The 138,584-nt window shown below is 43.8% G+C and overlaps 2 protein-coding genes across 5 annotated transcripts; one reads left to right on the top strand and one right to left on the bottom strand.

Annotated features, from left to right (window-relative positions):
• The first annotated feature begins 409 nt into the window (after window positions 1-409).
• Window positions 410-76,155, top strand: PIAS4 (protein inhibitor of activated STAT 4). 2 transcript variants are annotated; one of them, XM_056822424.1, is made up of 11 exons: window positions 410-480; window positions 22,963-23,386; window positions 38,459-38,543; window positions 42,329-42,370; window positions 43,626-43,716; window positions 43,955-44,083; window positions 44,167-44,272; window positions 55,129-55,202; window positions 55,796-55,956; window positions 71,886-72,016; window positions 72,868-76,155. In XM_056822424.1, exons 2-11 carry the CDS (start codon window positions 22,966-22,968, stop codon window positions 73,080-73,082), a joined length of 1,455 nt encoding a protein of 484 aa, XP_056678402.1. In that variant the 5' UTR covers window positions 410-480; window positions 22,963-22,965; the 3' UTR covers window positions 73,083-76,155. The 2 variants fall into 2 exon arrangements, with proteins under 2 accessions (XP_056678402.1, XP_001374155.1); XM_001374118.4 differs by lacking the exon at window positions 410-480 and adding an exon at window positions 17,813-17,969.
• Window positions 76,156-83,083: 6,928 nt separating this feature from the next.
• ZBTB7A (zinc finger and BTB domain containing 7A) lies at window positions 83,084-113,204 on the bottom strand. 3 transcript variants are annotated; one of them, XM_056822425.1, is made up of 3 exons: window positions 112,887-113,204; window positions 93,249-94,477; window positions 83,084-88,780 (listed from the first exon to the last, which is right to left on the bottom strand). In XM_056822425.1, exons 2-3 carry the CDS (start codon window positions 94,460-94,462, stop codon window positions 88,339-88,341), a joined length of 1,656 nt encoding a protein of 551 aa, XP_056678403.1. In that variant the 5' UTR covers window positions 94,463-94,477; window positions 112,887-113,204; the 3' UTR covers window positions 83,084-88,338. The 3 variants fall into 3 exon arrangements, with proteins under 3 accessions (XP_056678403.1, XP_056678404.1, XP_056678405.1); XM_056822426.1 differs by lacking the exon at window positions 112,887-113,204 and adding an exon at window positions 111,451-111,961; XM_056822427.1 differs by lacking the exon at window positions 112,887-113,204 and adding an exon at window positions 110,808-111,294.
• Window positions 113,205-138,584: the final 25,380 nt, after the last annotated feature.

Genomic DNA, 138,584 nt, shown 5'->3' on the forward strand with positions numbered 1-138,584 from the left:
AAATCTATTTTCTGTCCCTCCTAATTGAGAGAGAGAGAGACAGAGAGAGACAAGGGGGGGGGGAGAAGAGGGAGAGAGAAAGAGAGAGGAGGGAAAAGAAGAGAAAGAAAAAGAGGGGGAGAGAGACAGAGAGAGGGAGGGAGAGAGACAAGGAAAGAGAGAGGGAGAGAGCGAATCCTTGTAACAAATGTGCATAGTTAAGCAAAATAAATTTCAAGATTGTACATATCCAAAACAGATATGTCTCAACCTGTATCTGGAGTCCAACTCCTCTTTGTCAGATGGTGGGTAACATATTTTATTACTGGTCCAATAGAATTATAGTTTGTTATTGAATATAAACAGGTTAATATTTTTGATAGTCTGTCCCTTTCTGCCAATCTTTCACTGTCTACTGCAGAAATGGAAGAGGGCTGAGCAGACCTAAGGCAGCTTGGAGCAGTGGTGAGAGTGTTTTACTTTGGAATCAAAACACCTGAGGTAAAATCTTAGGCCTGCTGTTTGGCACCTTCCAAACCTTGGGCATCCCTTAATTTGTCTTTTTTGCAAGCCCCTTAACGGGCATGGGTCTTATCTATCAAATGAAGGGGCTAGGCCAGATGCTCTCTTCTAGCTCTAAGCTTTTGACCTTTTTGTATCTCTAGCTGATCCATAAATAAGTGGTCTCCCTAATGACATCTCTCAAGGAATGCAGGGCCTCCAAAGTCCTCATTCAATATCTCAAACTTCTCAAAATTGTAGAGTACTTGTTCACACCTTATCTACAAATTTGGACTTTGTTCACATTTGATTTGCATTTTTGGACTTGTTCACACCTCTATTGTTATTATCATCGTCGTCGTCATCATTATTACTATTTGCACTGGTTGGTTAATTACATTTAGTTCTCAGAGACTTCTTTTAGAACCCCACCCTGCCATAGCTCCACAATTAGCACTGAAGGGGGTCGTTCTCGGCCCCTTTCAGCCAGCTGGGGCGTTAGTCTGCTATGGCGTGTTATTGGTGAAAGCCTACCAATTCCTTTCTGTTATTTTCATCCAGAATATCCCGTACAGGGAGGCATTTTGTCATAGTGGGTAGAGAGCTGACTTCAGAGTCAGGAAGATGTGGGTTTAAGTCATACTTCTAGCATCATTGGCTGTATGGCTCTCTCAGTGCCCCCAATCATCTCTTCAAACTTTTAAGCTGCAGAGCACAAAGATCTTCCTATACCAGTGAAATTATACATTTGGAAGCTCTGCTCCCCCACTCCTATTAAAAAAAAACAAAAAACCAGCCAATTCTTACTACAGGCATCAGAATGGACAGACAGAGCTTTTCATTGTTAGGAAAAACTGAGTTAAAATCTCTCAGATACTAGCTATGGGTAAATCACTTAACCCTATTGAGACTCAATTCCCTCACCTGTAAACAACTGAAATTCTGGAAAGGCAGTATTTATTAATTTTCAGTTAATTTATTTGCTGACCTCTCAAAAACTAAAACTAAACTGGCCAATTGATTCCTTCCACATTCTGAAATGGTGCAAAAGAGGTCAAACTCCTTTCCAGCCTGGACTTTATATACCATTTGAGATCACTTCACTCAGTCTTCTCCTAGACAGCCCAAGACATCTCTGATTGGGAAATAGCCACTGAGGAGGGGGACTTAGGGGCCCCAGATCCTTCCTCATTACTTCATCACAGGAAGAAGTAGGTCTTTGTCAATGTGAGAAGAAAGCCAGCCTCCTCTTCACCAGTCTGGATCAGTCCAACACGGTTGCAGAACACACTCTAAAACGAAGTTCCTCATGGCTGGTTACTCCTGCCCTTAATCCTGATTTCCTTTTAAGATCTAAACAAAAGAAAGTAGGTCCCAACCCAATTTCATCCCTTTAGTTTCCAATTCTGGAGGGCAATTTGAATCTATGCCAAAAGGGCTATTATACAATACATACCTTTTGATCCAGTAATACCATTATTAGTTCTGTATCCCAAAGAGATAATAAAAAAATGGGGGAAGGACCTACTTGTACAAAAATATTTATAGATGCTTTTTTTGGGGTGGCAATCAATTGGAAACTAAAGGGATTCCCTCAATTGGGGAATGACTCAACAAATTGTGGTATATGACAGTGATAGAATACTATTGTGCTGTAAGGAATGATGAACAAGTTGATTTCAGAAAGAGCTGAAAAGACCTTTATGGACTGATGCAGAGTGAAATAAGCAGAACCAGGAAAACATCATACACAGTAACAGCAATATTGTGGAATGATCAAATGTGATAGACTTTGCTGCTAACAGCAATACTATGATCCAGGACAATACAGAGGGACATATGACAGAGTGCTATCCACTTCCAGAGAAAGAACTATAAAGTAAAACATATGATTTATCATTTGTTTATTTGGGTATATGTTTTGGGGTTTTGGTTCTTATAAGATTATTCACTTAAAAATGAATAATATGGAAATATATTATAATATATAATAATATATATAATAATATATAATAATATATATATAATGTAATATAATATATAATAATACATGTATAATCCAGATTGAATTGCTTGTCAACTCCAGGAAGGGGAAGGGAAGAGAGGGAGACAGTATGGATCATATAACCTTAGAAAATTTATGTGGAGATTTGTTATTAAATTTTTTTTTATTTTAATGCAATTGGAAAATATTCAAAAAAATAAAAAACACAATAGAACTTTTTAAAAAATGCCTAATTCTAGAAAGCACTTAATGGACTAATAAACAAAAGAATAAAACCTCTAAAGGTTTGCTCTCTGCAAAACACTACCTCTTCTTTGATGTCATTTCCACAAATACAATTCTAACAGTTTCTGATGTTGAATCCTTTGACTGTGCCAAGGACTTCAGAAGCAAGAATTTTCTGGATTTCCAAGAGCTATGGCAGTAGCACCTTCAAGAGAAGTTGCCAGGTTACATCTCCACAGGGATTAGTTCCCAGGTCACTGGGCTGAAAGGAAGGTTATCCCTAAGGTTTTTAGGCTCAGGATCTTAGGTTTATTCCATCAAGATTGGAGGGGAAGGGGCAGCTGGGTAGCTGGGTAGCTCAGTGGATTGAGAACCAGGCCTAGAGATAGGAGGTCCTAGGTTCAAATCTGGCCTCAGCCACTTCCTAGCTGTGTGACCCTGGGCAAGTCACTTGACCCCCATTGCCTAGCCCTTACCACTCTTCTGCCTTGGAGCCAATACACAGTATTGACTCCAAGACGGAAGGTAAGGGTTATTTAAAAAAAAAAAAAAGATTGGAGGGGAGATGGTGATCAAGGATGCTTGGCACATGCTGTGCCTTGTTACTGAGATATTAGTAAAGTGCTTAGCATAATGCACAACACATAGTAGGTATTTAGCAAATGCTTATTTTCTTCCTCCTTCCCTTTTCCATAAGGGCACCCTACTATTTCAGCTAGGTTGGCATGCCTTTCCTTTATGTGGCAGATGGTTGGCAGTTGGTGAGAATAGCTGGCCCCCTTCTCCACACTGGTTGCTTCTCTGGATGATAGAAGCAGGAATGGCGATCTAGGGGTAGCTGCCACTCCCAGGGGCCTTGTGCTTATCTGCCTGTTGGTGGCATTTGATCAGCAGTTGTTGCTAGAAGTGATGAAGATGGGCTTCTTCTTCACAATGATTTTTTCCCTCAATAATGGCTATGGAGTTCTTTGGCTAAGCTGGAAGTAGGTCTAGAGGTAGAGGGATGACAGACTCTAGGACAAAAAGCCCTTCCAACACCTCCCAAAACCATGGAACAGAAAGTCCTAGCCACACACACCTTGGAACCAGGACTCTCCATTCCTGAGGCCTTTCAGACCCTGACAAATGTATAACCTGACCACATTCATTCCTGAGAACCACCTGCCCCCACCTGAAATAGTCAATGAAATAGATCCAAGTTGCCTTGTTCCCTACACCCTCTTCCTTCCCCAAACCTATAAGAGGGGGAAGCTAGGTGGTTCAGTGGATTGAGAGCCAGGCCTAGAAACTGGGGGGTCCTGGGTTCAAATCTAGCCTCAGACACTTCCTATCTATGTGAACCTGGGTAAGTCCCTTAACTCCCACTGCCTAGCCCTTACTGTTCTTCTGCCTTAGAACCAATTGATTCTAAGGCTGAAGGTAAGGGTTTAAAAATAAGACCCTATTATCTCTCCCCATCTTATTTTGGTCTCATTGTCTCTTGGGTGGAATGCCTGTCAGTCAGACTGACAAGGGACCCTGTTCTTTACAAGTCTCTTGGGCTTAGGGTCCTGGGAATGATGTGAGGGGACATGGTAGTCAAGGTGGTGGTGCTTTGACTTGCCTGTGTTACAAGGGAATCACTTTAAAAGACTGATATATATTAATTTAAGGTCGCCAAGGAATCAGCAATGTAATTCCTAAATGAAAACTTAAGTCAGCCGTCAATCTTTTATGGAGTTTAATTACAATAGGAGGAAGTAATTAGAGATAGAGAGAGAGAAAAGGGAGAGAAGGAAATAGGGCTTAAATACCCCTTCTGTTTAGGCTGGGCCAAAAGGCCCAAGCCCTTAGATAGCTGGGGCAAAGAAAAGAGATCAGTCCCTATTACTCACGTGACCAAAATGGAGAAACAGTCTCAGAGGCCCCCACCTTCAGTTTCCTTCAGCACAAGCTTCTCAGAGCCCACACGAACCACACCGACCAACTACTCAACCCCCCTGAGTCTTCAGACCCCCCTGATCTTTAAGGAAACCCTCCAAGTTGCCTCCCCTCAGTTCTCACATCTACCAATCACTGTCCATCAATTTCCCTGTGCCAATGGAGGCTCTAGCTTAACCCAGGACCGCCCAGAGGCTTTGCACATGTCTGTTGAAGGTCATATTTTCAAATGATTAAATCTTTGCTCCTTTGCTACAGCCCTTTCTAAATCCTGTTAACCTGAGTAGGGTAGAGATTGGAATAATTAAATTTTGATCTAGGCTGCAGCCCTTACTCAATCCTGTTAGGACTGAATAGGGTGGAGATTGATTCCAAGTATCTCCATTGTATCAATTCTAAAATCAATCATGACTCAAAGAAATTCCTGTTCTATGCTTAAGCATAGGTCAAAGTCCTTTCCATTGTTCAGCAAAAGGTTTCTGTCCTAAAGTAATCTTAAGAAGGGAAGAGAAGGAACCTCCCATGCCAATGGGGTTCCCATTCCAATAGACTATCAGTAAGAAATTTTCCAAGTATGAAATATCCCAATGGTGAAATTTCCAACATTTATAAGTCTAAGGAATTTTGAGGTTTACACCTGGCAGGTAATTTCTCCTGTCTCTTCTTTAGAGTGTCCTGCTGCTTATTGTCTTGATTTGACTTAACAACATGTTAACTTTTATTGTGGTATATGTTGCAGGAAAATTTTTACCAATAACTAGAATGAGGCTATTTCTCCAAGCATAATATAATTTATTAATAGGGGTGTCAATTGGGTTTTTGAGAATCCCAAGTTTGCCCGTCCCCTGAGAACACCCCCGAGGGAAGTCCCAGATTGACCAGGTTCAGACTGAATAATAGATCTTAAAGTGCTTGATGATCCCAGTTTAGGTGGGACTAGTAGATGTACAGTCAAATGTTAAGTACCATTTTTGTCCTAGAAATTTCCCCCATTGTATCAGAGGTCAGTTCCCAAGAAGACCAACACCTGTGCAGGAACCATCCTTTTAGAATCCATTGTGACAGAGCACCCTGTCAGTAAATGTTTGATGTCCTGAGTTCCCCAAAAGGTGGATAAGATCCCTGTGTTTTATTGTTCGGAGAATCATCTCATGAGGTGATTCTCTCAGAGATACTGTTCCCAGAGCCCTTGGCTCTGTGTGGCAGCTGAATATTGAATACTGTCTCTTTCCTGGGTAAAGTCTTAGTTTTGCTGACCATTTTAGTAGTTTTGTGTTTTCCAAGTTGACAGGGTGTGGGATCTATTAATAAGTGTATGGAGTGGAAATTGAGGGGACCTTGAAAATTTCAAAGTATACCCTCTTTTACCACTTACTTAAAAAGTATGATGGGTAAATTAATCATTTAAAATAAAATGCTTTATTAAGAGAGAGAGATGGAGGAGGGGCACTGCTGCTAGTCATTGACCCAAGACATATGCTCCCAAATTCACAGAAAAATCCCTTACTTATAGATAACCCCCCCAATTACACAATGGGTTTAAGGGCAGTTGGTAACTCTCAACCTGGCTTTGCCTATTTGCCAAGGTGGTTTTACCAGAGTGTGACCACTGTACATGTTACAGCTTCTTGAAGTCATAGGTGAGAGTTGGTTAAGGTCTATGAGCAGCCCTCAAAAGGTACTAGTCTTTGATGAACACCCCTTTAACCCTGTGACAGTCTCTCCCAAGCAAGTGGAGATTTATCCTGTCTGAAGGGGTAGATGAGAGCAATTTGTTCCAGTGGCCACGAAGGTGGCAGAAAAGGGCACCATGGAGAGCTTAGAGCTTGGTTAGATATCAAAAAATAAAGGTCATCCACTACATCCTAGCCATCCATCACCAGTTGTCCTGATTTTTGTCTTGCCATTGGACTTTGATAACTCTGGAAGAGAGAGTTAGGCTTTGTGAAACTCTGCCTCACACACGACTCACAAAGTCAAAAGACATCATCAGTGATGTCACTTGGGCGATAGTCAACATGATTTGAATCTCGTCTGGCAAATGTAAGGCAATCTTTATTGGTGGGCATGTTAGTGAGAAGGTAGGGGGGGACAGCTGGGTAGCTCAGTGGATTGAGAGTCAGGCCCAGAGATGGGAGGTCCTAGGTTCAAATCTGGCCTCAGACACTTCCCAGCTGTGTGACCCTGGGCAAGTCACTTAATGCTTATTGCCTAGCCCTTACCTCTCTTCTGCCTTGGAGCCAATACACCTTATTGATGCCAAGATGGAAGGTAAAGGTTTAAAGAAAAAAAAAAGAGGTAGGCTCCTCCCTATGACCCTGTGCTTGGGGTGGTTAGAAGGGCCAGGTTCTCAGATAGTTTCTGTTTATGAGGAAAATAGGAGTAATGATCCAAGTTTGTTAAACAGATGACTTGGGAGCTAGGAGTGATTCAGAAACGGCCTGACCTTAAAGAAATTGGTGTCTCAGTGGAATTGCTTGTCAATTCTGGAAGGAGTTCACATGGAAATCCTTCAGTTCATTACTCCTTTCAGCACAGTAGTATTCCATCACCATCAGATACCACAATTTGTTCAGCCATTCCTCAACTGAGGGACACCCCTGAGGCTGAATTTAAACTCGGGCCTTCCTCAGTCCAGGCCCAGTGCTCTATCCACTGTGCCACCTATCTGCCTCTAAATTCAGTCATAGGCCCCACTCCCTTTACCAGTCACAGAACTCCACCAAGAGCACTTAGGCAAAGACACAGGAGATGAACCTAGCAGGCTTTTTTGAATGCCTCTGCAGCCAACCAAAGAGCCTCCTCTTCCCTGTAAGGCCAGCTCTCAATAGCTTCTTGGAGCCACAGGGGAGAGCTGGGTAAGGTATAGATAGGAACCCTCTGAAAAGGTACTAGTCTTCACATAACCAATCTCCATGTAGTCCATAATCCAGCTCTCCAGTGTACTGCCTTTACGTGGCAGGCTGTGAAGACATCACCTCGAGTACCCTGCACATGTGCCAGACATTTATTACATTTGTAAAGTGCTTTGCAAATCTTAAAGCCAGGGGGGGTGTTGGAGCCAGGTCACACAGGCTCATGAGAGCTTAATGTTAACTTTTAACACGGCGAGCAGTTAAACCTCAGAAGTGGTGACGACTACAAATCGCAGCTTGCTTTATTGTTCTGTCTAGATTTTAAAAAGTGATGGAGAAAATGTTAATGATATCGATTAAATTTTAAAGTGTGCTAGGCATTTTTTTTCTCAGAGAGCTAATTGTTAAACGCGTAGCAGCAAACTACTGCTTAAAGCTCTATATAAATGTGAACTAGCGATAGGTCAAGGTCAAGACCATGCAAGAAGAGGACTAGAGTAGGAGTGATATACAGAGAGAACAGGGGAGGGTAGAAGACCTAAAAATCATGATGAGAACACAAATTTAAGAGAGGGTACGTCAGCAGGAGATTGATGGAAAGGAGGCTAGGAGAGGAGAGGGATTTCAGAGTTCTGGATGACAATTACAAGTGATGATCAGATCAAGCTCTCCTTGTGGGTGTCTGAAGTGGGATGGAGATAGAGATCTGGGAGTGTAGGAGGTTGATGAACTGGGTTGGTGGGAGAAGGGCACCGTCAGGGTTCCATCAACAACAATGTAGAAATATGATTCTCCAGATGACTTTTAGGGATTGAGGCCTTGGATAACTTAGAGCCCTCTCTGAAGCATGTGGAAAAGAGGGGGATAAAAGAAAAGAGAGAATTACTCCTGGAGGTGAGGGTAGGAAAAATGATTATAAGGGACAGGAGGAAGACAATATACAAAAGGGAATTAAGAGTAGAGTGGATCAATGGAATAGATTAGGGATAAATGACTTTAGCAATTTAGTGTTTAATAAACCCAAAGATCCTCTATTTGGGGATAAGAACTCACTATTTGACAAAAATTACAAGGAAAATTAGAAAACAATATGGCAAAAATTAGGCATAGATCAATATCTCACACCATATATACAGACAAAATGTGTATACTATTTGGATGCAAGGGGTGATTTTGTAAATAAATTAGAGTAATATAGAATAGTTTGCCTGTCAGATCTATGGAGAAGGGAAGAATTTATGACCAAATAAGAGAAAGAGAACATTACAAGTTATAAAATGAATAATTTTTACTAGATTAAATTGAAAAAGTTTTGTATAAATAAAACCAACACAACCAAGGTTAGAAGGGAAACAAACTGGGAAAAAGTTTTTATAATAGATTTCTCTGATAAAGGTCTCATTTCTCAAATATATGAAGAACTAAGTCAAATATATAACAATACATCATTCCCCAATTGACAAATGGTCAAAGTGTGGTGGGCACCAGGGTCCCCCAGTACACCCCAAATTCCTAGAAACCACAAGTCAAAGATTACATGAGGAATTCACCCTGTAGCGCTGGAAACTGAACAAACACAGGATTCTCTACTTCTAAGCTTTGGGTGTATTTACACTAACCTTAAGATAAGGATCTGAACATGAGGGGATACCTCATGTTTACATCTCAAACATATAGGTTCCTCCAGATAATTTGCCCACTGTTATGATCCCTACATCTCAAACACATGATCCCAAACATCCCTAGGTTTCTCAGGATGGGTAACATGACCAGGATGCCATAAAGGATTTGTACTTGTACTATGCCCCAAGACCCCCCTCTATGATCAGGATGTCATAAATGTTTAAGCCCCCAGACCCAAAGGCACCTATTCTGTTGCCTATTCTCCCCCTGATTGCCCTCTTTGTTTGTTTTCATTGCTCATCTGCCTCCCCATCCTTCCCTTCCAAGTCACTTAGATATCACTTTTATATCCCTTTAGGATATAAAAATACTGAACTTTTCAAATAGGCAGTTGGTCCTACACACTGCCTCCTGCCCTTTCAACCTAATAAATCTCTATCTTTAAAGAGTTTCCACTGGAGTCTGTCATTCTTGAAAGGGCACCCTCCCTGAACCAACAACAAAAGGATATGAATAGGCAGTTTTCAGATGAAGAAATCAAAATTATCAATAATCATATGAAAAATGTTCTAAATCCATTTTGATTATAGAAATGCAGATTAAAACAACTCTAAGGTTTCACCTCATACCTTTCAGATTTGTCAATATGTCAGTGAAGGAAAGTGATAAATTTTGGAAGGGATATAACAAAATTGGGATACTAATGCATGGCTGGTAGAGTTGTGAATTGATCTATTCTGGAGGGCAATTTGGAATTATGCCCAAAGGGTTATAAAACAGTATATACCACTACTAAGTCTGTATCTCAAAGAGATTTTCAAAAAAATGGGAAAGGACCTGTGGATATAAAAATATTTATAGTTGCTCTTTTTGTGGTAGCAAAGAATTGGAAACTAATGGGATGTCCATTAATTGGGGAATGGTATTATGTATATGATGGTAATGGAATATCACTGTGCTGTAAGGAATGATGAACAGGATGATTTCAGAAAGAGCTGGAAAGACCTATGTGAACTGATGCAGAGTGAAATAAGCAGAACATTGTACACAGTAATAGCAATATTGTGGAATGATCAAATGTGATAGAGTTTGCTACTAACAGCAATACTATGATCCAAGACAATTCTAAGGAACTTATGACAAAGACTGCTATCCACCTCCAGGGAAAGAACTGTTGGAGTCAGAATGCAGATGAAAGCATATGATTTTTCACTTGTTTATCTGAGTTTTTATTTTGGGGTTTTGATTTTATATGATTATTCACCTAGAAAAATGAACAATATGAAAATGTTTTGCATAATAATACACTCTGGGAGGGGGAAGAAAAAGGAGGGAGGGAGACTATTTGGATCATATAGCTTTGGAAAACTTATATGGACATTTGTTATTACATGTAACAAAAAGTTAAGAAAAAAAGAGAAACAGAAAGAGAAAAGCAAGGTGGAGTGAGGGTAGCCACCAGAGACTATATAGCATGGGAGCATGATTTTTCTTGAGTTCAAACAAAGTAAAGCTTCTGGTTGAAATTAAAGTAACCCTAACTTCATGAAGATCTTTGAGTTGGACTTTAAAGAATGGGTATTCAATAGAAAGGACATTCTAGGGAGGGAAGGATATGTCATATATACAGATAAATAAATACAAAGTAATTTGAGGGTGCAGGGGATTAACAATTGTGGGAATCAGGAGAGGCCTAATGCAAGAGATGGTGTTTAAGCTAAATCTTGTTTTTTTATTTTATTTTTAATTTTTCCTGGGTTATACATGTATTGTCATGCAAACATATTTCCTTATTATTCATTTTTGTAAGTGAATAATTTTATAAAACCAAAACCCCCAAACATATACCCAAATAAACAAGTGATAAATCCTATGTTTTCATCTGCATTTCTACTCCAACAGTTTTTTTCTCTGGAGGTGGATAGCATTGTCACAAGTCCCTCAGAATTGTCCTGGATCACTGTATTGCCAATAACAGCTTAGTCGATCACAGTTATAATCACAATTTGTTCAGCCATTCCCCAACTGAAGAACATCTCTTTAATTTCCAATTCTTTATCACCACAAAAAGAGTAATTTGAGCTAAATTTTAAAGGAAGCTGAAGAGTCCAAGAAGTGGAAATGAGGAGGGAGAGCATCCCAAGCATGGGACATGCCTATGCAAATGTATGAAGACAAGATAAAGAATGAATTGGGAATAATAAAGGCTTGAATAACAAAAGCTGGAATGTACAGTGAAGGGGAATACTGTGAAATGAAGAGTGGAAGGGCTAAAATCAGTGTAGGTTAGAAAGGTTTTTAATGCCAGGCCAAATCATTTTTCTTTTATCCTGAAGCTTTTTGAGCACTGGGATGGCATGGTCATACCTGGACTTTAGGAAAATTACTGTCAGTCATACATTGAGGAAGGGGAGCAGCTAGGTGGTGCAGTGGACAGAGTGCTAGCCCTGGAGTTAGGAGGACCTGAGATAGGGGTTGTCTTCAAACACTAGATGTGTGACCCTGGGCAAGTCACTTAACTATTTGCCACAGTTTCCTCATCTGTAAAATGAGCTAGAGAGAGAAATGGCAAATCACTCCAGTATTCTTGTCAAGAAACTCCAAAAGGGTTCACAAAGAAGAGACACAAAACACGATACTGAACAAAACATTCAAGTTTAGGGAAGGGCCATGGATGATAATCCAGTAAAGGAGTACTTTATCCAGTAAAATCCAGTAAAATGGAGCACTTATACATGTTGGAGAACCAAGAAAGGAAGTGTCATAAAAGTTGAGTGAGAAGGGTCTATCCTGGCAGAAGGGGTGAGAACTGATAAGTGAAGAATCATTTAACACTTGTTAACTATGTACAAAACATAGAGAAAAAGCCTTGGTTAGGGTCTTTTTCTTCTGAACACTTACCCCTTCCTTGTCGTATGTATTCTACTTCTATCAAGTCCTATTAGATACTTATTTCCTTATGTTAAGATCCTTCATTTACTTAAAAAAAAACTTTTTTATTTGCTTATAGAAACAATTTTTGACAATTGCTTTCTGACATTTTGCAATTTAGATTCTCTCCCTCCCTTTCTAGCATTCCTATCCTCCCCAAAGTAGTAAATATTCTGCTATAGATTATATCAGTGCTTTCATGTAATACATATTTCCATATTCCCCTAATTTCCTTTCTAAAAAATGACCTGTTTTGTGTGGGAATGTTTAGACATCTGAGGTCATAGGTATCATTACTACCTCTTTTCCTGAACAGTCAATTTGATTCTTCTTGAGAGCAGAAACTAGTCTATTTTTTCCCTTTTAAAGTTAGGGCAGAAAATGTTTCTCTGAATTTTGGAGTCTAGTCTTGTTCCTCTGGCTTTTTTTCTGCCCTAGACAGAGCCCTTGCTCCTGTCTAATAATTTGCCCTAAACATTTTCCTGGAATCTCCCATTCCAGAACTTTTCTAGCTAATTTTGCTACTTAATGCTGCAAAGTCTGGGAGTTGAGATAGGAAATCTATCAGGTAACACCTGAGGGAGACCTTGCCTCTCTTCATAAAACATTCTATCCTATTATAAAACACTCTACCCTACTTTGTGGGACAAGAGGTGACAAGAGCTTAGAATTACTTGAATGCCAGGTTGGAGTTCACCTCTTCTTCTATTGCATCCTGCATGGTTCTTATTGCTGTAAACTCGCACCTTTCCCTCCCTCCCTCACCCCAGATATCCTGTCCCTTTTGGAGGCAAGTTGTTTCATTGTCTTTCTAGAGACTATTGCCAACCCTTAAAAATCAGAAAGCCACAGAGCTATAACTGCTTACCCTAAAACCAGAGATCCACAGTGCTCAGCAAAAGTAAGTAATTTCCTTTAAGAGAGAGAAAATAAAACACAATTGTTAATAATTTGTAATTCTCTGTTCTATTATGTTTGATAACTTACTTGACCAAAGTTCTTAAGTCATTCTAATTTGTTTGTTTTTATAATATTGATATCAACTCAAGTCACATTAAGCATGTACTCTGAGCCAGGCACTGTGTTAATTGTTAGGGTGGGGAGAGGCAAAAAATAAAGAACTCCCCCTCCCCCCAAATTAGAATTCTTTTGAGAACTGTTTATTTTTATAACTTAACTGCTATGCTATTGAATTTTACAACATTTCTGTTATACACATAATGAGCATTGATAGAAAAATAAATAAAAAAATAAGTAAATAAATCTATATAAAACTTGTAGGATTTAACAAAGTAGAAAGAAACAAGTTAATAAAGAATTCATTCTGCTTTCCAAGTTCACTAGAAGTTCTACCTTTGGCTTTATTGTGATTTAAAAATTAAATATTGTGATTAAAAAAAACTAGCAATAAAAAATGTGTATATAATCAGAGTGAGAACCATTTTGGCAAGCAGCACAAAAAAAGTCCCTTCAAATAACAACTGATGTATCAAATACTTTGTTGGTGCCATAGATAAGAGTGCTGGGCCTAGAGTAAGAAAGACCAGGGTTCAAATGTGACCTCAGGCACTTATTAGCAGTATAACTTTGGGTAAGTCACTTAACTCTGCCTCAGTTTCCTTAGCTGTAAAATGGGGATAAGAGCACCCACTTCCCTGAAGAGTTGTTATGAGAATTGAATGAAATATTAGTAAAGCAGTGCTATATATATTATTTATATAGTTATATAACCATATATTATTATATTATATTTTATATTAAGTATTATTTCTATTGTGAGTCAGGATTTGAACCTAGGTTGTCCTAATTCCAAGTCTGACATGATACACAAAAGCACATTAAAATGGTAAAATAAATTCAACTAGACAGAGGGGAGAGAAAAGTGAGATCCAAGACAAATTGAGGCCATTGCTAATAAGGAGAGCTTAAACATTTACCTCGAGTATGACTATGGTGATGGGGCAAAAGAAGTTGGTAACAATCTGAAAAGATTCCTCTTTTGACTAATTATTCTTGCTAATTAGTTGCTAAGCTTAATTGCTTCTTGCCACAGAAGTAGTAGTGCAAGTGAATGAGAATGAATGAATGAATGAAGCAAGACAAGTCTTTGCTCTCAAGGAGCTCCTATTGTATAGGGGCAGACAATACATAGAAGTCTCAGGTATATGTCTAATAGAAAAATCCTGTGGTCCTTAAGGTGTAATGACAAAGTAGATTGTAATGCTTCTTGACCTTTTTTTTTCCAAAACCCTTGCTTTTCTTTTTAGAATCAATACTAAGCACTGGTTCCAAGGCAGAAGAAGCAGTAAGTGGTAGGCAATTAGGTTGAGATTTGGCTAGAATCATAAAGCTAAGTATCTGAGGCTAGATTTCTCCTATTTGTAGGCCTGACTATCTTCTGTCATCTAGAAGCCCTGTGATGCTTCATCTTTAATGTCTTTTCCACTAATGAAAATAATGTTTCTGATGTTGAATCACAGTGTCAATGACTTTAATGAAGAGAATTTTCTTTTCTGAGTCTTCAAAAGCTGGGATAACAGCTAGCACCTGCAAGAGTATTTGCCAGGCTGCACCCCCAGAGCAGTTGATTGCAAGGATGACAGGGAAGGGTCCTGGGCCTGACACATGATTCTTTAGGTTCTTTTTTAAAGACAAAATAAATTATTGGTATCCCAAGGCATTAAGCACTTAGAGTGGGACTGGGCCTATTCCCTAGGTTCCTGAGTTCAGGGCTCTGGGTCTTTACCAGAAGCACCAGACCACAATGGTCAAGGTGTTTGCCACATGTTGCTGCCTTCTCTCTCCTTCAGGTATTTGTTGCCACAGTTAGGCTGACTTGCCTGCCTTGCACACTGTCAGTATATACCCTGCCCTCATTTCAGCTCTGAAAATGGTACTGGTTCAAAGAAATATTTTTATTATTTTCATATTCATTATAGCTATTATTTTTAATGTATCATTGACCCATTGAACTCCAGTTCAGGACTTTTATTCATCTTTTATTTAATTAATTGTTCTTTTGCACAGCTCTTCATTTCTATTCTGTCATCCTTTGTATTATGTAATACATTGTAACATATATAATAAATTGTAAGATATAATATATTATAACACATTGAAATATGATACATTAATATATAATTATATATCATAATGCAGTATAACGTGTATTATTTAATACCATATAATCCAATGTATTATCCCTTATAGATTTGTAGATTTGATGGGCATGCCATTTCATTATGCATATTCCTGACCTGGTCAACATTCAACTAACATATACATACAACAGATGTAATAGTTTGTCAGTCCCATATAGAATCATTCTAATGATGTTGGCATTTACCAAGGGCAGCAGCCTTAGAATTGTGATGTAGAAGAAAAAGCCCCAGTCTAGGATTCAGGAGACTTAAGTTTTATTTTATTTATTTTTAAGACCCTTACCTTCTGTCTTGGCTCCAAGGCAGAAGAGTGGTAAGGACTAGGCAATGGGGGTTAAGTAACTTGCCCAGGGTCATACAGCTGGGAAGTGTCTGAATCCAGATTTGAACCTAGGACCTCCTGTCTCTAGGCTTGACTCTCAATCCATTCACCCAGCTGCCCGGGAGACTTAAGTTTCAGTTCAAAACCTGCTACTAATTGGGTGATCTGGGATAAATAGTTTTCCATCTCTATGCCTCAGCTTCGATAATTGTAAAACAAGGAGGTTGAATGTGGTCTCATATATCCCTTTCAGCGTGACTATATGATACTTTTCTTGGCATTATGTCCAGACTTGTGATAGCTAGGTGTTAGTGGCAGTTAAGAGATTTTAAGACATGGTCCTGACCCTCAAGAAACTTAACCTTTAAGTGGGGAGACACATAGGGGGGGAAAAAAACCCCAACCAGCATCGAGGTATAAATAGAGCAATGGACCTGGAGACATGAAGACCTGAATTCAAATTCTTCAGACACTTAGCCCTGTAATCTGGGCAAGTCACTTAACCTGTTTGCCTCAGTTTTTTTTTTCAGCTATAAAATGGGAGGTAATAACCTCCCAGGGTTGTAGTGAAAATCAAATGGGACAATTTATTTGTAATGCAGAAGCAATCTAAATTCAAGCTATTATTATAGAATATATATGTGTGTTAAACTATAGTATTACAAGGGATCCTTTCAATTTTGAAACTGTGTGACCTTGAAGTACCTTCTCTCTTGCCTCCTTGCTGTTCCTCTCACATACTATACTCCAAGATTCATGTCAGTGGTTTGTTTGCATGTTGTCTCTCTCATTATATAAGAGGATTCTTGGTAAGTAGGGACTCTTTTCTATTTGTATTTCACACAGTAGGTATTTAATACTAGCCGACTGATTCTAGAACTTAATACATTTTACCAGCTTTCCCTTATGCCTAGAAAACTTTCCCAATTTACCTCTGCCTCCTAGTTTCCCTAGCTTTCTTCAGGACTTAACTAAAACCTCACCTTTTGCAAGAAGCCTTTCCTGACCCCTTTAAATGTTTAGTGTTTTCTCTGAGATTGATTACTTTCAACTCATATTGTCTCTATTTTGTTTGTACATAGGTGGTTGAGGCTCCTTTGAAGATAGGAACTGGGTTGTTTTTGTTTTTAATTTTGTTGTTTTGCCTAATTTAGGATCCCCAGAGCTTAGGGTTAGGTATCTGGCACACAGTAGACGCTTAATAAATGCTTGTTGCCTTGCCTTGGTTTCCCCATCTGCAGAATGAAGATAGTTGGGCTAGAATTGAAGTTTCTCATCCAGCTCTAACCACATACTAGGTAGACTTTTTAAAGCGCCTTTTCCTTCTAGCTGTCCTTTAGGGGTATAATGTGGAAGAACGAAGACTGATGAGAAGAGCGGATTTGGCTCGTCGGGACCACATGCACCCAGCTCTTGGAAAGACCGGAGTGGGCTGATTGGGGCCAGGGAAGGTGGATTCAGAGCCGAGTGTGGTGGGAAAAAAGCAGGCTCCGCCGCCCATCACTCGGCGTCCCGGCTAGGCCGGCGGAACAAAAGGCTCTCCCAGGCCGCGGCCCCGCCCCTCCGCCTCCCGGTTTCCTTCTCCTCCTCCTTTAGTTTCCTAGGACTGAGTTAAAGGGTGAGTCTCCAAGGAAGCGCTCCCTCCCTCGCGCTCCTCCTCCCCCGCCCCTGTGTTCCCTCCCTCTCTCCCTCCTCCCTCCCTCCTCCCCCATTCCCTCGTGGGTTTTCGCCGAGCCAAACAATCTCCAGGCGCTCAGCGGCTTCTCCCTCTAAGTGACAACAAAGGCCACGCAGGACCCAGACGCCCGGTGCGCAGTGTCCGAGGCTTCCTCCCCGCGTCCTCCAGCTTCTGGCCAGGCAGCCTGAGAGTGGGCACGCTCGGGTGTTCAGGGTAGCAGCAGTAGCTGCCCGGCGTTATGGATACCGGGCCGCCCCGCCTCGAAAGCTGCTCTACTCCCAGAGCAGCGCTCCCCCGCCCACCCAGAGTGTGGCCGACCAGGGCTTGGCTTCAATGGGGTGGTGCACGCACCGACCCGAACCCTTGGTATCTTCTTGACCGCGCTGTCTTGGGACGGCCCTGAGCTACATTGTTCTATCCCCGTATCCCAGGCACCGGAACCCTCCCTCACCCAGCTCGAGCTCAGAACCCCACCTCGTAGGCTCCAGGGTTCCTTTAAGAAACCCAGACGAGGACTGGAGGAGGGCGAATGGGCGGGGCCCAGAGAGAACTCTGGCTGAAGTGATTGGCTGGAGGTAGGGGCGGAGTTCTAAACGCCTGCGCGGCCCAAGGAAGAAAGGGCTAAGGCTGGAGTAGGGGGGCGGGTGCTGCGGGTGCTGATTGGTTTCCGCGACCGCGAGCGGCGAGCAGTCACGTGACGCGACGGCTGGGGCTCCCGGCGCGGGGGACGCTGGTGGCCAAGATGGCGGCGGAGCTGGTGGAGGCCAAAGTAAGTGAGCAAGAGGTTCGGGGGGGGCGGGGGCGGGACGCGGGGCTGCCTGGAGGCAGGCGCGAAAGGAGGCTGGTCGGGGGGGAGCGGGGGCGGCCGAGCCTAGGCTTAAGACTCATCCTAAGCCTTCTCCGCCCCCCGACTTTGGGCGCCGGGGCGGTGGCCTGCTTAGGCCGTCCTGCCGTCCTGGGGCCCGGGACGGCGCGACCGCTGCAGCCCCCACCCCCGCCGCAGCCGGCTCCCGGCTTCACTGGGCCGGTTTCTTCTCTTCCTGGGGCCTGGGGCCACCCCCTCCCCCCGTCGTCGCCGGCCCCTACCCCCGCCCTGACCCCGACTCGCCCCTCCCCCGCCCTAACAAGAACCCCTCCCCCTCCGGGGGGCTGGCAGCTCCCGCCCCTCCCCCCACTCGCCCCCCCAACTGCTGCCCCCCAGCCCGGTTCAGCCTCCGACCCAACACCTGCTCCTCTTTCCCCTAGTCACCCTGGTACCCGTAACTGCCCTCTTGGGACAGGTGCTCCCTATGTTATGGATTTTGACACCCCCTCCTTCTCCATTTTCTGACCACCCCTTTTCCCAGAAGATTGCCTTACACTTGGGGGCCTTAACAACCCTTACCCCCTACCCCCACTACCCCACCCTTGTCTTGGGACTGGTTGCATCCCATTCCTTGGCCTTCTCTCCCCAGTTCTGGTCCTTCGTTCCTGGAACAGGTTGCATCTCATTTGGGGGTCTTGTACAGGTTCCCTTATATACTGGATTTACTTCTTTTTCTTACTCCTTTTCTCCTTGGACAGGATGCTTTCCATTTTTTGGAACCAGTTGCTCTCCCCTTACTTTTGTCCCTAGGGTATCTTTGCTCCTGGTGTCCCCATAACTGCGCTCAGCTCACTTGGGAGAAAGTTGATGGAGAAGACTGTACCCTGAATGCTAAGGAGGCGTTTGATTTTGAATGTTCATTGTGAAGTTTGGGAACTTATGTTTCTGACACACTTCCCTCCTTCACTGGTCCTTTCTCCTTCCTTCCCATCTTGGCAATATGGAAAGGACTTCTTTCACTTTCTACTAAATTATAAACCCGCAGGAACTTTCTTATTTATGTTTATATCTTTCTCAGTTTTGAATGGTAGTTTATTACCTATCTATCATATTTCTTTTTTTGTGGGGAGTGCCCTAGGGGCTTCCAGTTTTATAGGTTTGTGAAAAATAAAACATACATGCTGTATCTTATAAGAAGTGTCAAATACAAAACTAAAGTGTGCCACATTAAAAGATAATTCAGAAATGCTTAACAAAATGAATAAAAATAACATACAATAGATAGATAATGTTAATTTGTGATTTTCTAAGTAATTTTGTGGTCTGCAGACATACATTTGTATTTAAATTTGACATTAATGACTTAAAGCCTTAAGAGAATTTGCCTGGTTTAGTTGGACCCAGCTCTTCCTATTTCAAAGCTAGCTCTCTTATCTGCTACAATATGTTGCTCTCCTGGCTCTTGGTTTTATATTTATTGTATTGAATATTTTTACAGATCAGGGTCAGACTTCTAAGTTTTTCCTGTACTGAATGCCAAAAAAAAGTCATAATCTTCAAAGAGGGCTTAGGGCTATGTTAAAGTCATTCCCCACTTCCCCCACCCCCACCCCCACCAATAAAGCCTAAGAGAATGCTTTTTAAGTTCTGTTGGCCACTGTGAGACTTGGTTTGCTATTGGACCAATCAAGGCTGAAATTCAGGCCTTGGTGGGAGTACTGTATATCAAGGAGAATAAACTTCAAATGAGGTAGGGATTGAATTTTAAGATTAAGCTACCCACCAGTAGTACATTGCCACTGCAGAGTTTTCTTATGTTTTTGATGTGGATTTAGCCACAGTAAGAAGTGATATATAATAGAGGAGAGGAGGAGTCTTTTGTCATTTTTCTCTCCTCATTTTCTTCTCCCAACTCTCCCTGACCCCATGTTTAGAGGAAGACTGGGTTATAGTAATAGTTATTGAGTAAAGATCATAAAATAGTTAGCAATTTAAATCAAGAAGTATTTATTAAGCATCTTTTACTATGTGCTTGGTACTGTCATGGAATATACTCCCTTCTCAATTACTGCTCAAACAATAGTATACTTTCTCTTGCTCTGTGCTGGGTATTTTGTAGATACTTCTAGATATGCATGTTCTTTCTTCAATAGAATTTAAGTTTCTTAAGGGCAGAGACTGACTTTGTGTATTCCCAGTGTCTAGTTCATTCCCTGTTACATGGTAGGTGATTAATAAATCCTTCTTGATTGATTACCAGGTACTCTTAAGCAGTGGAGATCCAAAATTTATAGTTCCTGCACCTAAAGAACTTCTACTCAGAGAAATAAATATAGAGATAAGTAAATACAAAATAAATTCCAGTTTTTGTTTTTTTGAGAAATCAGGAAATTCCTCCTGTGGGCCTTTAGTATAAGTAGGAATTTTAAGAAGAGGTGAGGAGGGGAATGTTTTAGCATGGAGGATGGGCACTAATGCAAGAGACAGAATGTTGTTTAGGGCACAACAAAAAGGCCAGTTTGGCTGGAATATATCATGCATAAAGGGAAGTAATATGAAATATCTGAAGTTAGATTGAAGCTAGGTTGGTACAGGATTTAATTGTCAAATAGCTGATATTTTATCCTAGAGGCAATGGAGAGCCACTGAAGCTTCTTGAGCAGGGGAGATTTATAGATGTTCATTTTGGGGAGCTCTTTTATCTTGGTCTAGGTTAATAGGCCCTTTCAAGAGTGTCTAGACAATATCAATGAGTTATGTTTGTATCTAATTCTTTAAGGCTTACAGTTCATAGAATTTAATTTAATCTTTTCATTCTCAGTAAGCAAAGCAAAATCTCCATTTGTTACTATATTCTACAGTATTAATCTTCAACATGACATAGCCCTTTCTCTAAGAGCTTGCAAGCAGTGTTGGGAAGACATATAGAATTGAAAACCTTTCTGTTACATTGTCCACCTGCCCAGTATTATCAATGTGATAGTCTCCATATTCAGATGTAAGTTAGCTACATACTAGAGTGGATCTTTTCTTTATAGCTATCTTCACAGATAACCACCAAGTGGCTATTGCTAGTGGTTACTGCTACTGATAAGTTCTACTTGTCTATAAGTGTCCTACTGATTTGAGGGATACAGGATTTCTGGTAATTAGACCCAAGTTGAAGGTTTCCAGCAAAGGCTCATAACCTTTTTTGTGTCATGGGCCCCTTTGACAACCTGGTGAAACCTATGATTAGAATGCTGTTTAGAATTATTCTTAAACCAACATTTTTAAGAGTATAAAACAAAATACATTGAATTTCAAAAGAAACCAACTATATTACAATACAGCCATCAAAATGAAAAAAAAAAGTTAGCAGACCTCAGGTTAAGACCCCGCAGAAGACAAGATCATAAAACCTATTTTAAATTGTTCCTTTTTAGTTTTGGGCATCCAAAAAATTCATACCTGGTGCTTTAAAGATTTACAAAGTTCTTTTCACTGCATAATCCTTTGAAACTGAAGAGCTCAAGACAATATCTTGAACAAATGACACTATAGTATCCCCTGGGCCTTGGATGCCCATCCATGCATAGAGCCATTATAGGGACTTCCAGCTTAACCCTGCATTTCAGAAATGCAGAAACTAAGGTCCATGGACTGACTTAAATGAAGTCACTTAGCTAGTTGTGACAGAGCCTAGGTTATAACTCTAGTATCTGACTCCTGTGTCTTCCTTTTATATACTACGAAGCTGTTTATTAAACTAGATGTAGAACTGTACTAATGCAGGCTTGTGCTTGTCTACTTAAATAGTCTGGAAAAAGAAATATTCTTGTGAAGTTGACTTTATATAAATATCATCACCTGCATTCCCAGCAAGCTAAAATTGAGTCAGAATGGTAAAGTACTAGTTAAGTAATGTTGAGTTCTTGTGCTCATTGAGCTGAATTCTCACTTCTTGACCTGTCTGCCATGTATGTTTTCATTCTCCAGCTTTCTGTTATATTTTATTCACAGTGGCTAACTTTACACATTATAGATATTATATATAGTCTTTTACTATCAGTATATGATTTTTTTTTAAACCCTTACCTTCTGTCTTAGAAGGCAAGAAGAGTGGTAAGGACAAGGCATTGGGGGTTAAGTGACTTGCCCAGGGTGACACTGCTGGGAAGTGTCTGGGGCCAGATTTGAACCCCAAACCTCCCATCTCTGGGCCTGGCTCTCAATCCACTGAGCCCAGCTGTCCCCTGATAACTCTTAATTCCATTTTACCAAAAACTGGAAGACAACATAAATTGTTACAATCTACTGATCAGATTTTGTATGCTTTTTCCCTTTGAGTGCTGATACTAGACGAATGCATTAGGCTGTCACAGAGTTGTGTATGGAAAGCATCTCTTTTTCCATTGTTCATAATTGGAATTCTTTTCGGAAGGCAACTACTGTGGTCTAATTGACAATACTCATTTAGTATCTACTTTGATCCTTGTATAGTGGAGATTACATAAATGTAAGATGTATCTGAAGATAGAAGACAGTTAAGCACAAAGACAACTATTATTCGGAATGCATCAAGAATAAGTGCTGTTAGTTCAGAGGGGAGAGAAAGAGGGATCACTGGGAGGGGAGGGTTCAGGAACAAGGTTTAGTGGAAGATGTGGTTTTGAACTGGAACATGGAAGATGGAAGAGATGGGGGATGTACTCAGGATAGAGAGGAGAAAGGTATGGTTATGGGTTAGTGACTGGAATAGGGGAATAGTAGGATAAAGCTTAGAATAATCTACTTTCTAAGCCACCTCCTGTCAGAGATGGAGGGTGTCTGATGAATTCAGAGGAGTAGGTGTTGCATTGAGAGTGTTTTTAATTTCAACACTTTGAAACCTGGCCTGCCAGATTACAGAAATGCTTTTAGATATCACTGGTTGTTCCTAATTTAGAACTTTTTTTTCATGGTTGCTCTTCTTTAGAACATGGTGATGAGTTTTAGAGTCTCGGATCTTCAGATGCTTCTTGGTTTTGTTGGCCGAAGTAAGAGTGGACTTAAACATGAACTTGTCACCAGGGCACTACAGCTTGTCCAGTTTGACTGCAGCCCTGAAGTCTTCAAGAAAATTAAGGAACTCTATGAGACTCGATATGCCAAGAAGAGCTCTGACCCCGTACAACCCCACCGGCCTTTGGACCCACTCTCCATACATTCTTCCTATGACCGGGGAAGCACTGTCCCCAGGACTTCTATTTCTACTGCTAACATTGACTATCCTGTGCTATATGGAAAATACCTAAATGGACTTGGACGATTACCCTCTAAAGTTGTCAAGCCAGAAGTCCGCCTGGTGAAATTGCCCTTCTTTAATATCTTGGATGAATTGCTGAAGCCAACAGAATTAGGTGAGTCTTTTGAGTGAGGCAGGCTTTGAGTGTGTGTGTGTGTGTATGTGTGTGCGCGCGCGCAGGTGCGTGCATTATGTGTGAAAACAAACATTTTAAGAATTAAAACTTTTAAGATTTTGTGTTGAAATTACTCCCATAGGTGCCATATCCAGATCCTCTGTATATTTGAAGGCATCTTTGTCCTACAGTGAAGTGAAATCAGAGATTATTTTGTGAAATCAGGGTAATGACTTTCTGAAAATGCTTATGTGTAGGCCTCCTTTTCCAATTTTGATCCAGAGGTTGCTGACCTTTGGCCCAACAAACCTATTTTCAGTAATATGTAGGCTGTTTGTCTTCTTTCTTTACACTACATGAGAAGTGCCTCCTGCCTCCAGAGTGGGCACACAGTAGCAGTTGTTCTGTCTTACCAGCCCTTGAGAAAATTAAAAGGTAGGGGTGTGTGTGTGTGGGGGTGTGTGTTCAGAATTTTGCCACATGACTTTTTTAAAGAAATTGTCAAAACTGATCACCTGTTATAGTCTCTTTGAAGTCTCTAACAAATTCCACTTCAATGTAGTTGTTAGGCAGTTTAATGGTATACTCTAAGCTTCCAGATCTTAGTTTCCCAACTGTCAAATGACTACCTTATCTTTAGAGGCCTGCTAATTTGTTAGAAATAAAAGAATAAATTATGAACCCTTTTATCTCACAGTCTTAAAAGTGAAAATGGATGATAGTAAACAGCCAAGACTTGGGATCATTAGTCAATGAGAAAAAACAAAACATAGGTATATTTTTCCTCATCCTCTACACTGATTGTACCATTGTAACAATTTGTAAGATGGGGTTTTCATTTTGAGTGAACACAGAAGTAGTAAGTAATTGAATTAACAATGGAAGGAGAGTAAAATCAGTCTTTGAACATAATTTGATCTCATAAGTTTTGGTTTGGTTTGGTATGACCCAGCTGGCATAGAGCAGATTGGTTCAAAGTGACAGTTTATTTTAATTTTTAGCTGAGAGGATTACTGAACTTTCTTTTTCTCAAGTTTTTATTCTGCTTTCCATAATTTCTCCCATACCTTCCTAAATTTCAAACACATAGTTTTTGTATTGTAGAAACCTTTTTCTTATTAGGACTTCTTCATCTCCCCACCTTATGCAAGGGACAAAATTTTGTTCAGTTCACTATTTTAAGGTGATTTGACTCTGAGAACTTTCAAATTATGGGAAAGAGGGACTTTATCATTCCTATTTCCCTTACTCAGTCTTAGACTTGCATAACTTAAAAGTAATGAATATTTATTTAAAAGATGTGAATTGATAAAATGGTAGGGTAATTTTGGAAATGGGCTTACAATAAAGAAAAACTACTAGCTTGAATGAAAGATATTGGAGGTAAATTTGAATTTGCTGTAGGCAAGGCTATCTATATAGTACCTGGAAAAATATTTGTTCAATTATCTGGCACCAAAACTTTCGAACTTGTGGAGTTATCTTTTCACCATGCATCTTCCCCCCCCCCCCCCCCTACTGTGAAGGGATATCTGAGAAGATATATTCTCTGGGTCTATAATAAGAATTATACTTGTAATTAAAAAACAAACAAACAACTCTTCTTCCTAAAATCCACAAAATCCTTTTTTTAACAGTCAATAAAAAGCATTTTTAAGCACCCAAAATATGCTAGGCATTGTATTGCATGCTGGAGATATATTTACAAAGAATGAAACATTCCTTTTCCTGAAAAACCTTAAATTCTAATGGAGGAAACAAGAAGTACATATATAAGTATATAAAGCATAAATGTAAAATGAATTTGTTGTTCTTTTTTTAGTCTTATCTGACTTTTTTGGACCTCTTTTGGGGTTTCCTTGGCAGAGATATTGGAGTGGTGTGCCATTTTCCTTCTCCAGCTCACTTTTACAGATGAGGAAACTGAGACCAACAGGGTTAAGTGACTTGCCCACAGCTAGTATGTTCCTGAGCCTGGATTTGAATTTGGGGCTTCCTGATTCCAGGCCCAGCACTCTATCTGCTCAATAAATGCTGTAATGCTGTAAAATGAATAAAAACAAATAAATGTAAAAAAGTTATATACAAGGTAGTTTAGGAGGGAGGACACTAGCAAACAGTTGGGGATCAGGAAAGACTTCAGGTAGAAGATAGAACTTGATCTTCAAGGAAGAGAGGAACTTTTAGACATTTGTAAAGAAGTGAGTTCTAGGCATGTGTGATGGATAGTCAGTGCAAAGGCATGAGGGTAGTGTCATGTTATGAGAGCAGAGAAGGCCAGTTTTTCTAAATCACATTTTGGGGGAGGGGGAGTTGTATCTAGTGAGTTTGGAATCCAGATTTGGGCCAGAATTTAAAGAAATTTAAAAACTAAACACAGGGGCTTAATGGATTGAGAGCTAGACCTAGAAATGGGAGGTCCTAGGTTCAAATCAGGCCTCAGACACTTCCTAGCTGTGTGACCTTGGACTTTCCCCCATTGTCTAGCCCTTATTGCTCTTCTGCCTTGGAACCAATAAACAGTATTGATTCTAAGACAGAAGGAAAGGATTTTAAAACCAAAACTAAATAGAAGAGTTTACATTTTATTCTAGAGGCAATAGAAAGAAGCCTATTGGAGTTGGGGGGGGGGGGTGTCACATGGTCAGATCAGCACTTAAGGCAGCAGAATACAGGTTGAACTGTAGTAAAGAATTGAGTCAGAGAAATCAATTAGAAAGTTGTTTAAATAATATAGACTAGAAGTGATGGCAGTCTAAACTAAGCAGTTTAAATGTGGAGGTTGGAGATGATGTGAAGATTGAAGATCTGGTTAAATATGTGGGGTGAGGAAGGGTGTGTAGTCTAAAATAATGCCAAGGTTATAATCCTGAGAAATTGGAAAAAATGGTGGTGTCTGTGACAACAATAGAGAAGTTTGGAAGAGGGAAGCCCTTAGATTAGGGGGGAGAATGAGTTCAGTTTTAGACATAATGAGTTTAAGATGTCTCCATGACATCCAGTTTGAAATGTTCAATAGGCAATTGGTACTGTAGGATGGAAGCTTGGAGAGAAATTGGCCTGGATATATATGGGGGGGGGGGTTAGGAGAGAAAGAGAGAGAGGAGAGAACCTTAGGAAACACAGTTGGAGGACATGGTAGGGATGGAGAGCTAGGAAAGGAAATTGGAAAAGAATAGTTGGAAAAATGGAAGACCAGTCAGGAAAGTTGTGTCCCCCAAACCTAGAGAAGAAAGTGAAACAAGACAGTTTGAGGCTTGGGTAGGGTGTAGCAAAGGCTTTGAAAGGGTGGAGGAGACAGGCATTTTTGAAGGCAGTAGGGAAGGAACTAGTTGACAGGATGAGGTTTAATCAATTTAAGTACATACTGTGTGCCAGGCACTGTGTCAAGTGCTAGAAATACAAAAAGAGGCAGAAGATAGTCCTTGCCTTCTAGGAGTGTAAAATCTAACAGGAGAGACAAAATGCAAATGAATATATATAAAGCAAACTATCTACAGCATAAATAAGAAATAATTAACTGAGGGAAGGCACTAAAATTAAGAAGGATCAAAGAAGTTTCCAGTGAAAGATGGGATTTTGATTGAATCTTAAAGGAAGCCAAGGAATAATTGGATGGGAAGAGGGAGAATGTTTCAGGCATGAGGCAATCAGAAAATGCCGAGAGATAGTGTCTCATTAGTCAGTCAGTAGGTAAATATTACTGGACTAAAAAATACATACTGGGGAGTAAGAAATAAGATGTATAAGAATTTAAATTTCAGTTTTACGCTAAATATGAGAATTCTAAAGTAATGTTGTGGATGCTGACTTAAATATATAGCTTAAATCAAAATGACTTTTAGCAGCTTTATTTACAAAGAATCCTATCTTCCCAAATGTCTAGAAAGGTAGCAGGGTGCTAGGTTATGAGGGGCTTTGAATGCCAAACAGTATTTTGCATTTGATCCTGGAGTCAATAGGGAACCACTGTTTTATTGAATATTGTAATGATGTAGTCAGACCTTCACTTTAAGAAAATCACTTTAGTGGTTAAATGGAATGGGAACAAGAATTGAGGTAGGAAGACCCACCATCAGTCTATTGCAATAATACAAGCATGACCTGATAAAGGACCTGCACAAGTGGTGTTGATATCAGAGAGAACGGGGCATATTTGAGAAATGTTGCAAGGGTGAAATGAACAGGCCTTGGCAACAGATTGGAGGGGGAGGGGGGGATTATAAGGAGTCTAGAATGACTCCTGGGTCATGTAAGGATAATTTTAGGGTTGTGACCTAATCTAAATTAATTTTGGTCACCAGGGAATATCCCAAATAAAATGCCCAAGTCAGCTGGAAATTTATGGTGATTTTAATTAATATAGAGGAAAGGAATTAAGGAGAAGAGAGAAAAGGAAGGTATAGGATTTCTCCCACCTGGCCTGTGCCAGGGGAAGTTCAAAGACCTCCACAACAGATTCTCTGAAGAAGATTAAAGGCTTTCTAAGAGGATAATGTTTGGAAGGTAAAGGAGAAAAGAATCAGCCTAAACTCCAAGAGAGCTCAGTTAAGATGTCTCACCTGAACTAGGCTACTCAGCTTCTTCCAGTATAGTATCAAGGAAAACTCATTGCCAAACCGGACAATAGCTGCTGCCACGCCAAGATGCCGAAATGCTCAGCATGCTGTTAGCCAGAGACCTCTCTGCTACCAAAGAGGTCGGAGAGAGGAAGTGACGTGAAATATATAGACGGTTTTTACATCACTTTCCTGGTCCTACATGTACCAATGGTAGCTTAAGCTTGACTTTAGGGCAGCCCAGGGGTCTGTCAGTTGTTTCTGATTTGTCATTTGCTATAGCACATGTCTGTCATAGGCCACCCTCCTAAATAAATACTTAATCCTTAAGTATGGGAGTAGACATTCCTGATTTTGTTAGACTAAGTAGGGTGGAGTAATCTAAAGTTCACAGTCAAAAGCATGAGGGATTGAGCCGGTGATGAAACCCTCTACAGGAGGGTAGGAGGTTTAGGGGAAAATGAAACCCATTTTGGACATAATTGATCTTAAGATGTCTACTGGAAATCAAGTTTTGTTTTTGTTTTTGTTTTTTAATTTAAATTCTTACCTTCCATCTTGGAATCAATACTATGTATTGGTTCCAAGGCAGAAGAGTGGTAAGGGCTAGGTGATGGGGGTCAAGTGACTTGTCCAGGGTCATACAGCTAGGAAGTGTCTGAGGCCAGATTTGAACCTAGGACCTCCCGTCTCTAGGCCTGCTCAATCGACTAAGCCACCCCAGCTGCCCCCTGGAAATCAAGTTTAAGATACAAGATTAGAATTTGGGGCAGAATAGATAGATTTGAGAATCATCAGCATAGACATGGTAAGTAAATCCATGGGAGCTGCTAAAATCACTTGGCGAAGTAGTAGAGAGAAGAGAATAGGGCCCAGGATAGAACCCTGTGGGACACCCATAGTTAGGGGGCACAATCTGAAAGAGGATCCAATAAAGGAGACAAAGAAGGAGCAGTCAGATGTAGGATGAAAATCAGGAAAGAGTAGTGGCCAGACAGCCCAAGGAGAAGAGAGTATCCAGGAGAGAGTGATCAACTGTGTCAGAGGCTGAGAGAGGTCAAGGAGAGTGAAGATTGAGAAAAGGGCATTGGATTTGGTCTCTAAGAAATCATTAGTAACTTTGGAGAGAGCAATTTTGGTGGAATGATAAGGTTGAAAGCTAAGATTTTTAGAGGTTAAGTGAGAGGAGTAAATGGAAGCACCTGCTAAAGAAGATATAATTGGCAGGATGGAAGGATCTAGTGAGGATTGAAGATTCCATAGGGGGTGATTACTGAAGTTGTATTTTACCAGAGAAGATGGAAGGAGTGATGGGATTGGTTGTAGATGAAAAAAAATCGTCTTTGCCATGAAGAATGGCCACCTCTTGGTTAGAAACTGAAGGAAAGAATTTCATCCCAGAAATCTAAGACCAAAGCAGTCTTAGAGCAGCAGTTAACTGTTCTTCTTGAAGATGAAGTGAAATTAATCTGCCCCATCAGCTGAGGCATCAGAGAATGGGAAGTGGGTCAAGAGTTTTGCCTCATAGAGTTGGGCTTGAGGGTGGGACTGGGGAGATTAAAACCAATTGAAATCTCCAAGGGAGACAACATGGTACAGTAGAAGGCAAGCTCAATTTGGAGTCAGGGTTTGAGTCCTGTTTCTGCCATATTACTCTCTGTGTCATCTTCATCTATAAAATGAAAGGGTTGGACTAAATGAAACTGAATACTGCATTGTTTTAAATTTTCTAGCTCTTTTATTTTTATATTGTTTACTTGTCAAATATATCTTTCTCATTCCATTCTCCAGAGTTATATGAAAAAACACAGAAGGTGGAGAGAGTAGTTCAGCCGAACTTTGATAGCATATGTAGTATTCCATTTCCATGGCCCCTTATCCTCAGCCCTGCCAGAAAGGGGGATGGAGGACAATAGACATTTTCCTCATCTCTTCTATGGGGCTCAGCTTAGTCATTATAATTACATAGAATGGCAAGTGTTATAATTACCAATGGAAAAGAGAAGAAAGGTCCCTTTCCTCTTTCCCTGTTGAGGCCTATCACTGTGGTAGTGGTGATGTTACATGTACTCTCATCTGTGATTGCTGTGATTGATTTTGCTTAATAGTTTTTCTTTGTTACAAGGAAAGGCTCACTAAGTGGTGCTTGGGAGATTGTATATGGAACTGACTGAGATTTTTATAAAGACATCAAAACTTTTAAAGGGTGGTAGGAGATTGAATTAGATCTCTAAGGTCCCTTCCAGCTTTAAATCATAGGGTCATGCAACACTCAGGGTACCTGTTTTTCTAGGACTAAAAAAGCCATTTTTATCAGATCTGAATAGGGAACAGTATTTCTGAGTATCTGCCAACACCATCCTTTGCTATCAGGTGTGGAAGCCACTAAACCCTGCATTTTTGGCATCTTCTTATAGTTCTTTTTGGAATAACAGAGGAGAGGAGAGGCTTTGCCTTCCATTTGTCTCCTCTGCACTCTCCTGCTGCTTGCAATCTGGTGAAACATCCAGTACTTATGAGTGGCCGTGTTCTTCTGAAGGGCAGGCAGCCATAGATGGATCCCTGATGGAGAATGTCCTGGCAGCTAGGAAACATAAATCAAATAGAATGCAGAGCTTGATGCTGGGGGGAAGGGGAGGCAATAGAGATAATAGACTCGAAAAACATCAAAGCTAAAAGGGAATTTGGCTCATCAACATCCTCCTTCAACACATTAGAGAACTAAGGCTTAAAGAAACAGATTGACTTAACCAAGGTGATCTAACCTGTCAGTGACAAGAGCTATAACTAAGAACCTGGGTCACACAATTCAATGTGCTTTTAGCAATACAATACCGTTATTGCTTTTAAATACTTAGTTGCTTATCCGTTGCAGTTTTCACCAGCCACCTTCTTTCTTTTCTTTCTCACCCTCCCAGACTCTTAAATTGCTAACTTAACTGGACTCTCAAGTATGTGATAGGAATCACTATTAAAGATATTTATTTTGAATCATGACCCTCACTACCCCTGAATAAGCATTTAGTCTGCTAGTTGATCCCAGTTGGTTCTTCTAAATTAGCACTCCTGTCTTCAACTCTCATCAAATACCTTGGAGTAACTTGGGCATTTCTCATTCCCACCCAAAATAGGTTCAGCCAGCTGGGTGGGGTTACAGAGTAAAGAGTATTTTCCTCTTGAGCTCAGAATATACTCGGGGAGCATGGAATATTATACAGAATCATCCTTCCCACTTTATAGCTCCCATCTTCTGGAGTCTTCAGTTTCCGGATTCAGAACTTGAATATATCTATCACTCTTCTCCTTAGTACACTCTTGTCCCACATTAGAGTTTACATGTTTGTGTTTCAGCACCTCTTCCTGACTTGCAGTAAAAATGCCAAGAGAATGGAGGATCTTTGAGTTAGGTTCAGCTTCCTCTAAAAAAAAGACTCTTGGTTTTATTTGGGGTGGGAATTCCCTCATCCAATGCACATTGTAATTCATTTATAAGTAAGTAATCTTTGTGTAGCCTAAGCCTAGGAGAGGTTAACTCATGTCACTCATATGGGGATTTGAGCCCATATCTCCCAAGCTCCTAGCCTACTATGTTATATTGGCTTTTAACACAGGAAGACTATTAACAGACATTCAATAAAAGTTTATTGTAAGATGATGATCTGTGAAATTTTAAAAAAAATTAAAATTTAAATTAAAATTTAAAATAAAAAAAAATCTGGAGTGAGATTCCTGCCCTCAGGAATGACCCTAGTTTAAAGATATATACATTAAGATAGGATAGCTTTAAAGCTGAAAGATACCATAACATAGGACTCTTTCTCATTTAACAGATGAAAAAACTGATGTTCAGAAAGGCTCTGTAAACTTAACCAGAGTTTCACATTTGAGGAAGAGCAGAATAAGAATTACAGCCCTGGAATCTTTTAACTCTAAATGAAGTATTTATTCCACTTTACCATGCTGCCTTTCATTTGCCACCCCCAGAGAGTAAAACCAGCAAATGTAGAGGAAATCAGAGATGAGTGTAGTCAGAGACAGCTTCTCAGAGGCAGTGGAACTTTCTGGACTTTGAATTCATAAGATTCAGATAAGTAAAGATTTGGAAGACTTGCAAGAAAGGAAGTTAAAGCCCTGTCCTTCCTTCAAGGCCTAGTTCAAATGTTAATTGTTCTAAGAAGCTTCCTCCTTTGTGTTCTGTCACTACCTTAATATCTTTTCCTTCAAGTTGCTAGTATCCTCTCACTTTTTCTGACATCCAAGAGCCCTTTATTTTTGTCTTTCTGGCATGGTTTAAAATTCTACTTTGCAATATAGTTGTTATATATATCTTATCTCCTACTAATTTCTTGAGGTCAAGAACCATGTATTGTTTTTTGTATACTCCATAGTTCACAGAATAGGTAGTTTAAAATGTTTGTTAGGAATGTGAGTTGGGACATTCTGTCCAAAGTCTTGTAATGGATAAAAAAAAGTCATGGATTTTGTAACTAACATTTTGTTAAAAGATCAGAGCCTGAAAATGAGTTCCAAGAGGGGAAACTAGACATTGATATTTGGAGGCAAGTAAGTTTTTACCTCATTAGAGTAATACGTTTGAGTTTGGGGAAAAGAGGTAAAAAAGAACTAAATGTTTGGGCATCTCAAAACTTGATTTTAGAGTCCAGGAAATTTGTCCAGTGGTGGGAAAGCCATATGTAGTAGAGTGAAAAGACCAAAGCAATATCCAAACAGAAACCTATTTAGGTCATATAAAAATGATTTATAGAGAGATAAGCTGGTGAAGAAATCAGGAAGAAAATTACCATAAAAATAAGAGGTGACTAGGGCCTAACTAAGATCTTGGCAATGGAAAGGTGGGCAGAATTTAAGAGTTAGTATCAAAGTGGGGAAAATTAGGCAACGGTTTAGTGCAGCAGAAAGACATTTTAGGACTGTGATAAAATGTGTTGGTACCTTGAAAACTGAGTTGGTAAGGACTACAGTGGCATCTAGGCTAACCTGTACTTAAGTAGGAATCCCTCTATACCATAGAGTCTATGGTATACTCAACAAATCATTATTCAGCTTCCATGAAAGACTTCCAGAGTCTTTGGAAGCTTTGGAAACAGCTTGTTCACTTTTGGACAGTTCTGGTTGTTAAAAATTATTTGTTACTCCCTGTAAAAGTAGAGATGATTTGCTGTTTTCAGCAAATATTTTCCTTATATGATCTTCTTTATGGCATCAACCCTTTGCCCCTGTTTCTAAGTAGTCTATAGTGTTATTGGGAAGGAAACTGAGTGACTCTCACTTTTTTATATTAAACTTTAAAGTGATGATGAGGTCCAGTTAAAAAAAAAAACATTTTCCCAGAATAGTCAATGTTGTAGAAAAACAGGCAAACTAAATGTATTGTTGGTAGAGCTGTGAATTGGGCCAGTCATTCTGGAAAAATTTGGGATTATGCAAAAAGGGTGATACCCTTTTATCTAGAATTATCTAGAATTTTCACTGCTAGGCATATATTCTGGGGAGGTTAATGAAAAAAAGAAAGTCCACATGTACACCAAAATATTTGTAGTATCACTTTTTGTAGTAGCAAAAAATGTATATATCTATCTATATCTAAACATATACATATATACAGAAAGAGAATGTCCATTAGAGAATAGATTTTTTAAATGTTACCTGAATGTAATAGAATATCAGTGCACTATTTACAACATTGTGAAAAAAATAACCCCAAATAACTGAGAAATGCAACCTAAAACAACATTGAGATTCCACCTCATATCCAGAATCTGATTGGCAAATATGGCAAAAAAAAAAAACAAACAAAAAAACAATAAGAATTGAATGAGTTCTGGAAAAATGGACATATTCATACCCTGTAGCTGAGAAATGACCCAACCATTCTGGAAAGTACATTGGAATCATATCCAAAAAAATCATTAAACCGCATACCTTTTGAACCAATAGTACCACTCCTAATTCTATACTTCTCTCTCCTCCCTAAGAGAAAAAAATATGGAGAGAAAAGACCCATATATACCAAAATCTTTCTAGCAGCCTTTTTTTTGTTATAGTAAAAAAAAACCAAGAAGCTATAGGTGTCCATCAGTTGAGTGAATAGATGAACAAATTGTGATAAATAAATAAATGAACATATTATTAATGTATTGGAGTATCATTAAGGCACAGTAAGAAACAACCAAAGGGAAAAATTTGGAGACACCTAGGAGAACTTGTATCAACTGATACAGGGAAATAAGTAGAACCAGAAAAACAATTTCTACAATGACAGCAACAATATAAATGAAAAACAAACAATAGAATAAAGGAAACAATGCTTTGAAATTATAATGATCAATATTGGCCCCAAAGAAGAGATATGAGAAGACATTGCCTTCTCCCTTGTGGTATGGAACACTGTATGTAATGTCAGAAGTTTTCAGTATGTTGGTTAGATTTGCTGAACACCTGCCTCCCCCCCTCTCCCCCCAAAAAAAGAGGTGCTCTCTGGAAAGGGGTGAGAGGAAGGAGAGAGTGAGAATTGTTAAGTGATGTAAAAACTTAGTCGAATGGAAATTATACCACTTTACTTGTCTGCCCACATAACTCTAGTACCTATTCCTGTCTCTTGAAAAGACCCTCAGACCACCTACTCTACCATTTCTCCTGACCTGGTGTATGCCACTTCCTTTCTTTACCCCCATCCCCCACCTCACCTTGGTCTTCCTGACACCAATACCTTTTTTACTTTTAGCATTGTCTTGAGTCATCAAAACCTGGGAAATAGTTTACTTTAGATCTTCAGGGTTTGACCTCCCATAATTTGGCTTCCAGTTACCTCTCTAGTAGAAATAACAGAAGTTTGTTGTATTCATCTTTTTTTTTTTTTAACCCTTACCTTCCATCTTGGAGCCAATACACAGTATTGACTCCAAGGCACAAGAGTGGTAAGGGCTAGGCAATGGGGGTCAAGTGACTTGCCCAGGGTCACCCAGCTGGGAAGTGTCTGGGGCCAGATTTGAACCTAGGACCTCCCATCTCTCTAGGCCTGACTCTCAATCCACTGAGCCACCCAGCTGCTCCCGTATTCATTTTTTAAAATAACTTTTTTTTTTATCATATCATATCCCTGTTCAAGATCATTTGTTCATGCAACAAATATCATTGAACATCTACTGTGGACAAAGTATCACAGCATATAAAAAGATGATATGATGGTTCTTGGCCTCAGTGAGTTTATAAGGGAGCTACCATATACAGCACTATAGCACAAAATCTGATGTGTAAAAAGTATGAACAGAGAAGTACAGTGCCCTATTGGTTCAAGCCTAAAGTCTTCAGCGTGGTTTTAAGGCATTCTGCAGTCTCTAGCCTACTTTCCAGACATCTCATGTTATTTCGTTATCCAGCTTTTTTCTCCCTCTGTGCCTTTGTTCACCCTATTCTCTTTACTAGAAATGCTTTCAGAATTAGACTAGATTATTTCTTTGGTTCCTTCAGCCCTTGATCCAATCTGAGTCTAAGCCATCTTTTTAAGTCTGATATCCATCATTCAGAATTCCCTGACCATTTCATTCTGAAGTACTATTTCCTTCCTCTGAATGTCTATGGTATTTATTGCTTGTACCATGCTTTTTGCCAATTATATGATAAATCAAAGATACTCCTTTGTGTCTGCTTCCATCTCCAATTAGAATGGATTCCTAGAAATATATTTATTTTAAATTTTATTTAAAAATTTTTTCCATGGTTACATGATTCATGTTCTCTCCCTTCTCTCTTCTCTCCCCCTTCCTGGAGATGACAAGCAATTCCACTGGGTTATTATCATGTATTATCACACAAAACCTATTTCCATATGATTCATTTTTGTAATAGAGTAACTAGAAACACATTTTTTAAAAATACTGATATCCTTCGGTTTTTACTTTGTCTATACTTCCCTCCAGCTATCCCTTATAACAAATAAAAGGAAAGGGGGGGGGGGAGGTATGTTTCAGTAAACAAACATATTTTTAAATGTTAACATATTTGCAACATTGAAAATACTTCCTAGGCTTCTTGCCTTCTTCATGTCTTGCATATATTGGGTACTTTGGTAGTGAATTTATTGAACATTAGATCCAGGAAACAGAAATTTCCATTGATCTGATCACTAGATGGCAGAAGCATGGCCTGTGCACTTCAGGGATGTTGGTAATGGCAACTACAGCTTCCTACAAGTCCTATACTTGGTTTCCTTATCAATACCCTTTGAAGATCTTAGGGTTTCAGGGAAATACATGTATTTTTCTTTCCTTAAAGATGTTTAGGACCCCAACCTAGAATAGTATCTTTGTGGGATTGGGATGCTGTCAGGAGATGGAAAAAAGCAAGCTGGCTTTCTGGAACTTCTCAGCAAAAATCATATTGTAGAAAATTCACTGGTATAGTGCAAGACCTTCTGTGTTCTGGCTCACTCTTAGATTTAGAAATCTTCCCTAGACTTGCTCTGTGATTGCTGACAAAAGTCTTTCCACCTCTATTGGTCTTAATTTCATCTGTTTTAAAATCAGATTGGCCTAGATCTTTACCGGAGTGGGGTAGAGTCCATGAATTAAAAAACAAAACAAAACATTTTAATAACTCATTTTAAATAGTTTTCTTGGTTATTTTATGCATTTTGTTTTATGCATTTAAAAATATCGTTTTCAAAAGAGATCATTAGACTTCATTAGATTGTTAGAAGGGTCCATAATACAAAAGTTAAGAACCTCTGGTCTAGATGAGTCTGAGGATTCTTCTGGCTCTCATGTTTCTTTGATTCTGAGATACCTTGGGAATAGATTTTTATGATATATTTTACGGAAATCAAGCAAATCACTTGTAACCTGATATGTTGACACCTTGTTTTGGGCAAGAGTAAGAGACTTTAGGGTCAAGCTTGTCCTTTCTCTGTTGTCTCCTCAGATGTGCTCCAGGGATTCTTAGTAATTCAGATTTGTGAGTGGGAAGAGGAGCCATCTTGTTCCTTCCTTGCATTAGGGGCCCTGTAGACATTAGAAATATAAAATTTATAAGCAATTGCTAGAAGAGTGGACTTATGGGTGAGTGTCAAGATAGCTCCCTTCCTATTCTCAGCTGTATCTAGCTCTGGCCTCTATTTTACCATTTCTTCTTACCCCATATGTACTACTTCCTTTACTTCTCCTCCCCCACCCCCCATGTCTTTCTGACACTAGTGCTTGCAGAAGAAACTGAATTGGTTCTGGCCATTAAGGAATTGCTTATGGCTTATAGTACTACAAGAAGCCTAGAAGAATCAAAACCCTATCACTGTCATTTTGTAGATGACTGCCTAATGTCCTAGTAATTGAGCCTCTCGGGATCCCTCTTGCTTCTTTTCAGTGGCAGGCCAGTGTTTTTATTGCCCATATCATGGAATAATGAAAAAAGGCCTAGGTTCCCCATCTACTTACTGGTTATATGACCTTGAACAAGTCACATCTTCTCTTGGCTTTGGTTTCTTCATCTATAAAATGATAGGATTGGACTAAATGGTCCTGAAGATCCTTTCAAGCTTTGAGTTCTGTGTATTTGAGGGAAAGTTTTTAGTTAGTGAAGAGAAAGGAAAAGAAGAAAAAAATAACCTGGCTTAACTAAGGAGTTTGCAGCTGATTTAAGGCAAACCTCGGTTCAGTGTGTTAAATCCTTCTATGTATGTGGGTTCAGTGACAGAGAATGTCAGAAGTCATATTGTCTAACTCCTGAAGCAAGAGGCCCCTCTATACTATCCTGAAAGCTTAATCCTCTAATCTCTGCTTGACCTCTCTCTATCTCCAGAGGCAGCCCATTCCATCATTAGCTCTGATTGTTAGGAATGTTTTCCTTTTATATTGACGTGAAATCCCTGAGTTTCCCACTTTGGGTTTCTAGTTCAGCCCATTGTGGCTGGCTCAGCCACATCCAACAAATACAAATAGCTGCTGTGTGTACCACATCATCAGGCAAAAGTTCTTCCACAAAACAACTATAATCAGAATTAGAGATGGTGGTCATACCCTCCTCCACAACAACTGTCTCCAAAAGATACCTCTCAGTTTCCTTTTACTGATCCTATATGGTATGATTCTTAAGTCCTACCTCAAAATCCGTATTATCTTTCTCTAGTGTATTGCAGTTTGTCAGGGTCCTTAAAATGTGACTTTGTAGAACTCAAGGTATTACTGTATTGGTGGTCAGACCATGGAGAAAATCATGAGGGCAAGTACCCCTCCTTCTCTCATATATTTCTGTTAATATAATGAGTGCCCACTGGTAAATAACTGTATCTATCATGTATCTGGTTTGTCTTAAGAAAGTGTTGGGTCTCTTGCCCCTCCTTGATTTCTTTCCTGTTCTTTCCTGAGATTCTTCTCCATCTAATTCTCTAGTGCACAGCCTAGTCTGTTTCCTCTTTCAGGACCTAAAATTTTTAGTACATGGAAACTTACTGATCAACTTGCTTGGTGTTGAAAAATAAACCCTCTTCCTCTGTCTTCAGTCCCACAGAATAGTGAGAAGCTGCAGGAGAGCCCATGCATTTTTGCATTGACGCCGAGACAAGTGGAACTGATCAGAAACTCCAGGTACATTTAACTCATTCATCACTTTTCAGCCTACATTTAGGGTTTTTCTTCCTAACTTCATGAGTCATTCAGCTCCACAAGCACCGTGAGAAATAAGAGAGAACTGGACTTTTCCATGTTATTGTTTCAGGCTTCTGACCTCTCACATAACATGGTGATCTCTAGAAAATTTTTAATATAAGTGGGACCACACCCAGAATTCTAAAGGAGCTTCCTAAAGAACCTCTGTCCCATTTTATAACTGTTAGTAAACCTCTGAAGCTAATATTGGAAAAGGGAAAAGTCACAGGTTTATGAAGCTGGAAGGGATCCCAAAATTAATCTAATCTCATCTCTCCCCACTCACCATACCTCACTCCCACACACAGGATATTATAGATCAGGAGAGGTCCAGAAAGATGAGCAATTTCAGGCAAAGTGGTAAATAGCAGGTCTGGGGATTCTAACATGAAGACTAGTGCTCTTTGCCCTGTACACTGCTTAGAAAAGCACTGAGAAAAGTGACAACTGACATTTTTATAGCTTTAGCCTTTTAAAGCACTTACCTTATAGTTCTAAGGTCAGTAATACAAATATTATCCCCATGTACAGGTGAGGAAACTAAACTTCACTGTGGTAAATGATAGCACCTAGGACCCAAGCACCCCTTTCCCCAGTCCCTACTGAGACCTATAGCTCCCCCTTCCCCTGCTGGAACTCCAGAACAAAGCAAGTAGTCCCTCTTCATAGGGCACTGTTACTTCCCATGCTGTGATCTGACAAATCCATGATGGATTGATGTTTTAGACTTATACTGCCTATACCATACTAAGGACTATACAAGCCTGGGAACCAAAGCCCCCACACCAAATACAACCCCCTTAGGGCTATCCAATCATCTGTACAAAAGTACCTCAACTTTGCCCAATAGAGACAACCCAGATTGCCTTATCCCAGACCACCACCATATAAAAGATTACCCCTTTCTCCACCCAGGTTGAGACTCCTAGCCATCTACTGGTTGTGGCCTCCCCCTTGCTCTCCCTTTCTTTCCCACAACAAAGCTTTGCTAGATTACTCAATCTCTCTGTCTCATTAGTCTTGGGTCAGACCCCCTGTCAGCCAGGTCTGACAGTAAAGTCCTTTGCCCAGAGTCACAAAACTAGGAAGTATCAGAGCCAAGACTGAAGCTTAGCTTTTGCCTCCAAGTCTATCACTCGCTTTTCTCTTTAGACTAGAAACACTAAAGAGTGGTCTCCAAATTAGAGCTAATTGTCATTAGTAGAGTCATAGGATTTCTAACTGAAAAGCACCTTGGGGGGATACCTAGTTCAATTCCTTTATCCTACAAAAGATGAAACTGAGATCCAGAGACTTTCTTTAAAATCACATTGGTACTGAGTAGCAGAGAAGAGGTTTTTAGTCCAAGTTCTCTGACTAGAAATCCAACAATCTTTCTACTACAACTTGCTTCCACTTGTGCCCTAGTCACAAAAGGGATTGGATCTACCTGAGGGAGGAAGGAGCACCTGGATGTAGGCCCATTCCCAGGAACATTTTAGCATCTGAATACAGTGTACTGTAGCCCCAGTCTGTTTGAACTGAGTCCAAAACCTCACTGTAGCATCTCTCAGTGAAATTTCTTTAAACAAAGGTATACTTACTGAGAAGGTACACCAAAAATAGAAGTACAAATATTTCCCCCATCACCCAAAGGAACACTTTCCTCACAGTACATTCTAATAACTATCACCCTTTTGCATGCTATGTCTTCACTAAAACATGGTCTGGGCTCTTGACTATTTTCAGAGCAATGATATTTCAGAAATAAAGCTGAAATCATTACTTTTGCATCCTCTTTTTGGGGATGCCAGATTAAGTTTTATAGGCTAGTATCTGCATTGCATTTATATGGTTTGTTTTTTTTTTTGGTCTGGGGCTTCTCCAAATGGTCTGGCCAGCTTCCCTGTGAGGTTTGATGCCTTTCTGCATCTGATCAGCAGTACCTTGTGTCATAGGAACTGGAGCCAGACTCAGGAGATCATCCTGTTTGCCATATTTGCTTTATGTTTGCCAATACGGCTTTTGGAGACAGATTTATATGATTCCTTCACTGAGTCCGAATTCCTTTTTAATCTAGCCATCCTAAAAGCTACCCATGGTACACTGGGCTTAATTTAATTTCCTCTACTCCTATCTCCAGTACTTCTTAAAAAAAAAACACACACACACACACACACACACACAGTATTAACACTGGAACAACTTAACATAACAAAAAACTTATATCAGATAATATTTTCCTTGGTTGTCCAGTTGTTCTTCATACTATGTAGCTTTCTCCTTGGTCATATGCTTAGCCTATTGGGGAGGCTCACAGCATCTTAGAAATAGGAATAGGAGTAGGAAGCAGAGACTGGTGTGTGTACCTAACTTGATAGCCTTATGATCCATATTTCTTAAAAATTCATCTAATCCTTGCTAGATGTTCAACCAATATCTACCCAGGATGCTGTACTGTGACTTTTTGAGATTTTTTTTCTTCTACAGTTGGAAATACCACCAGCAAGGAAGCAGAAAAACCGATCAGTCTGACACTTGGTGCATTTTAAGTTCAGGGACACCCATTAACAAGCAGAATTATCTAATATTTAGGGGCTACAAAACCAAGAAAAGGAAAATATAGAAGTTAGATTTCTCCAGACCAGGGTTTCCTAACTCCTGATCTTTGAAACTGACTTCTCTTACCTCTTTTCTACCTCTTTTCATGGATTGATAATCAAATCCAAGTTTCTTTTGCTGCTATGAGAGGCAATCCTTGTAATTCAAAGGGTGTTTGAGACTGAAGCTCTTTTCTGTGACTATCTCTATTCTTTCATACCCATCAGTGTCAGCCTCACCCCTCCAATGTTCCTCCCTGCTCTTTCTACCCTTTCATTGGGCCCCCTGGAACTCTGTTTTGATGTTAACAAACTGTCCTTCCTATTAGACTTGTTCTTCTACCTCACCCCACTCAAAACCAAAGAATGCTTAGTATTGATTTTCTCTTTGCTTATATGTTTACATGTTTCTCCCCAATATAAAGACTGGTCTCAAACTCAGCAGATGTTTCTTAAATACTTGGTGATTAGAGAGAATTGATCTGGTTATAGCACAAAGGAAAGTCTGTGCAAAAGCCACAGAGCCCTACACATTTGACTTGTATAAAGGATGGGATGCTGCCTTGGAGCCCCTTCCTTAGCAATGGCCTGTCTCATTTAAGGAAAGGAAAAAGTCAATGCTGTTACTGAAAAGTTTTGGAGCTCCTGCCCTAGAGAAGGAAGTAGGCAGGAGAGAGCTTATTTTTATAGAACTACACATTGTGAAAGCAGAAGACCCTGGCACCATTATCAGCTAGCAGGCTACCACTTTGTGTTTCAGCTTCTTCATCTTTAAAAACAGGCTTATTGGGAAGAGGCACCATATCATTACTCCTTGGCTCTATTGGTGCTTTTAGACCCAGTCAGTCCTCCAGAGAAGAATGCCCCTCAATAACAACTCCATACTTTATGGTTTATTTAAATTCTTTACATCTACCTAATGAATAAATTCTGGTTTTGTGATACTGTAGTATGAGTTTCTAGGTATTTTGACTAAATTTTTTATATAATCACCTCTAGCCCTTTGTCAGAAGGCTACTATACTACCTAGATTACAAGATAAGATGAAAAGAAAACTAATATTGTCAGTGTTGGATATAGTATCAATGTATTGGAATGTTCTTTACCTTATTAGCTTTTTCTTTTTGGTTGGATTTACTTTGCCAGGGAGTTGCAGCCCGGAGTGAAATCAGTTCAAGTGGTACTAAGGTAAGTGAGTTCTGTGGATCTATTGAAGTCCAGAAGACATTCAGAGAGAGATTCTTTTTTTTTTTTTTTGAATATATTTTATTTGATCATTTCCAAGCATTATTCGTTAAAGACATAGATCATTTTCTTTTCCTCCCCCCCACCCCCCATAGCCGACGCGTAAATCCACTGGGCATTAGATGTTTTCTTGATTTGAACCCATTGCTTTGTTGATAGTATTTGCATTAGAGTGTTCATTTAGAGTCTGTCATGTCCCCTCAACCTCTGTATTCAGGCAGTTGCTTTTTCTCGGTGTTTCCACTCCCATAGTTTATCCTTTGCTTATGAATGGTGTTTTTTTCTCCTGGATCCCTGCAAGTTGTTCAGGGACATTACACCGCCACTAATGGAGAAGTCCATTACGTTCGATTATACCACAGTGTATTAGTCTCTGTGTACAATGTTCTCCTGGTTCTGCTCCTCTCGCTCTGCATCACTTCCTGGAGGTTGTTCCAGTCTCCATGGAACTCCTCCACTTTATTATTCCTTTTAGCACAATACTATTCCATCACCAACATATACCACAGTTTGTTCAGCCATTCCCCAATTGATGGGCATCCCCTCGTTTTCCAGTTTTGGGCCACCACAAAGAGCGCAGCTATGAATATTTTTGTACAAGTCTTTGTGTCCATTATCTCTTTGGGGTACAGACCCAGCAGTGCTATGGCTGGGTCAAAGGGTAGATATTCTTTTGTCGCCCTTTGGGCATAGTTCCAAATGGCCCTCCAGAATGGTTGGATCAATTCACAACTCCACCAGCAATGAATTAATGTCCCTATTTTGCCACATCCCCTCCAGCATTCGTTACTTTCCTTTGCTGTAATGTTAGCCAATCTGCTAGGTGTGAGGTGATACCTCAGAGTTGTTTTGATTCGCATCATCAGAGAGAGATTCTTAGGGAAATCCAGAAAGCACTTTGTAGTGATCCCAAACTGCTTCTTTGATAACCAGCTCTTACGCTAAAACAGCACAGTAGAGAAAGCTATATGTTATCTGCAGTGTCTGCATCTCGCCCACAGACTAACAGTACATTACTTACTTGACTCAGAATAGTTGGGTTTGTCTAAGCCTGTGTTTCAGGGGTAGATGAAGAGTGGGGAATAGGGAATATGAGCTCGACTCTGATCCCCAAAAACAGAGTGGAAGTCTCAGTAAGGGTGAGAGGGTATCTGTAAAGGAGTGATGTATTACAAAGTCCTTTTTTTTGTTGTTGCAGAATCTGTTACACAGATACTAGCTGCCCCCAGGAGGATCAGTACCCTCCCAACATTGCGGTGAAAGTTAACCATAGCTACTGTTCAGTCCCGGTAAGTCATCACATCATCACAGTATCACCCTTAAGTTACTTGGCTATAGTTATTTGCTAAGAAGCCAGACCTACTGCTTGAAAGGACAGAAATGCGCTTGGGGAGAGGAGGAGGTGTATTATAGATTTAATATTTAAAATTCATTTTAAAACACTCTGGGTGATGGTTTAGATATTTTTTTTAAACTACATTTCCTTTCCTTCTGCTGGGCAAAATAAAGACAAGTTTCTGATTTCAGGGCTACTATCCATCAAATAAACCTGGAGTGGAGCCAAAACGACCTTGTCGTCCCATCAATCTCACACACCTCATGTACCTATCTTCAGCAACAAACCGAATCACTGTCACCTGGGGGAATTATGGAAAGGTGAGTAATGTGACCAGTGGCACAGTTGGACTGCCTAAGACTCCTTGTTCTGTTCACTGACCCTCCCCTTTCTCTCTTTCCAGAGTTACTCAGTAGGTTTATACTTAGTACGGCAGCTGACCTCATCAGAACTGCTGCAAAGGTTGAAAACTATTGGAATCAAACATCCAGAGCTCTGCAAAGCCCTTGGTAAGCAATTGAGCTTATTCCTGACTTGGGAAATGAGTGAGAAGTCTGATGTTACATATATCATTACATGGCTCCCCTGGGCTTGTGTTTGTTCTCCTACTTTGGAAACTCTGAGAAGTTTATACCTCCAGAGTCTTATTGCTCTTGGTATTGTGCCCATGACACCAAGTAAAATAAAGCATTGGAAATAAAATGGAAAAACCCTGGAGGTGGAGTCAGAAGACTTTAGTTTTAGTCCTAGCTTTTGTGACCCTGGGTGAGTCTTTATCTTCTTTGGATCTCAATTTTCTGATTTGTAAAATGAGGGATTTGAACTAGTTAATAATCTATGATTCTCACCTTCTCCTCTACAATCCTCTGTGAGTTTGAGATACAATTCCCATTGATGTGCCCATCAAAAACAAGTATACATTTCTTCTTCTGGTGCTTTTTATCAAGGGAATTAGCCAAATAATAGCACATACACTTTCTTGCACCCTTTTGAAATTGAAAGTATGAGAACAAAATGAAGAGCCCTGCAAGTATGGCTCCTGATTTGGTGACTTTAAAATTGAAGTCAGAATTCCCACGTTACTTCTTATGGAGATTTCTTTGGAAATCCCTTTATCTGATCAAGTAGGAGGAACATTACAAGGAAACTGAAACCTTGCTACTTCAGAATTTCTGGGATACCTAGATGGCATTTGACTTTTTAACTCACTAAGATTATATGGTTATAATCATTTGGACAGGGCAGAATTAAAGCTTACCTCTGTGTAATTTATAAGGGGCAACCACATTTTTGAGGAAATAGTGTAAAGGAAATTGCGTTGAAAATATCTTTCCTAAATGGTTGTTAGGTGGTACAGTGGATGGAGTGCTGAGCCTAGAGTTAGGGAAACTCTTCTTCCCAAAGTTCAAATTCTGCCTCAGAAACTTACTAGGCTGTGCAACCCTGGGTAAGCCACTTAATCTAACCCTGTTGGCTCCAGCTTCTTCATCTGTAAAATAAGCTGGAGAAGGAATTAGCAAACTACTCCAGGATCTTTGCCAAGAAGACAAGACCTCAAATGAGATCATAAAGAATTGGACATGACTGAAAAATTGCTGAACCACAATGAGAGGACAGACAGATCAGATGATTGTTGCTGACTAAACAACAAATGTTTCCTAAAGAGGAAAGTAAACCTGTTATGGACACATTAACAGTATGTATTTGTAAAGAATGCTAGTTACACATCATTTTTCATTAAATGCAAACTGAAAATACCTTTTCTAGCATCCATGGAATTTAATATATGTTCCACAAAGTAATAAAACCTATATCTCTTTACTAACATTTAACTAACTCAGAGTGACCCTCCTCATCTTTTCCCCATTACTTCCCAGTTATTGAAGATTTAACTCAATATGTGAAATAGCCAAAACTCTTTAGGGAGAAAGGTGCCCCACAAATAGAAACCTGAGTCACTGTGATGCTAACCAGCTGTGTGACTTTGACCAAGTCATTTCCTCTCTACCTCAGTTTCCTCGTTGAAATAAAGGGTTTGGACTAAATTAACTGTAGCATCTAAAATTTGGCAACAGCTTTCCTAAAAACATGCCTACAAAATAATATGATTTATCATAAACAAACATGCCAGGACCTGTACTTACAAATTAGAATTGCCTTCAAGGATGCTGCACTTTTTTCCCCCAGAACATTCAGGAAATTTAACAGAAGAGTACATTTAGAACATGAAATAGAAACTTAGAATTTAACTTCAAGAGTTCAGTTCACCCAATGGAGACAAAATCATGGATTAGATATTTTCGGGGGTGGTGGTGTTGTTAATTTAATTTATTTACCCCCATTTTTTTTTATTTTTTTATTTCATTTATTTATTATATTTTATTTTATTATAAATATATATATTATATTTCATTTAATTACCCCCCCCCCCCTTTTCTTTTGTAATAGAGGAAACTGAGGTTAAGTGACTTGCCAGAGGTCATCCAAATAGCACATGTCAGGATAAGAATTAAAACTGATGTTTCCTGATGCCAGGGCCAGCATTCCTCTAGGACACTGAAACCTGAGAGCAGGGTCTGTGTCTCCTATATTTGTCATCCAAGACCATGGGCCAGGGCCTTGATTGTAAGTGCTTAATATTTGTTTTTTGAATGAGAAAGACACAAGTAGTGATGGACCCAAGACTAGAAGAACCAAGGTCTTCTAACTCCTAGTTGGATGGATGGATCTGAATTAGGAAGTTCTTCTTGGGAATCCAGTACTGCATCTTAAGTTGTAGATACTATATATTAATTAATGTTTTAAGATTTAGAAAGCTTTAGTAGCTCATAGCCAATGCTATGGTATTTAATAGACTGAATTTATTTAAGGGACTGGACCATTAAATTTTTCCTAAACTTGTAGCTTAGGACCAGTCTAATTAATTTCCTTCCACAGACCCAATCAAATTCTTCTGCTTGAATTCCAATGTTGTTCCACACCAGCAATCAGGAATTTTTTCCTTTGGCATAACAGGGATCCTCTGGCCACAGTTCTGGTGACTATAATTTTCTTATCTGTAAAAGTGAAGGGATTGAACAAGATGATCCTAAGATCAATAGCATCATTTTTCCAACTCTGAACTTCATGGTTTGGTTCTCTTTGGCCGTTGTCTTCAGCCATAGTCTTATGTTGGGTGATTTCAAGGTTATTTAGAAAAGGGCACTCTTTTCCCAAAATACTTCCCCCATCTATAGCCTCATATTTACCATTCTTTTAATTTCCAAAGAGTCTCTACATTCCACAATGAAATATCATACTGAAAATGCAAATATTCCAGGGTAATAGAACAAAACTTCAGTTAAACCTTTGTAAATTTACTTCATAGCCCTTCTCAAGAACAAGTTTTGCCAGGGGAATTGGCACTCTTAAAATAGATAAGGATAGAGGAAGTTAGGTGGCTCAAATGGGAGGTCCTGGGTTCAAATCTGGCCTCAGACATTTCCTAGCTGTGACAAGGTAAAGGTTTAAAAAAAAAAAAAGATAAGAATATTAAGTATCTGAGAAGGACAGTGAAAGAAGAACAGAAAACAGTAGTTTTCCAAGAGACCTAGCTTGGGTCTGGTCATAGGGTAGTGGACTCCTTGCTGAAACTTAGCAAATATTTAGAGAAAAATCTATGCTCAGAGGAATATTACAGAGCATACTCTACCTAGTACAGAAACCCCCTTCTATAGTATCTCTAGCAGGTAAACAGTTAAAAAGACAGGGCCTCATTAAATAGTGCTGTCCCTTGTTGTACAGCTCTGATTGTTAGAAAGTTCTTTGTTCAGAGCCACTGTTTTTTTCTAATTAAATTTTATTTTCACAAAAATAGACTTTTCTCTCCCTTCCTTTTTCCCCTCTCTCCTTTTCCCCTCTATTGAAAAAGCAAGAAAAATAAAGCCCCTGTGTTTTTTTTTCAATGAGATATTTAATATTTTCTATTTTTTGTTCTTTTGATTTTGTTTTATTGTTTCTTGATGGCTCATGACATCATTGGTATCTATTTGCCCGATTCTAATTTTTAAAGGCTAATTTTCTTCCATGACCTTTTGATCCTCCATTTGGCCCATTCTGCTTTTCATGGAACTCTTTTCTTCATTGGATTTTTTTACCTCTTTTTCCCAGCAGGTCAATTCTGGTTTTTTGTGTTTGTTTGTTGTTTTTTTTTTTAAGGAACTCTTTTCTTCATTGGATTTTCATGCCTCTTTTTCCGTTTGACTAATTTGTTTTTTAAGCTGTTATTTTCTTTTTGCATTACTTTCATTTCTTTTTCTTATTTTTCCTCAACCTATCATTTTCTTTTTGAATTCCATTTTGGGCTCTTCCAGTGCTTGAGATCAATTCCCATTTTCCTTTGAAGCTTTACATGTAGTTGCTTTGCTCTCAAGGTTCCCTACTGAATCTGTACCTTGCTTTTTGTCTCTATAAAAATTTTCTATGGTTAGGTGTTTCTTTTGCTGTTTGCTCAATTTTCCCAGCCTCTTTTTGCCTGTGTGCTGGGAGTTCAGAAAACCGCTGATTCTGTCTCCTCTGATGATGGCTTGTAGGACTTAAGAGTACTGTGAGGTATTTTGCCCTGGGGCTAGGAGCTTTTCCAAGGCTTAGGACTTCAAGGGGTGGGTGTCCAGTGCCCTGCTGTTGACTTGGGCATGGTCCTGGGATCCCAAAGTTGGCCTGTACCCAGGCTTGGAATTTGGTGTATTAGGTGGAGGGTGGTTGGCCCTCACTTCTCTGTTTGTAGTTTTACACCTGAAAATTGACTCTCTTTGCTTACCTTTCAAGTTGTTTTCTGCAGAAAAACTCCTCACTCCATCTCCTTGTTGGTTCTGTGACTTTAGTTATTTTGAGGAACAATTTTAAGGCTGGTTCGAGAGGATTCTCAGAATAGCTTTTACTGATACTAAGCCCCTTTCTTGGCTCCATCCCACCTCCACCCCACAAAGCCCCTATTATAAACACATATAGTCAGACAAAACAAGTTACCTTATTAACCATGTCTAAAAATATGTTCCAGTTTGCACTCTTGAGGCCATCACCCCATGACATGACAGTGGATAACCTGTATCATCATAAGTTCTCAAATTGTTAGTCATTGGGTTGATCAGATTTCCTAAGTCTTTCAAAGGTGCTTATCTTTTCAATATTGTTGTTATTGTATAAATTGTTATCTGGATTCTGTCTAATTCACTCTGTTCATTCAAGTCTTTCTGGGTGTCTCTGAAACCATCCTCTTCATCATTTCTTTATAGCACAATAGTTTCCATCTCATTTACCATGGCTCATCCAGTCATTCCTCAAATTCTGGGTACCCTCAGTTTCTAGTTCTTTGCCATTGAAAAAATAGCTAATATAAATATTTTCATAGATAGGGGTTCTCTTTATCTTACCTTGATCTTTGTGAAGTATATACATCTATTAGTGGTATCACTGGGTCAAAGGAGTATATATAGTTTAATAGCTTATGGGGGTATAGTTCCAAATTGCTTTCTGTAATGGTTAGACCAGTTTATGGTTTCACCAACAGTGCATTAATATACTTGTTTTTCAACAGCCCCTCTGGCATCTGTCATTTTTCTTTTTTGTCAGCTTTGATAAGTTGAAAGGGTATGAGGTGGAAACAGAATAGTTCAGATTTGCATTTTTCTAGTTACTGATTTAGAGTATTTTTCCATATATTTGTTGAGAGTGTGTCAAGGAAGTTCATTCCCTCCCCCTCCTGAGTAGCTTGACCTGTCCATCAAACATTCCTGACATAATACAGTTGCACCTTATTTGCATGCCTGTATGTGCTATACGTCAATAAAAAGTCAAGGCTTTGGGCTTGTGGGGATGGAGAAGGAAGAAAGAAGAAATCGGGAACAGGGCAGGCAGGTGAAAGGGAAGGAGGAAGGGACTTGCAGGCTAGATACCACATGGGTAGGTTACTTAGAGGAATAATTGTCTATCCTTTCTAATAAACTTTATAAAATATATATCTGGGTAGAAATATTATTTCAATTCTTACAAGAACCTGGATTTCTTTGGTTTGTTCATTTCCCTTGAGCTATAGGAGAATGGCTCTTATTCTTATATTTGAATCAGTTTTATATATATATATATATATATATATATATATATATATATATATATATATATATATATATATATATATATATATAAAAGAAATTTTTATATATATATATATATATATATATATATATATATATATATATATATATATATATATATATATATATATATATATATATATATATATATATATATATATATAAAAGAAATAAATATTTATCCTAGAAACTTGCTGCAAATAGTTTTTCCTTCCATTCACCTGCATCTTTTTAAATTTTAGCTGCATTAATTTTGTTATCTTCCCCATTAGGGGGAGATTTTGTTATATGTCTTGTTATGAACTCTTTCCCTTTCCAGAGATCTGACAAGTAATTTCTTCCTCCTTTCCTCTTCTAAGTCATTTATGGTGGCTCCTTTTACGTCCCAATTTTGAGCTTATCTTGGTATACTGTGTGAGATGTTGGATCTATACCTAGTTTTTGTCAGACTACTCTCCATTCAACTCTTTGGGATGAAGAAAACAAGTGAAATAAAATAAAATGTCATTAAGAAATGTTCTTTTAAAACTGAGACCTAAAACTTGAATTTCAATGTTTTATAAATTGTTCACACATTAACTATTTCAAAAAACTATCCAATTCATTTCATTTAACTTACTGCAATAAGTGCAACACCAACAAATATAGTCTTTTGTGGCAGTATTGTTCACAGAACTAATGAATTATTACTTTATATGTAATATACTTTTAATGAGCTCATATCCAATACATACATTGTTTTCCTCAACTTTATTTTTATATTATGCTAATTGAAGTTTAACTCAAATGGGTTTATAATTTAGTTAAGATTCCAGCTTCTTAGAATTAGCCACTTTTCTGACTTCTTTCATGAAATCTTTCTGTACTACAAAATCATGATCAGCATGGATTGCAGACATACCTGTTTCAGTGCAAACATTTCCAGATCTGCTCCATTAAAGTCATCTGAGAGCTTCACAATTGCTTCATAATCTATTTCACCATGTTTTGTGATAGGACCTGCATGAATCTTCAGAATGTCTAATCTTGCTTGTTCATTTGGCAGATCAATATGTATTTTTCTATTTAATCTTCCTGAACTTAACAAAGCAGAATCCAGTGTGTCTGCTCTGTTTTTAGCCATGATCATTTTGACTCTGTGTAAAGTATTAAATCCATCCATCTGATTCAATAACTCCATTAGGGCCCTCTGAATTTCTCTATCAGCTGAAACGACAGCCACCAATAACATCTATTTCATCCGTGAAAATGATGCATGGTTGGTGATCCCTGGCATAATTAAACATTTCTTTGATCAAATGAGCACTTTCACTGATGTACTTGTCTACAATTGAACTAGATACAACCTTTTCAAAATTGCAATCCAATTGGCTAGCAACAGCTCTTGCCAAGAGTGTTTTTCCTGTTCCTGGTGGTCCATATATAGTAAACAACCTTTTGGAGGTATTATTCCTACATGCTGAAATAAACTCAGGGTTTGTAAGAGGTAATTCTATTACCTCTCTTAATCTCTTAATTCTCTGATTTGTTCAGATAGTCTTCCAATCTCAGAACAAGAAACATTCCCAGGGTTTTCGTGAGATATATTGTAAACCAGTGGATCAACTTCTCTTGGCAAGTATCTCATAATAGTGTAGTCATATCCAGAGCAAGTCTTGTCCTCTGGCTTCAGTTTACTTTTGTCAAGCTGACGCTGACAACCCATAACATATCTTGGTCCATTTGTTGCTTTAAACAATGAATTTTTCTTTTGTTAACTGTTTAAGTACTTCACCCACAATCTGCCCAACACTTTGTAAGGCCTTCAGATCATTTTCTCTTAAGGATACATTCCTTTTTCTGGCCACAAGTGTTCCCCTTCTCTCAGGTGTTCTCAATCCCAGAACTTCCCTGCCTAAAGCCTTTCTGGCCCAGGGCAAGAGCCTCTCTCCTGTCTCACTTTAGGAGATCAAGTCATCCTTAGGCCCAGCACCTCCACCACTATACTTGGCCTTCAGCTGCCTGCAACCCTTTAGATAGTGAGCATATCTTAGCTAGATCTTTGGGTTCATCTATTTTTGTACATCTTTTTTATAAGGAATTTCTCTCATTCAGAAGTCTTAAAACTTAGCATTCTCTCTAAGTTTACATAATCAACTTCTTGGTCTTTGGAAGTCTAAAATGGCATGACCTTTCCCTATTGTCATGGTGGTAAACCTATGGCACCTGTGCTCCCCGACCCCTCTCTGTGAGCACCTGAGGACATTTCTTACATAATCCACCCCTCTGCCCAGGGTTATAGTTTGGGCACTTGATCTCTAAAAAGGTTTGCCATCATTTCCCTATTAGCTTAATTTAGTATCTCCTCTACCAGGGTGGTATATAGTGGAAAAAGCATTGACCTTGATGTCTGATGACCTAGGTTTCAGACTTCAATTCTGTGAAACAACAATAATAGTAATAGCTTACAAGCACTTATATAATGCCTTTATATATGTAGCCTATGAGGTAGGGGCTTTTATTACCATCTCTATTTTACAAATGAAAAAACTGATATTGAGAGGTTATATGATTTGCCCTAGGCCACACAACCAATATGTGTCTCAGGCAAGATTTGAACTCGGGTGTTCTGTCTCTAGCACCTTCATCCACATCTCTAAATGGGCAGTAATAATACTTATACTACCTACATCACCCTGGTGGCTATAAGGATCCAGTAAAGGTGCTGTATGTAGTTAGAATCCTAGATAATGGGCACTCAGAGGTACATTCTAGCCCAGGGGCTTACAAGGTCCCTTTGACCTTGCTGTGGGTTTCTGTATACAAATGGGGGTCTCACTTGAGCACTGGAATGTTGGAGGTGAGAGGGGTCAAGATCCGAAGCTACCCTCTAGTGGATACTCTCAGCAGCCCTGGGTTTTTTGTTTTGTTAGGGGTTTTTTTGTTTTTGTTTTTGTTCTCAGAATAACAGTAGTTATTGTGCTTATAAAGAGTAGTTTACATTTATATATCATCTTACTTGATTCCCACCAAAGCACTGTGGCCCAAATAGCTCAAGTAATAGTTTTCTTTTTTTTTTAAACCCTTACCTTCCATCTTGGAGTCAATACTGTGTATTGGCTCCAAGGCAGAAGAGTAGTAAGGGCTAGGCAATGGGGGTCAAGTGACTTGCCCAGGGTCACACAGCTGGGAAGTGTCTGAGGCCAGACTTGAACCTCAGACCTCCAGTCTCTAGGCCTGGTTCTCAATCCACTGAGCTACCCAGCTGCCCCCAAGTAATAGTTTTCTTATTGTACAGGTGAGGAAAGTGGGATGTGACTTGCCAGATCCCACATAGCTAATAGTAAGGGAATCAGGTTTGGGACTCAGGACTCTGACCCTTGCTGTTTAGTACCCAGGGGCTGTGCTGTATAAATTGTGATGTGTTTATTATTCATTATATTTGGTACATATGTCTGTGAAATAGAAAACAAAAGTAATTGGTTTTCTTATTAGTTGCATCTTATGCAATTAATACCAATGATTTTTTTAAAAAATTAATTCTTTTGTCTAATTATCCTTTGACACAGAGAAGCATTTCAATAGCAATGTGCTCTGATTATAGAGAAGCTTTTGCTCTCTTTTATCATATACTATTGATTCCTTAAGTGGTCAAACACTTTGAGATCTCAATCTTTTCTACTTAAACCTTCTACAATTTCCCCCAAACATCTCTTCCTCTGCCATCCTCTTCCTTGAGGAAGAAAAAAGTGCCAAAATAGCTATTCATTTATTTCTGAGGGAAAACCAAGTAATTAGTTCCCAGTGCTAGGTGAATAGATTTTTTTGAAGTAAAAAAATATCAGAAGCATAATTGGATCCCTTCTTTATTGTCCCTGCCCTTAAGAAGCTTTTGGTGTCTCACTTGTTTGCATATCTCCCTTAACATGAAGTAAAATGGGTTGTACATAGCAGAGGCATATGAGTGAATTATAACCCAGCTTTTTGAAAGCTCCAGAAATGTACAGATTTTATATAAAGCATTGAAAAATTCATAAGTAGTTGTTAGCTTATTCTCCAACAGAATTTTTGAAAGAGAAAACAAATTATAGATAATAAAATTGAAATTTTGTTTGCCCTCAGAGGAATAAATAAATATATCCTTGCCCAAAATAAAATATCCTTGAGGTATTACATACTGATCTTGGACGTGCACATTGAGTTACAAATAATCATAACCTTTGATTCAACAATCTTTTAACAATATCTCCTATGTGTCTGACAATTGAATCTCTGAACAAACTGTAATTTTTATCAGTGTAACAGCATAGTGTTGTATTGTTAAAAATGACAAATATGAGAAAAGAAATGTGAAAAGACTTGCCTTAAGTGTCACAAATCGAGGAGAGCAGAATTAAAAGCTATAAACATGTTTACTATTATTAAAAAAGAAGATCAGGAGAGAAAAGTGTAGTGTTGTTTTTTTTTGTTTTTTCAATTGAAGTTTTAATTTTTCAGAACATTTTTTATGTATGTGGTTTTATTTCGGTATATAATTCAGACTAGTTACCTGACCTATTTCAGGATTTTAAATCTGCTTTTTGTCTTCAATAATTGCTTTAATTCTCTTCACTTTTTTGTGTTCATTGAAGGTCTTGTTGCCACAGAAATAATAAAAGTATTTTAAAAAGAATGCTTCTAGAAAATTATTTTCTTTTTTATCCTAAAGTTCCTGGGCATGTTAGAGTTTTGACAGTACTACAACTTACAAATGACTGAAGTATTTTCCTTTCCATATATTCCCTTCTTTTCCTACTTTCCACAAAGGTGTTTGTTAGTATCTCTTTTCTCCCTCCTCCTCCCTCCCACCTTATTTAAAATTTCTGGCCAGGCTCTGATCCAGTAGCCCAGTCCCAAACTTTGAGATGGAACTATGAACCCCTTTCTTTGATGCTATTCTTTCTTGGGAGCTCTGTCTTGGGAGAATAAGCATAATTTGGGGCCCTATTGGAGAGCAAACAAGTTGGGAGGGGATAAGAAGTTTTCCCCTCATCCTCCTCCTCCCCCACATTCCCTTGAAGAGACTAGGGAAACTGGCTGCCCAGAATTCTTCCTAATTTTCATCTTCCATATGGAGGACTGGTAATTAGGGGGCAAATGAAGACCATGAGCTAGGAGTAGAACATCCTGCTCAGTCCATTTCATTTACTGGAGTGGCTAAAAAGTGTCAGGGCCTACCCTTTCAACCCTGTTGGCCTCTTTTTTTCTCTCTTCAGTCAAAGAGAAGTTGCGTCTTGATCCTGACAGTGAAATTGCCACCACAGGTGTCCGAGTCTCTCTCATCTGTCCGGTAAGTCGGAACAAACCCTTGTGTGGCTCTTTGCTGTAAGGTCCCGATCTCCCAACCTAGATGCAGCAAGGAAAGGAAGACAGTCTCCTAGTCTTTTGGCCTTCTCTCAGTTGTATCCTGTCTCTTTTGGTAGGGACAGATAAATTCCTAGTAGCCATTTCTGGACTTCTCTCATAATCTCAGTGCTGCCCTCCTCATCCCAAGTCATTTGACTAACTCATTGGAATTGGTCAAGTGTGAGACACTCTAGGAATAACAAAAGAGGACCTCGACCCTGTCCTCAAAGGCCTCATGGTATAGTTGCGGGGTGGAGACCACATCTGAAACAAATAGAAATAATCAAAGATTATGTATAGTCAAGTTTAAGACTAGTTCAAAGAATTAAATTTAGTGTTCAGAGGATTGAAATAGTTGGGAAAGGAGTGGGACTAAAGTTCTCTCTGCCTCCCTTTGAACAGGGTGCTTGACCATCTATTTTCCTCAGATTAGGTAGACTTGGGCTACAGTGCTAGAACTGTTCTGTGGGCTGCTATCCCAGTTATCTCTCTCCTAACTGCTCCCTCATTTGGGGGGTTCCCATGTCTGGTATATAGCTAGTAAAGATGCGACTCTCCATGCCTTGCCGAGCTGAGACCTGTGCCCACCTGCAGTGCTTCGATGCCGTATTCTACCTCCAGATGAATGAGAAGAAACCTACTTGGATGTGTCCTGTTTGTGACAAACCAGCCCCCTATGACCAGCTGATAATAGATGGGTGAGTCTGCTTGGTGGAGTGCTGATGGCATCATCCCTTTGGGATTTTCTGTATTCATACTACTACCTCTGGCACCTTTCCTTCCATTTCACATTTTAACTATCCTTGTTGGTTCTAAATGTGAAAGGATGTGCCAGGATCGTTATTTCTTCTTCCTACTTGTATCATGAATATCTTAATAGAGCCTTCAGCTTTATAAATAGTGTGGTAGGGAGTATATGATTCAGGAGTCTAAGGACATAGGTTTGAATTCTGTGTTGGGTAGTCAAAACTTTGTCTAACTTTAGGCAAGTTGTTTGCTTTCTCTGGGCACCAATTTCCTCATCTGTTAAATAAAAGCTAAATTAGATGATTGCTTTCTTCTCACTCTAAATTCTGTGACCATGGTACTCAAAGGGGGCAACTTATTCTTTGACCTAGAAATATAAGCTACGTTTCAATTCAGTTTTAGGAACACTTATTAAGCATCTACTATGTGTAAGATCCTAGGAGTATTAAGACAAAGTGAAGGTTCCTGTCCTCAAAGAATTTACATTGTCATTGTGGGGTACAACATGTTCTCAGATAAATGAAACCCAGAGAGAAAGAGAGTAGATTTCAAGAGGCAATCAAGAAAGGTCTGGTGTAGAAGGTAATCTGAGAGCCAGACATTTAAGGAATAGAGAGGTCCCTTAGAATATGAAGGGTAAAGAAGTGTATTCTAGACATGGAAGATTACTTGTTCAAGGGCTGAGGGTTGGAAGATAGGATATTTGTTAGCCAAGCCAGCTTGACATGGAATTGGTGGAAAAGAGGACCATTGAAATAAGTAGTAAGGTTATTGAGAGCTTGATAATGTTAGGCTTTCAACATCATATTGAGAATTTTGAATTTTACCCTTTTTAAAGCAATAAATAGGAAATTGCAGTAGCTTCTTGAGCAGGGAATGACATCATCAGATGGGCACTTTAGGAATACTCTTGGTTGTTCAGTGAAGGATCCTTTGGAGATGGGAGAGACAGGAAGCAGATACATTGGAGAGGGTTTTGTATTCATTTAGGCAAGAGGTGAAGTCCTGAACTTGGGAGCTGTGTGGGAGTAGAAAGGAAGGTACAAATGTAAAAGATGAGGAGATAGAATCATAAAAAACAGCAGCTGTTTAGTTACATGTATGTGTTGGGGGTGGATTGAGAGAAAGAGAAAAACTTGGGTAAATAGAAGGATGATGGTGTCCTCAACAAAAATAAGGAAATTTAGCAGGAGGAAGGGCTTAGCAAGGAAATACCACTTCTCTTTTGGACATGTTAGAGGGACCTAACTCTATTCACTGACTGAGCCACCTAGCTGTCCCAGTGAAGATATCTTTCAGGCTGAGGTAAACCTGGTCTTGATTTTAGGCAGTAGGGCAAGAGTGGATGAAAGAATGGGCCCAAGAACACAAATGGAGTTGACTTTAGTTAGGAGACAGCCTAACGTCTCCATCTCTTTGGAGAAGTATTATAGGCAATACATAATATTATAGATATAAAACTATCCATAACTAAGGGCCATATTTTATATAGTCATAACTAGGAATAGACAAAACTGGCAGCCGCATGGGGTTTAATGCCTCTTTTGGTGATAGGAAGACCAAATGAGGGGCATTTTTCATGTTGATCTTCAAAAGCACATTTGTTTTCTGAAAATTTCATTCTTTATGGTTTGATGTTTTTTGTTTTTTGTTTTGTTTTTTTTTGATGAATTGTATTACAGTGAATACTCAAGGCCTCTGAACAGAAACAGTAATAGGCTGTATATTTCTATCCTTTTATGGTCTATAAAACACCTTATAACAATTCTGTGAAATAGCTAGGTCAGGGATTAGCATCTACCTTTTCCAGATAAGGAAAGTTAGGTTGAAGGAAATGAAGTGATATTCCTGTGGTCATATAATTAGTGGTGTAATATACAAGGTAGCATGACTTTTCCTTCCTTGTCCTAGGATACTTGGGTGCTTCCTTCTGCATGGGATGTGGAATAAGTTCATAACATGGTCTTTGACTCTTAAGGGAAGAATATAGAAGTGGGGTTGGCTTGTTGAAAACGAGAGATCAAAGATGGTGCATGTTGGGGGGACATTGGGTGAAAAGGTTGACTATGTAAGGTAAGGACATCATAATAAAAGGCCTTAAAAGAAGTGATATCATATCTTCATAGTAATTTAAGATCTACAAAACTAACACAGTAACTCTACCAATGTTCTCCTCATTTTACAGATGAGGAAACTGAGGCTCAGAGAGAATAAGTGAATTAAAGCATCATAAAATTTAAAATGAAAGCTCTTTAGAGATAGAGTTCAGCCTCTTATTAGAAATGAGGAAACTGAAGCCAAGAGAGGGGAAGTGACTTGATCAAATTAATTCAGGTAGCAAGAATAGAAGTGGGACTTGATATCGAGTCTTTTGACTCTTTCTATTATTCTATGTGCCAGATTCACAGACTTGCTATAGATAAGAAGTGAAGGAAGACAGTCCCTCAGAGAATGTCCTTTTGGGTAGAAAAGAGCCAGCTATGATTGGACATGCCTGTTACTGGCTGGTGGATTACTTGATCTCAGGAGTTCTGAGCTGCCTCAGGAAGGAAAAAACTGGAGCAGGCCCAAACCTCTGTGCCATTCAGTACATGGGATTAGACTCAGGAGTGGCTGCCATACTTCTGGCTAGGAGGTGACAGGGAGACCCATTCTCAAAGAAACAAAAATTGTGAACCATGGTGTGTAAACTAAAGAGTATATGATAAAAATCCTGTGTTGTAGATGGCAGGCAGTAAGTGATCCAGGGGTCCAAGGTGGGAGGGGGGGATAATTTCATGGGTGGAGTGGAGTTGTAGGTCAGGCTTCACAGAAGAGATGAGTTTTGAAAGATAGGTAGAATTTGAGTGGAGGTTGAGGAATGAAATGCCACATCTGAGAGCAGTGAGAATAGGAATGAAACTGACTCGTGAAGAGCAATGCTTGGGTATGGCTGTTCTTGCCAGCAGGCTCAGAGACAGTTCTTAGAATCAAGGAACTGGTGACTGATCTTCCAAGCCCCCTTGTTCTTTGTGGACCGGCTAGCACATTACCTTAGCCATGTTGGCTGATTAAAAAACAAACATTCCCAAAGCCAGAGTTTTGGACTGAAGTCAGAGGCTCTGATCTTGACTCGCCCTCTGCATGACCCGGAGGCTATGGAGTCTCGATTCAACAAACATTCTCCACCAAATGGAATCTTCACAGATTCAGCTTTCCAGACACATGAACATCAATCACGATAGATGTAAAGTCTTAACATGTTAGCTCAGAAAACCAGCTCAAGATAACAAGATGTCAGTATTTGTGAGGAGCTCCGGATTGTGGTAGGATTCATACTTAGTGTGATGTAGCAGCCAAAAAGCTCATGCAATTTAGGCCATATTAATAAAAGCTCAGAGTTGAGAAAAGGAAAGATAATCAAAGATCATTGTTCATTTCAAGGTGCTACATATATTTCTTAAGCTATTATTGTTATTAAAATTTTACCTTCCATCTTAAAATCAATACTGTAGGGGGCCTCAGTGGACTGAGAGCCAGGCCTAGAGACAGGAGGTCCTAGGTTCAAGTCTGGCCTCAGACACTTCCCAGCTGTATGACCCTGGGCAAGTCACTTGACCTCCATTGCTTAGCCCATATCACTCTTCTGCCTTGGAACCAATACACAATATTGATTCCAAGATGGAAGGTAAGGGTTTAAAAAAATCAATACTATATATAAGGTAAGGGCTAGGCAATAGGGGTAAAGTGACTTGCCCAGGGTCACACAGTTAGGAAGTATCTTTGAACCCAAGACCTCCTGTCTTAGGGCCTATTCATTGAGCCACCTACCTACCCCTTGAGCGCTATATTTGACAGACATTGACTAGCTGGACTATATCCACAGAAAGATGGACTTGAAACTAGGCAAGGACCTGTCTAGTCTAAAGACATAGGGTGGGCATAGTAGTTCTCTTTAAGAATTTGAGGGGCTTTTAGATATGAGGAAAGAATAGACTTAATCTGCCTAATAAGTAGGAAATGGAAGTAGTGGACAGAAGTTGCAGAAATAATTTGTTGTCATAAAGTTTTTGCCTCATTCTTAAGTCAAATCAGAGCTGTTGAAAGTAGAATCAGCCAATCAATCAATAATTATGTATTAAGTCCCTGCTGTGTGCCAGACCCTACATGGAAATACAAATAAAGAATGAAATATTCCCTTCTTGTAAGGGTCCAGATTGTGTGTGTTGGGGGGGGGGGGGGGAGCAGTGGCAGCAACTACATATGAAAATACATACAGCTCAAATAAAAAGTTAACAAATATCTAGTTATATACAAGATAGTTTGGGAGACAAGGCAGTAGCAGTTGGAATCTGGAAAAGCTTCATGCTTTAGAAGATAGTGCTTGAGCTTCATCTTAATGGAAGAGGACGCTGAGGCAGTGACTTCCCAGAGAGAGAGAAAAGCTTCCAGGAGAAATTAGATAATGCCTGTCAGGGACATTATTATGGAAGACCTACCCTGACCATTCATCATGGTGTGTAAGCTCTGGCAGATTCTCTCATGCCGGAAATGCCACAGATCTGTCATTCTAATGACCCACTGTTGAGCTAGCCTAGCTAAGAACAAAAGGTTTATCATCCGTAAACTGGCCCCCAAATGATAAAATTTTGGATCTGTCAAATATACAAAATAAAAATATAAAATGGCCCTTCTGCATTATGACAATGATGGGAAAGTAGAAAGTGAACAGTGGTTGCTAAGAATTTAAACTTTCAAGCTATAAATTGAATGAATTTAAATATTGTTATCTTAAATGCAATGCCCTTGTCCAGTTACCAGTTAGTCAATATATTATTATCAGATTAAACAAATGAAATCAGTATTAAAAGTCTTGCTATTGATAAAACCACAAGGTGGTAGATAGGGATTTTTGCTAAACGGAAATACTACTCATGAATAATATTCCTTAGGAAAGCCAATAAAGGATTTTGGAAAGTTGGCTTTATCTTTTGTCCAAGTGTAGCAGGAAATAGCATTTCATGGGACACTTAGCTCACTTCGCAATGTTGGTGATAAAGAAAAGCAGAAAGAAAGCCTGCAGATAAGAGTTTGTGTATCAGCATCTATTGTGGAAGCTGAGAAGGTTGAGAAAATGTTCAGAGGATGCCACAAAACTCTCCTGCCCTTCCCACAAATCAGCTTATATTTAAATGTTCCAGCATCAATGCAAAGGTTGGCATAGGGGAAGATGATGAAAAATTGGTTGTAAGATATGACTCTGCAAAGAATTGGGGGGAAAAGTAAATATTCTTCAACTGGGAAATAGTTAAGCAAATTTTGGTACACAAAAGTAATGGATATTACTGTACAATAAGAAATAATGAATATGAAGAATTTAAGAGGAACATGGAAAAAAAGAAACTTCTCCAAAGATAAAGTAAGCAGAACTGGGAAGACTATACATGGTGACTATAATAAAGTAAAAAGAACAAAAAAACAAAATTCAGCATTATGTAATCTTAACATTTGGGTCAAGTTTTGACCCAAAGAAGAATTGACAAAATGCAATTCTCATCCTTTGTCACTGTGTTGTGAGATAATGGATGTGAAATATTGCAGATATTGTCAGGCATGGTCATTGTGTTGGTTTTACTGAACTGCTTTTTTCCTGTTTTTTTAAGTCATTGACTCAAAGGAGGACAAGATAGAGAGGGGAATATATTAAGAAATGAGTGTGATGGAAAAACAAAAGATATCAATTGAAGAACTCATTACTTAAGATTAAAAAATGTAAGAAGCCAGATTTGTAAATATTTCTAGCCTGTATGTTGTGAATATAGACTGTAAAATTTATGGAATTCAAGAACAGTTAAAAGGTACTGGACTTGGTAAGCACCTAGCCTAATTGCCAAAAATGAAATTTTAATAGGAAAAGACTGGTTACTGATGTAGAAAGAAATCCCTTCCAAAATAGGTATCTCTATGCAGTCAGAGTCTGTTGTTAAAACAAAGATGAATACCAGGTTTGAAGGAATAAAGATAAGAAAATATGGCATACAATTAAAAACTTGTTCAAACCAAAAAGTGGGAAATGGTTAAATAAGTACATGTCATTTTAGCATTCTCATCAGTTTCTTTTGTTAATATAACTGCTATAAAGTACATGCCACAACATAGAGGCTAAAAGCACCCAGAAACCACTTCAGGCAGGCCCAAGAAACATGGTGGTCACAGGCAGTGCACATTTAGAATATAAACTCATTTGCAAAGTCTTACAGAGGGGCATAGTAGAGGATTTTTGAGTAATATAATCTCATAAAACAGAGGAAGAACATTAAAGTTGACACTGGAGAACAACAAATGAAAAATGACAATTATTTGTCAGCATTTCTAATCATTTTATTCATCAACAACATTAGAAATTTAACATTTAGAGTCTTAATAACTCAAATTCAGTTATGTTGCTTGAGGAAGTAGAAATGGCCCCAAGAGGATTAAATTGAGAAAGAGTAGCCAGGTCAGACCTAGGATATGCATTCTATATTCTGGAGAGAAGATAATGTGGATATTGAACAACAGATTTTTGCACATATCTGAGGGAAAGATACTACAGGGGGCAACTAGGCAGCTCAGTGGATAGAGAACCAAGCCTCGACGGGAGGTCCTGGATTCAAATTTGGCCTCAGGTACTTCTTAACTGTGTAATCATGGGCAAGTCACTTAACCCCAAATGCCTAGCCCAGTATTGGTGAAGGTTTTCAAGTTCACTTGCCCATACTGTAATTGCAAGCTACCTGTGAACCCCCCACATTACGTCAAAGAGGGGAGGGAGGAAGTACTTGTTTTGGGCAGTAGGCAGGAGCATGCAAAAAATGTCCTCCAGTGCTGGGAAGAAGGGGAACTGAGCAACTCCATTGGTTTCAAGGCAGAAGAGCAGTAAGGGCTAGGCAATAGGGATTAAGTGACTTATTTAAAGTCACACAGCTAGGAAGTGTCTGAGGTCACATTTGAACCCAGAACCTCTTATCTCTAGGCCTGCCTCTCAATCCACTGTGCCACCTATCTGCCCCACCTTACTGCTCTTAAGCCTTGGAACTGATACTTAGTATTGAATCTAACACAAAAGGTAAAAATTTTGTTGTTCTTGAGAAAGAAAGTAAAATAGCGAAGAGTATTTTAACTTTAGATATTATTGGCAAAAATAGGTATTGATAGGATATAAGTAACTATCACCCACATGACTGCTTTTTTTTTTTTCTGATGGGGAGGAAGAAAGGCACAGATTTATATTATTGGAATAGAGAGTGCCTGATTCTACCAGTGCCTCAGCACCTGTTCTGTAATGTTCATTTTTAGAGAATTGCTTGCAGTGAGTTAAAGCAATTTGTCTAGTCACATAGACAGGATGTGTCAGAGGGGAAACAGGTCTTCTTGACTCTGAGGCTGGCTCTCTATCCACTATACTTTTAACTGTTTCTCATCAATTTAACTCCACAAAAATCTTTGATAATAATCAGCATACATCACAAGAGAACAAGTAGGCTTACAGAAATGATGTTCTATAATAGATTATGCCTTCACCAAATACTTTATTAAAAAGTGAAGAGAATATAAGATGTCATTGTTTATTTTGTAAAAGCTTTTGATTCAGAGCAAAATTGTCAATGGGAATTTTAATCATTTGATTACCAATAGCAAGGGAGGCAAAGAACAGGAAGAAATATTTGCCATCGTAATATAGAAGCTCTCTTCTAGATTAGAGCCATAGATTGGATCCTTATAGATTCTCCAAACCTTCCTTTCCATAAACAACATTGTATTAGTAGTATCTTGTCCTAGAATGCTCTAGAAGCCTCCTAAATGAAATTGATAATTACTCAAGTTCAGCCTGATAAACCATATGAGGAAAAACCAAGTGGAAGAATGCCTTTGGTTCAGATCTTTGAGCTATTACATACATGTTAAACAGAGTCTACATAAACATTGAGCTGGATCAAAATTTGAGTGAAAAGCAAGCATATTGGATCACATTTTGATAATTCTGTAGTGCTTTCTGTGACCTCAGATTTTTCCTAAATCCTATCTTTAACACCATTACCCCTCCCATAATGCTATGTGCTTTTTTTCACCCTTACCTTCCATCAATACAGTGTATTAGTTCCAGGGCAGCAGAGGGATAAGGCTTAGGTGCAGTGGGAGTTACGTGATTTACCCAGGATTACACAGCTAGAAAGTGTCTAAAGCCAGATTTGAACTCGGGGATCTCCTGTCTCTAGGCCTGGCTTTCAGTCCATTAAGCCACCTAGCTGCCCCCACTATGTACTTTTAAAATCATAGAGTTCCACAGTTTCTGCAGATTTCAGAATTGCTGATCATTGCATAGGGCAGTGGAGAGACATACAGAGGGAATAATATAGCCTGCAACATATTACAGAATCACAGAATTTTACTGGGGAAAAAAACCTTTATAGCTATCTAATCCAGTTCATGCCCAAAATAAATCCTTTTACAACATACCTTAAAGGATCATCCACCCTTTTTTAAAGGATTCCATTTAAAAGGAACCCACAGCCTGAAGAGCCAGGCCACTCCACCTTTACTTAGATACCTGGGCATTAGGATGTTGTTTAGTTGTCTCTGATTTTTCATGATTCCATGGACCATAGCTCATCATTACTGCCCATGGAGTTTTCTTGGCAAAGATAGTGGAGTAGTTTGCCATTTTCTTCTAGCAGATTAAGGCAAACAGAGGTAAATGACTTGCCCACAACTAGTAAGTGTCTGAGTCTGGAATTGAACTCAGGTCTTCCTGACTCTAGACCTGTAAGCCTCAAGAGTCTCTTGACTCTTAAAAAGGAGTCTTTTTTAGCATTGCTTCTCATATTGCCTTCTGGAGTCAAGCAGAACAAATCTATTTCATGACAGCCCTTTAAATACCTGAAGATAATTATTCCCTTCTCAACTCACCTTTCTCCCTCCTAATCTCCCAGACATCTCTTCTCCAAACTAAGTATCAGTAGTTCCTCCAGTTCATCATGGAGCAAGAACTTGAGGTTCTTTGTCATCCTGGTTGTCCTCTGAATGGTTTTCAACTTTATAAGTCTTTTCTAGAACATTCCCAGAATTCAGAATATTCCCAGATGCATTAATATTAGCTAGAGCCAAAGTGACATTGTAAAGATTAAAATTAGGGAATACAGGGAGACTGAGACAGGTAGAAATTAGTTTCTCTCTGCAAGGAGTATTATATTTTTTAGAGGTTTATTAAGGATTAAAGATTAAAGAAAATGCAGGATAAGGAAAACGTGCCTAGGCCAGAGGCCTAGACAAGACCTCACCTACATTATGGAAAGAGCCACATCTGCCCCAAACGGAAGTCCAAGAGACCCAAAAACCTTTGCCACCAGCTTAAATCCTTCCTCCATCTCAGCCCACCTCAGAATACCTGTGAGATTACAAAGCATTTTGGGGAAGTGGAGCAAAGGCTTGTGGGGATTGTAGTCCGGTATTCAAGTCTATTTTTTTACATTATATAGGATTAAAAAAGGATTCTTTTACACCTCATTGCAAGACTAACCAGGTAGCCCACATAGCATCATATCTGTTGGATAGAGTTCTTATGGAGGACAATGAGAGGACATGGACGAAAGTTGTTTAGAATAAGGGATAGATGAATTGCAATCTTTGTCATGGGATGGGAGTACTTAAAATCACCGAGATCACAAATCTGTTGCGATATGTTAACAATATGCTTCAGATACTTCAGTTTAAAATGTTTCAGTGAGTTAGGCCGAAAGCTGCCTCAGCTAGCAAATGTTAGCCCAAAGCAAAGAGACTTGATAGTCAAGGCCTACACAAGATGATACACTTGAGTTTGTCTAGATAAGTGACCCAATCAATTGACATATCATTTATTAAGCCCTGGATTTATGAAGATGGAAATGAAAGTCTCTGCCCTGAAACATTTCACACCTTTATTGAGGAGGCAAGGCTATACAAAACCAAAGGTAGTCCTTTGGATCTGGGAGGGGAAACACCCGCATCAGAGGTTTTCAGGAAAGGCCCCAAGTGACACCTAAGCAATTCCAAGATGTAGAAGTGTGGAGGGAGTCTTTCTTGTCTTAATGCTGAAAAGATAAATTCAGGCTAGATAGGTCATCTATGAAGGCCTATCCTATTTTGAAATTCTGATTTATGAAATCATTTCTTATATCTGGGCCTCAGTTTTCTTATTAAAATGATATGGTTGCACATAATGATCTCTTAAGGTCCCTTTCAGTTCTAAAATGATAGAAGTTTGTGGCTCATGTTATCACCTGGTACTTAGAAGAGTTCAGTGATTTGTACATATCACCTCACCCAGTGCCATCCATAGGAGGCAGATGAGGAAAGCATTTTCAAAGCTGCCCAACAAGAACAGGGAGGAACAACGTTTAGAATACAGGTCTCCTGACTCCCAGACTCATGGATTAGCCACTGGACTCGATTGCTTCATGCTGAAGCAGACACTTTCTCAAGTAATGACTTTTTCTAGCAATCAGAGCTTTCCAATAAGTATCTTCATGAGTTAGTGAGCTCCCTGTTACTAAAACTGTTCAGGCAAAAGCTGGCTGATCACTTGTCAAAGCCATAGAAACAATTCCTATACAAGTCAGGAATTGGCCTGAGATACTTCCTAGGTATAAGAGGACCAAGACCCAAGCCATTTGAGGTTTGGTTGGGGAATTGGAACTTTTAGCCTGGAGAGGTGAGAAGGGATTGTGAGTTTTTCATATATCTGAAAAGATATGATGTATAGAAGAAATTTGATTTTGCTTGGCTCAGAGGGCAGAACTAGGGGATAGTGAGTAGAAGCATAACCAGCCTCTGTGTGAAACTGGGAAGAAGTCAAGGAGGAGGCCTCTGAGCTTTGGGGGCTAGCACTACCGGGCACATGACATGCCCTGAATGCCAGCACTGTGAAGGATGCCTGGGTAGCAGCCCTGGGGCAAAGAATCCGAAGCCTAGCCAGTGAGTGTCATTGCCTGAGAAGAATGCATTTTGTACACATAGACTCCTAGGGCCTTAGAGGAGGCCTGGGGACAGCCCAGCAGAGATAAGGATGATGGTGACACATTTTATTCCTATCATCCTTTAAGGTTTACAAAGTGATTTTCCTTACAACAGCCTTATGGGGTAAGAGGTAGGGTAAGAGGGATGTAATCAAAATTGAGATAGTAACTTAATACAGACTTGTCCAATAATACTAAGAGAAAAGAAAAGTTCCCTTTTGAAATTCTTTTGAAACTTTTATAACTACTCACTTGCTTCAAGATTTATTGAATATTCTCCCAAAGGCTTTGTAAACACAAGTGTTGGAGAAATATTTGTTGAATCATTCCAAGTCTCTGAACTTTATTGTTGCAAGACTACTAAAGTGCAAAAAATGAAATGACTCCTGCCCTCAAGGAGCTTACATTTTGAATAATAATGTTAATTCTTGTCACAAATAATCATAATAAATATCACAATCACAAACAAATAAAAATAATCATAATACAAAACAGATTGATAAAGACAAGGAGGGCAGCAGACTTCATCGAAGTACATGGGGGGGGCAGGGATCTCACTTTGAACTATGACATCAGAGAAAGCTTCCTGGTGGGGGTAGGAGAGATGTTGGGGGAAGGGAGCATTCCATATGCATAGGGAAGAGGCGGCTTCTCAAATTGATTTGGAGAAAAAACAGGGGATGATAGCAGTTTAATAGTCTTCTTTAGCTAGAATGTTCAGGATCTGAAGAAATAGAGTGAAATAAGACTTGAGAATTTAATCTAAGCATGGTGATAGAAGGCCTTGTATCCAGACTAAGGACTTTGGATTTTATCCTCTAGGTAGGGGGAAGCCACTAAACTTTTGAGCAGGGAAAATGAAGTGGATTGTATATTTGGAAGAGCATTTTGGCAGGTTGTGGAGAACAGGTTGAAAAGGGGAGATACTGGAGACAAAGAAGGCAGTACCTTAGAGGCATGTTAGCCCAGGCAAGAGCTGATAAGAGCCTGAACCCAAATGGCGGCAGAAAGGAGTGACACAAGAGATGTTGCCAAGGTAGAATCAACAAGAGAATTGTACCTTGACCATTCCTCTCTTGGCATGGCCAACATATGGTAAGCTTGCTTAGCTGTTCCTGTAGTAATCTGATCTTTGAAAGGTAGAACCACCCTCTAGGGAGGTAGACTCTCTCAAAATAGTCTGGCTCAGGTTGGTACTTACTAAAACTTACTCCTAATAACATGTAAAAACTGAATTAATGAGTATAGTAGAGCAATGGAGCTTAATAGTGAGGCAGCTGTGCTAGTGAAAGGAAAAAAAAACCATGTCTAGTTCTTGTATAACTTTGTACAAATCATTTAACATCTGTAGGGCCTCAGTTTATCCATATTTAAACTGAATAATATTACCTAGGTCACAGGCTATTGCTGTTGGCTTAAAGCCAATGCTAGACCTAACAAGAACAAGAAGTAGCATTTATTATACACAAGGCACATAATAACCTAGTGTATTAGGTACAGAAGCTAGAGATGAAATTGAAAACAGTTCTTGCCCTAAAGACACACAAATGCTACTGGAGGGTTACAAGATGATTTGAGGAGGGACAGAGTATTAACTAGAAGAGTCAGGAGGGGCTCCCTTAGGAGAATGGACTGATTTGAGCCCCTTAACTGAAGCTAACAGTTAATAAAAGGCAGAGGTGAGAAACATTTGGAACAGCCTCCCAAAAAATCATTTAACTTGTGGTCTTTGGAGTATGTTACAGTATTAAGAGTTTCTGAACATGAAAATGTGATACTTTCAAGGTAATTTCCTAAAAGTAATCTCCATGTTGATTTAATTATAATGTCTAAAATAACTTGATGCATAGGCAGTGCCAAAAATGAGAACTAAACAGATTCTCAGAGTCACATTTCATGTCTGTTTCAGGAACTAACTTCTCCATCATTTATTTTGAAAGAGTAGATTTTTCTTTGGTGCTTTTGCTCAGAACAGTTTTATGACATAATACAAGTATTTATCCTCATTTTAAGGGTTGAGGAAGTTGGAGCATAAAATAGGAAATAATTGTACATGGTCACAATTAACTATAAGAGCTGACATGACACCACCAACACACCCCTCTTTCTTCCTGCACCCCTCCCCCCCAAATACCTTTTGATTTTAAGGCTAGTGCTTTCTTCTGTGTGCTGATCTTCTCCAAGTTAAATTTTTCCTCCAGGAATTTCTGGCAAAACAACTCAGGGTGATATTATCTATTGTTTTAGTACTTAAATAACAGTTCTAAGGCTTAACTTGGATTTCACAAAATAATTAAGCCAATTATGCATGAAGGAAGGGACTGGAGCTTAAGATGTCTATATGACATACATTTTGAGATATTGGACAGGAAATTAGAGATGTGATTGGTAGCCAACAGAGAGCTTAAGATTGGATAAGTAGATTTGAGAATCTTCAGTATTGAGATAATTTAATCTATAGGAGCTGATGATATCACAAAATGAAATAGTATAGTGAGAAAAGAGAAATGGGCCCAGGATGGAACCCTTTTGGATGTTCACATTTAATAGGTATAATCTGAAGTCTTTAGCAGAGAAGACTGAGAGGGAGCAGTTAGGTAGAAGGAGATCTAAGTGGGTAGAGTGTCTAGCAGAGAAAATCAAGGAGAAGAGGGTGAAGATTAACAATGTCAAAGGCTGTAGATTGATAAAGAAGCATGAAGATTAAGGAAAGACCATTAGATTGAGATTCTTAGTAACTTTAGAATAACTGATGAAAATCTGGACAAATTTGCTACTCTTTTTGAATTATTTCTTCATATTATTTAAGTATTATTTTCAGAATGTCAAAAAACCAAGGTGAAAAAATGAAGGAAGGGCTAGGCTATGATAGAAGAGAGATTTTTGGTGCAAAGGTACCTGGACCTCAGCTGAGCTTCACAGCCTTGGCAGGAAGAAGGAAAGGGGGAATAGAGGATTATGATGGCCATTTTGAGAAGCTGCCCTTAGACTTGGCACACCCATTTCTTCCACTCTCTGTCATTCTTGATCAGTGTATGCAGTATCAGATTCCAGGCAGCTCTGAGGTGATGGAGAGCTGCTTTACTGGTTGGTTTCTCATCTCAGTCACAGGCACAGAGATGCTAGGGATTGGCTGAGAAGGCCTGGCTAAAGCAGGAAAAGCAGTCCCAAGCCAGGGAAGGATGGAGAGAAAGTCCCAGTTTGTAGGAGAGGCAGCCTGCTTGTAAGTAAGCCCCAGAGCTCCTAGGTAGCACAGTTGAAAGAGCATTGGACCTGGAGGGCAGGAAGACCTGTATTCAAATCCAGCCTCAGACTGGATTTCATAGCTGTGTTATCCTGGGTGCAAGCCACTTAACATCTGTCTAGCCTTATTTTCCTCATCTGAGAAATGAAAGTAGCACCTATTTTGAGTAGTTGTGAGGATAAAATGAGACCATTGTAAAGTGCTATATAAATTCTAGCTATTGTTACCTTCCAGGATTAAAAATAATTTTATTAGATGATGTTTAAAAGACATTTTATTTTACCAATTACATATGACAATTGACATGAATTTTCTGACGTTATAAGAACCAAATTTCTCCCTCCCTTCCCAGAGATGATAAGCAATTTGATCTGGGTTATACATATATTAATTAATGATATTTTGTGTGATGTTCCTTGAAAATCCAAACCAACGACTTCATTGATATAGGGGAATTCATAGTGAGGAAACTCCTTCTTCCAATATAGATCAGGTACAGCTTTGCAAGTTAGAGCTATAAGGAGTAAATTTTATGGTTGGACTGAATATATAATTTTAGTTGGTCGTCAGGGATTTAAATTCTAAATCCCAATGAAATACTCAAGTCAGAATGGAATTTTATGGTGGTTTATTTACAATAGAAGGAAGAAATTAAGAATGAGAGACAGAGAGAGGAAAAAGGGAAGAAGATCTGTTTCAGCCTGGTCTGAGCCAGGCAGGAGCTCAGAGGCCTCAGCCAAGGGATCTCTCCAGAAAGCCAAGGAAAAGGTAGTCCCAAGAGATGGGCCTTTCCAGAGTCTTTTGCCTCCAGAAAAGCCAAGGAAAGGGAAGTAAGCCTTGTACTCACCACTTGACCATCTAAGGGAAGCAGTCTGAAGTCTCACGCTTAAGCTCCTCCATGATTGAGTTCCAAGACCAAGTCCCTCTCACAGGAAGTGACGCGAAATATAAAGGCAGTTCTTTACGTCACTTCCTGTGTCTTACATGTACCAATGGTGGCTTAAACTTGACTTTGACAGCCCAGGAGTAGTTGTTTCTGATTTGTTACTTGCCAGCAGTCCTTCTTCCCCCACACTTAATCATTAAGTGGGGGGGGGGGGGTGTATCCATTCCTGGTTGCTAGAATTCTAAAGACTAACCAGGGTGGAGTAAATCTAAAATTCACAGAGCACTAAACTGTTGCTCAGGGCACTGGGACTTGCACAGGATCCCCTTATAGTACTTCATAATTTACAAAACGCTTCATATTTTTTCATCTAAGCTTCACATTATCTTATTGGACCCTCCCAACAATCCTAGGAGATAGGTAGCATAGATGAGATCACCATTTTACCAGACGAGGAAATTGAGCATCTGAGAGAGGGAAAGTGACTTTCCTACAGTCACACAGATTTGTAAGTGCCAGAGTCAGAGTTTGGCCACTGACGGCCTATTTCTAAATCCAGGACTTTTTTTGCTACGTGACAAAATTTGAAATATGGATATGAAAATGCCTTTCAAAAGGCTAAACAAATCATTGTCTGTATCCAGAAACTCCTGTACTTAAGATCCCATGTTTAGATTTGTACCATATGCTAGCCTTTGTCTGGGTCTCACTCCCCTGTTCTCCTTTTCTGATCCCCAGCCTCCTGTCAAAGATCCTAAGTGAGTGTGAGGATGCAGATGAGATCGAGTATCTGGTGGATGGTTCCTGGTGTCCTATCAGAGCTGAGAAGGAGAGGAGCTGCAGTCCCCAGTGCCCAATTCTGGTCCTTGGTGGGTGAAGTGGGCAGCAGGGAGTCTGGGAGGAAAACCCCAAGTTGGCTGCAGGGGAGAGCATTAGGTTATTTAGGAGAAACAGTTTGTCCATTCATAATACGTTTCTAGGGCACCCCTCTGTACCCATCTCCTGAAAGGAAGGATATGTAATATAAGCTCTCATTCCCCAGAGAGCAACTAGCAGGGCCCCTTGTGCCTCCTCCCCAGGAGCCTTCCTTCACCTCTCAGAAACTGCTTATGCATTGGCCAGCACAGGGGCCTGGAGCTGTGGAGGGTTGACCAAAATGATCTTGTTTTTCTAGAACTAGATTGAAAACTAAACTGAGTAGGCCTTAAAGTTTACCTCAAGGGAATATTTTGGATAGGATAGTTACTGATGGGTGAAGAAAAAAAGAGGTGGAGAGAATTTTACCTTAACTCAGTCAGATTTTTGCTGCATGTTTGGGAAGGAAGGTGTAATTTGTCTTGCCATCTATTCCAATCTATTTATTTACTAAATCCTCAGTAACTGGAATGATTCCTCCAGAAAGGACAGGTTTTCGTTAATGGAGAAAAAATTAGAAAACTTTTATTTGTTTCACCCTTGGTGTGAAAACTCTACCTAAAACTGTAGGGTTATATTTACAGAGAGGCACGGTCTTTCTTTTTTCCTCCTAAAATTTTTTTACAGAAAAAAAATCTCATTGAATTGAAGATTATGCTTAATTGAGATTTTACAAGTAATCATGAGCTGTGTCTTACTGGAGGTTTAAAGGTTAGGTGGTAGGGGGAAGCAAAAGAAAAGTCAAGAAACTCAAGGCCTTTGGGCCTTCCTTGACATTTAAAACACTCTGGCCCTTTCTTTTCAGGATCCTCTGATGTGAATGGGCTGTTACCCACCCCCAATGGGAACAGTGAAAATGGGAAGCCAAGTGCTGATGTGGTGGACCTCACACTGGACAGCTCATCTTCAGAAGAAGAGGAGGAAGAGGAGGAGGAAGAGGAAGAAGATGACGATGAGGAAGATGGCCCCCAACCCAAACGCCGCTGCACGTATGAAAAAGGTCTAGTCTCCGCCTGCTGACTGGGGCCTGGAGCGAGCATTGTCCTCTGGGGACAGACTTGAATACTCTGGTGCTTACAAAACTGGGAGGGAGGCAGGTTGGTTGGGGGTGAGGGATGTGGAGGGAGGAGGGATTTTTTTCCCCACCCCCTTACCTCATTCTTCCTCTTCAGTTTCTCTGGACTTGACTATACAAAGCTAACAATTAAAAAAACAAGTAAACAAAATACACACCACACACCACACACCACACACACATACACACCACACACACACACACACACACACACACACACACACACACACACACACACACACACACACACACAGAGCAACAAAATTGAGCTGCTTCCCAGGTGGAAAAAAAAAAAAGACACATTTGAGCCTGGAGGAAGGAGTGGGACACCCAGGCTGGCTTATTGGGCCCTGTTGAGTCCACCTTGCTGTCAGCATGGGAGGCAGTCGCCCAGGAAGAGACTCCCAGCCCTGGCCAGCCTTCCCTCCCTGCCTCCGACCCCACCCCCTCCCCATCCCAGTTGAACATGTCTCCATTCCAGGCCATCTCCAAAGTTCCATGCATCTCTCTCTTGTTGAATAACCATTCCTGACTGTCTACACGCCTTGCTGGGTCTTTGGACGACGGGGGAGGGACGGGGGCGGGACGGGACTATGGCGGCTGGTGGAACCTAGCAAGGTTTGGGGAGGGGCACTTTGTGGGGAATGTGGGGAGGGTTGGGGGGATGGAATGGGGATGGGGGCAGGGAAGGTAATAGAATTCCTGAGACAAGCTGTTCCTACTTGGGGACACCCACGGCTCTGCACCTCACGGAAACAAACACCCATCTTTGAAACCTTTAAATCAAATCTGAAGATGATGTAGAATTTCTTCGTAGTGAATCATTTTAGTTGAAAGAAGCCATGGTGAGGGGTCGGGGAGGGCGGTCGTGAAGGGTGGGGGAGGGGGAAGGGTTTAAGCCACAGAGCTGTTGTATTTCTGAAAGTGCAATAACTTGGCATTTTGAAGACAGAAGCACGTAGACAAGTTTCCCTTTGGAAGGAAGCTTCCATAGTCAGTGGGAGGCTCCAAGATGGCCCCTACCTCTTTGGACCAACCCACCGGGATGGAGGAGAGCAGAGGGGAGGGGTGGGGGGGTGGGGAAATGAGACCCTTCAAGAATGCCAGGTATGGAAATTCTCAGTTTCTAGCCAGCTACCTCGGTAACTCCAATTCAGGTTTATTTCAGTACGAAACAGTGCAGACACCCACCACTAACTGTCCCAGTGTTGGGTGGGGATGTCGGGGAGGGAAGTAGCCACAAGTTCCTGGACTTCTCTGTGCATCTCTCAGTCTCTCTCTATCTATCCGTCTCTCTCTCTTTCTCTGTGTGTCTCTGTCTCTCTCTCTCAGTCTCTCTCTGTCTGTCTCTCTCTCTGTGACTCTCCTGCTCAGTACTCTGTCCCAAAGCAGAAGCCGCTGCTGCCGCTGACTTGCTATTGCGATTGGAGGGAGGAGAAAAGGGGGCAGAAGAGTTTTTTAGTTTTTTGGTGTTTGGGGGTTGGGGGGGGTGAGTCTACAAGCAGTTACAGGTTTCCCTCACAGTGGGAATATTGTTGGAAACTCTTCTTGCTGAAACTGGCTTGACTTTGCTTTCCAGAGTCTGTCCCCAAGGAGGGACTTTGAGGATGGGTAGGGGCGGCAGAGGAGGGGGATCTGGGGCTGCCCCATACTTCCCTGCTTCTTACCACTCAGGTTGCCTGGAAACCAAATGCAATCAGGTGTGGAAGGTTCTTGTTCCAGGCTGGCTTTCTCTGGGCACCCAGCAGCCAAACTCCTCTGTTCCAAGGCAGGCGTTGTGCTCTCCAACTCCTGGCATGTTTCCTGAGCTGGAGTAACCAAGTCAGACACTGATCTCTAGGGTCTTCCTTTCATGTCTTCCTCTTCTCCCCTCTTTCCCACTGGGAGGTGAGGAGTAGGGCTCCCTAGGCCACTGCCCCCGCCTCCTTGAGCCCAGTGCCTAAGAAGCACTTCAGCTGCCTGCCATAGGAAGTTTTGGGGGTGGGGAGAAGTGGAAAAGAGGAAGTGATGTGTCTAAAATAATTCCAGCAACCTAAAGCCATCCATCTACCTCCCCTTTTCCCTTTTCTCCCACTGGAATCATCAGAATGGATGCAATGGGGGTGGGGAGGAGACACATGAGACACCAAGACTCAGGTTCCTGGCTTGAAGGACTGTTGGGAGACCCAGCGCTACCAGGGCCACCCTCTGTCCTCATCGAATCCCATGTGATTGGGGGTGAGGGGAACAGGACTACTGGATGGGATCCACCCCCACCCCCAGGCCGGCTGCTGCCAATAGGAGGGGCCTTTCCTCCCAATCCTCTGATGACTCACCCCAGAAATACAGATTGGGAGGTTAGAGGGGATGTGCTGGTTCCTGTTGGGATTTAACTCACTCGCCCCCACCCCAGAAGCTGGGCACAGATCCCCACCCAGCTGCTGAATTGTCACAAGGGGCACTCTGGGGACTTTCAGAGTGGCACTGAAATGTCCAGGGTTCCCCCCAAGGTGGGAAGGGAGGGCCTTGGACCTGATTTCCACCTATTTTAATGGTTTTCTTCGTTTCCTTTTCCCTCCAGTCCTCCCTGCCTTTTTCCAAACCCAGAATAATTTTCCTTTATATAAACAACTCTCCTAGCAAGGAAGCAATATCATTTCAGGTAACAATGGGAAATGTGGTAGAGCTCCAATTAAGTTTTACTGTATAAAATAGGTTGCTCAGCTTGACTCCTTGGGAGCACTGGCAGCTCATGTCCAATTTTTTCTAATATTTGTATCCTAATTTAATTGTTTTTTAAAAATGAAAATAAAAAAGGTCTAGGCCAAGCCACTTAGAAACATCATGATTCAGTTCCTGGTTTGGGTTGATTTTTTTGGCCAGCTGTTCTGTACATATGTTTTCTTATATCCTCGTTTTGTTTTTGTAAAGAGAAAAAAAAAGGAAAAAAAACCCAAAATATTTTTCTTTCCCTTCCGTACACATTCTTCAGAATTCAAAAGTATAGTGTTTTGTTAAATAAAAAGATTTACATTTCGAGGCCTGTGCCCACTGTTTCCGGCTCAGAGGTGTGGGGTGTGTCTCTTCCACAACAGGGCAGGGAGGGGACTGCTGGACCTTGCCCAGAAAGGGCTGGGCCACTCCACCATCAGTCCTGAGCCAGTGGCTGCAGCTGACTGGAAGGTAGGAGGTCCAGAGGGTGGCGGAGCACAACCTGGTGTGGGTCTCCAAGACCTGCAGAGGCACACACACACACACACACAAATTCACGCTCGCTTTGTAGACTACCAAAGGCATCAAAGACCAGTGGAATAGGCCGAAAGGTAACCAGCCCAGCCTGATGACCTCCAGGGCCTTAGCACGGTTTCCCTTGTGCTTGTCATGACTCGACGGCACCAGGCCGAAGGGTCTCCTGGATTCTCGGGTTCTGAGTTCCAGCCTGACCAGCTAGGTATTCTTGGACAAGTCTAACTTCTGGCTTCTGAAGAGACCCGTTTCCTGGTTGAACTTGTAGTAACTGCAGTTCTGACATTTTCTGTTTTTAGGTCCCTTTCTAGCTAACCTTTTGTAGGTCAGATCTGTTGAGCAAGACTAGACAGAAATGGTGCCAGTGTCAGGAGGTCTGGAAAAATCAGATTCCTCAGAAAACTGCGTTTAGCTCCTTTTAACCAATCCTCGTATTCTTCCCATCTTTTCTCTAGATGTAAGCTCATGGATCATTTTATAAATTAGCTTAAGGGTCAAAGCCCCAGCCTAAACCCAAATAAACACTGCTTGGCAATGACAGTTGGTTTGTCAAAACACAATTAGCCAGCCTGTAATTGTGTGCATCACCGTGGTGTTTTCCCCCCTCCCTGTCTCCATGAGAACCCGCGCCTTCCTCTGCCCTGACAGAAGTAGCTCTGGGCATCTGGTGTCTTTTGCTGCTCAGACAATGACTGGAAGCTCAGAGGGGTCCGGCAACTGGGAGTTTTCTTTAATGAACGACAGAGTGGAAGGCATTACAGGCCTCATCTTGTCCCAGAGACAGGAGGCCTGTCAAGGTCCCTCCCGGGAAAGGCCTGCTCATCTTAGCTAACCCCTATCTCTGCCACCATCCTGGCTTCCCTGGACAAGCTTCCACCTCTATCTCGGATCACGGATGATGGCCTTCCCTTCAATGAGCAGGCCTGCACTAACCAAGAAAGGAATAACTGCAAATTGTTGCTTAAACATCTCCTTAGCCAGCCCTCTGTTCACCTTGGGATGAAAAGAACATGGGTCCGAAAGCAGGCTGGACTTCCCTCCCTCCAGGTCCCACCTGGGTGGAGGTGTAGAAAGCAGAGTCCGAGGCCTATTTCCAGGCTCTTCTTAGTTGTGTGATTCCTGACAAGTCACTGCTAAGCTCTGTTCCTCAGTTTCCCCTAGAGATAATGCTTGTCTCCTGGATAAAATGTAAGCTCCTTGAGGGCAGGAACTTTTTTTTTCTTTGTATTTCCAAGTACTTAATGCAGTGCTGGGCACATAGTAAATGCTTAATAAATGCTTGTTGCTTAACTGATTGGTCCTTGCACTACCTACCTCACAGGGTGGTTGTGAGGAAAATGTTTTGTAAATACAAACAGGGCCTTCCTGGCTCTCACTTGCCACCGTCCGTATCCCCAGGAGAAGGGCTGGGAAAAGAGCGACTGATCCAACCTGTCCCCCAAGGAGAGTCTGATCCAGACTGGTAGAAGCCACAGTGGAAAAGGCCTGCCCTGGAGGACTTCAGCTCAAGTGACCACATGGGCCTCAAAATCATCTTCACTGGGTGGGGGAGAGGAGGTGGAAGTTTTAGGACCAGGTCTGCCAAAATAGCCTTGTGATCTTGTACAATGTTTGCAAACTCGCTGGAATCTAATCTAAATCTCACTTGAGAGAAATGATGAGGTTACAAAAGACCCGTCTCTTCTTGGGGCTCAGAGGAGGCTTCGTGTGACCCTGAGCAAGTCCTTTAACCCCAGTTGCCTAGCCCCTTATCATTCTGCTTCAGAACCAATCCTTAGTTTTGATTCTTAGATGGAAGGCAAGGATGTATACAAATTGTAAAAAGACCTACCTCCAAGATCCTTCATAAAGGAAGCCCTACGTCCAAGAACTGACTTCTCTTGCTTGTGAGCTTGGACATACCACTTTCCCTCCAACCTTGTTTTCTCCTCTGTTAACTCTGAATAGCAAGAATCCTGGCACTACCACAAAGCATGACAAGTGGGTGAAAACTCTGCTGGGTGGGAGATGGGCGCACAGACTCCTCTGTGGTTCCTGGCTTAATTCAAAGATGGCCAAGCTTTCTTTGTCCCAATGGTTTCAAAAACACTTTCCCTCAACGACCCAGGTGGAGAACAATCTCCACTTTACTGATGAGGCTTAGAGGTGGCAGAACACATTCAAGGGCAATCAGTAGTAATTGGCAGAGGTAGGATTTGAACCCAAGTCTGACAACTCCAAATATAGGGTGTCCAAGAAGTCTTAGTTGTTTTCAATTATTAAAGCTTAAAACTGCACCAAGTATGTGCTCTTCCCACTGCCACTGACAAGTTTGTACCCAATTTGGCCAGTGTGCCCAGCCCCAGATCACACCTAACTCTTGCCCTTGGGTTTGGCTATGGCTTTGCTGGGGACAGGAAGGATATGCCACCCACCACAAGAAAGATCTCCTGATGGGAGCCGCAAGGACCTAACGCAATGGAAACTGCTAAAAACAAAAGCTGCTTAAATAGTGTCTCTCCCCACCCCCCACCCCCCCACTCCTTTCCTTCCATCTTAGAATCAATACTGTGTATTGCTTCCCAGGCAGAAGAATAAGGGCTCGGCCAGTGATGGCAAACCTTTTAGAGACCAAGTGCCCAAACTGCAACCCTCACACTGCATGAAAGCCCCAGGCCCTACCCTAGTGAGGGAAAAGAGAAAGCACTCCCATTGGACTGCTGGGTGGGTGGGGGGTATGTGATGGGAGAAATGTCCTCAGGTTCATGTGGAGAGGGGGAGGGGAGCAGCCCCCTCCGGCATGGATGCCCTAGGTTCAGCCACACAGTACTAGGCAGTAAGAGTTAAGTGACTTGCCCAGGGACAGCAGCTAAAAAAGCATCTGAGTTCACATTTGGAACCCAGAATCTCCTGTCTCTAAATGCACTGAGTCACCCAGCCGACCCTCCTTTCTTTTCCTTTTTTAAAAAATGTCAAAATATATATATTTTTAAACCTCAGACCTTCCATCTTAGAATCAATACTGGTTCCAAGGCAGAAGAGCTCCATATGGGCTGGGCAGTGCGGGTTAAATGACTTGTCCAGAGTCCCAGGGCTGGGAAGTGCCGAGGTCAAATTTGACTTAACTGCAGTAGGCCCCTGGCCATGTGATGACCTCTCTGGGCTGGGATTCCTCCTCTGTAAACTGAAGAGGTTGAACGGTATGATCTTTGAGAGTTTAGAAGGGACCCCAGACACCATTTAGTGCCCCCCTGGAGACCACACAAGATAAGCCAAAAGATCTGCCACTGGCTGGGAGAAGACCCAACTAGGGGTCCGAGAGGCCTCTCAGAGGTCCATAAAAGTCCTAGTGACTTGTTTGGTCTCAAAGGCTGGTGGAAAGCTGCTGTGAGGCAGAGCTGATCCCACGGTCCTTGCCCAAAGGGGCCGCCATTTGCGGGTGGTTGGACTCGGTTCCTGTGACTGCACTGGGAGGGCTGGTTATCCTCATTTTATAGATGGAGACTGAGGAAGGATTTGCCCTGGGTCACTCAGTAACTGTTGGAACTCATGACACCAAGCCCAGATCCTTTTCCGTCCTGCTGGCAGCTGCTTCTCTGGCCACTGAACGGCATGAAGTCGGCATCCTTGTCTCTCTAGGGCTCAGGGCTGCCCCCAATTGCCCCTGCCTTCCTCCGACTCCCAACTCAGCTGCTGGGGCCATGGGTCCTTCTACTGTCCCACCCCTTAACTTCTCCGGCTCAAAGTAGAGCCCCAATCCCCATTTTGCTTCTGCCGGTGGACCTGAACCCGGGGCATGAACAGAGGCCCGACTTGTTGATTCTGTTGATTCGTGCTGATCTCAGTCCAGTTTTTTTATTAGGATGTGAAGGTGAAGACCAGCGTCAGAACCTCTGTGACTGGGTCTGGGGCTCTTACTGTCTGCAGGCTCCTGCCCTCTACACGGGAGACTTTATTTTGCGGGGGAGAAAAGGTGAGCCGGTTAAAATTACTGTGGCTTCATCCGCTTCCTGTTCGTCCTTCTCTCTCCCCAGAGCAGCCATCGGCCTTCCCCGGCCTCCTCCCATCTCCTGGAAATCTTAGTGGGGAACTTGGGCCTCCCCAAAGAGCAGAGGGGGACGCAGCCTTCCATTAGCGAGAGGGGAGAGGCGAGAGGTTGCCCCTTCATTTGAATCACGGGCGGGTTCTCCTCAGGGAGTTTCCCAGAAGCCCGTGGCCTAGTTTCCGGAAGCATTAGGGTCCTCTTCCTCCCCTACCCCCACCCAGAAACGCCCGGACTGCCTAAGCCGCTGAGATCTGCCCCCAAATCTCCCTTCAGCCTTAAACGCCGGGAGGCTTAGGACACAAGCTAATCTCAGTGTGGTCCCTGCCCCTGGGGGTCGGGGCAGGTCAGCCAGTGGGGTGCCGAGGGAGGGGCTCAGCGAGAGGGCGCCAACCATCCAGAGCCTAGTCCCCAAGGACCTGCCTCTGCCGAGAAGCCCTGGGGGCGTCCCTGAAGAGATAGCCATGGGGGGCTGCCTAGGAACCCCTTGGGTCTAGTCTACCGGCTTGGGGTCCCTTGTATTGTTGGGCAAAGCTGAGAAGAGCGTTCTCTGCCCATCCTCAGAGCTTATCTAGCCTTGGCCTCTCTCCTTTAGAAAACGAAGCACGTGGCCCGGAAGGGGTCTCTGGGGCCGGCCCACATTCTCTGTTCTAGTGTGGTGATTCTGTGCATGATTTTTTATCCTGCTTCCAGGCTGCCCTGACCCTAACCTAACGTAAATGCGCCCAGCATTTGGGGAGAGCTAGTTGGTGGCAGTGAAGTCAGAAGACCAGAGTTCAAGTCCAGCCTCGGACAAATTAGCTGTGTGACCCATGGCTACTCACTTAGATCATACTGTCTCAGTTTCCACAACAGTTTTAATTAAAAAAAATTTTTTTTAACCGTCACCTTCCATCTTAGAATCAATACTGTGTATTGGCTCCAAGGCAGAAGAGCGGTAAGAACTAGGCAATGGGGGTCAAGTGACCTGCCCAGGGTCACACAGCTGGGAAGTGTCTGAGGTCAGATTTGAACCTAGGACCTCCCGTCTCTAGGACTGGCTCTCAATCCACTGAGCTACCCAGTTGCTCCCTAATTTAAATTTTTTTAATAAATTATATAAGTTTTCCAAAGTCATTATCTGTATCATCTCCCTCTCTTCTTCCTCCTAGAGCTGACAAGCAATTTAATCCAGGTTATACATGTATTATCACACAAAACATTAAATGGGGTTGTTTTGAGGATCAAATGAGACATTTGAAGAGTTCTTGGCACATGTAAGTGCCTAATAAGTGCTCGTTTCTTACCGATCTCCTCTTGTGACTGTTATCCCCTGGGATCACACACTTGTGTGCCTGAGGGGGAAGAGGCTGGGCACCAAAGGCTTGTTAGCTTGGACACTTGGGAGGCTTAGTGGAGATCCTCCCTAGTCCTGTGTCCACTTTCCAAGGTCAACAATAGGCCCAGAACAGTCGGGTGGGGAAGGGCCTGGGCCAGAGCCTGAAGGCCCCTCAGCTGTCTTCTTCCTGCCACCCGAGGCCGTCATTTCTATCTCGGGCCAGCGATGGCACCTCAGGAGGCGATGAGAGGTCAGACTGAGGGGGGCTGCCTCTGGTGCCAGGCAGTGCCAGCTGTCCCTCTGGATACCTCCAGGACCTGGTGAAGGATCAGGAAGGGAAACCTTGCGGACAATAAATCGGCCGAGGAATGGGCAGATAAAAGATCTGGTTCCTGGCTCAGTTCAGTAAGAAGTTAGGCCAGGCAGGACGGCAGGCCTCAGAGATACAAAGACTTGATGTGTGACTCTCAGCCTGCTTCCTAATGGTTACGATATTAATACTGGCAGGCTGGGTGCTAGGACACCATTTTGGACACTGACGTGCTTAGATAAACAAGCAGAGGCCGCCTTTTCCTATCCTCTGCCCCCAGTCCCATGGGTCCAGCTCCAGTTCTCTTCAAATGGGACAATTATTGAATCGGCCGAGGTCAGACAGAGGCAGATGGACCCGAGGAAGTAGCGCCATCAAAGGAGATGGCCAGCTTACCACCATGGATTAGCCCCAAAGAACGACATGGTCGATGGACTGTGCAAAGGACGATTGACTTCATAGTGTTCCTTTGGTCAACAACCAATACTGCAGCAGAGTAGAATCAGGACTGTGTGGGGCCCCCAGTTTCCCCTACAGCTGTGGCTACAGAGGGAGCCTCCCTTGTTCTGCCCTACACTATCAGGGTTGTCTGCTGGAGAAGATGGGGCTTTCCTGGGGCTGGAAGGAATCTCATCGGGACAGGTGGTGGTGGCGCCATTCTTTATGTCATCATCTCCCTTCCACCCCACCTAACCCAGCTCTTCTATTACCACATCCCCTTCTCTGGGCCTGGATTGATTCCTAGCAAATGGGGGAGGGGGGGAAGGTATAGGGAAACCCTAAAATGGCATCATTTCAGAGACCCAGAAAAGCTCAGAGAAGTGACCTTCCCTGCCAATAAAGCATTCATTCCAACAGATCCAATTCTTGGTCCCCAAACCTTGAGGGATTCCCCAGCCTGGAATGGGAATGCTCAAGGCCTTATGACTTCCCCTCCTCCCTGGAAGTTTTGTGATACCCTCCCTTCTCTCCCCCCTTCCCCCTTACAATGTATTTCCGCACCCCAAGCCCACCCCCTCCCTCCCTCCCAGACAGGATAAAGCAGAATGAGACAAACGAGGCAACCAACAGGGGTGTTTACAGCTGTTTTTAGTGGTCTTTATATACAAGAAAAAATGAATGTTTTGCGTTTCATTTTTGTCCTTTTTTTGGGTTTTTAAAATTATTTTTAAAGCCCCCCTCCCCCAAAAGTGCATTTTAATCCATTTCTTTTTTTCTCCCACACGTTATAAACACTCAGATACAGTCCATGGAATGTCTTCTCTGTGCTTGAATCTGCTGGCTGGGAACCCCCCCAGACCCCAGGGCTCTGAACCCCATTGACCACCTTGCCAGCCCCTTTCCCCCCATTGTCAAGAGGAAGGGACTGGCTAGAAGCTCTTTTGTGCCTCTCCCCCCTCCACACAGCCATTCCCCCACACGCCCCAATAAAGTTTAAATCTGTATATATAGATATATAGAGAGAGCTGGACTTGGCTCTGGGGACTCGGTCGTCCTGCAGACACTTGGCTCCCCCAGGCTCAAGCCGGACTCAGCCGCACGCTTCCTCTGCTTAAATAACTCTTTAAAATAAACTGCAAATATAAATATCTTTCTTTCTTAAAAAATAGTTTCTATTCTCCAATCCGGCTGCCTGAACAATCTAAACTCCAGAGCTGGGGAGCTCACGGCCGGGCAAGGAAGTGTCTGGCATGGGGAGGGGGACAGGGAGGAGAGGAATGGATTCCCCAAAGAACAAAGGCTTCTCCTCCTGCTCCCCACTTTCCTTCTCCCTGTCATTTGAGTGCTTTGTTCTTCCTCCCTCTTGCCCTCAAATCCCTGGGCTGAACCCCTTCCTCCATGCTGACCTCCAGCCTTGGCCATGTGCAACAGAACCACTCCCGTCGTGGTCAGTGGGTCTAATTAGTGCAAAGAACAACACCCCCAATCCTCAACCCCTCCCCCATCTAAGGTACCTCTGTCCCTGAAGCAGGGTCTTTGCCCAGCTCTCATCCCACTCTGACCTCTGGGGTAGAACGGGGGAGGCCCCCCGCAAAGGAGGGAGGTAAAAGGGCAGATGCCAGAAGCTTGGTTACAAAGGTGATGATTGAGGAGGTTGGGGGGGGGGTAGAGATTAAGTCTGTGGAATGGCTGTGGGGACCCTAAACATGGAGGCAGGGACAGGTATCCCTGACGGGGCCAGGCGTCGGGAAGCCTTAGGCCTCCCGGGCCCGGCCCTTGGCTGTCCCCCATCCCTGCCCGTCCTCGGGCCCTCTGGCCCAACGAGGGGACAGCATCCTTTGGTACTACGGCCTGCCAGTCACCCAGTGCAGAGCCCCTCTTCATCCCGCTCCTGCCCCATCCATCACATTACATTCACTGGTTCCTGTTTGAATAGTATTTTTGCATGGTCTTGGTGAGTTTCTTATACTTTTAACCTCAGAGGGAGAAAGGAGGGAGAAGCAGCATCGGGAACATGGCCAAGTGCCCCCCAGCCCCTACCGCAGCCGTGAGCTCCCCTCTGGCTGACCCGTCTAGAGACACCAGCAGCGGAGGACGGAGGGAGCCCCTCTGCGCGGGGCCTCCCCCGTGCCCCACTGAGGTTGGTCCCCTGAGACCCCTGGCTCCCGGGGAGAAGGCCCCCCCAGGGCCCTCGCTTCCAGCGAGCCCTGGCCCAGTAGCGGACGCACAAACATGGCTTTACCCACGATGGAAGGAAGGAACAATTTTGTCTCGTTGCTTAAAAACAAAACCATGGAACAAAGAAATTTCGCTGTTTCTGTTGACGCTTCAGCGTGTTCCCCACCACCACCACCACCACCACCACACACACACACACACACTTTGCTTTTCGGTTTTTTCCTGAAATGCAATAATTCTTTGGCAACACTTTATCACAACCTTAATTTAAAAATAAAAATAAAATCAATCCAGGTTTATATACACTATGCGGATGAGCAGGGAGAGCCGGGCAGCCTGTCTGAGGTCCCATGCACGGGGAGGTTAAGGCAGAACGGGCCTAGGGAAGGGGGTTCCCAGGGGGCAGCGGCACGCAGGCAGGCAGGCAGGCAGCGGGCGAGGGGGAGCTGGGTCTAGTGCAAACCTTCTTGAGGCTTGTGTTAAAGTGTTGCCTACATGTCCTATCCCCTTCCCCCTCTGATTTCATGTCGTCAGCAGATGAAGGGGTGGTATCTGTGTTCCCCAAATGCAGCTGCCCACCAGGCACTGCCAGGCCAAGCCGGGCTTCAGCTGGGAAGTAGCTCTGACTGGTTTTATTGCTGAGGGGCCCCAGGAAGGGAGGAGGGGGAGGTCCTGAGGTTGCACCTGGGGAAATGTTCCCCAGAAATGCCCCCCTCTGCTCGCCTCCCCCTTGCTGGGGAGCCTGTCACTCCTCCCTCCCTGGAGCAGATGGTGATTCCAAAATAGCTCACCCTGTGATTTTTCAGGTGTGAAATAGGCCAGGCTGAGGCTGGGAGGGGCCAGAGTAGTCAGCCAAGGCTGGGCTCCAGCTCCCGCTTGGCGGGTGGAAGGATGAAGCCCCCCTGCTCCGCCTGCCCTATCCCAGGGATCCTGAGACACTGGGGGGGGGGGGGGGGCGGGACTCTTCCTAAGCCACCTTCTATGAAAACTTCCCTTTTTGACATCTCGAAGGTGCGCAGGGAAAGGGAAGGAGGGGAAGGAGGGAGTCGGGAGATGGGATGCTGGCGGCTGAAGCTAAGGAAACAGATACCACCGCTTGGGGGCTTCACCAGAAGGAACTCCAGAGTTGCGTCTATTTACAAGTCCATCTGCACTGGGATTTTGCATATGTGTGAGGGGGGCCAGTGCTAAGCAGAGGTGCCCTCTAGGAGTATAGGAGTCAGAGTGGCCAGGGCACAGGGCCCTCTCCCTACTGGCCAGGGATTGGGGGTGGGAGCTAGGAGCCCCGGGGAGGACCCCCAAACCCTCTCCTCCCAGAGAATTGCAGAAATTCGGGGGGGGGGCAACAGGGGCCAGGGCTATGCTGACAGGTGAGAACTCCAACAGACCTGTCCATGGAGTCTAGAGCGGTCTGGCCTCTGGAAGATGTTTCCCCCAACACCTTTTCCACCCCCCATTCATGGCCTAAGGCTCAGCCATAGCCAGCTCTTTAGGGATGGGCATCCCAGGGAGAGGCCCTCATTTGACAGTCAGTGCCTCAGAATAAAAACAAGGGTGTCAAGGGCAAAAGAAGCCCTGAAATTGGGTACTTCCCCCATCTACGGGCCCCATTTAATGGTAACAGGCCTTTCAAGATGGCCGCTCTAGGCAGACTCTGCTAGCCATGTTTTTAGTCTGCCAATGTTGGAAGGAAGCCAAAAGGCAGGTCCTGAGGGAGTATGGGCAAGGAGTGGGAAATAGGGTGGAGGGGACACGAGGGGCCAAGGGCAATGGGAGGCAGGCATTTCAGAAAGACCATTCAGACTGGTCTAGCTGGTTGTAATGTAAGTGATCTAGACAGAGCCCTTTCTCAGAACTCCCTTCTCTCAGGAGACCCGCTAGGGCCAGGAGCCACATCTCTGGCCAACAATGGCAAGTAAGACATGGAGCAACCATGACAGAACCAAAGAAGAGAGAACAAAATGGAGGAAAGGAAAAAAAATCATCCCAACACAAAACCCCATATTCCTGCCTGAGATTCAAGCTTTGTTGCAATGGGCAAATATTCTAGAAGGTTCTAGTCCTATAGCAGAACCCCCTAAAGCCCAGTTCCTGGTTCTACTGAGGGAAACAGAAGTGGATTCTGCATCAGTGGGTTTTTCTTTTTATTATTTTTTACAAAAATAAATTGATTTTTAAAGGAATTTCTCTACTTTTTTCTTTTTTTTTTGTAATAATCACTTTTTTATCTTTTTAGTTTTCCATAGAAGTTGGTTGCAACTTGTAAACATTTTTTTAAATTAAGAATTCAGATAAAGTGTAGTACCCGTTCCATCACAAAGTGCTAAGACTTCAAACGTGGTTGGTTTTTTTGTCTTTTTCTACTTTTTTTCTTCCATTTTATAAATTTTTTTTTACTTATTGCTTTCACTGCATCAAACATCTCCACTCTCTCTCCTTCCCCTCCCCACCTGCCTGGCCCTGGTCCTGGCACCAGCTGCCCTGACCACCCTGCCTCTCCCTCCATCCTCTCTGCCAACATTCACCCTGTGCTGCCTCTCTGGAAAGGTGTTTTAAAAATAATCTAAAAAGTGCTTTTTGAGGGAAAGGGCTTTTATAATCTCTGAACATCTCTTTCCCCAAGAGGGGCTGGGAAGGCCTCTGGGGCCCTGGCAAGGCCACACAGGCTGTTAAGTGGCCCCCCCCACCTCCCCTGGCAGGGTGAGATGACGGGGTCCCTGATACGGCTCACCCTGGCCGGGCGGGGAGGGGGGGGGGTTGCAGAGATGGAGAGGAAGCCCACAGAGCAGGGACTGACACTAAGTAGTAAGTGCAGAGGCAGGAAGGAGGGAGGATCCCCTCAGTGTACCCCACTCCACTTCCCCAGTCCCCCATCCCTGGGCCTCCCCATCTCCTTTTATCAGCCCAAGAAAATAAATATATTTGGGTTTCAAAGGCCAGGAGAGAGGAGGCCCAAGTAGGCATCTAGGAGCCATGACCCCCATTCTCAGCCTCCCCCACACCCCAGGAGAGAGTAAAAGCAGGAGTTGGGGCGGGAGAAGGGTGATTTTGGGGAATAGGAAAGTTGTGCGAGGGAGGGGGTGGGGACAACCCCCAATAAGTGCCCTGAGGAAAGGGGAGGGGTCAGCGGTGTGCAGAGCAAGATCAAGGAGCAGGGTGGGGAAGGGGCTAGTTTAACGTCCACTAGCAGTGGACGGACATCTTTTAAGGTCTTGTCTGAAAGACTCAGGAAGAAGGCCCCCCCACCATTCCCCGCTACCCCTCAACACCATTACTTGTGGGGAGGGGGTGTGGGAGGGAACCAACCAACCAGTGAAAAATAAAAACCCAACTGTCAATCACCCCCACCCCATCTTGAACCCTCCAGAGCCCGACCAGGCCCAAATCAAGTCCTGGAGTTGAGTTGGGACCTGGAGCCTGCCACCAATGCCACCACAAAAATGGCCTTGGATGGGCCCAAATCCAGATCTCTGGGTCCCCTCCCTGGTGGAGAAGGGGGATGGCAGGCCTAGAAATAGTCTTCTTCTAAAAAATCATGGGGTCCTGGAAGGGAAGGGGATTGGAAGAGGAAGGGAGAAAACATCATTAAAGAGAAAATCGGAGGATAGAGCTAACTAGATTTTGTGACGCTTCATATATATATATGTCTATATATATATGTATAGAGAGATCTGTATATAGATAGAATTTTTCTGTGTGTTTTTGGTTTTAGGAGAGTCCGGTCGTTAAGTTACCGTCAGCTGACCCTCCCGCTACATTCAACCTGCCCGGGGCCTCAGGCTGGGGCTGCTCTTCTTCCTCATCTTCTTCCTCTTCCTCCTTAAAGTGCTTCTCTGGCCGGGGGCGCCGGCCGTCCTGGGCCACTGGGGCAGGGGCTGGAGCAGCCCCTGCCCCCGAGTCGCGCACCCGGGGCTTCCGGCCTCGGCGGGAAGGGATTCCGTTGCAGCCATCTTTCTTGAGGTGCCTGTGCAAGTGGTCGGAGCGGACGAAAGTCTTGAAGCAGCTCTCGCACTGGTAGGGCCGCAGGCCCGTGTGCACCCGCATGTGGTTCTTCAAGTCGTAGTTGTGGGCAAAGGCAGCCCCACACTGCTGGCACAGATAGGGCTTCTCACCTGTGTGCTTTCGCATGTGCACCTTCAGCTTGTCCTGCCTGCAGGGGGCAAAGACAAGGGCTTAGTGGGCACGTATCATAGGCCCTGGGGGCCTCTGCTACCCCTACGGTCCCTTCCCTGCTCAGGGCTTACCCAGGCCCTGCCTCATCCCTGGGGCTCAACCCCTACAAGACCTAAGAACAAAGAGGCATTTACTGGCTCAACAAGGGTCAGGAGGGGAGAAGGCTCCGAGTACGGTGGCTCCCCCCACAGCTGGGGCTCAACAATAGCCCCAATTCTGCCCAGAGCTGCCCAAACTGCTCTAAGCAGAGGAAAATGCTGGGATCAAAGATTGGGAGCTGAGGAGACCATCTAGTTGAATCATGTCCTTTTCAGAGATAAAGAAATAGTTTTTGAAGAGGAAAGAGAATTGCCCAAGGTCACAGATGGTGACAGAGTAAGTGACAGGGGGAGACCATGAACCAGGGATTCTCGGAACAAAACCATGATGATTAAGGCTCCAAGGGGACCCCTTCTTGCCCCAGAGCACCTAACGCCTCTGAGCAAAGGCCCAGCTCCTATTCCCCTTTCCTTTTCACTGAGTGAGGAAGGTTGGGGTGGCCTTTCAGGGAGTCTTGCTTGGGGCTTTCTTGCTTGCCTTTCAGGGGGAAACCTCAAAGTGGGAAGGAATTAAAAGGAATGAGGATCTCCCAAGGGGCCCTGCCCACCTTCATAAGGAAGAAGGCTGCTCTGCAGGTACTCCTGTCCTTCCCAGAGCTGCTTAGAAGCTGCTTGCCCACCTTCCCCATAACTTTACAGAGGTAGAGACAAGAGGTTACTGGATTTCAAGAGTAAAAATTCTCAGCTCTAGATCGCGCAGTCTCCCACAGAGGCCACCTAATGCAACCCTTCTTGGTTTGCCAAGGAGGAAAAATGAAGTACACCATTCTATCCCAAAGCATCCTTGGATAGCTGTCTCTTTCCCATTCAGAGTTCCTTGAAGCCTCTGGCAGAGATATGGGAAGGGATTATCAGGCCCCATTCCACAGGAAACCAAGGTTTCATCTCCTCTAGTCTTTGCTAAGCAGAAGGGGCTTCTTTTTGTCACCCCATCCTAGAAGCCAGAGCTTCTGCTTTCATTTCGGCAGCCCCACAGGGGCCCTGGGAGCCCTCAGGTTCCTGGGATCTCTTCTGTGTGGCTACCTCTGCTCCACTGCCCTGTTTGGGTTCCTCCTTCCCAGAAGGGCAGTAACTCCTCCACTTCTGTCAGGGCCCAGCACACAGTGGGTGCTCAAGGCTCATTGACCGACTGATTCTCAGGGACCTTCTTCCCCTCTCCTCCAGTTCTCTGTGCTGTTCTAAGATCCAAAGACAAGCAGCAGCATCACCATCAGTATCACTTAAGCAAATTCTGAGTTGACTGGTCACTTTCCCATTTATTGTCTCATCTGAACCTCACTGCACTACCCCTGGGGGGAGGAGGCACTGAGAAAGGGCCAATATCATCATTTAACAAATGGGGAAACTGAGGCTGAGAAAAACAAGAACTTGCCCAAGGTCTGCAGCTTCCCTCCCTGCTCCAGGAGGAAGTTCCTGTCTCTCCAGAACCCACTGGGAGGTGGGGCTTTCCTAAGCCAGAGAGAGAAGGAAAGGAGGAGCAGCCCTTTGGATCTCGGCAGCCTTGGCTGGGAGGGGCAGGGTCCCTCAATGAGCTGGGATTGGAGGTGGGAGGCAGTGGGTTTCCTAACCCTTTGGTGACGACTGTATAATTATGGCCCAGTCTCTGCCACAGGCCCCCATCTTACTCAATGTGCCTGGTGACTCACTGGGGGCCCCTGCTGACTCTGGGTCCTATGAGAGGGTGGGTAGGAGGGGCCTAGCTAAGGAGAATGGCTGGTGGGAAGGGGGGGGAGAGGCCTCAAGCCCCTAGTCAGAGTGGGAAGAAAAAGACTGCCCAGGGTTGGAGAGAGGGTAAAGCCTAGGGCAGCTCCAGCGCCAAGTGCTAAAAAAGTTCTCAGAGCAACAGGAGCAGATGGTAGGGGGCTGACTGGGTAGACCGGGGAGACCCTGGGAGTAGGAGTCAAGAACTCTGAGAGGCTCCGAGCCAGAGGCCCCGAGTTTGAATCTAGATTATGCTCTCCCCCATGTGACCACAGACAAATCACTCCTGCCCCTCCCTAGGGGGCTTCCGTTTCCCCTTAACTGACACGGGCTAATAATGCATGCTGCTTTTCTAGAGCTTTCTTCTTATGCCTCACAAAGTTCTTTCTTCACAGCAAGCACTGCCTATATTGTCCCCATTCTTCTGATAAGGAAATGAGGCCAGAGGGGACATGACCTGTTCCAGGTGACACAAGTGTCAGACTGGGCCCAGAACTCTGTCTCTTGGCCCTGGGCCCACAGCTTTCCTCCTTCCTTTCCCTCTCACAAGACAAGAAAGTGCCCTGGAAAGACCCCTAGGGACCCTCGCCCAGGCTTTTGCCCTCTGGGGCTGGCTTCAGGAGAAATTCTGACTAGGGAGACACCCCTCCCCCCACAACAGAGCTGCCTTTGATTCAGAGTGAAACTGAGCTCTGGGCAAGGGGAAGTCCCCAGTGGGCTCCCCAGGGCTCCGGGACTGGCATTGAGTGGGGTAGGGGGCACTTGGGACCCACTGCCCAGGGCTAGATGTATTGGGGGGAAAATGCACTACTCTTCACTGGCATCTTCAGGTTTGGGAGCAGAGTGCTGGCCGGAGGTGGTATCACTTGCCAAGTCACTCTTTGAGTTTGCTTGGTTGGGAGCTTAAGGATGTGGGTTCAAATCCTTCCTCTCATTAGCTATGTGGCCCTAAATAGGTCATGTCTCCTCCCTGGGCCTGTTTCTTCAAAATGGACAGAATAATACACACATATATGCTTCAGAATTGTGGGGAAGAAAATACATCTGGACCTGTATAGAAATTGGAATGGCTTCTTCCTGCCTTTGGAGGTCTTGCTCTGCACTGGGACTGACTATCCCATCTCTCTGCCCTTTCAGATGGCTTCTGCTCCCTGCTCCTCAACCCTTGGGGATTTCTCCCTTCTCCATTGGACCTTGGTTTGCTCAGTGGCTTCTGAGTCCTTCAGCATCCTGGAAACTCCCTGGGTCTGTTCCTTCCCTGACTAGAAGATCTCTTGCCACATGAAGTCAAGCACAAACATGAACGCCCAAGGAGGGCTCCACGAAGACTTCTAAGCAGAGGAGCCTTGGGCTACCCGATCCCCCCTCTTGGGAATGCTAGGTTCTGCTTCTCCCTGGAGAAAGACGGTTTCCACTGGGCTCTGTAGACCCTAACAGGAGCAGCACTTACCAGACTATTTCTCTCTTTCATTTTTAGGGGTAAAAGGACCTCGGGTGTAATCGAGTTCAACCCCCTAAATGGACTGAAGAGGACACTGAGGTCCAAGGAAAGGAAGTGACTTCCTTGAGGTTGTGCTGTGAATAAGGTAGCAAGGGCCAGACTAGAACCCAGGCTTCCTAACTCCCAGGCAGTGCTCTCTGCACCCCCCCTCCCCCCAATCTGGCTCCTGGTACATAACTGACATTCCAGGCCTCTTGAGTATGACACACCCCTTGCTTGTCTTTCTTGCCTCCTCTTCTACTAGAGTATGGGGAAGGGGTTCTCTGACCCCACCTCCCCCGTTCTGATGGAAATAAAAAACAGCCTTGCTCACCTTCTACATCCCCTCCCTTTCTGTTTGAGGAATGAAGATTCCTCCTACAGCTGGGGAGGGGGCCAGCCAGGGGTGTAGGGAGGGCCCCTTTGGGGAGGGCCCACAGAGAACCTGGGACAATGGCATCTTTCTTCAGTTTTCACACTGGGTGGGGCTGGGGGAACCCCAGACTGGGCCCAGGGGAGAGCTGAGTCACTGGCCCCAAAGTGTGTGTGTGGGGGAGGGGGACATGAAGGGGAGGAGCTCTCAGGACAAGAGAAAGGCCGGTAAAGGGCAGTGGCAGAACCCGGCTGGGCCTTGCTGAGAGAAAACAGGGGGGAACAAGCTTCCCTTTGCCCCAGGAAACAGATCCTCTCCCTGGCCTGGCCTATCTCTTCCCCTCTTCTCTTCCTCTCTGATAAGAGCTGAGTAGCTTGGACTCGAGACCTCTATCTCCTCTCTGAGGCCCAGGGACCCCTGCTCTTCCCAGGCACAATTCCATCCTACCCCACCCTCAGCTCCCCTGAAGGTCTCAGAATTGAAGCTCCTCTTCTCTACGGGCATCCAGAGAACCACTACAGAAGTCAGAGCTGAGAGGGAGCTGTAAGATCACCTTGTGGAGAAGGAAATAGAGACCCAAAGAAAGAAAGTCAACTGACCCAGAACCACAGAGCTGGGAGGTATCAGAGACAGGACTGCGGCCAGAGATCTCCTCCGCTCTTCTCTACGCAACATACAGCCTCCCTCCCTGGTGACCACGGACACCTCCAGTGTGGACCCCCCCAGATTTTTTCACTCCCTGCCCCCTCTAATGCCAATGAGAGAGATGCCCGGAGTTCCCCTGCCAGCTCACCTGGTAAATCGGACTTTGCAGATGTTACACTCATAGGGCTTTTCACCAGTGTGGGTGCGAATGTGACGAGGCAGTTTGCCTGCCCCTTGGATCACCTTCTCACAGATGGGGCACTTCTGGAATGCTTTGGCCCTGATCTTCTTCTCCACCTTCTGGGACCACGACGGGTAGACGTCGCCCTCATGGGAGCCACTGAAATACTTCAAGTAATAATCCATGACACCCTCGTCCTCCTTGCGCTGATCTTCCTCACTGCCCCCACCACCAGCCTGCCGCCCCACCGAGGTGATCATCTGCTGCAGCAGGGCACTGGCAGCCAGCCCGTCCACCTCTGCCCCATCGCCGTCCTCCCCATCAGCCGTCCCTGATAGGAGGCCAGGGGAGTCCCCTGGCTCTGGCGCCTCTGAAAGGGAGGCAGCTTCCTCCTCACCCCCAGCACCACCGCCACGGCCTCCATAGTGCCCATTCTGCGAGGGGGGGAAGAGGCTGGCCCCTGAGGCTGCCTCCTCATCACGGTCGGGCCACAGGCCCTGACTGCTGTCTGGGTCACCATCATTGGCCTTTGGTCGCTCACCCTGGGCATAGAAGTCCAGGCCATTGCTTTCACCACCAGTGGCTGCTGTGGCTGCCGCGGCAGCTGCCGCTGCCGCCTCCTCATCCTCCTCATCCTCTGGGCCGGCAAAGTTGGGGTTGGTCCACGGGAAGCTGTTGGGGAGGCTGTTGATGGGGTTGCTCTGGAAGAATTCAAGGTACTCCTTGGCTCTGAGGTGGTTCCGCTGATCAATTTGATCTACTAAATCCATCTGGTCATTCTTGGCCAGAATTTGGCGGTCCAGGAGGTCGGCACAAACGTCACTGACGGCCGGGATCTCCAGCAGGCGAGCAGCGTTGAGGATGTCACTGACATTGGATGTGCTGACGGTGAGGGTTGCGGTGTAGGCAAAGTCCACCAGGGCGGTGAGGGCTTCGGCGCTCACAAAGTCGATCTCGTAGACATTCTGCTGGTCCACTACAGCCCCCGAGGTGAAAAGCTTCTTGAAGTACTGGCTGCAGGCAGCCAGCACAGAGCGGTGTGTGGGGAACTCTCGGCCCTCCACCAGGATGACCACGTCACACAGTAGGCCATGGGTCCTCTGTTCATTCAGGCTGCTCAGAATGTCGCTGCTGTGGTCAGGGAAGGGGATCCCGATGGGGCCGTCCACACCACCGGCCATCTTCTATGCCAAGATCTGGACAGGGCGGGCGAGAGGGGGAGAATGAAGCTGTGCCCATGGAGCAGGGTCCGCCACCACCTACCCCCATCCCCACCCCCACCCCCGCCTCCACCCTTCAGGAAGAGCAGAATACAGCAGCCACTTTCATAACCCTCATTCTTCAGTGGCTCCCCACCACTCACTAGCCTACTGCCTCCCCCTCAGGCTTAAAGCTCAACTCCTCTAGGAAGCCTCTTCTGGTCCTCAGAACCCCTGAAAAGCTTTTCTCTGTTAGAGTTTGTTACCCTAATGACAATGATAAAAAATCATATCTATTCCTACCCCCAAAGCCCCTAGCACTATGCTGGGCACATGAAAGGCCTTTGTAGAGACTTGTAATGACTCCTTCAGTGGGAACAGAACAAATGTAGGGGGTCTCTTCCATTTAAGACTCCCTCCCTGAGCAGAGGGTCTGGCCTGGGGGAAATGGAGGTAACCACAAGGCCAACCCCCTTTAGAGATGAGTCAGAGGGACAGGGAGGGGCTGAGTTGTGGCCGCCTCGGGGAGGCTCAAACATAGATATACCTCCAGCCATGTCCGGGCTGTATGCTAAAGCCAGGTGCATGCTAATAAGGAGGAATCATAGACTCAGAATACTGGAAGAGATATTAGAAACCATATAGACCACCCATTCTTTTAGAGAAAACTGAGGCCCAGGGAGAGGAACTGACCTGACCAGGGTCATAAAGTAAGTCAAACACAGAACTGAGACTAAAATAATCAATCACACCCCACTGCTAGAGGGCTTTTAGGTCTCCAAAAGTTTTTATCACAAAATCCTAGGATATAGCTAGGACAAAATTATTATCCACATTTTATTACAGGCCAACCTCACAACAAGGGTAACTTCAGTGGGGTTCAATGACTCAGCCCACAGACTTTACATAAAGCTAGAAAATGGGAAGAGTCAAAACCTGAACTCAGGACTTTGGACTTCCCAGTTCAATGTTTTTTTTTTTGGCATTTCCTCTAAGAGGAAAGTGAAGCAAGGAAGCACTAGTGAAAAGAACCTCCTCTCTTCCCCCTCCCCCCTTGTCTCCCACTGGCAGTACAGGCTTCAGAGCCCCAGCTCCCAGCAGAAGGAAAGAACAAGCCAAACCCAATGTGGGGAACAGGAAAAGAGGGTCCCAGAGTCCAAGAGTTAGGAGCAATAAAGATGGCTCAGCCAGCAGACAACCACAGGCTAGAAAACGTGTCACTCCTGAGACAGTCTCCACCAAACCTAGGGACCAAACAGCTGCTTCATACCCTGGAGGTTCTCGGAGTCTGGTGGGGTCTGGGGTGAGGAACTAGCATGGGAAGGAAGTGGTGGGCACGTAGTCATCTTGATAGTGGAGTAATCATTCCTTCTTTGCCACCCACGGGGCAGCCCACTGTCTGGATCCTAATATTTATTAACCAAATAGATTTTCCTTTAAAACCGAGGCTTTCTAGAACCTGGCTACATACACAGTAAGTCACAGATGACAATGCCTCAGTAACCATACAGGATAAACTTGCTGCTTTCTGGATGTAAAGAGCCCCCGAGGACACGGTGCTGGGCCCTCCCTGTGAGTGAGTAATCATGGGGAAATCAGGCTGTTTGCCATCTGGAACTCCCTGATAGGGCCCTTCCCACAATGAAAGGCTCCCCTAAAGAGAAGCAGGTTCTTGCCCTGCCACTAAGCCCCCACCTGTCCACCATCTCCTCAAGCTCCACTTGGGTAGGGCCTTAGGAAAGAATAATTCTTGAAGGGTCAGAACTGAGTGGGCAGTATACAGCATTAGAGTGGAAAGTGCCCTGACCAAGAAGTCAGATGTGGGTGCCAGAATCCTGGCCATGGTACTGACTCACTGTGTGACTTTAGGTAAGGCACTGCCCCTCTCTGGGCCTGTTTCCTTCTCTTTAATATAAGGAGATGGAACTAGATGGTCCCCAAGTTCCTTCTTCTTTTGAAGCCTCATTGCAAAGAAGTCTTTCCCATTTGGTTCTCTGGGATCCCTAGAATTTGGTCTTTCTTCCCCTCCCTCTGCTTTTTCCTACATGGCCATGACTCATCTACCCACCCACCCACCCAGCTCCCTTCCCTATGGAATCTCACCCAGAGATGGAGGAGAGTGAAAATGCCTTGTCCCCTCCTGCCACCTCCCCCAGGGCCCAGCCAACTTTCCTTCCCTTAGCTAGCAGGAAAGGGTAGACAGGCCTCAAAGAGAGGAGAGTCATTTCTACCTTAGGGCCAAAAGGAACCCCAATCTCCCTTTTAGTTAGAGTCAGGATCAAAGGCAAGGCAATGAGGCCCTTTTCTGGGACAAGTCCAGGAAGTTCTGGCTTCTGGATGAGAACCCAAGGCCTGGATGTTTGCAAGCTAGGGAGCTGGTGATATGGGTTATTCTCTTACTGTCAAGAGCTGATAGGAGTCATGGATGGTTCACTGGGCCCCTGACTACCATTGCCCAACTGTGGCACCAAGAAGTTCATCCTAGGGTCTAACTGGATCCCTCAAGCTTCTGAATCCCCCAGAGGCAAGGAGCCTGGTACTAGGAGCTCCAAGAAGGAAAAGCAAGATCTGAGGAGGGAGAGGCTGGGCAGGTGAGTCCCCCTTCCATGAAAGTATTTTGCAGCTCACTTGATAATGGATGTAAAACTAAAAAAAGATTTGCAGATCTTAAAGCAGTAAATGAACATCAGTTATTACAATCTGCAGTGGGGGGTGGGAGGGGCAAATAGCCAGCAGGTCACGAGGGCTCTGCCCTGCCTGGCCGGGCAGCCCTGCCGGATGCACAGAGTGCCTTTTGTGCTGGCTGGCCTCCTGTGAGCCTCACAACAGTCAAGATGGGAGACTACACTTCCCAGGAGTCCTTTCCTCTACTGCCTCCCCCTCCCTCCCTGCTGTCTCATCCTGGCTGTTTATCAAGCCTGCCTGGTCCTTTCTATTCCCCTCCCATTCAGTTCCAACTTCCTCCTTTCCCCACACATATTGGGGGTGGGGACAGGGGAAGAGTTGGCAATTTGCAGCAAGGCTGCTTGGGGGCAGGCATGAGGGAATTTGAGGGGGTAGGGGATAGTAGGGGGTAGGGTGTGTGTGCTGGCACCATCCCAGATTCCAGGCCAGGGAATCATAGGGTCTAGTTGCTGGAAAGACCTTAGAAGCCAGCAACTCCTTCATTTTATAGATGGGGAAACTGAGACAGAGAGAAGGAAAGAGACTTTCAAGGTCAGACTGCAAGTGAGTGGAAGCCAGGGGAGGGGGATCTTCACATGGTGCCATTTCCAGTGATCCCAGTCAAGGCTGGGCTCCTCACCCCAAGCCCAGTCTAACCCCCTAGGTCATCAGAGGAGAAAACAGGCCCATAAACCTTCTTTCCTGAGCTGTCTACCATCTCCTCCTCTGAGGGGTGGTGAGAGAAAAGCTAGTCTTGGAATCAGGAGACCTTGTTCCTATTCTAGCTGGCATGATGAACACCAGAAGTGGAAGCAAAGTGATTGCTAGGTCTAAGTGCACAGGAGAAATACAGATTTATACTTGTGCTTCCCTGACTCTCCAGTCTCTTCTTTCTCCCTCTTTCTCTTTCTCTTCCTTCTCTCCTCACAGCTGCACTAGCCCAGTGAGGAGGAACCAATCAGCATGAAAGTGCAGCTGTCTGGAGTTCTTCAGTCACTGGGAGGTCCCCAGGAGCAAGGCCTCTGGCTCTGCCTTACATTTTGATGATGTTTATGTTGCTGAAGCATTTTCCTATCCATTATCTCATTAGATCTTCCTCACATCAGTCCTTGAGGTAAGGGGGAGGTAAGGGTTCCTACTCCTATTTTGCAGATGGGGAAAATGAGATCTAGAAAAGGAAAGTAGATTTTTGCCCAAGGTAATAAGACAGTAATTAGTTTGGGCCTTTTTCCTTGATATTTTGATTTTAGTACCCTCATGGCACCTAGCATTAGCCTGGACGCACAGAGAGAAAACTTTCTTATTGACTGGGAAATGGAGGATCAGCTTGTATTTAGAAAAGAGAAGAAAGTATATACTCCTCCCCTCCCAGGCCACCATCCCATCAAGGGTGGCAGAGTACAAGAGTTCAAACTCAATGGGAATTCACTCCTAGGGGCAACCTCCATGGGCAATCCAAGTCGACTGTTGATTATTTGGTCAATGGCTTATCTAGAGCACATGTCCAATCCTGGCTTGGGCTTCCTCAGGAAAACATAAGGGCCAGAAGACCTCGCTCCAGGTGAGCTCATTGTCAAATCCTACCCCAACTCCTAAGCCCACTGCACAGAGCAGTCCAGCAGAATGGAAAGAACCCAAGTCAGGAGACCTGGACTGGACTTCTGGCTGTGCCACTTATATAAGCCATGTGATACCAGACAAGGCAGTAGCCCTCCCCGATCATTTCCCTATCTGCAAAACAGGGCACACATGTGTGTCTGTGTGTGAACTCTAAAGGGTTTTATGGCTGTGAGGGATTATTATGAGAGGATCACAGAATGGAAGCAGAAGAGATCTTACAGATAATCTAGTCTGACTCTCTTTTTATAGAGGAGGAAACTGAGGCCCTGATAAGGGCAGTAATTTGTCCCAAGTCATTCAGGTATTAAATAGAATTGAAATTGGAAACTGGATCCTCTAAACCCAGGGCTTTTTCTCTTTTTTCTGTCCTTTGTATGCCAAACAGCTAGGGAAAGACTCAGCCAACTCAGCCCCTCTTCCTCTAGGCAGACTCTCCCCAGCCATGCCATGTCCTGTCCCTCTGCCATGGAAGATAGGGGAGGAGAGAGGATAAGAGTATTGTGTGAAGCAGGCAGGCTCTGGAGGCTCCGAGCTCCTCTTGGTCTCAACTTCACAAATAGGGCCTACACAAGAGAGTTGCTGTTTTCACTGCAGTATAACTGTTCTCCTATATATATGCAAACACTCATTCTATTTAGTGTTTGCTAAATTCAGAAAATAAAAATGAATTTAAAAAAGGATTTTGTGAACTTGATTCAATGTATACAACAATGTCGTTCCCTATCCCCATCCTCCCCATATTCCTGAGCCTACTTTAAGTCCTGCTTCCTCCAGTAAACCTGCCCCGACAGTCCGGTCCCAGGCCATCGGGCTCACTTCTTCATTCTAACTAATATACCCTCTAGATCACACTTTTCTAAACTATAAAGTAATCTACAACAAGATGCAAGAGCACATAATCCAGAGGGGCAAGCACTGCATATAGGGCCAAAAGCCCTGACTTCCGTCTGATACTTTACCAGCTGTAGTGGGCAAGTGTCTTCACCTTTAGGCCTCAGTTCCTCATCTGTAAGATGGGAATAACCCTCACCACACTAACTACCAAGGAAGACTGTGAGAAAAGTGCTTGCAAACTTTACAGCAACTCAGAAGCATGAGTTCTTATTAAATTAGCATTTAATTCACCCTGGCTCTCTGATGGGTCAGTCTTCCCAGGTCAGACCCCAGGACTCCTCCCTCGCCTGTCTTCCCTGAAGCATGAGGTCAGGCCCAAATTAGACATGGAAGTCAAGTTACTCTCTGATTACAGAAGCTGTGCCCAGCTAAGGAGCTCAGCTTAGGTACAGAGTGGTGGAAGCCTTGGATACGGGTGTGCTATCCACCTGTTTAAAGCCCCTAAGCCATCTCTGAAGGGGGGCCCAATTTGCTAACAAATAAAATAGCCCACCCTGGATCACTAACAGTGGAGGAAAGGAAATGAGAAGGTAGAGAGGGGGAGCAGGGAAAATCCTAATCTTTCCCTCAACCAATCTGGGATATGGAAATTACCACCATTTTTCAACTTCTAGGAGCAAAAAGGCCCATGAGAAGTTTCCTCATTCAATCCCATTCCTCTTGGACAGACCCCTTTGAACAAAAAGAAATCTTTTAAGGGCTCAAACAGATCTGGGAACTCATTGATTTGCATGTCCTCTCCAACAATGCAGATGGCAAATCATCCATGACTGTGCAAATCTTGTTGATACATCCCATAAATTCACCACCAGGGGTCCCTTCCTCATCTTCTCCTAACATGTCTACAAGTACTCAGACTGGCTGTTCACCTGTCACCCCAGAACCATTCCCACACGATCTACTTTTCCTTTTAAACAAGTCCCTAAAGACATCTTTTTAGCCCTATTCATCAAAGTTCCTCATTGCTAATATGTTGCAACCAGCCCCCTCTAACCTACCATGTGCCTTTCCAGGACCTTCTAGGTGGCACAGAAAAGTCCTGGACTTGGGAGCCAGAAAGACTTGAGTTCAAATCCCTTCTCAGACATTAGTTGTGTGACCTGGCCAAATCACTTAACCTCTAGTTGCCTCGGCTTCCCCAAAGTATAAAATGGGGATAATAGCACCCTACCTCTCAGGGTTCTTGCATGGATCAAATGAGATGATATTTGTAAAACACTTTGGTTAACCTTAAAGCACCATGTGAGAGCTATAAGCATTTATTACTCTATTCTCTAGGGCTACAATCCTAGATGATCTCAAACAGCCCTTGGAACATAGCACCAACATACAACATCCAGAACTGAAAGATCATAAAGTCCAAGCTGATTGTCAGATGGGGAAATGGAGGCCCAAAGAGTGGGAGGCTCTTATTCAAGCAATCCAGAGACAATGTCCACACAGCAAAACACTGGTAGGGGGTTGAAGAGTACAGGGTCATGCCCCCCCCCCCCGGCGCCCCCCCTCCCCAGTTTGAGACTCTCACCATTACCATGTTTCACTGCCTTCCAGCCTCCCTTATCATCCCATCCAAAGTCAACATCTACCCAAAGTGCCCCACCCCCAGGAAGCTCGAAGGGTCTAGACCTTGGGCCTGGATTTTAGGCTCCTGGGTTTTAGCTCCCTAGTAACAGAGTGGTCTGCTTTGTCTATGGAGGAAGAACAGCTAGAATATGCAGGGGAGGGTCCTCTTGGTACAAGGGAAAGAATGGGTCCAGTCTGAAAGGGGCTTTCAGAACTCTAGAAAAACAGGGCTAATTAAAACCAGCAGCAGCCCCTGGCTCTGACCCACTCAGCTATCCTCTACCCTCCTCTTCCTAGAGATGACAACTGATAATTGCATTCCCTATCCTCCCCAAACCTCCCAGATGAAAGCTAGTCTTTCAGGCACTCTGCCTAGGCTTAATGAAAGGTTAAGCGGGCCCAGAGCTGTCACCTAGCTACATCTCCTCCGGAATTGAGAAGAATTGAAACAGTCCCATCTCCCAAACCCTGGGTCTGAAGAACAAGTAGGATATAGTAAGGCAAAAAGAGGGAGAAGCAGAATGGGTAACCAGGGTGAGACAGAACTCCTAAAAGAGAGGGAGAGAATAAAATTGGAATGGTGAATAAAGCAGCCCTGCTATGGTAGAAGGAACCCCGAGTCAGAAGTCCTGGTTCTGCCCCTGATACATATTTGACCTTGGCCCAGTCCTGTCCCTTCTGGGGCCCTCAGTTTTCCCATTTGTCAAATGAGGGAAATAACTCCTGCCCTAACTCCCTTTCGTGTTGCTGTGAGGATTAAATGAGAGATGAGGATGGGCAAGTGCTTCAGAAGACCAGCAGTTTACATTCCCTTTAAGGATTCATGACAACTGTGTGAAGTGAGTATTGCCAGGCTTACAGGGGAGGAAAATAAAGCTCAAAAATGAGGAATCTGCTCAAAGTGCTAGTAAGCACCACTGCTCAGAGCAAGCAAGATCTTCCATCTTCAAGTTGACAGCTCTTTTCCCTAAACCATGCCACTAGATTTCCATCATCCTTTGATGTCTATCTTCCAAGGGGTGACTAGCAGCTCCAGCAATCTGAGTAAATGGGCTTCAAGAAGCTGAGAAAGCCCCCCAACCCCACCCCAGGTAGCAAAAGTTGGTGATACTTCTGGATGTGGACCCAAGGGCAACTGAGGACAGAAATCTTGAGTTACTCAGGACTAGAGGAGAGGGCTATAAAGTTTGCTCAGGTCACTGGCTCTGCTATTTGGCCTCTGACCCATACTCACACACTCTCATTCTCTCTCTCTCTCCCCCTCCCTCCCAGCAAAATCAGAGGAGACAGGGACTCTTCCCACAAACAACTTAGAAGTGGGGCAAATCAAGATCCAGAAGTTAGGTACCAGGGTTAAGGTCACACAGGAAATGAGGGGCAGAGCATAGGGTAATGGAAAAAGCACTAGATTTGGACTTTGGGGACATGGATCCAAATTGTGCTTCTGCCACTTACTGACTATGTGACGGGAAAAGTGGATTCAGTTAGTCCACAAGCATTTATTAAGTGACTTCTAGGTCTGTCAACAAACACTTATTAAGCACCTACTAGGTGCAATGCACTGTGCTAAGTACAGCTAAGTCTCCTTTATCTACTCAATAAAATGGGGGTGAAAGATCCTACATTATTCGCAGGGTGCTTAACATACAATAGAAACTGTATTTACTACTCTCCCAGCATGTGGTCCAGATCTCTAATCAGCAGACTTCATCATCTCCCACCCTAACAGTCAGAGATCTTGACCCCAGGCCATTAAGCACTTGGTGGGGAGGGAGAAATGGCTGAAGGATCCACCCCACCCCCACAGTCCCAGGTTCAGTCCTTCCATCCTGTTCCCCTCTCCACCCCCCTTCATAATTAAGCTCTCCTATGTTGCAAGGTTCCTCCTAACTGGTTACTCCACCCTGACCTCCGAGCCAATTCCCAACTGTGTCATCAGGACTACATTTAATCACGAAGGAATGCCTCTTGAGGAGTGGGGGAGTTGGGGTTTTTTTTGGAGGGGGGGGGGGAGTCATGGAGGGTCGGGAGTTGAGGGAAACAATCCCTTACCCTGCCTCTGCCAGCCTAGCCTGGCCAGGCCTTCGAAGGCCTCTGGCAGGGCCCAGAACAAACAGACCAGGGAGACATTTTATCTGCAGATTTATTGCAACCAAATGGGGAGGGGCTTCCTGCCCCAGGCCTTAAAGGGGCAGATCCTGTACTGGGAATGGGAGGGGAGGGGAGGGGAGGGGTGGGAGGAAAGGGAAGGAGTATCTGGGAACCTGTGGAACCCACCAGGAGTGGGAAGGCAGGAGCTGGGTGGGGACAGAGGGGTGGGGTGAGGCCCTTGGGTTTAATTCCACCTGTTCAGCTCACCTAGGTTGGTCTCAACCTCTGGGAGGGGAGGGAGTCTCTGCAAGAAGCCAGAAGAGCTGGCTGGCAAAGGGCCCTTATTAGCCTGCTTACTATGGCCCCCAGAATGCCCCACAGCCAGAAAGCCCCGGATCCTCAGAGCCTCCAATCCAATAAGGCTTAAGGACACAGTGGGAAAAGCCAGAAGACCAAGGGCAGAGGGAGCAGGGTCCTCCTGGAAGTGGGCTCCCTCAAAGTGAAACTATGCACGGTGAGGATCAGAAGGCATCTGGAAACCACCTAACCAGGAGGGTCTCAACCCATTTGCCCTAGACTAGGGGCAGAGCTGCCATCTTCAAGTCTCTGAAAGGCAGGCACACAAAAGAGGGAGCACACTTGTTCTTTGTGGCCCCAAGGATTCAAACCAAGGGCCAATGGGCAAAGCCAGAGGAAAGCAGATTTGGGCTCATTAAAAATAACTCTCTAACAAGAGTTAGCCAACAATAAACTTGGGCATCTCCAGGGGTCATGACCTTCCCCTCCTTAGAGCTAATCACAAAACCGAAAATGGGAAAAACTGAGGGGGGATAATGCAATTTAACCCTGATTGATCTGAAACCCCTGCCCCAACATCCAAACCAATGATTGCCCAGACACCCTCCAGGGACAGGGAGCTCACTACTTCCTAGGGCAGTTCTTTCCACTGTTGGACAGCTCTAATTGTGAGGTAGTTTTGACTTACATCCACCTGAAACCTGCCTCTCTGAGACTTCCCTGCATTGCTCCCAGTTCTGGCCTTTGGGGCCAAGTGGAACCAGGCTAACTCCCTTTCTACATGACAGGCCTTCGGAAACTTGCCAACAGCTCTTGGCGCCCCCCAAGTCTTGAGGTGCACAAGGACAGTTCCCTGACTCATTCCTGCACTAGAAGGAGGTCAAACTAGATGCCCTTAAAGGTTTCTTCTGGCTCCAAAGTTCTGTAACTGTGAAAGTAGGTAGTCCAGATGAGGGGACAAAAGTAATCTATATTGGGGCCCAATCTTGACCCACTTTGGGTCCTACCCTCTGAGCCTCGATTTGTCCCCTCTCCAAGCCCCATCCCTTAGCCCTACACACACACACACACACACAGGTGCACAAATGAACACAGCAAGCTGAAACAGGCCTCTTTTCCTCAGAGATAACCACTAGTCCTCCCTGGGGTGACCCAAGCTAATGGCCAATTTGAAGGGACTTCTGTTCCTCTACTCCCAACCAACAGGACCTCCGTCCCCCCTGCCCCAACTCCCTTCTCTTTCATCCTAGTGCTGAAAATGACAATATTTCGGGTTAGCTTTTACTCTACTTGCCGTGAATAGCACCTCTCGGGCAGAGATCTTTTCCACTTTGGGAAAGTGCGGGGGAGGTGAAGGGGAAGACAGAAAGATTAGGGTTTCTGGATAAAGCCCTGCATGCCTAGCACCTGGATGAACTGAGAACCTCACTCAAGGCTAGGGAGATAATGAGAAATTACTTACTTTCCTTTCTCTAAATGTTAACAAGTCTAGAGAAAAGCAAGTTGGAGAGAAACAGGTTCACAAGCCTGCACCTGCCCCTCCTCCTGCCCCCCAGGAGTCTCCAAGCTCCGAAGCCCAGATGAAGAGAGGAGGGCAAATCAGCTCCCCAACTCTCTTGGCCTGTTGGGGCAAGAGGCTTTAGAAGGGAGGCAGATGGTACCTGTAGCTACAAGTCAGCACTGCAGCCCATTTCAAAGCTCGAAAGTCAGAGAAAGTCAGAGGGGAAATGATCAACGGGTTTCCCAGTAGATCCAGGAAAGCAGAATTAGATAGATGGCTGGGGGGAAGGGGGAAGGCCAGGGGAGGAGGGAGGAAAGAGGAGGGGGCTAAGGGAAGGGAGGAGACTCTTTCAATTTGCATCTATCAGTACAAGGGAACTCCAACCAACCAATGGGAGGGTCCTGGCTAAAACACACTTGGAGAACTTCCCCCATCAAGGACTCTCTGCTCTGGCTCAAGGACCCCTGCCACTCCCTTTTCAGGCGTAGGCTGATTCTGGCTCTCTACCACCGCCCACCCCCACCTCCCTTACGAAACTCCCTTCCCCCACCCTTCCCCTCACCCTCCTCCAGAGCCAGGTCCACTTTTCGTGAAGCCCCAGTGAATCTAGTCCTGTGCTAGAGACAGTTCGGAAGAGAAACTGAAAGAAGTCACAGTCCTTGCGCTCCAGAAGCCCACAAAGCTCCCATTTGTGCAGAGGCCCATAGCCTTTTCCAGTTTCCAAGAGCTTAACATAGTTCGGAATTAGAGGAACTGGGTTGAGTCTACACCAGCTGTGTAACTCTAGGCGAGTCACCTCTCTCCCGAGCCCCAGGAGCACTTGACTAGATGACATCTAGGATTGTTTGGAGTTCTAAGGCTTTGGTCTGAGTCTTAACGTGTTAGACAGGGCCCTAGACCTCTCCCCCTCCGGTGTCTACGGTTCACATCATTTGCTTGGAACCAAGCTAATGATTCCTGGAGACCGGGAGTTCTGTGTACCTTGGGGCTGTGATCTCATTGAAGGCAGGGGCTTTTTCTTTTCTTTTCTAACCCCTACTTTCTGTCTTAGTAACAACTCAAAAACAGAAGGGCAAGAGAGAGGCAAAATGGGATTAAGTGACTTGCCCAAGGTCACCCTGCTAAGGAAGTGTGGAAGACCAAATTTGAACCCAGGTCTTCCTGGCTGGTGCCCTCTCCACTGTGCTACCTAGCTGTCCCAAACAAGAGCTTTTTCTAAGCCTTCCGTGATCTTCATTCTCTCCCCAAACAAAAGAAACCAAGAGGTCATTTGCCTTTCTCTGAAACCTCACAAAACTCTTCACCTCTCTTGTGGCCCTTATAATCTACCTCCTATAATTCTTATTTACATGCTTGTTTCACTACTCCTACTAAACTATCAGCTCTAAGAGCAATTAAGGGTCCTCATACACAGTAGGAGTTAGAGAAATGTTTTGTTAAATTATACTCCTTTGAAATTCCCCAAGTGCCAAATACAGTGCCTAGGATAGTTCTAAATACTGGCTGCTCACAGACTGACATCAGTAACTTCTGCAGGAGCTCCAAAGCCACTCTCGTTTTGATGACTACTTTCTATTCGGAGTACTAGTGCCAGTCCCAAGATTGTGTTTCAAGGTTCCTCCTCGCACTAGCTTCCTATTCTAAGGGTCCTTACTGGCTTTGACATTGTATTCTCTGATAAAAGGGTACATCACTGGTCTCAGATCAGTATTGTTCTAAGTTACAGGCCCTTGTCTATTCTTGTTCAGATGAAGCTGCCCCACTTGGTAAGTACTAAACCAGACTGACCCACTAGCAGAGCTTTCACTGACTAATATTTTCAGGGTCCTCAGATAGTGGCACTGGAGAATTAAATATAATAAAAGGGAGAAGCCAATAAACAACCAGACTATCCAGTGCGTGGTTGTTCCCCCAGATGGATGGTAGGGGAGTGACAGTAGCCAATCACAAAGAGAGCTAGGGAGACAGAAAGGTGCAGCCTGTCACTGGTGATATTTGAGTTTGGGGAATGTTCAGCCATTGGTGCTGTTTATTATTTAACACATGCTTGGGGAGTATTAAATCAGACACCGGCTCAGGCTCTCTAACTATTAAATGCACTGTCCTGTCTCTCTCTGGCTGTGACCTGCACCTGACACTCAAATAAAATACCCTTGATCACGCCCGGAACCAACCTGGCTACACAGCCAAGGGAGGTGCTGATGCTTGTTACAGTGGGTGAGGGGAGGCAGGGGGCAGGGACTGTGACTTTATCCTTTCTGTAGTTGAGCCTTGAACTGAGCCAAAAAGCCTTTTGTTATTTCAACTTGGAGGGTAGGGGGAAGAAGAGAGGAAGCAACACAGAAGTTCAAACTAGAAAACAGCGCTAGTGTCACCATTCCAGCTTTGAGGCTTTATTTCCCCATCTGTAAAATGGAGACAACAATTCCTTCCCTGCCAAACTCAAGGAATTGTTGAAAAGATTAAAGAGAGAATAAGTGTATTTTATTATAATTTTTATAAAGGGCCATACAAAGCTCAGAATTATCATTATCTTTATTTTAGCTATGGTTGATTTGGGGATCTTAAGCACAGCAGAAATTCTGGGCCAAGAAAACAACCTTGTCTTCCAGTGGGAAACAAGCTGATATAACTAAGGGCTAATGCCAGTTCACCCAGACTCATCTAGCCTCATCTCTTCAGTATGGAAGTAGCTTGCTCCAGCTAGAAAAGCCCTGGGCTGGGAGTATGGGCTTGGCTCCTTATTTACTGTGTGACTTTGAACTTTTATCTCTCTACACCTCATTTTCCTCATCTGAAAAATGGGTAAAAGTCTTCTCTGTCATAGGGCTGTTTATGAGAATCAAATAAGAAAGTGGAGGTGCAAGTACTTTGAAACATACATAGCATCCTATTACTACATAGCATTATTACCAACATGCTCTCTGGCAGGATACCAGGCCCCAGAGGTCTACCCAGAGGGTCTACACCTGGGGCTGCCATTACATAGTAGAAGTAAAGAACAACTTGAATGTAATGGGCAGGCATTAACATGCTTGTTGAACTGAATGGACAGGAGACTTGGATTTGAGCCCCACCTCTGTGACTTACTAGCTTTGTGAACTTGAATAAGTTATCCCCACTCTCCAGATCACTAGAGGTGCCTCTACTTCCTCATTTGAAAAATGGGAATAATAATCTCCTTGCTTTGCCTACTTTATAAGCCAATATGAAGATTAACTGAGAAAACAGTAACTATTTTGTTGACATTAAACCACTACAAAAGCATGAACTTTTATTATTCATCTTCTTAATATTACAAGAGAAGCTAATGACTCTCCCCAAGGTCTCAGTTTCCCCACCTTGAGTATTGCCACAAGTTTGCTGCGAACAAGCATCTTTTTTGCTTCCCCAGAAGCACAGCTACTGGACTCTATCCAGCCTTAACTCCAGGCACAGGCAACCAACAGTCTACCTCAGTGCTAAATCACCAACATGCTGGCCAATCAGAACTGAATAATGAATACCCCCCAAAACAACCCACGAATTAAATTTCCACTGTCCCTATTGACTCTTCTCCCTTTCGTTAAGCATTCGGAGCTGCAGGCCTCATTTATCCATCATCTAATTCACAGGTATTTCTTCCCCTAGGCTCCTACCACCACAGAGATGGCTTGAAGTAAACACAAAACCAAGCCAAATAAGCAAAACCCCCAAGTTGATTTGAGAAGAGTCAGACTTCTAGTTCCATTCTATCTTTGACCCCAGTTCTACTCTACTGTACTCATGGAATCGCAAAATTTCCAAGTTGGAAGGAATTTCAAGGGTTATTCTATCCAATAACAACTTGAACAGGAATCTATCCATCTCTAAAATGACAGGAACCCATTCCACTTTTAATGATGTCAAACCAGAGGTTTATAACTTTGTTAAAAAGTCTTTCCCCATATATCAAGGTGAAATTGACCTCTCTATAACTCCTAAATATTGGTCCCAGTTCTACCCTGTGGTAGTAAGTTCTATTATCTTCTCCACTTTGGGGCTGGGGTCTCTTGAAGTGTCTCTCCTTTGAAGAAATCTTAACAATGACAAGAGCAGGGCACAGGACTTCCCTGACAGTCTAGGTCCAGAGTGGTATATGGGGGTAAACCATTCTAAGCCAACCTCTTCCAATCATCCTGTTTGCCAAAAGGAAGTGAATGGATGGGTCCCAGAGGGAGGGCCCCCTGGAGTGGGTGTGGTTCCCTAGGTGGGATCCACCCAGGCTCTGCTGAGGAGAAGGGGGTAGGGAGGGGAGAGTGAACAGAGGAAGCCTGACAAGCACTTTAAGACTATTCTGTTTTCTGTACTGCTGTGGATATAGAGCACCCTGTAAGCTGCCAACAGAGAAAGTTTAAAAAATAAAACAAATAAACAAAATAACTCCCTGTTTAGTAGAAGGGGAGGTCAAACTCCATTATGGATGCCACCAAGGGGCAACCTCTATACCACTCCCCTCCCTTTCACCCTCGGCTCTCTTCCTGCCACTCCCTTCTCCTTAGTTCTACCAGGAGCTTCAGCTCAGCAAACCCCTGGTTTAACATCAAAATTTTACAACTACAGTGATGTTGGTGAAGTGGAAAGAACATGAAGTGAGTAGTGGTTCAAAGTTCTAAGTAGTTCTACCACTACCTACCTATGTGACCAACAATGAAAACATAACTTCTCTGGGCCTCAGTTTTTTCATCTGTAAAATGGGGAAGGGGAAGGAGGCCAAAATGACCTCTAAAATTTATAGCTTCCAAGTCTTACAACCTAGAACTTCATGGGAAAGGTCATGAAAAAAGCACAACATTCACATTTCATTATACTAACTGGTGAATTCCAGTAACCTGACTGAGGGAAATAAAAAGTTTGGGTACTGATAAAGCAGAGGACCTAGAATTCCTCACCAGAGTGGTTCAAACCCACTTTGGCTGCAGAACATGGTATTTCCCAAGCCTGAGAAAGGAGCTGCTCCTGTCCTTTCTCTATAAACTTATCCTACTAGCACTGGGTTGGAGGGATGAATGCAAGCTCTATAAGAAGGTTCTTTAGTCAAGGGTCTGTCTGACAACTTTCAGAAACATCTAATGGGTTCTGCAGGACTCCCTATGATGGAGGGAGAGGGAGATTGCCAAGCTCCAACTCCCTCACTCTTTTTTTTTTTAATTTTTTTAAACCCTTACCTTCCATCTTGGAATCAATACTGTGTATTGGCTCCAAGGCAGAAGATCGGTAAGGGCTAAGCAATGGGGGTCAAGTGACTTGCCCAGGGTCACACAGCTAGGAAGTGTCTGAGGCCAGATTTGAACCTAGGACCTCCCATCTCTAGGCCTGACTCTCAATCTACTGAGTCATCCAGCTGCCCCCTTCCCCTCACTCTTGAGTCACTAGGGGCTCAAGGTTCCCACAGTGTAATAGTGTCATGGCATAAAGTCAACAGGATAGAATCAAGGCCACAGCTTTGGTAGGCCAAGGGAAACTGGGGAGGAGGAACCAGGGTCTCCAGAAGCCAAGAATGGAAAAGTAAGAGGTTGCTACCAAATGGATCAGTCTTTGAAGTTGGAAGGAGTTAAAAGCCAAGGCATAATTGGGGGGAGAGGGGGAAAAGGAGAGGGGGAAGGAGTAGAGAACCTCAGAGATTGAGAGGGGGGAAAGGAGGGAGGAAGAAGGTTTGGGAAAGGTAGTAGTAAGTACCTCCACTAGGGTCATGGTATGGAATGCCAGATGTCAAAGATGTAAGGGCCCACAGAACACAGAACACAGGAGCAAGAGTTGGTGCTGGAAGGGCCCACAGAACACAGAACCCAGGGGCAAGGAAGGGTTGGTGCTGGAAAGGGCCCGCGGAACACAGAACAAGCCATAAACACTGACTACAGGAACTGGAAGAGATCTTGGAGTTCATCTATCTAGTCCAGCCCCCTAAAATGACAGAGGGGAAAACTGAGGTTCAAGAAAGATTGTCCAGGAGGCCACAGATGGGCTACCAGGGCTGATTCGAAGGTTAAAAGCCAGGCGCGAGCCGGAGCCTGACGATCCCAGCTGGGCCTACGTGCCCCGACAAGGCCAGGGCGTCCCGGAGGGGACTAGTCTGGCCCCAGGCCCTGGCCCCGTCCCCACCCCCACGCAGCAGGCCTGAGCTCGAACCTCTAGGGCCGCGCGGATAGTCCCCCTTTTACAGGGAGCCCTGGCCCAGGGGCTGCCGGGCAGGGAGTGGCCTCCCCGTCAGCCGGCCTCGGGCCGGGGCCTCCGCCCTGGGGACCCCACCCCTGGCGTCCCCTCCCGCCCCTTCCCCGCGGAGGGGGGGCGCCCGAGGAGGGGAGGCGCGGGGGGCTCCTACCTCCTTCCCCGGCGGTGGTGGTGGCGGTGGCGGCGGCAGCTCGGCTCGGGCCCGCTCGGGGAGACAGCGGCTGAAGACGGGGCCGGGGCCGGGGCCGAAGCCGGGCTGGGGCTGGCCCCGACCCCCCGCCCCCCGCTGCCGCCGCCGCCGGTGGCCAATCCCCGCCCAAGCTGAGGGGAGGGCGATGCAAATGAGCCCGGATCTGGGTCCGCCCCCCCGCCCCGTGCCCCGCGCCCCGCGCCAGGCCGTGAAGCCCCGGCCTCGCGTGAGAGGCGTGACCCGGGGGGCCCCAAGGACCTCCCCGGGGAGCGACGGGGGACTGCCCCCCTCCCCCCGGGGCTGGGGAGGAGTTGGGGGGGCGACTGAGGACGGTTACACAACCAGAAGGGGGGGCTGGCAGGGAGGGGCCCCGGGGGAGGGGGCAAAGGGGAGGGGGCCGGCCTGCGGCCGCACAGCCGGAAGTCAGGGACCGCCACCGGCCTCTGGCGAGAGGAACTCGGCCTGCGAGCTCCACCCCCCTCCCTTTCCCTTTCCCTTCCCCTTCCCCTTCTTCCTCTCTCCCTGGGACTTGTGACCCGCCGCTTTCCCCGCCCCTCAAGCCTGTCATTGGTCTGCTGGCGAGTCCAGCCTTATGCACCCATTGGTCGGCTTGTCCGCCGCTCACCGCCCCTCCTCCGCACCGCCCCTTCCCCCGAGCCCCGGTTGGCCTGGGCTTCGGACGCCCCTGCGGGGTACACTGGGACTGGTAGTCTGAACAACCCTTTCCACCTGCTGGCGGGAGGAGGCGGAAGAACTACAACACCCAGAGACCCCCCCGGCTCCAATCACCCACCCCCCAACACTCCACCTCCCTCCCTTCTTTGCAAAGCCCCCCTCCCTGTTTTTCTGCCCCCCCTTCCCCCCCCTCGGCCCCCACGAAGCTTCAGTCCAGCCAACTACAACGTATGCACGCAGCACAGAATAAGCATTTGAGGGGCTCCTGCAAGCCACCCCCACTTCCCCTCTAAAAAATGTACCAGTTGCAAACTTAACCCGCACCCCCCTACTAACACTACCACCTCGATGCAAACATCCCTGTCCCTCGCGGGCAACAGCCTCCAAAATGCAGCGAGCGACTCTCCTAAGGAGGGGGCAGAGGAAGGAGCCGGGGTCCTAGCGACACCCCTCCCCCCCAAGCCTTCAACTCTCCTAGCTCCCTGACTTTAGAGCAGCAACCCCCCCCTCCACCAGCCGCGCAGCTGCTTATCCCCCTTCCTTTCCTCCAATAAAACCTTGAGATCAAACTTACGGCTACCCCCCCATCTCCGGGCAAAGACTTTGCTGCTCCCCTTCCCCCAGCGCGCGGAGGGAGGGAAGAGGGGGGAGGGCATGGAGAAGTGGGGGCGATGCACCCCCCTCCCCTTCCTCTATGATCGCAGCTAGCCCCCAGCTCTTACCTCGCCGGTCCCGGGAGGAGGAGGACAGGAGAAGCAGGAGGAGAGCGGGGGTCCGGCGGGGGAGGGGGCCAGGGAGGGGGAAGGGGCGGCCCTGGCTGCCTCCCCCCGGTCAGTGGGTGCCGGGCCGGGCCGTGCCGTCCCTCGCTGCGCCCGCGCCCTCCCGCTCTCCTTCTCGCGCTCCGGCGGCGCCGCGGCCCCTACTGTAACTGTACGGGGTGTGCGGAGCCCCGTATGATGCTCTCCGCTCCCTTCCTGGTTTCTCCGAGGGCAGAGGGGTCCTCCCTTCTCTTAAAGGTGCCGCAGCTCCACTCCCGGCCCCCGCGCCTCCCCCCCCTCTATGCCCCCCCCCCAGGCGGGGAGGCTGGAACTGGCTCTGCAGGTCCCTAGCCAAGGGCAGGACACCCCCCTCCTGCCACGTCTTAGCCCTCCCGCTTGGCGCCCGGTGGGGCTCCTGGTGCAGTGAGAACCGGGAAGGGACGGGGGAAAAAACCCAGAGGTGGGGGGAGTATGGGTTCTGCCCCCTCCCCACTCCCTCTTGTACCCCTCCTCCTCCCCTCCCCGGCCGCCTCCTCCTCCCTGACCTCCGGCTTCCCTCCATGGCTCAGTTCCATGTTGCCATCTTATCTGCCCCCAGAGCGCGCGCGGGGGGGGGGGGGGGGGGGGGAGGGGGGCAGATCTGGCTTCAGGGGAGGGGAAGGAGAGGGGGGGGCGCTCCGGGCCCTGCAGATAAACAGGCTGTGCAGAAATGGCACGGAGTTAGCGCGTCTCGGCCCCGGGTCCCTTCCAGCCCCCATCCCAACCTTGACATCTAAGAGGAGGGGGGGAGGGGTGCAGGCGGGGACTTCGACCCCCCTTCCCACCCCCAAACTGGTCTCCAGCGATTATATAAATTATTTCCCACCTTTGCCTAGTCGGGAGTGGGGAGGGCAGAGGAGGGGGATGCGGCGGGCGGGCCTCGTGGCTTTCCCTTTTAAAAGTTTCCCCCACCCGACTGAACCACTGGTGGGTGGGGTGGGGGAGAAGGGGAGGGCCTTTTGAGGCCCCCGGTGCCCTGGGACAGAAACCAAGAACCTCAATGTTTCTGCTCACCCAAAGACTCAGCAGTTTATCGACTCTACAATATGTCAGAGCTGGAAGAGCCCTCAGTTAGGGAGCTGTCCTTATCCAAACCCCTAACTTTACCGATAGAGAAACTGAGGGGCAAAGGGATGACGTTAATTTATCGAAGGTCACAGGGAATCGATGGCAGCGGCAGAATTCGAACGCAAACCTCTTCTGGGATGTAGTGGAAAGATACTAGATTTGTAGGAAGAGCTCTTGGAATAGATGATCTTCAAACTTCCTTAGAGTTCCTAAACTGAATTCTAGTTTTGTTTCGGGCTACCTGTGTGACCTTGGGCAAGTCACTTACTGCACTCTGGCCTCAAATTTCCTCCTTTGTACATTGAGGGGGTTGGAGAAGAGGATCTCCGGAGCTCCTTCCAGCCCCCAGTCCTATGACCCTGACTCCCACTTCTGTGACATTTGGTATCTTTTATTACAGGTGATTTCACCTGCTTTCTCCCAAGTGGTCAGGGAAATTGAAGCAGGAGGCAGAAGCCCTCACCTGACAACTTGAGCTTTCTTTTCCTCCCTATCCTCCCTTGAAAAAAAAAAAAAGCTCATCCTATAAACTCCCTTGTGCTAGAAAGCCCAGGAAACCCTAAAATGACTGAATTTTTGAAGGGGAAAGGAGGGGAAAAAAGCAAGAGGTACTTTGGGATCCTCGGGAAAAGGAGGACTGAGCTCCCTGGAAGAAGGCAGAGGGTAAAGGGGAGAGTGAGGCATGAGAAAAGGGAGTATCTTTCCTAGCCTTCACCAAGCCCCCTTCCCCTTTCTGGGACTCAGTTTCCTCATCTGTAAAATACCCTAAAACCTCCTAGGTTGGTCTAAATGTCCATTATTCAGCCTTCAAATTGAAGCTAACATGGAAAGACAGCATGAGTTAGTAGACAGGCAGATGTCCTTGGAGCCAGGAAAACATGGATGCAAATCCCATTTCTGACCCATGGTTGCTGAGTGACCCTGGGCAAGTCACCTCAGCCTTCAGGGATCTGTGGAAGCAATTCTAAAAGACTAGAAACAACAGAGAAGTTGCAGCCCTGCATTGGCAGCCAATTTTCTCAGCCAAGAGTTTTATATAAAGGAAATATCCAGTCCTTAATAATAATAATAATAATAATAATAATAAATACATTCCCACATTGCTTTTAAGTTTACAAAACCTTTCCTCCCCCACTGGAGATAAGCTGAGCAGGTAGTGTCATCCCCCTTTTACAGATGAGGAAAATGAGGCTCAGGGAGTCAAAATGGTTTGACCTCCATCCTACAGCTAGAAATAGATTTGAACTCAGATCTCCAGAATCCAGTCTCTCCCTAGAAAAATATAATAACAATAACTGGAATTTGTCAAATTCTTTAAGGTTCTTAAAGCCCTACTTCCTAGAGTGCCTCATTGAATCCTCCCAATAACCCTAAGAGGAAAGTGCTGTTATTATTCCCATTTTACAGAAGAGGAAACTGAGGCTGGGCATAGTAGAGTGAAGAGGAGAGGAGAATCACGGAGACAAGGTTTAGTAGAATAAATGTTTAGGGCATCTTTCCAGCCAAACAAAGCACTTGGAGTCTCTTCACTTGACTTGACTCGTTTATACCCACACTAGACCTGGGGCAGAAGAAAAGAAATCATTCCTTGCATTTCTGTGGGTGGAGAAAATGAAAACAAAAAAACAGGTCCAGAGAAAGAGATGTAAATTGCTCCTAAGCGATACCCCCCTAAGATGGCCAGCGCTGGGGAGAAATCAGCATCCCTGGTACTCTAATCCCTAGGCTCATGCTCTTATTCTGAGCTATACTTAGAAAGCTGAGGAGCAGAGTTCAGCAAAGGCTCTCTTCCCTGGCTTGGAGAGAGCTCCTCAGTGCAAGGTGGCACCCCCAGGGACCACTGCCATCCTGTGGGGAGCCACCACCCATTATTGACTGAGCTCAGGTCTCTGCTGTGAAAACCCATTTGGGTAGAAGTGCAAACATATTTTCCTCTAGAAACTGTGCTGATTAGGACATTATTTCTTTAAAAAAAAAATCAGCCTTCGGAATAAAAGCCAAAGGGAAGAATAGGTGAATTGTACAATCAATCAATAAATATTGATCAATTGCCTGCTACATGCCAGGCTTTATACAAAGAGACAAAAAGACGGTTCCTGCCCTCAAGGAGTTTACAATCTAATGGGAAGCTTGCAATTTCTTTAGGTGGGCAATAACCAAAATTATCTTTGGCATATCATGTCTATTTCTATCTGCCCTGAGAAGTGCCCATGTTGGCTGTGCCTTTTCAATGAATAAACACAGGCAAGCCCCATTCCATGTCTCAGTTTGCCCTTCTGTAGCTTCAAGGTGACAGAGAAAGGCTGGGACAAACAACCTTGAGAGGATAGGGACAGGAGGCAAATATTTCTTTAAGATGTAAATAAATAGGGGGCAGCTGGGTAGCTCAGTTGAAGAGCCAGGCCTAGAGATGGGAGGTCCTAGATTCAAATTTGGCCTCAGACATTTCAGCTGTGTGACCCTGGGCAAGTCACTTAACCCCCATTGCCTGGCCCTTCCCACTCTTCTGCCTTGGAACCAACACATAGTATTGATTCCAAGACGGAAGCTTAGGGTTTAAAAAAAAATAAAAAGTAAATAAATAAATTTAAAAATATAAAATAAATAATAAATTAAAAAGATAAATAAATGAAACTGGATTACCATCAACATTGCTTTGCACAGAACAGGAGCTCCAAAACAATCAGTTTACCATTGTCTGTAGCCAAAGGGTGAACTGTCAGGCCAACTTGACCCTGCCAACCACTCACCTCCCCACTCCTGGCCCCAACATATTTTCCTTTCCAGCTCAGGGAAAGGGGATTCATTTTGAAGAGGAGGCAAAAGCAAATACAATTAGAGAACTCAATCTGTGTCCAAGCAAAATAATCATCACAAACTGCCTTCCAAAATTAAGTCTACACGAATGAGATTTTTGATCTTCTGAAATTTTGGAATGTCCATGCTTCAGTTTCCCTTCTACCAACATGGCGGCAGGGCCATTGCCAACACATTCTAAAGGGAGTCGATGGCCTAAGAGTTACTTGTCATAACAAAACCTGCCTTCAGCCTGGTGGTGAGTCCTCTATATATCTGTCATCTGTCTGGGAAATTTTGATGTCAGCAAAAAATTAGAATGTAATTGGCTACGGTCTTGCTCACTAGACTATGGGACAGCCAACCTCATTTCAGGAGTGCCAGAAGACTGAGGCACAGGCACATCTTTCAAACATTCAAAATTCTGCAGGGAAAAAAAAGTGGATTCAGGAAACAACAGACTGGCAACCTTCGTGTTGATACCTGCCAAACTCCACAACGTGTTATTCACCAGGTGGCTGGCAATCGTGGAGCGATCACCAGGAACTAGCAAGGGTTCCTTAAGAAAAATAAAAACTGGGGGCAGCAGCTAGGTGGATTGAGATCCAGGATCGGGAGGTCCTGGGTTCAAATTTGATAATTGTGGGATCCTGAGCAAGTCCTGTGACCCTGATTACGTAGCCTTACTACGCTTCAGCCTTGGAGCCAATACACAATATTGATTCTAAGATGGAAGGTAAGTTAAAAAAAAAAAAGAACCATAACTTTTCTATAGCCCCTTCTGAGTGCCAGGCACTGTTCTAAACACAGTGATCATGGAAATAGGGTTTGAGTGGTTTGAGTGATAACACATGTATAACCCAGAGGAATTGCTTGTCAGCTTCGGAAGGGGGGCTGGAAGAGGGGAGGGAGACAACAAGAATCATGCAACCATGGGGGGAAATTTTTAAATTAAAAAAAAAACAAAACAGTGCTTTTCAAACCTTGATTTTTTCACAACAACCCTGGGTGGCAGGTGCAAAAATCCCCATTTTGCAGTTGGAGAAACTGAGGTAAATGGGGGTTAAGTGACTAGCCCAGGGTCATAAAGCTGATAAGTATTTGAAGCTGGATCTGAATTCAGATCTTCCCACATTCAGAATGAATCATGCCACAACAACCTCACTTACTTTCTTTGGATAGAATTACCAGACTATATTAGAAAATCAAGGCAGGGCAGCATTTCTCGATTTTAGCAAAGCATTTAACAGGAAAGGATCATAAGATCATAGAACTAGAAAAGAACGTAAATGTTATCTGGTCCAACATCCTCAATTTACATATGAGGAAACTGAGGCCAGAAAGACTTTTTAAAATTATCTGTTTTAGGAGGCAGCTGGGTGGCTCCGTGGATTGAGAGCCAGGCCCAGAGAGAGAAGATCCTGGGTTCAAATCTGACCTCAGATACTGCCTAGCTGTGTGACCCTGGGCAAGTCACTTAACCCCCATTACCTAGCCCTTATCACTCTTCTGCCTTGGAACCAATATTTAGTATTGACTCTAAGACAGAAGGGAAGGGTTTGAAACAAATAACCCCCCCAAAATATCTCCAAAGGTTAGGGCCTGTGTCAGTGGAGGAAAAGCTCCTGTGCCCCCGACAAAAAGAACCCAAAGAACCTTGAAGTGCTGGTGCAAGATGCACACAACATGATTATCCAGTTTTCACACAGCAAAAAAGCCTGGAGGGATCCCTCACTGCGTCGGTTAGCAAAGTGCAGCTATGGGCAGGCTGACAAGAGGCTGACACCAAACCACTGAAATTTAACAGAGATCAATGCTAAGTCCTCTCTTTAGGTCTTTTTTTTTTTAATCAATTACACAAGTAATTGATGGAGACAACCTGGCTTGATCACGGGTTCCCTTGAAGAGTACCTGGGGGCTTTCCTAGACGGCAAGTTCGATAAGATAGGGCAGCCAGGAAGACCCTTCTGCCAGACTGCAGGCAGTCGGGGAAGGACTGGACCTGCCAAAGCTCGGGGGAAACCGGAAGGCAGTGGGGATGCTGAGCCTGGGGAAGAGTAGCCTTCCAGGGGGAGAATTCTTGTCTTCAAACCGCTTTAGGGTTGTTCTATGGAAAAGAGATTAGACTCGTCCTGCTTAGCTCCAGAGAACAGAAGAACTAGGACCCGTGAGGGGAAGTTGCAAGGGGCAGGGCGGTGAGGTGGCTCAGTGGATAGAGAGTTAGGACTAAGAGACAGAAAGTCCTGGGTTCAAATGTGACCTCAGGTACTTTCCAGCTGTATGAGTCATTTAACCCAAGTGACCTAGCCCTAACTGCTCTTCTGCCTTGGAACCAACATACAATATTGATTTCAAAAGATGGAAAGTGAGAATTTAAAAAAAAAAAAGGAGATTAAAAAGGGGTAGCTGGGTGGCTCTGTGGATAGAAAACCAGGTTGAAGAGAATGGGAGTCCCAAGCTTCAAATCTGGCCTTCAGATACTTCCTAGCTATGTGACCCTGGGCAGGTCACTTAACTTTTGCCTAGCCCTTACAGTTCTTCTGCTTTAGAACCAATATGCAGTATTGAGTCCAAGATGGAAGATAAGGGTTTTCTTCTGTTTTATTTTTTAATAGGAAATTACAAAGGGGCAGCTAGGTAGATTAAGAGCCAGACACTTCCTAGCTGTGTGATCCTGGGCAAGTCACTTAACCCCCATTACCCAGCTTTTACCACTCTTCTGCTTTGGAACTAATGCACAGGTTTGATTCTAAGATGGAAGGTATGGGTTTAAAAAAAAGGAACTTATAAAAGGGCAGCTTTTGGTTTATTTATTATTTTATTATTTATTTATGTTATGTTATGCTATGCTATGTTATATTATATTGTTATATCATATGATGTTATGTTATATTATATTATGTTATGCTATATTATATTATGTTATGTTATACTATATTATATTTTGACATGTTATGTTATATTATGTTATATTATATTACATTATATTATATTCTGTTATGTTATATTCTGTTATATTATTATATTATAATACTATATTGTATTACATTTTATTATAGTATAGTATAATATTGTATTGTATTATTATATTATATTACATTATATTATATTATAGTATAATATTGTATTGTATTATTATATTACATTACATTATACTATATTATACTATATGATATGATATGATATGATATGATATGATATGATATGATATGATATGATGTTGGTAGTCTCTCGAACCAAGGATGACGATTGTCTTTGTGCGTTTCTGTGCACAAAGACACTTGTGCATGAAGGAGATTTAAGTGGAAAAGTCAATGCACAGAGACAGTCCCACTCTCTCGGTGTTGGAAGCCTGGGTCCAGCGGCACGAAAAATTGTTACACCTGGAGACTTCCTCAGCTGCACTGGATGGCTCTGTTGTCCTTTGTGCTCCAACACGCCCTGAGCACTCCATAGTGCTTTGCTGCATCTCCATCTCAGCCGTTGAACCTTCTTGTTGGTTTCTTCTGCCTGTTCCACCGAAGCAGTCTTCACATGCTGGGTGAGCAAAGCCCTAGTTCGCCAGGGGTCGACAACCTGATGGCTACCCTCACGAGGTTTAGCCGACCTGTCGAAGCCGTTGCCCGGGGTGTGACTGCTGCCACATGCTAGCAGCTACTGGGAGCCACAAGTGAGAGCTGGGTGTCAGGTGAGGGTCAGAGGCTGGAGAGCTGCCCTAGGAGGGCACGACAAGCCCTCCATACCAGAGATACTACTCCTCCCTGAGCACCCCATATACCCCATTATTATAATAATATAATATAATATAATGTAATATAATGTAATGTAATGTAATGTAATGTAATATAATAATAATATAATATAAAATATATAATATATAATAATAATATTACATTACATTACATTACATTACATTACATTATATTATATTACATTACATTATATTATATTATATTATATTATATTATATTATATTATATTATATTATATTATATTATATTATATTATATTATATTATATTATATTATATTATATTATATTATATTATATTATATTATATTATATTATATTATCTATGAAGGACCTTACTGGACTTTGCTGGATTCCTTGCCATCAGAAGTGGTCAAGCTAAAGCTTACTGACCATCACCATTGGGAAAATCACAGAAGGGGCAGCCAGGTAGCTGGGTGGAGAGAGGAAGGAGGTTAGATGAGGTCTAAGGTCTCACCTGGAAGAATCTTTGATTCTGGGACTAGGACCGAAGGCTTGCTCGAAAGGTCCGGCGGTCTAGTTGGAGAGATGGGACAAATACACTCACGGGTCACGTTAAGATCGTGCCAAGTGACCAGGGAAGAGAGAGCCAGACCATGGCATCTCTCCTCTCCAGCAAGGGCTCTTCACTCCGTGTCTACCAGCTTGTTTATTTTTCTTAATATTTTGACAGCGGCACTCCAATATAACCCGTCCCTTGTCAATCTGTGTATTTTCTCAGAAGGGCTCCATAGTCTTCACTAGGCCATGCCAAAGGGTTCCATGGCACAAAAACGATTGAGCATCCTTTGCTCAGGGGGCTGTCATGGACAGCAGCCGATATCCACTGACCAGTGACCCAGAGGTTTGCCCCTCTGGATAAAGAGCCCGCTGGTTGCCTCTCCCTCCGTCTAGGATGTGGGCTGGGAGCTGCTTCTCCAGCCAGGAGCCTCTTCGCTGGGTGCGCTTCGGCACCCACTTCCTAAGCATCCTGTACGGGTGGCGAATTCCCCACAATGTGCAATCTTTCAGCATAGCTCAATGGAACGTCATGCAACAGAGCCCTGGGCCAATCCAGAGTCCCTGCAAATTATACTCTAGTAGTTATCCCTTTGCTAAAAGCAGTGACAAATTCCTGCTATTTAAGTTAGTACCAACATAGTGGGATGTTTTCAGTGTGCGCTTTGTTGCCCTTTAAAGTTGTCTTCATGTACATAGTTGGAGTAACTGTGCATATTGTTCTCTTTGCTCCGCTTTGTTCGTCATTGCATTCCAGGCATGGGGGAGGGCTTGTCTGAAAGCACAGAGGCAGGAAGGAGATGGGGAGCAGCGACTAGTCTACTGTGTCTGGAATGTAGAGTGCATGAAAGAAAATGATATGAAATAAGGTTGAGAAAGTCAGTTGGAAGCAAATTGTGGTGGGAGCCAAATTCCAGGTTTAAGGAGGTTATAGTTGGGTCGATGACCAGGCCTCAGACACTTCCCAAATGTGTGACCCTGGGCAAGTCACTTAACCCTGTTTGCCTCAGTTTCCTCATCAGTAAAATGAGCTGGAGAAAAAAATGGCAAGCCACTCTAGTATCTTTGCCAAGAAAACCCCACATGGGATCATGAAGAGTGGGACATGGCCAAAACAACTGAACAACAACAAGAAGAGGATGACCTGATAGAAATGCAAAAGGGGGAAGAGAAGGGGAATTAGGTGATATTTTAAAATTTCATTGTCATTCAGAATTAAACTTTATAAAATGCTTTCTTAATTATTTATTAAGAGAAAGGCTAGAGAACGTTGGAAAGAGTCCTAGGATTAAAGTCCAAAGACCTGAGTTCTAACTCTGCTTCTCTCACTTATTAGTAGGGTGACTGGTTTTGTTTTTTAAACCCTTACCTTTCATCTTAGAATCAATACTGTGTATCAGTTCTAAGACAGAAGAGAGGTAAGGGCTAGGCAATGGGGGCTAAGTGATTTGCCCAGGCCACACAGTTAGGAAGTATATGATGCAAGATTTGAACCCAGGACCTCCTATTTCTAGGCCTGGCTCTCTACCCACTGAGTCACCCTGATGCCCCATTGGTGGAGGTCTTGAATTTTAGCCTAAAGAGACAATGCTTTTCTTTTCTTTTTTAAACCCTTACCTTCCATCTTAAAATCAACACTATATATTGGTTCCAAGGCAGAAGGCTAGACAATGTGGGTGGTGAAGTGACTTGACCAGGGTCACACAGCTGGGAAGTATCTGAGGTCAGATTTGAACCTGGGACCTTCCATCTCTAGGTCTGGCTCTCAATCCACTGAGCCACCCAGCAGGGTAACTTTGGAAAAGAGCCCTTGAACTCTTCACTAGCAGCATCTTTAGACTTAATCTCTGCCTCTATCTGTCATCTATATGATGTTGGACAAGTAAATAAACCTTTCTAGGCTTTATTTTACTTATCTGGGAAGGAGGCTGGCAAATGAGATAACCTCTAAGGTGTCTCCTTCACAATATATAATCCTATACCCAGATTTTCCCTTTTTTTTATTTTTCATATTCATTATTCCTTAGATTAATATAAAAATGTTCCATTAAATTCACATGGTTTGTTCTGTCCTCCAATCAATGTCCTAACAATCCTTAAAGACTTACAATGGGGGAGCAGCTGGATGGCTCAGTGGATTGAGAGTCAGGCCTACAGATGGGAGGTCCTCCGTTCAAATCTGGCCTCAGACACTTCCTAGCTGTGTGACCCTGGGCAAGTCCCTTAACCCTCATTGCCTAGCCCTTACCACTCTTCTGCCTTGGAACCAACACACAGTATTGATTCTAAGATGGAAAAGTGAGGATTATTAATTTAAAAAAAACTTACAAAGCTTTACTCACACTACCCAACTACTCAGGGTTGTTGTGTGAGCCCAAAAAAATTATATTCATATAGTGCCTTATGGTTAGAAATTCTTCAGGTTGGTCACTGGAGGCTAAATTTTGGAGGTTGTAAGAATTTCTGAAGATCATCTACCACGGTGGAGAGGGATTGACTTCTGCATCTAAAAAAAACTCTTACCTTCTGTCTCAGTATCAGTTCTTTGCCACAGAAGAGTGGAGGCAATCAAGGTTAAGTGACTTGCCCAGGAACACTCTGCTAGTAAGCATCTGAGGCCAAATTTGAACCCGACTCTAGGTCTGGTGATCTATCCTCTATATGCTATGTAGCTGCAACATGGCATCTGCTTTGGTGAAGTAAGGTCTGCCTGATAAAACCACAGTCCCTTGAGAGAAGTTTAGTTATAAAGCTTCTTAAATACATTAGTATCCCGCCCTGAGCCCCCTGCTTCCTCTACTCTGTCCTTGAAGGAGAAAGGGTACATGCAAATATTATCAGCTTCATCTTACATTTGACCCAGAGAGGCTAAACAACTTTCCCAAAGTCACCCAATTTAGTGAGAGAGCCAGAATTAGAACTCGGGTCTTTGGACTTGAATCCTAGGACTCTTTCCAAGGTTCCCTGGCCCTTCTCTTAATAAATAATGGAAAAAGGACTTTATGAGTTTTATTCTGAGTGACAGTGAAATTTTAAAATATCACCTAATTTACGTTTACATTTTAATTTTATTAGTATTATTATTTTACCAATTACCTGTAATAATAAATATCCGCATACGTTTTCCAAAGTTATATGATCCAAACTGTCTCCCTCTCTCCTTCCCTCCCCTGTCCTGGAGCTGGCAAGCAATTCAATCTGGCTTATACATGTTTAATTCACATTTTTGCCTTAAGTCAGTTCCAAAAAAGAAAAGAAGCCAGGAGAATGTCAAGTAATGACCCCGCGACTCCAATCTTTATTCCTTCCAGTTTCCTGTCCAGAACACACTTCTTTGGCTACCACTCCTCGATGTGTATTGCCTTCTCTTTTTAGAATATAAGCTCCTCGAGGGCAGAGATTGGTTTGCTTGCTTATATTTGTAATTTCAGCGTTAAATACCCCATTTGTAGTAAGCACTTAATGTAGTTCTTTTCTTTGGTCCACACGTTTCTAGATGTCAGAAGCTGTCTAGTGTGGCGTTACCAAAGTAAATAGCACAGTGCCTTGCACACACATAGTGGATGCTTAATTAATATTTGTTGACTGAATAAATGAATGAACTTCTTTAAAAGTTTTCCAATGAGGAACATTATCTCATTTCTACTTGCAATCCTTGTCTCTCCCTTCCTTCCTTCCTCCCTCCCTCCCTCCCTCCCTCCCTCCCTCCCTTCCTTCCTTCCTTCCTTCCTTCCTTCCTTCCTTCCTTCCTTCCTTCCTTCCTTCCTTCCTTCCTTCCTTCCTTCCTTCCTTCCTTCCTTCCTTCCTTCCTTCCTTCTTTCTTTTCTTCCTCCCTTCCTCTCTCTCTCTTCCTGTCTTTCTCTCCTCTCTCTCCCTCACCCTCTCTCCCTCCCTCCTCTCCCTCTCTCTTTCTCTCTTAATCAATCTCTCTCTCCTCTCCTCCCCAATCCTATCCTCTCTTCTTCTTCTTCTTCTTCTTCTTCTCCTTCTTCTTCTTCTTCTTCTTCTTCTCCTTCTCCTTCTTCTTCTCCTTCTTCTTCTTCTTCTTCTTCTTCTTCTTCTTCTTCTTCTTCTTCTTCTTCTTCTTCTTCTTCTTCTTCTTCTTCTTCTTCTTCTTCTTCTCCTCCTTCTTCTTCTTCTTCTTCTTCTCCTTCTTCTTCTTCTTCTCCTTCTTCTTCTTCTTCTTCTTCTTCTTCTTCTTCTTCTTCTTCTTCTTCTTCTTCTTCTTCTTCTTCTTCTTCTTCTTCTTCTTCTTCTTCTTCTTCTTCTTCTTCTTCTTCTTCTTCTTCTTTTCTCTCTCTCTCTCTCTCTCTCTCTCTCTCTCTCTCTCTCTCTCTCTCTCTCTCCCTCCTCTCCCTCTCTCTTTCTCTCTTAATCAATCTCTCTCTCCTCTCCTCCCCAATCCTCTCCTCTCCTCTCCTCTCCTCTCCTCTCCTCTCCTCTCCTCTCCTCTCCTCTCCTCTCCTCTTCTCTTCTCTTCTCTTCTCTTCTCTTCTCTTCTCTTCTCTTCTCTTCTCTTCTCTTCTCTTCTCTTCTCTTCTCTTCTCTTCTCTTCTCTTCTCTTCTCTTCTCTTCTCTTCTCTTCTCTTTCTCTCTCTCTCTCTCACTCTGTCTCTCTCCCTCTCTCTATCTCTGTCTCTCTTTGTCTGTCTGTCTGTCTGTCTCTCTCCCTCTGGGGCAGGGAAGGAGAGTAATGACCCCCAGATCCCAGGAGACAGCGATAAGTGCTTGAGAATGTGCAAAGTTTGCTCCAGACCTAATTTAACTCACAACATGTATAAAGCCCTGATTCACCTGCTGAGGGCTAGACCTGCCTCTACCTCTGACTCACTGGGAGAGCTTGAACAAATCCCTTTCTCTTTCCCAACCTCAGTTTCTCCATCTATAAAATGAAAGGGCTGGACTTAATAACTTCCAAGGCCCCTCCCAGGGCTAATTTACGATCGGGTATCTCAAAGTTCTCTTCCAGTTTGACCCTTCTGTCTTCTGTTCTGAAGGGCTCTGGCGCCCAGCCTCCCAGGGCAGGCAGGACCACACTGAACCATTCACTTCAGGTTTCCTGTAAAGGACAATGGAAATTGCCTAGGCTGGTCTTTCTGGCCCGGCCGCCCACCTCTGTAGGTGTCAGAATCTGTGTGGTGGGGAAGCTACCCAAGCTCAGAGGAGCAGTGCCCAAGGCTCCCTGACCAGCCCTGCCTCCGCCTGGCCTGGGCCACCATGCCTGACCCGATCTCATGACTATATGCCTGCCATTGAGTCTGGATCCCATCCCAACCTTTGACTTCCAGGGATTTCCCATTTTTCCCCTCCAAACCAGGCATGGCTTCTTCCTTAGCCTGACGTGGCACCAAGGAACTTAGATCTAACTTTAGTACTCCATGCTGGGGCAGCTAGGTAGCACAAGCGGATGGAAGGCCAGGCCTGGGGCTGAGAAGATCTGGGTTCAAATCTGACCTCAGATACTTCCTAGCTGTGTGACCCTGGGCAAGTCACCAAATCCCAATTGCTAAGCCCTTGCCGATCTTCTGTCTTAGAGTTGTTGCTAAGACAGAAAATAAGGGTTTAAAAAAATTCCTTCATGTTACAGGGGCAGCTAGGTGGCATAGTGGGTAGACTGCTGGACCTGGAAAGCAGGAAAAATTGAGTTCACTTACTAGCTTGTATGTCCCTGGACAAGTCACTTAAAACTCTAATACACAGTTTCTTCATCTGTAAAATGGGGATAATACCTCATAGGGTTGGTGTAATGAAATAAATATTGATGAATGAAATGGAATAAAAATAAAAAAGAAGTAGTTTTATAAACCTTAAGGTTCTCTCTAAATGCTAGCTATCACTTTCATCATTATCCTTTTTCTTCATCTTCTGTCCTCAAAGGAAAGGGAAGAGAGGTCGCTATTCACCCAATTCTACAGAACACCAGGATCAAAATATTGATGCCGCAGCCCTCTCCTGCTTCCCCCAAATCCTCCCATTCCTCCAGGTGACCCAGAGTTTCCCCAGCCATTCTCCAATTAAATTCAGCAAGGCTTTACTAGAGTCCATTGTGTTGGGCACCGAGTATTCCAAGTTTAGAGCCACTTCAAGTACTTAAGACACGCTCTGTTCAAAGAGGAAACTGTGCCGGGATCTTGGGATAAAAGACAAGAGTTTAAAAAAAAATCTCTCCCTCAAGGAGCTTCCATTCTGCAGTATGTAAACGCTGGGAATTCAGCTTGCAAAAGGTGGAAGCTGAAGAGGTTAATGCAGGCTTGCTTTTAGGAAAAACTGGGAGCTGTCCAAAAGCTTGCCTGGCAACATGGTGGGCTTCCCCTTCTTGGAAGACCTCAAGCAGAGCCTGGATGACCCGCTTGTCTAGAACGCTATCCTGGGGATCGCACCCCTCTTCGGCCACTTGGGTCCCTCCTCACTCTTCAGTTCTGTGATTCTGTGAATAAGGCATAGTGTCTTCTCTCACAGAATTTAGTAGGGAGAAAAGATGGAGAAGTTGTTTGTTTTTTAAAGCCCACTTTCTGTCTTAATAACAACTCTAGGGCAGAAGGGGCAAAGGGGAGGCAAACAGGGACACAGCTAGGAAGTGTCTGAGGTCATATTTGAACCCAGAATCTATTGACTACAGGCCTGGCTCTTGGTCCCCTGAGCCCCCAGTGATTGTTTTTTGTTTGTTTGTTAGTTTGATCGGACCAGAGATTGCATGGGTGAAGAGGTTCTCTTCTCCCAATACACATTCTGCAAGGTCTAGACTTAGAAAATTGCCTTAGGGCAGGAAGAAGTCAGAGTCCAAGCTTGAACTCAGGTCTTCTGGACCCCAGGACAGTTCCCTACTCACTATTCTAGGGTGCCTATAATTTGTCTATATTATAGTTAAGTTCATAAGAGAGGGCTAAGCCAATGTTATATGAGATAAGTCAGGGAAGACTTCACGTGGGTGGCAAAACTGTCAGCTTCTCTAGACCTTGCAGGGTCTTTCCTCCATGGGATGGTGCCATATGGACCACATGGAATGAGCAGCTCCCCCAAATGTAGAAACCTGGTAGAAGAAATCAAAATGTGTGGGGCCAAGATGAAGTACACAGCATCCCTGGTGGCCTGTCCCTCATTAGTGAATTGGCCTGAAGATGCTTTAAGTAGCCCTGTAGAAGCCTGTATCCCAATGCTTTTATTCACTTGTCCCATCGGCCACTAACCCTTGAAGAAAAAAGGACAATGGGAGGCAAATGGCCTGTCCCATTTGAATATAAGATGAGAAAAATGAAAACTGGATGAGAAAGGAAGAGGAGAATAAAAATGGCATTTCCATAGTGCTTTAAGATTTACAAAGTACTTTACAGATATCATTTCATTAGAGCAGCACCACCACATCTCTTAGATAAAGATAGTATGGATAATCTTAGCTCCATTTTACAGATGAGGAAACTGAGGCTCTGGGAGATTAAATGGCTTTACTCCCCCCAGTTCTATAGTTAGTTGTGCCAGGCTGCAGCTTCGAATTCTGGTCTCCTGACTCCATGCCTAATAGTTCAGTCCATGACCCACACACAGCCCTTTTGAAAGTTAGGACTAGAGTTTACAAAATAGTTCTCGGTGAGCACATGTCCCCATTTCTCCTAGAGCTATCCCAGAAGTGAGACTCCTGCCTTCCAAGAGAACTCTGCAGGGAGGAGACGATGGGGACCAGAGGGAAAGTCTGTGAGTGTTAGGAACTGGACCAAACCGGCTATGGGGTATATGCATTTATGGATGATGGATGGATGATGATGAGGATGATTAAAGTGATCAGGAGGGGAAAGCCAGCTCCTCTCTTCCTGCTCTGGCAGGCAATCGCCACGTGGGCTGGTCACATTCAGCCCTGGGCTTGGCCAGGAGGCCATCCACAGCTTTAAGTTTCACTTTGGTATCATGGTAGTTTCACTTTCAGGAAGGGAGAGACGGTGAGTGTGTGTGTGTGTGTGTGAGGGTGAGTGTGTCTGTGCCCAGAGCAGCAACAGCTTGATCTAGGCTGCCTTCCCTAAGGAAAGCTCCAGCATCCCCCTAACATCTTTCCCTTCCTCCTTTCCCATCCCTCCCATCATCCTGCCTCTCTCTCTGCTTTCCCTGCCCCTCCTCCTCTCCAATCCTTTCCCTCACTTTTTATTTATGAACCAGAACAAGATATCAGCTGCTTTGGTCAGCAAAAAGACCTAATACGAACTCCCCTTCGTAGAAAACAAGGGCAAGTCAATTCTCTGAGCATCAATCTTCCTGAGAGCGATTGATGAAAATTTATTCTAAGTGCCTTTCCAGCTCTAATATTTTATGGTCTGGGTACTTGCTAGAACTGATATTCTAGCTCTAAAGTACTCCCAGCTCCAACATTCTATGTACTAAGGACCTTGCCAGCTCTGACATTGGGAATTCCAAGGTTCCTTCCAGCTCTGATATTCTTTGTTCTAAAGTTCCTCCCACTAATGCATTGCTGGTGGAGCTGTAAACTGGTCCAACCATTCTGGAGGGCAATTTGGAACTATGCCAAAAGGGCTATAAAACAGTGCCTACCCTTTGATCCAGTAATACCACTACTAGATCTGTATTCTGGGGAGATAAAACAAGGGGAAAGAACCTACTTGTACAAAATAGCTGCTCTTTTTGTGGTGGCAAAGAACTGGGAACGAAAGGGATGTCCCTCAATGGGGGAATGGCGGAACAAATTGTGGTATAGGATGGTGATGGAATACTATTGTGCTAAAAGGAATAATGAACAGGATAATTTCAGAAAGAGCTGAAAGACCTCCATGAACTGATGCAGAGTGAAATAAGCAGAACCAAGAGAGCATCATACCCACTAACAGCAATACTGTGGAATGATCAACAGTGATAGGCTTAGCAACTCCTAGCAATGCAATGATCCAGGACAATTCTGAGGGACTTAGGATAAAGAAGGCTCTCCACCTCCAGAGAATATAACTGTTGGAGCAGAAATGCAGATGAACACATACAATATATTACTTGTTATTTGAGTATGTGTTTTGGGGTTTGGGGTCTATAATTCACTTATGAAAATGAATAATATGGAAATTTGTTTTGCAAATTGCTTGTCAGCTCCAGGAGAGGGAAGGGAAGGAGGGAGGGAGACAATATGGATCCTATGACTTTGCAAAACTTATGTAGAAATTTGTTATTTAAAAAAATAAAAATTTAATAAAGAAAAAAAAGATATACTCTAAAGTTCCTCCCAGCTCTTCTATTCTGTGTTCTAAGGTTCCTCCTAGCGCTGATATTCTGTGTTCTAAGATCTCTCCAAGATCTGGCACTCTCTGTTCTATGGTTCCTCCTAGCTCTGATACTCTGTGTTCCACCATATCTCCCAGCTTGAACATTCTCTGCCATAAGGGCTCTTCCAGCGCTGTTACTCAGGGTTCTACATTCCAAGTGCTTTGGGGGAATGAGGTGGGTGAATGACATCTCATAGCCTGGAAATATCTTCAAGTCCATATGTATTTGAAGTGGTCTTAGGGGAGGGTTTTCATCGTTTTAGAAATGACCACAGGATATAATAAAGTTATAGACTTGGAGTCAAAAGACCCTGGGTTTGAATCCTGGATAGACCACGTAACCTCTCTGAAACGGCTTGAGATGTGCTATAAAACCGTGATGGTGGTGGTCCCTGCCATGAGGAAAGTGCTTTGAAGTCATTCATCGTGTGGGTTATCATCATTTTGAGGCTAACTTTCAAGATGCTGTAAAAATGCTGGTGAGATCCCGGAGCCCATCACTCTGGGCCACTCTACTGAACTGTCCTGTGCATCGTCCTATTGCTGATTGGGAAAATGAGGAAGCATCTCTGACTGTCCCAACTGGAAGGGCCCTTTGGGGTTGTCTAATCACCTTTAGGTCAAACCTCATGGATTATGAGTCTCCTTCTTTCCCCCCGACTCCATGAGGAGGGTTGTACAAATGCTGTCACCACCATCTTACAGATATGTCCAGGAAGCTGTGACTTGCTCCAGGTATATCTACGTAGATAACAAGTTGGGACTTGGGCCCAACTGAACTCTTGAGAAGACCCAGAACTTCTGAGTTCAAGTGATCTTCCACAGTGATCTTCCACCGACCCACACGACATCGTTGGAGCTCCTCAGTGTGTTGGGTGCTAAGGAAAATGCATTTAGATAAGACTCACCCTTGCCTTCACGGAGCTCATAAACTACGAAGGGGATATATGACATTTACAGATGCAAGAGCATTAGAAAAACACAAAATACTATGTGAAGTCAGAGGAGAGAAAGATGGTTACTGATGGGAAGATGAGGAAGGTATTACATGGAAGAGGTGACATTTAAAATTTAAAGGAGGTAGCTGGGTGGCTCAGTGGATGGAGAGCCAGGCCTAGAGATGGGAGGTCCTAGGTTCAAATCTGACCTCAGACACATCCCAGCTGTGTGACCCTGGGCAAGTTACTTGACTCCCATTGCCTAGCCCTTACCACTCTTCTGCCTTGGAGCCAATACACAGTAGTAATTATAAGATATAAAGCTTTTTTGTTGTTGTTGTTAGTTTGTCAGTTAGTTAGTTTTAATGCATTTCCACCTCAGGATTTCCCTTGGGACTCCCCAAAATTATTATTTTCAACATAAAAGTCTTCACCTGCTAATTCTACACACTTTGCCCATGGAACAGAAATGTTGACATTTTCTACGGGCTGAAGAATTTTCCACATTATTCCTAGGGACAGCTGCCCTCTGAAGGTTGTGGGGAGACCCCCCATCAAGAGAACAGGGATAGCGCTCTGGGTCCTGTTTTAGAAGGAGCATCAACAAACTAGACAGCATCTACGGAAGTGCACCTGAGATACTGAAGGGTTCTATGATGACTAAAGGCAGGAACTAGGGATGTGTGAGCCCAGAGAAGAGAATACTCTACTCAGGGGCAGACACAAGAGCTGTATTCAAGTGCTGGAAGCCATGTCCCATGAAAAAGGGAGGAGAGGGAGGAAACAAATAGTCATTAAACACGGACTATGTGGCAAGCACTGTGCTAAACACTTCACAAATAAATATCATTTCAGTTGCTTCTTACCACAATCTCAGGGGGTTGTTGCTAGGATTAATCCCCATTTTACAGTTGAGAAAACTGAGCAAGACAGAGGGTAAGCGACTTAGGTACAGTTTTATTTTTTGGTGTTTTTCTGTTTTTTGGGTTTTTTTTTTGCAAAATAAGAGATGTGACTTTATTGTGGGGCTATGGGAGAAGAGGACCATGGGACAGACAGGCTCTGAAGCAGTCCCAAGGTGCTAAAGAGGAAACAGGAACCAAAGGCTTGGTTTCTCCAGCAGTAAACAAATGCAGGTCCTTCCCTCCATTGCTGAAGAGCTTCATGTGGTATGTTTCAAAGGGTTTGGGTTTTTTTGTTGTTGTTGTTTTTCAGATTTTACATTTATAAACTTCATAATTCACATGAGGAAACTGAGGCAAACAGGGTGAAACAACTTGCCCAGGGTCACACAGCTAGTATCTGTGATCAGCAAGGTGAAGCAGTGGATGGAGTGCCACGCCTAGAATCAGGAGGACCTTAATTCAATTTTGGCCTCAGATACTTAACTGTATGACCCTGGATAATTCACTTCACCCATTTGCCTCAGTTTCCCAATCTGTAAAATGAGCTGGAGAAGGAAATGGCAAACCACTCCACTATGTTTGCCAAGAAAACTCCAAATGGGGTCAGGAAGAATAGGACAGAACTAAAAACAACTGCACAACAATGAGGGGAAGGTGATCTCTATGGTGGAAAAGGGGGAGCAGGTAAAGGGAGGAGGGAAAGGAAGGCAGCTTGGTTTCTGAGTGGGGAGGGGGTTAGCATTAATGAATGCTCCCTTGGGTGATGAGAGATGAGGACCTTACACTGGGTCTCTCCTGGGCGATTTGGTTATTGAAAAGTCTACTTGTCCTACGTTAGGAAGGGGAAGAGTTGGAACCCCTTGGGGCAACTGACATCTGGGAAAGTAGCAGAGCATGAACCCAGAGAGCAAATTTTGAAGCAAATGGTGGGGAGGGGGGAAGGGAACCAGAGGAGTGTATAAATCAGCGGTGGGCCACATAATGGAGGATGTGGTGGGGGAGGGGCATTACCATCTTTTCTGACACCTGTGATAACTGGCATTGTTCTGGGAGTAAGGCATGGTGGAAAAGGGAAATCCAAGGGTAAAGTCCTACAGGGCAGTGGCAGAAGGGCAGCTGGGTACCTCAGTGGATTGAGAGCCAGGCCTAGAGATGGGAGATCCTAGGTTCAAATCTGGCCTCAGACACTTCCCAGCTGTGTGACCCTGGGCAAGTCACTTAACCCCCATTGCCTAGCCCTCATCACTCTTCTGCCTTGGAACCAATACCCAGTACTGATTCAAAGACAGAAGGTAAGGGTTTAAAAAAAGAAAGAAAGAAAGAAACTGCCTAGAAGGGAGACCTTAGAATGGATATCTTAGAAGAGAAAGAGACCAGATAATTAGAGGGGTCATGAATCAGAGAATGAGGGTCTAGGCTAGACTGAGAAGACGGATAATGGGAGTGAGAAAAATCCTTTTTGGGAAGAGGTAGAAAACAGTGAGATTTTAAGAAATCTGAATTAATAGGACTAGCGGGTGAAAAACTAGAGAGGGAAAAAAATGGTGGAAGGATTATATAACCAGATAAAAGCAGGAGAAAAAATGGAACTAAAAGAATCCCAAAGGAGAAAAGGTTATAAATGAGAGGAAGGGATCAGGGGTGAAGGGAAGAGAATCAGTGAGAACAGGGCTGCCTTCAAAAAAGATTAAAGTAATTAAAGGAACATAATACTGGGTTTAAAGCAGAAGGGGGGGAAGTCATAACTTTGAAAAAAAGCCCAATAGAGAAAAATATAAATTTAACTCACAACTTCAAATGTGAATGGATTAAAGGATCCAAGAAAAAGGAAGAGTGAGATTGGGGACAAAAACAAAACCTTACAACTTCTTGTTTATAAAAAATAAAAGCTGAAGGGATAGAAAGAATGAAGGGGATGGTTTTGGAGAAAATTGGGAAGACTTATATGAACCGATGCAGAGTGAAGTGAGCAGAACCTGGAGAATAATTTATACAAAAACATTACAAACAGCTTGAAAGTTTTAAGAACTCTGCTCAAGGAAATGACCAACCATAGTTCTAGAGGACTCTTGGGGAAACGTGTTACTCACTTCCTGACAAAGGGACTTTGGACTCACTGAAAGTTCAGAAAAAGACATATGTTTTTGGACTTGGCCAATGTGGGAATTTATTTTGCCTGCTATAGAGAGTCATTAAAAGGATTTTGTTTTCCTTTTTTTTTTCATTGGGGGAGGTTGGAAGGAGAAAAGGTTAATGGGAAAAATAATTAATTAAATTATTTAAAAAAAATAGATTGTTTTTCTTGTGTGGATCATTAAACCAGAGCAAGTGAAGAATAAATATTGTCCAAATGGTGACCTTCAATTGGAGGGCAGGAAGTTCACTGAATTAGACTATCAGGACATTTACTGGCTGGCCCGAGAAGCAGGTAAGTACAACTGTATAGCAGGAATGAGATATAACATAGGCCCAAGCAGCGTTCTGGCACCCTGGAGGTTACTAAAAGAAGAGGAAAGCCTCCAGTTAGTCCATATCTGGAGTCAGGAAGACCCCAGTTTAAATCCAGGCTCCGACACTTACTAAGTGACTCTGAGCAAATTGCTTAATCTCTGCCTCAGGTTCCTCAACTGAAAATTGAGGATAATAACAGCATCTGCCTCTACTCTGTACTTAGCAGAGTATATGACACACATAATTATATAAAAGTATATTTCTTTCCCCTCTCTCTTGGGTATTGGCCATCTTTTCTACGAAGGAGACACTAACAACTAATTCCTTCACCTTTCAAAGGACCTCCATCTACTCAAGGGGCTCTTAATGTGGATTTTTGAACTTGTCTTTTTTTTTTTATTTGGTAACTCTTTCAATGGAATGGATTTCCTTTGTAATCCTCTGAGTTTTATGGTATCTATTTAAAAATGTGAGTCTGGGGAGGGGTGCCAAGACTTCACAAGGCTGAAAAGGGGGTCCATAAGACAAAAAGGTTAAGACCCCTTGATCTATTCTATATGTATCTGGTTATTTGCATGATGTTTTTCACAGTAGATGACTGTTTTTTGCCTCTCTTTGTACCCCCAGCAAGCACACTGCCTGGCACATAGTAGGTACAAACTGACCAGAATTCTACAAGATAGAAAAGTGTGCTTGAAGCACCCACATTAATATGGCTGCAGATTCAGTGCCATATCTAAAATATTAAGTTCAAATCAATAAACATGTCTTAAGCATTTTAATTCTCAGATCTTTTACTGAACTTATATTAAACCTATAGAAAAATGTATCTTTTTCTTTTCCCTTTCCATAGGAAGGGGATGATAGTTTTTTCCTGTTTAATTCTCAGAAATATTTGAGGATGTAATTGGAATATCAGCATGAAAACTCGAAGATATTTACAGAACATGAGGATACTGACTGTCTCTATCCAGGCCAACCCCCTCATCATAAAAAAATAAGGTAATTGAGACACAAGAGGGGGAACTCAGTCCTCAATAAACATAGATTAAGCACCTACTATGTGCTAAACAATCAAAGAAAGGCCAAAGGTAGTTCTTGGTCCTGGAGGTATTTACAATCCAATGGGGAAGACAACATGCAAACAACTATACACAAATATAGGACAAATTGAAAAAAATAAACAGAGGAAAGGTGCTAGAATGAAGGGGAATTAGGAAAGGCTCCCTGTAGAAGATGAGTTTTTAGCTGGGACTTGAAAAAAGACAGAGAAGCCAGGAGATGGAGATGAGGAGGGAGAGAATTCCAGGAAAGGAGGATAGTTAAAGAAAATGTCTAGGAAGCAGGAGACTTCTTGTATGAGGTAGAACAAGAAGGCAAGAGTCATTGGGTCACAGGGTACATGGGGAGGGTGTAAGGTGTTAGAAAACTGGAAAGGTTTAAGGTTTAACAGCTTTTGAAAGGCTTTGAATGCCAAGGACAGAATTTTACATTTGGAATGCCTTCTTGGGCAAATTCCTTTGCTGTCTGTGGGCCTCAGTTTCTCCATCTGTAAAATAAGGATAATGTCCTCCTCCCCTCAAATTCTGTGCTCTAAGAACCCTCTCCTAATTCTCACATGGGACATTCGGTTTCCCTGGGTGTCCTTCAGCTCTCTCACATTCCACACTGGACTTGGTCACACTACAGTCTTCACAATTTATTAGCTGGGTGACCTTGGACAAGCCACTTCTCTCTGGGCCTGTGTTTGTAGCTGTAAAATGAAAAATGGAGATGATCTCCAAGGCGCTTCCAGGTCTAAATTGCAAAATGCTACAGAAATACAGGGCTGCTGTTCTTTTGATCTGGAAGGCAGTCCCCGCCCTTGGGACTCTGGTCTCCCAGGGCCCCTCCCTTTGCCCCCTGCTTCTTCCGCCCCTCCTCCTCCTCTCCCTGGGCCCAGCCCTGCTGCTATGGGGATTACGATTACAGAACTGGAAGCTTCACCCACCTGGCCTGCTGCTCAAGTTAGGCACCTCTAAGCCCTTAAATCAAGCACCTATCATCCCCAGTCTCACTCTTCTGGTCATCTAAAGAACAGCACCGCCCCCGCCCCTGCCCCCCTCCCCAGACAGTACAACGCATGCCGGGATCAAGGCTGCTGCCAAGGACCAGTGCCACCCTGGACTGTGTCAACAGAAGTGGAGGAGGCTTGGGTTTGAATCCGAGGATGATGTGTGACCTTGAACAAGTCATTTCTTTGTCAAACCTCACTCAACAGTAGGAGGGGTGAAATAGGGATTTCTCAGTTCCTGGATTAAATGATCAGTAACATTTCTTCCTGTGCCCAAGCCTAGGATCCTGCCTCCAAACCCCCAAACGGCACTCCACTGGCCTCTCCCCAGCAGGGCCTCGAGGCGTGTTAGTTTCGCTTTGACCCAAGTCGCATTAGCAGCTCTCTTCCTCCTTGGCCCGCCCCCTCCCCACTCCATTAGCCCGGCTTCTGGGAAAGCCTACCCCTTCTTTCCTGGGAACTTGACTCAACTTGGGCCCATGACTACTCCCCACGTCCCTCCCTGTCAGCAGCCCAGGCATTTGGTGGAGCACGCCCTGCCCAGGCTCCTTAAATTCTGCTGAAGCCCCTGAGCCGGTCACCTGTCTGAAGCCAAAGGCCCGCCTCTCTCATTTCTTCGCTTCCTCTCCTCTCCGAGGCCCTACCCCAAGTATCCTTTTTGAAAAGAATAGCATTATCTCCTCCCTGGCTCAGGATTCCCTACAGGAAGCAGCTTGGTGCACTGGACTAAGTAAGGCTGGGAAAGGAGAATTTGTGCCTAGCCCGCAGTGCCTGGGTAACTGGGGACAACTCATTTGCCCTGTCTTGGTTTCCCCATCTGGAAAGTGACAGGGGTGAATTAAATCTCTAGGGGCCCTTCTAGCTCCATTTCTCCTGACACTCGTGGCCATCTGCATTGGCCACCTCTTGGCTTCCCCTGAGCAGCACTTACTTACACAGCTGGTGGGCCTCAGTCACTGATTCTTTGTAGGGAAAGGGGCAGACTCGAGCAGCTCCTACGCTGCGCCCGCAGGAACAGATTTCTATCTAAAAACCTCAGAACATCCCACTGGTCTTGCTGACCTTTTTTTCCCTGCCCCACCCTAGAGTTTTCATGACAATTTGGTGTTAAGCTGATTCAGAGAATTCAACTCGACAGAGGGAGGCATGCTACAGGTAATACAGTGGAAAGGGGGCTCATTTAGGGGTTTGGGGACCTAGGTCTCTGCCATTCACTGCCTGCCGGGGAACCCTGGTGGATTTCGGCCCTTTTCTAAGCCTGTTTCCACAACACAAAAAGATTGGATTCAATGACCTCCCTGCTCTAAAAGACCGATCGTTTTGATATTCATACCCGAAGCAGGGACTTCATTGCAGTGGAAAGAACCCTAGATTAGTCAGAAAACCTGAGTTCATAACTCTGCTCTTCTGTTTCCTAATTGTAGGATGCTGGCCAAATAACTTCACCTCATCCTCAGTTTCCCCAAGTATAAAATAAGAACATACTTCCACCCTCCCTAGCACAGAAGGGAAGTGCTTTAGAAATTTCAAAGAGTTATTGTTATTGTCATTCAAAGGTGCTATTTATTCAACTGCAGAACTGAAAGGCCCCCTTTTTACAAATGAAAAAACTGAGGACCAGGAAGAACAGGGCTACAACCAAGAATACTAACTCCTATTTTCTTTAAAAGATAGGACTTGATAGGAATTCTTCACCTTTTTTTTTTTTTGTGTCCAAGCCACTTTTGCCTGACTAGAGAAGCCTCTGGATCACTTCTCAGAATCATATTTCTAAATGAATAAAGTAAAATGTAAAGGATGAAAAAAATAAAGGATGGGACTTGAAAAGGCAGCTTTTCTGACTCCAAGGTTAGCACATTTTCCATTATATTGGGTTCCTTACTTTAACAGGG

Source organism: Monodelphis domestica, chromosome 3 (assembly GCF_027887165.1).
Source record: "Monodelphis domestica isolate mMonDom1 chromosome 3, mMonDom1.pri, whole genome shotgun sequence".
Lineage (NCBI taxonomy): Eukaryota > Metazoa > Chordata > Mammalia > Didelphimorphia > Didelphidae > Monodelphis > Monodelphis domestica.

What these genes read in the sequence shown, in the direction of transcription:
- PIAS4 (XM_001374118.4), top strand. Translation starts at nt 17,943, where the DNA reads ATGGCGGCGGAGCTGGTGGAGGCCAAA. An exon ending in TCAGTTCAAGTGGTACTAAG is followed by an intron (nt 42,371 to 43,625) that starts GTAAGTGAGTTC and finishes TTGTTGTTGCAG; the next exon opens with AATCTGTTACACAGATACTA. An exon ending in ATAGCTACTGTTCAGTCCCG is followed by an intron (nt 43,717 to 43,954) that starts GTAAGTCATCAC and finishes TTCTGATTTCAG; the next exon opens with GGCTACTATCCATCAAATAA.
- ZBTB7A (XM_056822425.1), bottom strand. Translation starts at nt 94,462, where the DNA reads ATGGCCGGTGGTGTGGACGGCCCCATCGGGATCCCCTTCCCTGACCAC. An exon ending in TGCAAAGTCCGATTTACCAG is followed by an intron (nt 88,781 to 93,248) that starts GTGAGCTGGCAG and finishes TGCCCCCTGCAG; the next exon opens with GCAGGACAAGCTGAAGGTGC.